Here is a 144,179-nt window from a genome sequence, read left to right on the forward strand (position 1 = left end):
GTTGATTATATTTTACATAATTAATCCAAATCTGTAAAGTAAGTAAAGGTATTAAATAAATGTAGTGGAGTAAAAGTACACCCTTTACCTCTGAACTGTAGTGGAGTAGAAGTACGAAGTAGCATCAAATAGAAATACTCAAGTAAAGTACAAATATCTCAAAATTGTACCCAAGTACAGTACTTGAATAACTGTACTTAGTTACTTCCCACATCTGAAATCAGATATGACTTCAAGTCATGTGATAATTTCTTAGTATTTGATCCTTCAACTTGGCCTCGGGAAATGCAAGGACTTCACAGTTTTGGCAACACGTTTAGGAGAAAGCAAATTGGAGGCTTAAACCGGGACAGAGAGGTGCATCTGCAGCATCTTCATCATCTACCATGCAAGAAGAGGAACTAGAGGACAGTGAAGGAGACACTGAGGAGGACAGTGAGGAAGACTGCACTTATTAACACCACACTTCGTAAAAAGTTATCTGCACCCCTGGGTATATCCATAATACATTAAGTGCATGAACAAAAAAACATTTTGCTTGTGCAGTTTTTTCTCAATTTACTAGTTAAAACGAACAAAAAAACAGATAAAAAGTCAGCACCCATGCTAATGGCACTGTGATAAATGCTAATTAATTATGCTAACCTACTAACAATGACTGACATGCTGGTGTTTAACAGGTATGATGTTAACCATGTTTACCAACTTAGTTTGGCATGGATGTGTGCTAACAGTTGCTAATAAAACCAAAAATACAGCTAAAGGGTGATCGGACTGTTTCTTGTTTTACAGCTCTCTTCAAAAAAATGTAACAACTCATCCAGAGGAGAACATATGTAACCAAACTTCATGACAATCCAATCAAATAGTTATGGACACATTTTACTACTAACCACACCTCATGGTGGAACTAAAGGAACAGCCAGTGGATCTTCAGAATCATTAGCATTCATCTTCTGGTATCTATCCAATGGTTGTTGGGATATTTCCAAATCACACACAGACAGAGTGGATTGACATTCCCAGAGCTCTGTCTCAATCAGAGCTAAAATATCCCCAAAAGGTTTGCATACAGTATTATGCAAGTAGTTTTGAATGTCGAATTCACCTCCAACTGCATGTAAGTGTAAGAACACATTCTCACAATCCTTTTGGTGTTACCCGAACATGTTTTGATTTTCAAAATGAGTCATCGTCTCCAGCTGACATCATGACTAAATATGATGTCATGTTGAGTCAGACTAATAAGGCTGGATCCCAGGTTTACAGGTCTGACGAGTCTGACATTAATATACTCTAATGCGAAGGATTAACACGCTGATCATGGCTTTAATAGGAATGGGACTTATTACGTCTCTCACATTGAAAACAAAATGATTTATCCGTGATTGGGTATTATTCTTGACAAATGAATATGTCAAATCTCCTGATTAAACTGACAAACTAAGCTGTGATGTGGCATTTCAGGACAAATAAGGAAAATGCAATAAACAGGGTCTAAGAAAAGAGAAACAGGCATATTGATTTGACTGCCACATTGCATTTCAAGAGTGATGCATTTCAGGAGCAATTCACCAAAGTGGCCACTGTACTTGGGCCAAAAACTCAATTACTAAACAAAGTAATTCTCTGCTGAAGAAGTCACAGTGTAAGTATTTTTTCTCACCTGAATGTTGCCAAAGTCAACAGTCTCATAGTGGAAATGAGCACACTCTGCCAACGTGGGGAAGTGACCTCTGGGGAACGTAAGCCTAAAAACACACAGCACAACAGTCCCTCATCAGTATTCAACACAGTGACACCATGGTGGAGAGAAAAGCAAAGCTAAGCAAAAGAGGGAGAAGAAAGAGAGATTAGGCCAATGTGTGAGGGAACAGGGTTAGAGAGGCAGCGGGCTGACTCGTCTGTCTCTGCCGCGCCCGTCATTTATTAGGTCCTCATTTCACTGGCCTGGATAACAGCCCTGTTTTACAGCCCATAATAGCTTCGACACTGTCACAGGGAGCACCTACTTCTTCATGTTCTTGACCTTCATGCTAGCTGTGCTAACACAGGAGCGCAGGAGGGGCTCGGCTGGGTGCTCTTTTATGTCATCAGTCCTCACCTGCCAAACAGAGAGAGAACACGTCAAAGAGGTTCAGTCAGTCACTGTACACATGATGGAGATGGGTAGCCACAACTGATGATGTTGATCACTTTGAAACATATGTTGTGCTGCAAAAAACACAAACTTAGAAGCCTGACATGACAAAACAACATGTGTAAATGAGTTGTACATCTTTGTCTTTGTGATGCTAATGCTATTATGCTTATGTTACCTTCTTACCATGTTATGCTAACGCTATCTTTTGCTTAGTTAAGCTGTAATAAAATGTTGTACTTATGTTTGTTTACGTCATCCATTGCAACTACAATGTAAGCTACGCTTTTATGTTGCGCTAATATTATGCTATATCTTTCATATTATACTATTGGTTTAATGCAATTTTTTGCTTTTGTATATTCATTTTGAGTTATGCTAAGCAATGCAACTGGTCAATATATTTGTTTCCATTATTCTAATATATTAATGCCATGATCATTTATGTTGGGCTATTTCATGCTTACTGTATATCATACTGGATTGTAAAGCTATTATTATGGTATACATGTTATGTTAGATATTATTCATGCTCTATTATGCAATGTTATAGTATATAGGGCAGGTCATTATTCGATAGAAATTGTAATAATGTTATTATTATTAATAATATACATGATTCAATTATAACTGTATACATTTTATTTATGGTTGTGTTTTGTTTTTTTTACTGTTTTTAGTTTTGACTGTTTTTGATGGATGGGGAGGATGATGTATAATTAGAAAATTAAAGCGTACATGCATAAAAACTAATAGGCTATCTGGTGTGCTGAACGTACACTCGTCCAAGAGACTTGAATTCTAAAAGCTGGAGGGTAATGCCTTTACAGAGAAGAAGATATAAAGAAAGAGCGCTGTGCAGGATATTAACATTAAACTGGAGTAACCAGAAGTGAACTGAAGGGAAGGGGAGATTATATGACTGGTCTGTTATCATATTTTCATATCGCATTTGCCTTTAGCCCTTCTCCCAAACATCACCTCCATCTCAACCTGAAGGTGGGACATCCTTTAATGTTACACCTGTTTTCACCCTCATAAATGTGACGACTGACTCTCACATGAGTGCTATGTGACCAACTGTAAGTAACCTCATGGTGTGAATCACCTACACAAATTACACAGCTTCAAGGAAATAAATCAAGGGTGAATGTGTGTCTGATGAGTCAGTGTGTGTGTGTGTGTGTGTGTGTGTGTGTGTGTGTGTGTGTGTGTGTGTGTGTGTGTGTGTGTGTGTGTGTGTGTGTGTGTGTACCATGGCAGTGGATGTCTCTTGTGGCTGTTTCTCCTCTGGAGGATTATTGTTGGTGGCTGTAGGTAAGGCATCATCTTTGTCCTGGTCAGCAGACGGTAGGCCGTCTCTGCAGAATCATACAATAGAAAGGTGGCATGACGTAATGCTAACATCTATGTACTCTGGGATCTTCATATAAGATTTGCAGTTTTTAAATAAATACACCAGAGGGAGCAAGTGAGGGGAGATGATTTCAAAATCTCTGGCCAGTGCTCAAATCATGACATCGCACAGGCATGGCCAAAACAACATGTTGTATTAGGTCGTTGGTGTATGAACCTTTAATACTGAGAGAAAAAGACACCTATAAAACACAATACATTCTTTACAATCAGATCTAGATGGGAACAGTTCCTTCATACAGAGGGAAATGTGTGGCATCTCTCACTACTGAAGGGTCAACAGAAAGCCTTGGAGTCTTTTGTATTTGCTCAAAAAAAGAAAAGCTCATCTATTCATCTATTCAGAGAGCCATAAAGGCAATCCACCCACAAGGGAGTGCTACACAAAAACCTCACTTGAAATGTGACTCAATGCATACAGGATAGGAGGGTAAGGTTCGTTTAGCTAAACTTTTATGAGCAACTAAGAGGGAAAAGAGACAGGCCTTGGATTAGTCACAGTGATTCAGTGTGATGAGATCAGGACATGAGACACTGTGTCATTTATGAAATCCACAGTGACCGAGCTAATAACAGAGTTTCAATTTAAAATAATAGGTAATGCAGTAAGCTTTGGACATAATGTAACGTTAGACACACAGTGTTCTTCCCTTTCTGTTTTACTCTGCAAAACAGGGTCAGGTTTAAGGCTCATCAGACTACTCCTACTTGTATTCATCTCATTCAAAGGCAAAAACACTCACACAAACATACACTTCATGGTTTTAAATATATATCTGTTCGGGCAGGGGTCTGCAACCAAGCCGCATGTGGCTCTTTAAGCCCTCTACTCTGGTTCCCTTGAGCTTAGACAAAAATAAGAAGGAAGTAAAATACAAATATTTGTAGGACTATTTATATTTTGTTGCACGGTTGAAAATGTTTCGTATCTTGTATTTTGAGGTGACACATGAACATTTTTAAAAACGATTTTAATTAGGTCAACTAAAATATTCGTCACATCCTGCTACGGTCTCGCACCAGCGCCTTTTCTTGCAGGCCGAATAACCTGCCCCACGGCTCGATGAGCCGAACTACGGATAAATCCAAAGAAATAAAAGAAAAAAAAAAATATCGGAGGAACACAGGGGTTTAATTCTGCGTGGTTGGAGTTATATGCTTTCACAGAAAACAATGCTGGCTTACCGGTATATTTGATATGTGGAGAGAAGTTGTCAAAGGTGCTGTAGCTTTTACGTATTGGAGGAAAAACAAGGAAGAGGAAGACAGCTAACGATGTTCAGTTATAATTACGTCACAACTATTTTTAGGGTGCAGCTATAGGTTTTATTTATTTTTTTATTTTAAAGTAGGCCTGTGTATTTTTTTTTTATTCTCCTTATACGAGTTCTTTGTTTCTTATTAGAGTTAAACAGTTTTCTATAATGTAATAAATAATACATGCAAACAAACTGTAGTTTTGTGTCTACGATACAATAATATATACAACGTTATAGGCTATCAAGCTATCAAATATGTTTTGCGGCTCCAGACTAAACAAATGTGTGGAACAGGGGGCAAAATGGATCTTTTGGTCAAAAAGGTTGCAGACCCCTGTGTTAGGGTATGAAACGCTCCTACTCACCCTTCAAGGACGTCACCATTTCCTGGTTCACCCTGGGGTCCTGAGGCAGCATTCTCAATCACCGCGGCAACCACACATCCTGCCTCCATGATGCTGCCTGACTGCAACAGCGCGCTGTACAGAGACAAGTAGGAAGGAGAGGAGAGAGTGAGGGAGGGTGGGCGTTAGAGAATATGGGAGGAAGAGTCCGATGCAATGAATTCGCCAGACGACAACCCCACTTGGGGATGCAGCGTGTGTGACTCTCAAGGCTACAATCCACTGAGCCCAGACTGTAATCTGCGATGACATCATACTAGAGTGCCGGGAGTTGCTACAGTGATAATGCATTTCAGACTGCAAATTCATAGGATGGTTTCACAAGAACATCAGATCTCCTTTTAGCGTAGATAGCACTGACATGTTTTAGCTTGAAACCAAACAGACTCATATCTTACTCCGCAAGCAAATGTCAAGATTGTCATTGCAACTCCAGGACATGTCCAGGTTTAGGGTGCTTATTATTTTGGACATATTTATTCTGGTGCTTTTTCAGATTTGTTTCTAGTCTATATATATGTGCACTACATATGTGTATATTAACAACAGGACATCTGAGTTAGCACCCCTCAGTCCAGTCAGGCGTTCTCCCAAATAATACAAGGCAAAGATGTACATTCCTTACCCATTTAACGCTAGCTAAAAAAATTCTATAGAGATGGAACAATCCAAAATGGGTCAAGAAATCTAGGATCTGTTATTTTTGCCCTTTGGTAGAAGTCACAAGCTTGAAATATGCAAAGATAAAAAAGATCATATTTATGCAGGTCTCCCTTGAAAAAGAGATCAATGATCTCAAGGGATGCACCTGGGTAAATAAAGGCTTGAAAATATAATTTTTTAGGTATTTAGTTAGACATAAGACAAGTGTTTCCAGCCAGACAGAAAACAGCTTAATTTATGAGAGCTGCTTGCGCTTCATCCTCCTCAGTGAGTGGGAGATGGAGAGAGAAAGAGAGAAGAGAAAGTACTCAGAGAAAAAATAAATACTCAAGCTATTTTTAGACGTCTGTAAAATATATAATTATTTTGTATTCTAAGAATTAAAGAAAGTATTTAACGTGAACATTTGATTGCCATGTTTTTATCATTTTGTTTCATTATTTAGAATTTACCAGAATGCAGGAAACATAGTTCCTCAAATTATTTGGGGGGAGGGCCTTCAAACCACTGGCGCTGTTTTACAAAATCCTCCCTACTTTTTTTGTCTCAAGTTTGGCAAGTATGCCCACATAGAGAGCATTCAACCTAACCTGAGCATGGGGTACTTGTACTTTTTACTAGTCCTTTTATTAGAGATGTGTCTGTGACTGTTTGTTTTTAGTGTGTCAGGATGGATCCCTTGTCTTTTTCTCTGCAAACAAAATCTACCTACGGGTACAAATAAAGAACCTGACCTGAACCTGAACCTGAACCTACATGACGTTGAACTGTGAAAATAAACTGGAGACACCATCAGGAAAGAAAAAACATGTTAGCTCCTCACAGAAGGCTCAGATTTCAACAGTAGTGCTACCACTGAGCACATGGGGCAAATTCCTAAATATGGTTCCATTTAATAAATTGCTGCAATCTAACTGGCATAAAGAAAACCAGGGGGCATGTAGTTCTATTTCACATGAAGTACTACATATATAGACGAACACATTTTGTTTTGTTTTGAACAGACAGCTTTGTCAAGTCAGCCACATTACCATATTCCTTGATATACCATAACAAAAACAGTCTACATATTACACAAAAAAAGTATTCAGATATTGCCTCCCCTTGTGTTTTTGGAAACACATTTCTACATTTCCTTGAATCCATGAGAATACTGAGACAACCCCTATCACTTCCACTCTTTACACATCTCTATTATCACTACGCCTATATTTATGTAGTGTAAACAAAGCGAACGAATATCCTGATGAAGCGAAACTAGACTCTTCCTAACGTCAACAATCATTGGGGCATGTAGGCAGAAAAAAGGCCTCTCCTATCACCTCTAAGGTTTTGCCACATCATTAAAATAATCCCTCCAATTAACAGGAGGCTGTTTTAACTCTTCCCTAAGCAGGTCTTAACTAGTAGATTCATGGCCACTGCTGTAGTGGCAGTTTCCCACCAGCCCCTCTGGCTCGTAGCCTCACTGAGTTGCTGTTGACTGACTTCCACAAAACCTCCTGACTCAGCAGAATGTGAGCAGGCAGGAACACAAGGCATACCGGTCTCTGCTCTATCTCTCTCATGCTGTATCTCCTCTATAGTAGACACCATAACCTTGCCAAAGGAGACCCAACATATTACACAGAGAGCAATTTAAGGTATTGTTGAGAAGAGTTACATTGAGTGCTGTTTTAAACAGTGAGGGTCATTAGGGTGGAGCGGTATTTGGCAAGTCATATTTCAATGAGAGGTGTGTCACCAAATGATACAGAACTGGAAGCATTAGGAGTAAAATGAAGCGTGACTAGGACACCAGAAAAACAAAGCTGTGCCGCACAGTCATCCAATAATTGTGTAAAAAGTATGTATTTTAAAATGTGGTGCTTAAGGAGGGCAGAGATTCCTAGCAGCAAATCATAAAAAAATGTTACATGGTACACAGTACAATGCCTGACCTTGCTGATTGTTCCACATCAGACATCAGTGAGTCTTTCAAGTGAAGGGACATGATGTACTTCACTTTGCAGAGGAGGCTGGCAAGCTGCGAGCATTAAAAGCTAGCTAGCTGCCTGCCTGCCTGCCTGCCTGCCTGCCTGCCTGCCTGCCTGCCTGCCTGCCTGCCTGCCTGCCTGCCTGCCTGCGACAAATTGGTTGAACCTACAGTACTGACACTTTGTGCTGCATCATAGGCGGTAAAAATAGAACAATGTCAAACCAGGACACAAAAAAAGATACCGGTTTAATGTTATTATACATGTAGAATAAACTGTGAATAGGGTAGAAATCATCCTTATACAACCTCCCTAACAGTCACATACAAACACATTAAGAAAAAACTGTTCATCTACCTGTCACACTTTAAGGGAGAGGCGTTGTTCTGAAGTCAGGAGACAGAAGCAGCACAGAAGGATGTTGCCCTGGTATCCAATGGCCTACATGGCGCTTTTCAAGAAAATAGGGCAGCCTACACAATCTCGCACACTGTTTATGAAACCGTTATCAGCAAGTGTCTTGACATGAAGAATGGCTGCCTACATATTTAGAGCTACAAACCCACAGCAGATGAATCTTAGTGAGTCACTGCCTCCCTCACATAATGAGGAGGGAGGAAGTAACACTGAGAAGAAGGACATCTGCCATTTCACATCTTTTCTATTGGTGTTAAACAACATGTCTAATCCAAACCGAAATCAACATATAACACATACACAGTATACTGTAAGTATATACCTATTTCGGAGATTTCGGACACACATGTTGTTTAAGCTGTAATTGACACACATTACCGAGCCACTTTAGTTAGCTGATTAAAGACATAATTGTGTCAAATAAAGATGTGAGTCATAATAAAGCTGTTTTGTCATTATCTCCATTGTCTCATAGCGAAATACCAAATGCAAGTATTTGAAAAAGATGAGGAATTTAGTTGCAAACTTATCTACAGTATGAGTCCAAAGCCAGGAACTGCTGTACCTTGAAGTGTTAAAGGTCCCCTCGTATACTGTTTTTCATCAATATATTATAGGTCTCAGTTATATACAAAATTTGTCTCTGAAATGTTTGGCTGAAATACCAAACATCCCATAATCCCCTCTGTTTCAGCCCTGTTTCAAAAGTGCTGATTCTCTGTCTGTTACTTAGATGAAAATAAGGAGCCACTCCCCTCTGAGAGATATTTGGTTAAAAAGAACACAATGGTGCTCTAGGAGGAGATTCAGGTGATAAGGTGGGGGGGGCTTACCTTGGTTGGTGATTGGCTAATGGTTACACAAGCCAGAAAATCGTCATGACATCATAAAGTGGCCAAAATCAGCTCATTTTCAGACAGGTTTTTATACAAATGGATCAGGATAAAAAGTGAGCAAATCTTTTTTCCTGAAGCTTTCAGAATCTCTTTACACAGAGGGGACACATGTTGATGTATAAAAGACACGAAAAAGTGGATTTTGCATAATAGGTCCCCTTTAAATCCTTATTTAAAAAAAGAACTAAACCTGCAATTACTGATGTTTTGGCCACTTTTGACACTTTTTAGGAAAGAGTTTCTTATTATCACATACAGCAGTTACAGAGTATATGACATTATCATTTATTTACCATATTTGTGTCTAAATGAAGAAGTAGGTCTAATATTCACTTTTTTTAGCTTTGTTTGTTCTCGAATGAAACATCTGATGGAAATCCCTATGTCTTTAGATGCAAAATAGTGAACAACTATAATACGCTACATATAGAAGCTTCTTTCTAACTTTTTCCATCTGCTGTTTGGTGATAGGAAGTTAGCGTCCAGGAGGTGTCTAAGCTTAATTGCTGATATTACAAATGAAAGCTATGAGGGGGAACAAATACAGTAAAGTTGTGCACTGGAAAACCAAAACAATGGGCTGAAAGACACTACGAAGCTCAAAAAACTGTGGGGAACTGAGGTTTGATTCAGTTTAGTTTATTTGTTTATAGTGTCGTGGACAGTCCCCATAGATCAACTGTCAAAAAAACAGTAAATGGGGCAGCTTTAGCAAACATTGCTAATTTTCAGCTGTGGACACCCTTAAAATCACAATACATCAACAGGTCCAATGATAATTATCAAAACAAGTAATCCCTTTGAGTACACTAAGTCATGTGGTCAATTACCAATATAAAAACAAGAATAGCAGCAGCTTTAACTGCATCCTCATGTCTGGATTTTGATGCAGCTTAACCATACTGTAAACAAACATCGTCTCCCTCAGGGATGAGACAGGCCAGTGTAAAGTTGGTTTCATGCTCTCATTCTGAGCTCTGGAATGCAGACAACACAAGCCAGAGAGGCGCAGTGGAGAAAGGCTCTTGGTTGCCATGGTAACCTCTCTCCGGTCCATCGTGACTTGAAGCTCCATCCAGACTGAGGATGAGTTAACAAGGCGAGGGAAAATCAAGCCTGTGAGCAACCTTTGACCATAAGCTTTGACACATCCTCTCCATCGTCATCAACCACAATCTGCCCGAGCCAATGAAATCGCTGCTAGCACAATGATGATGCCACTCCCTCAGGAAGAGCACACTGCAACCATTTTTTTTTTTTAAATAAACCTCTGATAAAGCTTTGTCTCTCATTTGACTTTTTGAAGGTGGAGTAAGAGTAAGAGGGAGAGGTGGCAGGGGGGGGGTCATATGATCCTAAAATCTTCTTGAAGTCTAAAAGGGTGAGATTAACTTTATTTCATCTCACAGACACTGAGTCGGTGTCACGGCTCTATCTTTGTCCTTCCGCCACCAGCGTCACAAATAAAGGGTCGAAAGCGGGGTGAACAGCAGGGCGATTAATTTGTAGAAAACAGAGACCCAAATATTTAATCGACAAGCTGATCTATCACCTAAGCCTAACAGTGACATAATACAGGCCTTTCGGTTTCAAGCACATATTCGCTTCCTCAAAATAGGCAAATGACAGTCAAATAAAGGATTAAGAGGGTATTTACTGAGTGGGACACATATTTAGGGAATATGACATTCATTCTAGAGGATAAAGCTGCTGGCTCACTAACCCAATATTAGGTGTCACAGAAACGCAGAGATATGACACGTGATATGTCACCTGCCCAATCTAATGCAATCCAATACAACATCCCTGCAACAATAACTACCTTCACTCATGTTCAACTGTGGCTGTACATGTTGAGGCCATGATTGTGTTATGAGTGTTTTGCACTGCATTACATAATACAATACCAAACATATCTATTATGTTGTCCCTACGCACTCCTACACACATACAAGTATGGCACAGTGTAGCCACAGGCTTCACAATACAGTGTAAAAGGCAGCATTACTATCTTTAAACGTATTATTTCCCTAATTTATTCATGAATCACTCGATCTATAAATAGTCAAAAGAAAATAATGACAAAAGCCAATGACGAAAAGATGAAAAAACACTCCAAAACACAAATAAATTCAGTTTACTTTTACATAAAATAGGCAGCCAGTCCCCAAACCTGATAAATTGGAACTTGTGAATTTTTGAGAATATGTTTAAAGAAAGGATGGTTAATCTGTTACTTCTCTCTCAGTCCCAATAATTTGTTAGAAATTACACATGTTTTATCAATTCCCTTTGTATTTTCTCTAATTACATCACTGATGATTTATTTTATAAACTAGTACAATATTATAAAAGATATTTAGGCTCCTTTATTGAATTATCTGCTGTATGTGTTTCTCGTTGCCTCTGTGTCCTTCTTGATGTTGCAAATGAAGCTGCTGTGATGCAAGAAACATCTAACAATAAAACATTATCTTATGGTATTGTATGATTATTTTCTTGATAAATGATCAAATAATGTGGTCTATAAACTGGCAGAAACTTGCTTAAGTTTACACAAAAATGACATGAATCGATGTCAAAATATATCCCCACTCAATTTTGGTCGATTTTCTCGCCCAATCGATCAGTATTTTCAAAGCTACAGAGCCTAAGTTACTTAAATCGTGCCTATTATTTTCCCTCTAACCTACCAACAAACAACCATCGTAAAACGGGTTTCAAAATAAACAGTCTAATTCAATAGAGCAACCAGACAATGTGGGCTACAGGGGGAAAAGTTAACCACCGGTGTACTATGACCTGTTGGGCCTGACAGATCACCGTTCGACTCCATACACACAGTATACAGACACACACATACACACACAGACAGACAGACACACACACACACACACACACACACACACACACACACACACACACACACACACGCACACACACACACACACACACACACGGTCATTTTACCAAATTGATCGGCTGATCGATTCGTAAAACAGCCTGAATCAGGTTTCAAAATGACACATCAGGGCAGTGACAGCGGTTCAATAATGTGTGTGGTATTGACTCCCTGATCGAACAGCCTACCTGTAACTGTGCACGTTGCTCCACTCCTCTATGCTGCACAGCGCTGAGCTTCTCGACGAGGAAACATGCTGTCAGCATCGCACTGCAGAAACGCTCATCGCGGACACACACGCAGGCTTACAGCGGATCATCGGAGGTAGATGTTTTCTGTGGTGAAAGCTGTGCTCGGGTGCGACATCTCTGAGGCTGAGGCAGTGTGGGAGTTATTCCGAGGAGCTGGCTCGCTCTGTGAATCTGCACTCGCCAGCGAGAGCGCGCACAACTGATCTCGTGCTCGCGCGCCTGGGATGTTTTAGCCCTAGGGGTTCCCAGACCTTTTCAATGTCAAGGACCTGAATATGCAGCAGGCGTGAGAGTATGCAGCCCCCCCTCCCCCCTTCATCCTTTTTGAAAATATTCACCAGCCTGAGGAGCCCCATCTGGCAAATTGTGTGGTGTTAGGTAATGCTTGGTACAGAATTACATAACCATCTAGTGGGTGGTAACAGTGAGAGGAGTAAAACCTGCAAACCACCATCCTAATATACATCATCTTATTGTGCCCGTCCACTAAAGGAGAGGATTTCAAATACTTATTTTTGCTGGGGAGGCACTGGGACACCATTAAGATCCCTGACCCTGCAAGAACTGCAAGATGCAACAAAAAGATGAATCTCTAAGTCTCTGTTTATTTATATCTGACAATTGTACTACTGTTATTATTGATATTATTCCTCTACCAAATACCTAACATCAGTCAACATTTTTAGAGCAATAGTTCTACATTTTGGCAGTGGTGGAAAGTATTTAAGCAGGCTATTATTTACACATTGAAGAGACATAAAGTAACGGGTAAATACAGCATGGTCCAAAGTAATAAATATAATTACAATTATAGAACGCTAAGCAGCATCTCAAAGTTAACTAATTTCCAGTTTTTTCTCAATTTCTTGTTTACTTTAGTTATACTCAGATCTATAATACAATGTGTAAGATAAGCATAAATATGTTCCCTATTGTTTTCTAGTATACTGTATTCATTATGTTCAACAGATAGGTTGCAGTAGCTTCCACAAGTCTCAACTGGTTGCCTGGCAACTCCATAGTGAACAGGAAGTTATAAGAAATATATATAAAATATATATTTGTATTAGCTCTATGATTAAAGCTCAACTACTGTAAAGTGTAATATTTGTGAGCTTACAATGTGCTGTATATGTTACCTCGAATAAGACCCAGGCCAGCTGTTAGGCTAAGCTAACTGGCTGCTACCTGGAGCAGTATATAAGATGGGCTGCTGAAAAAGTTAATCAATCCTCTTAAATTACTTTTTGGCAAGAACACATACGTGTATTTCTCAATGCCAAACTATTATCGTTATAGGCGTTGTTTCTGGAAAAAAACTGAATAAACTGACAAATTGAATGAGAAGAAAAATGTGAGTTACAGACCAAGCCAAAATCACTTAAAGGAACAACTATGTTTTTACGTTTTATATAATAGCTGAAGAAAAATGTTAAACAATTAGACTTTTTTTGTCAAAAGAGTTGGTGACGCCTCCAAAGGTTGGTTTGTTTGCCCAGTGGATTAACTGCTCTCCAGGTGTATGCAGATCGCTGCTCATTTGTTTGTGTGCCTGCTGGGGGTAAGCACAAAGGTCATTCTGATAGGACTCATCCTCTTTCAAGTTATTTGTTTTTCTTGTTCCGCCACACAAATCATTCCTTAATGTTTGAATGGCCAAGAAAGCCAAGCTGGTGTCAAAATATTAATCATTTAACAACTTGTGTGCATTTAAACATAGACTTTGATCTCAATAGCACCATTCTAAATAAAGTCATATATCCGACATGTTACAAATCAAAGGAAAAAACATTTTCTTGAGATAAAAATCTGATATAAAACCTTGCAGTTAAACTCATGGGCTGCTGCTAGTGTGTCCTAGGATTAAAGAGCAAAAAAAACCTGGCCTGATTAAACCGCTCAATCCCCACCCTATCTCCATCTGCCCACCACCTACACCCTGTGTGCAGCATATGAACTACACCTTCTTGAGAGATACGAACAGAGGAGCTCAAGTCTAGGAAAAATAAATCCACAAGGAAAAATAAAACCTCTTTTGATTTTTTTATTATATCAAAATACAAAAATTTGAGAGGAAAATTTCGTATGGGACTAAGCATTTTTGAAATGATATGGTGACATGAATACAACACTGTTTTCATATTCTCATAGACATGCCATATATAGAGCATAGATCATGTGCTAGGCCCATGTCTACGTCACAATGAGCCACCAGCAGTGAGCCTGTGTGTTTCTCCTTACAAAGGCTTTTGATGGCGACTGTCATATCCAGGCCAGTTGGTTACAGGCCAGAGTTTTTACATCATAGTTCGTTCAGGTTTCTGTTTACTCAATAAAGAAATGAGATCCATGGCAGTTGAACATGAAGAGTGAGTAAGACATGATCTCAGATGATACAGAACTCACTGGACAGCAGTGGCAAACAAGAGATAAAGTAATACAAATATTATACATAAGGCTTTGGTACAGCACCATACAGTATGAGTTAATTGCTCACAAAAAGTTAAGTGAAGCGTTATACCTGATGTGGTGACATAACGGAAATACAAGTCTAAAAACTGAACACAAAAAAGGGACATCAGGTTATCATTTTAAAACAGAGAAAAGTAAAAAAAAATGTTGGGAAATATTTACATATGAACAGTGTTGAATACAACTTAAAGACCATTATGGAGACAAACTATGTACAAAAAAAACAATAAACAACATATAATACAGAATGTAAACATGTGATGAACAGCACAGAGTTCAGTGGATGAAAATGAAATTAAATGTAGTCAATTTTCTTCCTTTTTAAGCACTACTTGGTTTGCTTGAGTATGAGCAATAGCTAAAACAGTCAACGATGTAGTGCTTATTGTAGCCTACGATAATAATACATTCTAGTTTCTCAGTGCTGGTACACATGAAAAAACAGAGAATATAGAAAATACTACATATTTCTATTTTCCGTCCAATAACAACCAGCTCGGATGTCCATGAATGATTGCTAAATACAGTAGGCGTTTTCTTGTATTGTCTCTACATGCAAGATTAATACAATAAAAAATCAAAATGGTTCTAAGTATCATCCTACCAGCACCTAGTGATGCACTAAAAGCTGTAAGCAGAAAAATCGAAAAGGAAACAAAAAAAACGAGCTAACAGTACGTCCAAAGCAGCCCTCTTAAACGCTGTAGGCTACATGTTTCTGTTGAATATGCAAAAAAAGAGCCCGGAAGACAACATCCATTCGTTTTAAACCCAGAGAGGATGTATGAGCTTTCCCAACACCTTTCAACCAGGAGAATCAGTATTACATACAAATGTGGTCTGATGGCTACTCGTGGCCATACTGTACAGTACTAGTAGTATTTCTACGGTCAGAAAAGTGGTGATGACATGAGACGGTTACGCCCCTGCAGATAGTGTGCTTGAAAAACAGTGCTGTTAACCAAAGATGGCGGACCTACAGGAAGTGTGTAGAAAAGATCCCCTCGCGACCTGACATTGCTCTCAGATTCCCTCTCATGTGTCCTGCGGCTGTGTACTAATTTAAACCAGGTTCTCTTTTTAGGCTTGGTTAATATTGTCAGTATCATCACAAATATACTTTAGAGAGGGTACCTTGGAAGCACAGACAGACATTGCAAACACACTATAGAAAACAGGAGTTCATTTGAATGTCACATGTCTCTATTACTCGAGGTTATACTACTATTTTTCCAGTATTGTCTATCACTGTCATCACACCATGATACTGTTATAAGGACCTATAGAGTCTACCGGAGCTAGTTTAGTTGCTCAAACACACAGGGCCTACTTGTGAAAACAGAACAAAAAATCTTTAGACCTCTATTCTACAGCACCACAAAGTTAAACATAGCACCAAGTCGTAATGTTCAAAGCAACTATGCCCTAACACACTTTTCTTCATCAAACTAATGTAAACACAGTTTCCTCCACAGCACGTATTGTACATGACGAGAGCATGTCTGTGACGCTTAGAAAAAAGTTTCCTTCCGTTTATTTGCTTAGGACACCTGAAGGCGAAAGATCTGGATAAATCTAAGAGTATTACTTTGTTCCAAGAATATTGTTATAGAGGGCAACACACGTCTGCTTCTAAAGCTTTTTCCAAAGGGCATTCACGTACTATACATCAGAGAAAATACTACTTAACTTGTGCAGCCAGCGGGCTATGGCAATAATACATCGTACGGTACTAACATTAAGGTTTTCTTTTCTTCTCAGATAAAATAATGTCTGCTAAAGTATAACAAATGAGGCACCTTAAAATGTTTTAGAAACATTATCCGCTTAAAGCCGTACTGTAAGCAAATACTTTTATATATAATCTAATTTATTTTTCCTAGGGATTCTTCCCGTCTTTTCATACATCCTCATACAAGAACGTCTTCCTGTAAAACATGGTTTGATTAATCTTTACAAATACAATACATACCATGTACATAACAAATATAGATCTTTTTTTGTTTTACTCGTATCTTACATGAAACCAATTTGTTAAAGTAGAATATGCACTTTCACTTTCAGGCAATCATCACTCTCTCACTTGTCAAAAGAGATTTCAATAAGCAGACATTGAGTCGATTCATTCATGTGGATATTTGTCGGAAACCTCTGATTTGTTTGTAGCAGATGGAAATATAGCTGATATGTTTTTGAGTGATTGAACTAGCATTAGCAGTAAAAAGGAAATGTTTTTTTTGTAGCCATCAGAGGGAAAGGGAGCTTGGCTCAGGACTTGTGTGGGGCTGTTAGTTATTACCTCATGCAGCAATAACACAGAGAAGTTAAACAATTTGGACTTAATTTGCCAACTGGACATCTCACCAATGGCAGCTGCTCTATAAACAACTTAATGGGTCATTCGATATACTTTGACATCGGAACATTCGTTTTCTGTACAGCAAAACATACATTCATTATCGGTTAGTGACGAAAAACTAACAAACATACAGAGAAGTAGCTAGCAAGTAATATACAGTTGTTAAAGATAAACAGTCAGGGTGGCCATTGTTAGAGTGTTTCCCATTGCTTGTTAACCGCTTCATGAATAAATCACATTCTCCTCTAACAGCTGTCGTTAAACATTAACATCCTACTAGTTACGCATGAAAACTCATGCACAATGCTCTTGTACTTGAAGATAAAGTGGTATTTATTGGATTTACTTGCCTTTTTTATTTTAATTGGTGTTTTTTTGTATGGGTAATCTGGTTCTGTACTATTACTCGGATACACAAAGTTGAAGCAGGTACCCATTTAAAATATAAATGTAAAAAACAACAAAGAAGTTATGCATTCTCTGTAGCATTTTCTCTAATGTGTCCTTGGCAGAGAAAGTAAAAACACACATACTATTAAAGTCTCTCACTTCCAACCTCCAGAAGAGACAAATATGAGAAGGCGAAGGAAAAGGCAGTTTATGTTAGAAAAAACAAGAGAAAAAGGCAAAAAAAGGCACCTAGAGACGTGCCACGTTCCACAAATGATTTTCTTAATAATGAAATACATACTACAGTACACTTCACAATTCATCACCCTGTTCTTCTAAACCTAAAGTCCAACCTCTGTTGATCGTGTAAGCCCCAAATTATTTTGAGAGCTCTCATGAAGGCTATGATCTTGTTCTTAATTTGGTGCTTTAATGATAAGTGTAAACACACTCAGCCATCAAGCATAACAATTAAGACAGTCCTCTAATGGTTGGCATTGAATCATACATGAAAATAAACACAAAATTCCAGCTATTATCGATAGTAAAAAGCTAAATTAGATCAAGTTAGGCCATATTATCTGTCTGAATGAGTGCGGCGTGTGATATAAACCTTTTAATCCATACGTTTCATATGTAAAAAGGTCAAGTACTTACAGTATACCCAAAGATTTACAGCAACTCTGCGTTTACTCTGAGGTATATTTTGTGGTAAGAACCCTGTGTTTTAATATTGACGCTATTTGTATTGTAGGAAAGGTAGACCCATGTCCATGTCCGAGGACGCACCAGGTTTCACAGTACACTGTATCACTGGAAAACCTAAAGATATGGACCTATCAATGACCAGTGAGTGAAAAATCTTTTACGTGTTGTGACATACTCAACCAACACATTTTTATTACTGTAGAAGGAAGCTTAATTCCCTTGTTTTTACTATTTATATACATTATATATGTTTGAAATGTTTTCAAGTGAAATTCCTCAGAGACAAGTGGTGGTGCCAAGTCAGAAAAGCCATTGTTCTTGACTTCAAATGAGATTTTCAACCCCCGGAGTTTTCAGCTGGATGTTTCTCGCTGCCCAGCCCTGATGAACTTTTAGAGATTATAAGAAATGTGTTAGCTAGAGCCCGGGGTGGAGCAGGGAGGGCTGAGGTGGGTTCAGTCTAGTCCAATGGCTTGGGGGCACACGGGTCAGCGTAGAGTGCCGTAATTTGGGCCCTCGGAGTCTGCACTGGCCAGTATGCCTGTCTGGTCATCCTCAGACTGCCTGCGGTGCAGGAAGGAGGTCAAATAGACATAGGGGTTCTTCTTGTTTTGCCTTTTCCTCTTTCTGTGGAGATCCTCTCCCTCTTGGGGGGTCTGAGATTGCTGCTGGGTCTGAGAGGGACACACACCTGAAAGGGGGGCAGAGAGAAGCAAAGGAGTAACACACCATCCACCACAGGTATTTTGTTACCAGTCAGCCTGCATCTGGGTCTGCTCTGCTCTAAACTCCTGAAACAATATTGTTGGATTTTCAAGTTTCCAGCGGCCCTTGAATACATTATGTGATTAAAGCAACCAAACCAAGCTTAATGTTGTGATATTTCATCAAAATCTATTTATTTTACATGTCTCAATTAAAGTTCTAACCAGATCCTGTAAAAAACGAATATTCTGCACCCCTTAGCACATCTTGAGTTTTTAGGTAGACACCGACTATGATGTGACAAAACTCTACCTAAACTTTACACTGTTTGAACAGAGCAGAGAGTAAAGGACAAGAGAGGTTGTCCTCCTACAAAAAACTACCAAATAGGTTGATTGTTCAGCAGCTTATTACGACCCATAGTCACGTTTTAAAGTGTAGCACCTCTAGTGGTCGTGTAAGAAACAACATGCTCCCGTTGCCGCCATTAAAATGCTTTTTGATTAGATTTCTAGCGAGAAGTGTATATTGTACTTTTAAAGTCTACGTCCAGTAGATGTGTAGAATCTATAGTTTGATAGATATTATGAAGATGATTTGAGGTCTCGCCCTATGGTCTCGCCAGGAGAACGTGGACTACGTCTTTACGCAACGCCCATGTAAAGTTAGGGTCAACCCTCACGGGGTGAAAACAGTATTTCCGGTCTCGAAGTTTTCATAATAAAACCGGATATATTCCCCTCACTGTCAAATGATCACACAGTGATATCTGCATTACTCATTCACTACAAAACATCAGTTTATCCTTGTTAATTACACAATATTGATTGGTTTAAATTGTGTACAATGCTTTTGTGTTTTTAACCTTCGATTCGGAGAAACAAATAGTTTTTTTGGAGTTGAGACACTACAGAGTTTCCGAAGACACTACACTACCCAGAATCCTCAGCTATCGTTTAGGACTACAACATCCGCTTTCCTTTACAAACCCTATTTCATATCGCACAAACACCATATCCGAACGTGCATTGCGGCTAAAACATCCAAACACCAAGCTTGAACGGTAGCTGAGGATTATGTAGGTAGATGTTTTAGCCTATCAAAACCTCTGAAAAAAGAAATGTGTCTCTCAGGGAAAAGCCTATGGGAAAAACACAAAAGCATTGTACACGATTTAAATCAATTAATGTTGTGTAATTAACAAGGATAAACTGATGTTTTTAGTGGATGAGTACTGCAGATATAGCTTTGAAATCATTTGACAGTGGGGGGAATACGGTTTTATTATGAAAACTTCGAGACCGGAAATACTGTTTTCACCCCGTGAGGGTTTACGTGTTGACGCTAACTTTACATGGACGCTGCCGCATATACAGTTTTCCTGGCGAGACCTCAAATCATCTTCGTAATATCTATCAAACTATAGATCCTACACATCCACTGGACGTGGATTCTGAAAGTACAATATACACTTCTCGCTAGAAATCTAATCAAAAAGCATTTTAATGGCCAAACTATCCTACAATTTAGGATTTTCCAGAGAGGGTTATTTGTGAATATACGACGCTCCAGAGAGTTTGCATTCAACAGGAGCACTAGAGGTTGAGAACTTTAAAACGTGATTATAGGTCGTAATAAGCGCTTGAACAATCGACCTATTTGGTCGTATGAGTTGGAGAACATGTTGTCAATTTGTATTGCAATTGGAGATGCCATGTTTTATACCAATATTGGTAAGACTCGCAGGTACTTGGAAAATGTTTTATATTGTCAATAATTCAATTGTATCATTTTTTTTGTTAAATACATTAAAGAAATTCTATTTTCTTTAAAGTTCCAAACTTAAAAATGTTTTACAAAAATATTGTAATGATCATTATGCCTGTGTTGTTAGAATTTTTGGTAAGAGTCTTTATAGCCATGGTTGTTTTCATAGAGGTGAAGGACTTATGGTGCAGTGAAAAAAGAGCTTGCAGTGAGTCAAATGTGACAGGAAAAAGAAAAAGACGGCAAAAAAGGCCCTTAAAGCGCTTCAGAGAGTTAAGATAAACACTTTTTCTAAGCATCAGACGAACCTGTTCTTCTTACGGAGGTTGTGTTGTTATTGTTGTTGGCAGCCCCTCCCTTGGCTTTAGTAATACAGTGGTGTAGCAGTGCTGGTAAGCTCTCAGACCCGGCAGGATCACTAGACGCACCTAGAAGTTCTCTGAGAAGAAGAGAGACAGCACAGCACACGTTGCTCCGTTAATCCAACAGTCATGCCCGTCTACATGTTAACAGCAGAAATACACTTTGCATAGCTATTTTCATTATGTTATGGTTCGATGAGCTCTTGTACTTATACTGAGAGCCCTTTAACTAAGATGATGAATGTCCACTTTCTATCTGCAATGATGGATGATCAAAGTTAGATTTAAAGAAAGAAGGATGGGACAGAAATGAGAAAGTGAGAGAAAGAAAGAAAGAGAAATTGACATAATGTAGAGATGGTGAATTTATTATGTCTGAAACAATCATTACATTAAAGACCCAGTCCATGATTTATTGGAATAACATAATTGTATACCACACATTACTCCTAAAAGGTAAAGTGCTACAAATGTACTTATTTTTGGTCCCATGTTGTAATTTTAAATAAGGGACTTGTAGTCTTGGAATAACGGTTTAGACAATTATTGAAATTGCTGTGCTCACTAATTGGGGGTCTTTAAAAAGTGACTGCTTCAGTAATGCGGGCAATATATTGTTCTCTTTGCTGTATACAACTCATAAAATGAAAATAATTTCAGGAACTTTAAAATGACTGTTCCCGTATCAATGAAGCCTAAATGTACTTTTGAAATATCTTCCAATATCACTCTGTTTACTTAACAGTAGAGCAAAAGAGATATCTAAGTGGTAATTTTAAGTGTGCTCAGATGTGTTTTATAAATACTGTTCTATGAACTATTTTCATTTCATGAGTGATACATGCAAGTTAAATCATAACAATCAATGTTCAAAAATGACATCAAGGTAAGGTCTTTGTCATAGAATACCAGTTTACCTCACACAGAATACTCTGGTTTTGTTGGTCATCTCTCATAGAAAGATGCAATTAAATGAAATTTGATTAACCTCACAAACTCTAAAGTTCAGAGTCTTAGTGTCGGCTTAATGTCTTAGCACTTCAATTAACTGAAAACAAACAGCTTCAAAACTTGACTTAATGTCAAATTAAGTCAAGTTGTTGGACGAAAAATGGATTGTTTCAAAAGGCATAGGGAACACAAAACTTTAGAGATGCTTGTCCTTCATTTGTCACTGTGGAGAGAGAGAGTGAGAGCCATTAGCAGAGAGGGGGAGACAAATGTTTGAAACAGTCCTGGACAGATAGAGAACAATTTCATTATCACATACACTGTGTGCAGGGGCCACAGTGTGTTAAACTAAGTACATTTCCATAGACATGAACACTGTACAGCACACTTTCATAAACATGAACACTGCGTACAGAGGCTTCACCATGCTGACGGGAGGAGATGGCAGGAAGAGGAAATGGCCGTTAAAGAACAAGTCACATGACAGGAAGAGGAAATGGCCATTAAAAAACAGTCACATGACAGAAAAACGAAAGCACTTAGGACAACAAATGTGACGAAGAATTTAGTTTGAGAATTGTTGTTATTTGTTTGGTCGTAGAGAGAAGTTTAGAGAATGCATGCATGGCATTTTGCACATGGAACAAAACTTTAAAGGGGAATACTCCAGTCTATCAGTCATGTGCGTCCTCTATTGATTCAAGGCTTATTTGTTTTGGTTGCAGAGAAACATGTCTGTATTCAAAATACAATCCAAAGACAAAAATGCTTCTCCACAGTCCAAAACCGCTCCTCGTGCTTGCTCACAAGCCTAAAAACTGCAGCCTATGCCGCAGCAGGCTTACTGTGCCTGGGAAGAGTATTGACAAATGTGTCCTGCAGTAATTTTTACCATTAGTTGTACTTCACTTGAATCCAGCACAGAGGCACAACCCAAAGCGATTCCCCTTTAAAGGAGAGAGTGATTAGAGCCCTCCCCCTGCTGACCCCTCCCTCTCAGACATGGGTCCGACCCTTACCTATTGCGGCGTAGGGGACCGGGTCACAACGCTGCCCAGATAGCTGAGATCAATCAAAAACAAATCACGTAAGACCCTTACCCTCTATAAAGCAGCAGCCCTATAAGCTACCTTCCCTTAGAGGCCAGTGATGGTGCAGGAGCGAGGGCTCTGCCTCGTGGCTTTAGCTACTGTATGGTTGTAGTGACTAGGGGTGTGAGGTGGGTGTGAGGGGCGAAGGACTGTGTGCAGTAAAGACATGACTGTGGGCCATAAAAGTATATGAGTCTCAGCTATATTGTTATATAGGTGTATATAAAACAAAACCTCCTGGGTGATGAATGCTAATCTGTGTACAGGGCTCTGATCTATCAGACTGTCGCTTCTAATGAGATTTGATAGTTTTATTTCTTTAGGAAACTGTATCTATATATCTATATACTTATACAGAATGTTACAATTTCTAACCTTTTATAACTGCTTTATTAATGGTTGATAAATCACTTACTAATACAGTATAACACATCACTTATTTAGGGTAGCTATGTTGTGGCTTTTTTGGCTGCAGAGCTTTTTGTCTAAAACGTATATATCAAAAATGTACAGTAAAGTAAATGGGCAAGTTTAATAGTGCTAGGGCACTCGAGAATTTTAATCCTTTGTTGCTTTATGCTCCATTGCATGGAATAATTTTGATAAGGATACGTACCATTTACACTACCAATTGAGATAATAATGTAATATATAATCATCAACAAATAAATGCTGATATATTATTTTACACAAATCTATTGATTTCAGGAGTTTTATTGACTGGATACCCGGAGGTGTAATTACCTAAAGTTAGTCCTGCCAACAATGAATAGATGGACAAATATTTAGAATCCAATAGCATACCATTTTTAAAGTATTTGTATTGTTGGTATTTTAATTGTGTTTTAAAGCTACTACTTTAGTGATTTTAAGTATAATCTTTGGTATTGCTCTAGACTGGAATTACTGCAATATATTAATGACATATTAACATTTATAAACACTGTCCAGATGACTTACTAAGTTTTTATGTTTGCCTATTAGAAAATGGGACACCAAGTTTTTTGTTTTTTTTTGAGAACTGATTCCTTATATAAGGATTATAAAGTTTAAATTAAATATTACTTTAACAGTTTAAAAAACATGAATAAAGCCTTTAGTTGTGGCTTATAATTTTAAAGAAAGTGGATTTATCAGAAAGTGATACATTTTCTTTGTATTATAGTGTAATACAATGTATGTAACTGTAAAAACAGATACAGTTAACTGTTAAAGTTGAGCAAGAACATAACTTTTGATTTTGTTTCGTTCCAATCTTTAATTTGGGGGAAAGAAAGAAATGGCACAGTTTTTAAAACAGCAAACTTTAGAGTAAAAATAGCATCTAGCTTAATGTTTCGTCTAAATGTTCCTGCAGTAATTATTTTTTACCTACATTTTCATTGTGACAATTGTTTTATTAGATCATTTAAGAGCTATCAAATGATAAAGACAATAATTCGTTATATCAAAATCAAATAGAGTTTTTCACATGCCAACAGGTTTAGGAAATGTCATTTTTATGAACTGGTACATTGTGTGTTAAATGCAATTACATGCCTTCTGCATATCAAAGTACAATATGCATCTTAATTATTCCTTAAGAAATTTGGAAAAGAGAGCAGACGAGAAGAAAAGTCTCCCCTTTAAATAAATATGTGACTATTCTCTACTGGAATGGATCACCTACCCTGAGGCTGATATCTGGAGCTGAGAGGGCTCTGAGGGCAGCATCTCCTCCTCCGTCCTTCTCTGGGACGGCCTCTGCCCGAACACATCCCTGCCCTCCAGAGGGGGAGAGGGGGACTGGGAGGGGTAACTGGCTGCAGTGGAGGCATAGGACATGTGGGCGTGGTAACTGGGGCTGGGTTGCCTGGTGGCATGGCTCTGAGTGGGAGAGGCGGACGGGGAAGACCTCCGGGAGAAACTGACAGTGGGCTGCAGGGAGATTTCATGCATCTCCAGAGACCGAGAGGTGCGGAGGATGCTGGGGCGGGGAGGGGGCCGCACTAGGATATCTGGGGAACCTGGCTGGGTGCTAAGGGGGCTTTGGGAGAGTGGAGAGAGGCGGGAGGGCTGGAGTACTAATGGGGGTAGGCTGGGGTCTGCCCGGCGATGCGCTCTCGGGCTGAGCCAGGACTGAGGGCTACTACTGGGGGCTGTGCTTGGGCTCCCTGCACGGGCTGCCGGGTCAGGGTAAGGCAACACTGGTACACCCACACCGTGGGCCGTGTGTCTGAGATGGCCGAGACTCTGGGCCTGTTGCATAGTTAAACGCCTAACCGGGGGCCCCATGGGCCGGTCTCTGCCTTGGGGAGCCATAGGGACCTCCAACTGCAGGAGGCCAGGGCTTGATGGGTCCTTTAGGGAAGAGAGGTGCAGGCGACCGTGGGGGTGAGAGTGAGGAGGGTATGGGGGTGGATCAGGGAGGTCCTGGGAATGATGCAAGGGATGGTGAGGCGGGTATATGAACCGTGGGCCCTCTAGACCCAGGAAGGGTAACTCATGAGGCTGCCAGCTGTCAGGGGAGCACGGAGGGCTGTGTGTGTGCGACAGAGAATGGCCAGAGGCAGTGTACTGATGGTGCTCCATCTCGCCACTCTCCTCAGGGATGGAGGGGTAACCAAAGGGACCCTCGGCGGTGCCTGGGGGGGAGGACAGAGCAGAGCTGCGCGGGCTGATGTCAGGCATGTAGAATGGTGGTGGAATCCCTGATTCAATGCGGCTGCCTAGATACCCATAGAACGGGCCCTGGGGAAAGCCCCTGTAGCGGGAGGCCGGGGCCTGCCCTGAGGCGTGAAGTGCACTGCCCTCTGCAAAGCTCATACCTTCCATGGCCCTGTGGAGGCGGGGGCTGTAGTTGGGGGGCTGCGTTGACTCCAGGCTGGAGGACGTTGGGGAGAGCTGGGGCCGCAGCGTGGGCATGATGGGCGGCAAAGGCCCTGGGTCAAAATCATTCTCCTCATCAGACTGCCGGAACTCGGGGTACATGTCAGACTCCTCTGCGAAGGGGAAGCCGTGGATGCGGCGGGCCGGTGGGCTTTCCATGGTGAAGCGGCCATCAGGGCCGCGGCTTATCAGCTCAATAGGCGTGGTGACCTCTGACTCATACTTTGACACACTGTATTTCTTGCTGGCTATGGCACGCTTGGTTTTCTTGTAGAAGGAGAGCTCTTTTTCTCGATCCCTCAGAGGGCTGGGCAGCTTCCTGACGTACAGCCCCGGGCCCTGGGACCCGTCTGAAGAAAGAGAGCGGGGCCTAGATGGAGGAGAGCTCTCTGGACTTATTTTCCCAGATGATAACCTAATCAAAAAAATGCAGACAAAAGGCACTGTCTTAGTTTAACACATGACACCTAAAGGTTAGGTGAATGAAGTGTCTTAAACAAAAGAAAACTGTCTGATGCAGTAAATGAATAGGCATGATTGTGGTTTCATTTCCAAGCTCAACAGATGACACAAGACAAAGCCAAATCACTCTATTAAGGCAGCCATAATGAACCACATTATGATAATGACCAGTTTATGACGGTGGCATCATCCTGACAGCTAATGAAGCTAGAATGACGGGATGAGAGGAGAACCAGCGACGCAACCATGACAACCGTATCACAAATCTATTGAATCTAAATCTTCGTGAGCAGACATGAGAGCAATTTCCATATGCTGCACCAAATGGTGATGTGAGAAAAGCAGATGACATCTAACCAGGCCTCATTTGCCCACACCAGGAGCAGCATAGTCAACACTTACTGGGTCAGGATAGACATACAGAGTAAAGAGTGCATATACACAGTACTGAACTGTACTGTACATGCATGGAGCTAATGCAAAGTAATCCCTGTATGGTGCATGAGAGTTAGTGCATGCAAATAGGCCAGCGGTAGGCTTCACTACAACAAATAGTCAGTTGATAATTTCTATGCAATGCTATAACCATGCAGCCAAGCCAGTGCAGTGCAGCACACTCTGTATTTTGGTGCAGGCAGGCACTCACAGGGGGCTGGCGGGCGGGGGCAAGAAACTGCTCCTGGCAGGCTCATCCCAGCAGGGCTCTACCCCTGGCAAGGGGGTGAGAGGAGGCCTGCGATTGGAGACAAATGACATGGGCCTGGTTCATCTTTGACTATGCCACTTCAGGAAGGACTAAGGTTGAACTTCCTGACCTACCATTTCATAAAAAAATAAACAAGGTATCTGATACTGATGGTTTATCTTAAGTCTCAGGCAGACACACATTTATTCTTCAATGTGATTTTACATAGATTATATCCACAAATGAAATTGAAATGCAGTCATAAATGTAACAAGATTTACAGACGGACAGACAAATACACACATGTAGCGGACTGTACATTAAATGTGCAGCTAAACATAAAATAGCATTATTACACAATTTGAATCATGCAGAAAGCAGATAGCGTTTAAGAATACAGATGGATCAAAAATCAATACACATACTGCAGCTTGGGCACTCTGGGTAATGTGCCTAAAATGCTGACTTTGCTGCTTTAACTTTCTTTAATCTGCCACTGATCCGCTAGAGGCTGCTACTGTTCATGTTCTTCCAAACCCTTCAAGTTGCCCAAAGATATAATCATGGTGTTTTTATATCATCCATTTTGGGTTTTGCTTATTCTGTGTGCCTATACTGTCCGGATATTTTACTGAAATGCGAAAGAGAAGGCAATGATGTGCATAATAATCAGTTCTACTAACAAGGCTCTAAAAAGAGTATTTCCAGTTGCCAGATGTTTAAAGTAAATGTAATACTTTTTTAGTTTCAACTGTTATTTATTGTCAAAATGTAGTGTATGCCTCGTCTCAGAATACATAGGAAGAGGCATTTTGGTAAAGGTGCATTTATAAGTTGGACAGTAGTAGCGTCCTGCAGGACCTTTGGCATTTAGTCTTACTTACGGTGACTCAATGCTTTTCCTGAAGTGTGTCACCGACAAGGGAGGATCTGAGAGGACAAAAACATTTGAATTCAGCATTTCCCTCTGTTTAAAACCATAATACATAGTCAGACACATGGGTGTATTGTGAGACAATGGACCCCTTGGACATGTACCTTACAGGCACCTTATCCATCCTAAATAAGAGTAACTCAGACTAAAATTACAAAATACAACCATTGTGTTGTTTCTTTTTCTGTTTGTTTTGCATCCCGTTGTAGTCATTTAATTTATTATCTTGTACTTTCACCCAATGGCCCTGGTAGGCTCAGAAGTAATTCATCCATGGTCAAACATTTACTATATTTATTAAATGTGGGTTAAAGTAGAGTGGGAGGCGGACCTGGTTTACGCTTCAGTTTGCGACGGTGTTGCTTATTGACAAAGCAAGCTGCTAGAGTGCTGAACAGTACTGCTGCTGCCAGAAAACAGATAGTTGCCACAACACCCGCCACCACCGGCCGCGCCAGCCCCTCATCAGGCAACTCCGCAGGAGGGAAGGGATCTGATGGGGCAGACAGGAGAGTGAAAGGGGACTTAACTAACACAAAAAACTCACATATCTATTTAAGGACTCCAGTTTGTAATACATCATAAAAAAACTGACCGGTGCTCGACACTCCCACTACATTGCTGCTTTCACTGATCAGGTCATCCATGACAGCCATCACCCGAAACTCATACCAGGACTCCTGTGAGAGAGAGACAACATACACACTGTCCCGTGACCGTCTCATGCACTGATTTGTGTCAAAGTTACTGGATCCTGTTCAAAAAGCATTTTGTGATTCTGAAAACTGACCTGTGTATACTGTAGGTGAAATTTAGATAATAAAAGGATGTTCACTTTATTTATTATTGTTACACGTACTAAAAGGAGATTATGCCTTGTAGCGAGCATGTTTGCATTTCTTTTTTTTTGTGATGTAGGTTACACAAACTCACTTTTTGTAATTTATAAATATTATCATTTTTCAAAATGCATTATACTGCAGTGAGGCGAAAAAAAATACACCACCTCTTGAACATTTAAGCTGGACGTTAAATCATGTGCATACAAATGTGGACTGTGTAGAAATGTTAACATTATTTAAAAATAAAATGATAACTAGATTACTGTGGTTAAGTGGATATAGTGCTGGACTTCGAATCAGGAGGTAGCAAGTTTGAGTCCCACTGCAGTCAGCATGTCGTTGTGTCCCTGGGCAAGACACTTCACCCCAAATTGCTCCTGTGGGGATTGTCCACAGTATTGAATGTATGTAAGTCGCTTTGGATAAAAGCGTCTAACAAACGACATGTAATGTAGATTATGCTCATCACCATGAACTAGGGATATTGTTTACAAGATTCTCTCTTAATTAACTTTCCAGTCAATTACCCCTTTGCCACACCTTACACAGCCATGTTTCTGTATGGACTGCATGCATTTGTAACTGACCTGAACGAGGTCTCTGGCTATGAGCTCGGTCTCGGTGGACGGGATCAGGTCATCCAGAACCTCCCACCTCTCCCCGAGGCGGAACTCCATGATATATCGGTCGATGGGCGAGGAGTGGTTACCTGGAGGGAGCCATGTGAGGAGGACACCGTGCTGCGTGCGATTGGCTGTTAGGCACCGTGGTGGAGTAAGAAGCACCAGTGGTTCTGGGGTACCCAGAGGAGAGCCTGTGGACAAGACATGTTGGACAAGAAAGTTAACATGAGGGAAAGTTATTCAGACAATGATTTCCATATGTAAGGAAATGTGATACAACCTGACTTAGCAGTTAGCAAATGCTGTTTTTCACTCATTTTCATTGATCTATGCATGCCTTTATAAAACACTCCTTTGTCCTTTGTATGTTAGAAAAAACAGCAATGCACATTTCTGCCTTCATGCCTTTTTTTGCTGAGACATTGATTTTAAAAACCATTCAATTTTAATTCAGTTCAGACGTTGGGAGTCCTTGGGACACTAAGACTGGATATTGGCAACATGCCCTTGAGGCATGAGTTGGATTACAACACACAAAATGTGAAAAAAATACAAATGTTAATCTGTTCCTTTTTCTACATCAGAAACAGCTACAGCGGCTACATTCTCAACATGAATAGATATTTCTCTCTGAACATGTTGACTTGTCAAACACAAGTGGAACTAATAACATCAATAATGACTGTGGTATTTTGCACGTAGGCTTATTGGCACACCTAAATGGAACAGTGCCATCATTACTGTCATTAGTTACACCTCTGCTCTCCTGCTATGACAAGTCAAAATGTTGCGGTAGATATTATCTGTTGCATCACTCAGCACATGAGAACAAATCCACTATACTGTATAAGGAATGTCAGCTGGTCTCAGCTCATGTGCATTGTGTTTTTATAAAAAATTTAATGTTTTTTTGTATCCAACGGCCACACAGTCCTTTTTTATTACATTTTAAAATTAGGCACATTCATTAAATTGCAGAAGAATCTTGTTTGTTGAAAAAGAACAATATTTAGAGATAATTTATTCTGATAATCAACATAAAACAATAAAAGTGAAGAGGTACAGGATTTAGGAAGTAAAGGATGACATGTCTGCCCCATCCCTAGTAGAAATTACACATATGTACACATTCATTTAAAAACAACTACAGCGCAGAATCTCGTGAATGGCATCTGAAGACATTCTAGAAAATAGAAATAGTGCAAGTCGCTGATTTAATTCTGTATTCAAGTTTCCTTTAATTGAGAACCCACCTAAAGTGTTGACTGTCACAACTTGGCTGAATGGGCCCGTGCCCAGTTTGTTCTGCGCCAACACACTGAACTGGTACTCTGTCCCGGCCTCCAGCCCTGTCACCACCAACCACGTCTGAGCCCCAGAAACTGGCATGGAGTGCCAGTCGTGAGGCCCAAAGTCTGTTCTTTTTGACCTGAGAACAGAAACAGGGCAAAACAGAATGGTAAACTTAAAACAATTGTGAAATATGTGCTAATTCATCTCAAGAAAGTGTTGTTCACTAATTACCTGCTGAAGCTTTGCAGTTTATTTAACCTATATGGTGCATGTGACTTATGCATATTGCTGAGTGTGAATGCATTGCAATACTTTAAACAACATCTACTGAAAACCCCAAGAAATATACTGTCCAAAGAAATACTTGGGGTTGAATTTCTAACATATTGTATGATCATAAAGGCAGGAGGAAGATGTTTGTTAAACTAGGCCTTTAACCCACAGGAAGCGTTTCCACATCTGCATGCTGCAGACAGTGATTTGAAGTTAAATAAGAGCACTCACACTGGACCGTACCACACAGAAAATGTCTGTTCGAAGCCGCCATCATATCCTGGTTCCCAGGACACATTAGCAGAGGTTGTGGAGGGCAATACGTGGATGTTGCCAGGAGCGTGTGGGCTGGTGCCTGAAAGATCAGGACAGAGAGAGGGAAGAACGGAATACATTTAAAAGACCACAGTCTACCAATTGACTTGTATATATTTCAGCTTACGATTAGCATTTAATATAACTTGCAGTGAGATAATATATATATTATATTAACATGGGTGGTGTATTACTGATTTATTCAAATATGTGGGCTCACAATGCACCTCAAGTAAAACGAGGAGCATTTTGTTGATGTTTGCACCTCTAAAATGCTGTGCTGCATCATGCGCCCGCCCGTTCTCTGTGTAATAATGCGACTCTGGCTGAGGTGGTGACCAGCGTAAGATCTAGTTAAAGAGCAGTAGCGCTGTCTGCAGCTCTGCTCATCCCACCCACGCAACAGATGTGCTGTGTGGCCCGAAGCCAGTTACTTCTCATAAAGGAGAGACCTGAGCACAGCTGCCTCCTCTGCCCTGCGACACCTGTCAGCTGAGAGCCGGTCACACGGAGAGGCCGGCTGAGTGCTGCCAGGTGGGCCACAGTGAAACCCCTCCTCATGCCGCAGGGCACGGGCTACTGGGGCAGACTGAGTGATCTGCTCATATGTAGAAGACCAGCAGACAATACTTAAAGGTCCCATCACATGGCCATTTCTACTGATCATAATTCCATTGTTGAGGTATACTAGAATAGATTTACATTGTTCAATGTTCAGCTCACCCACTCTGTTCTGATGAGACCACCACCGTTACAGCGGAACATCAGTGATTATGTGTTACAATGGCGTGTGTTAGCAACCAGAAAATGACACCAGTAATGACAAACAGATGAGAATGCTGTGTGGCGTCTAGTGTGAGCTGGATTACTGGTGTTGTTTCCTGGTTGCGGCGTGGGGTCTGCGAGACAGTGAGACACAGAGGAACTCAGCCTGAGCACACACACACAGACTCACAGCCGGCCGCGGCTGATAAGGCTGAGTGAGTGTGTGTGTGCGGAAATCCGCGGAGCCGCGGCTGAAAAAAGATAAGGCTGAGTGAGTGTGTGTGTGTGTGCGCTACGTCACTACACTCGTTACGTCACTTTACTCAGGAAGAAAAAAAATGGAAAAAGAAATATCTCCAACGAGGCGTTCTGGGGCAGCATAGACAGGTATTTTCTGTGTTAGAGTTTTACTCGCTACAGGGTGTACTTTGAGGGTTTGTGACTTTGCAGAGCGTTTACTGTCCATGCATAATAAAAAAAGATTTAAAGGAATAATTCTCAGTTCAGAGAAACAAGCTTACTAATATTTTAAAAAGAGGCTACAGCCAGAAGAAAATTACTTAGCTGAGTAAAAAGTAAGCATAAAGTATTTTTGTTTTGTTCATATTAAATAAGATAATCCTTGTTTATTACGTTTATGGGCTGGCAATCTTTTTTTAACTTTTGGATTAAGCCAGGATAACCTTTCCCTGTTTCCAGTCTTAAAGGAGACATGTCATGCTTTTCCGGTTATTACCCGTTCCCTTGTGTGTTATGAAGGTTTTTATGCTTGTAAACAGTTTGCAGAGAAAACCCTCAAAGTACACCCTGTAGGGAGTTAAACTCTAACACAGAAAAGATCTCCCCAAAACGCCTCGTTGGAGATTTCTCATGTTCTTCCTGGGCATTGTGACGTCTGAATACCCAGTAGCCACGCCCAGAGCTAGGACTTCCTCACACACACACACACACACACCCACACACATGCACACGCACACGCACACGCACACGCACACACACACACACACACACGCACACACACACACACACACACACACACACACACACACACACAGGGGGGGGGTGCTAGTGGATCGCCGGAGCTGTTAGATTAACATTAACATGCATTGTAGTTGTAAGTGCACTGCCTTGCAGCCTGTAGCACCATCCTGGATGGAGCATAATGTGTGGGCTGGACCTGTATTTTACAGGAAAGGAGTGAGCAGAGAGTAGAGTAGTTGTCGATTCTTGTTCTGTTTTCTGTGACTATGCAGATAGTCACAGAAAACAGAACAAGAATCGACAACTACTCTACTCTCTGCTCACTCCTTTCCTGTAAAATACAGGTCCAGCCCACACATTATGCTCCATCCANTAAGGTTCAGATGTCATCACGAGCGCGAATGGCGTAGACGCCAGCCAAACCTGCTGTTCCGTTAGGTTCTTTTGTCGATGGAGTCTTGCGTAACTTGGTTGGTTGATTGGTCTGACAGCAAATGTAGTGGAATAAGCATGACGACTGGTAAACTGATTTGTCATGTTTATTTTAAAAAGGTCCCGATGTCGGCGGTTTTCCGGCTTTATTACCCGTCCCTTGTGTGTTATGAAGGCGTTTTTATGCACATGTAAAACGGGCGTCTGCAGACGTGCAGGTCAACAACCCTTAAAGCTTAACGGTCCATGCTAGCGAGTATAAACTGGGGCTGAACACGAGATAAATAGCCTCGTCCCAAAAGCGCCTCGTTGGTGAGAATGTCATCATCCATTTGATTTCTTCCGGCGTAGCGAGGATTAAATGTGCCTAATTCCGTGAGCAGCTTACGTGTAGCGCTCCCCGGCTGGACTTTGGCCAAATTGCACCGGAATCCACGGATGCTTCCTCACCACACACACACAGTGCAGGCAGCCTCTGCCTGATCCTCCTTCCCTGGCTTGCAGTGTGTGTGTGTGTCAGTTGGGATCGCGGCAAAATTCTCTCTGCAGACCCATTCTCACAGCGTTTATCAACCTTTTTCTTACTCAATATCAAGCCACACTTATTGTTTTTACTTGGGCTGTGACTTTGTGTGTGCTCAGGATGAGTTTGGCTGTGTTTCGCTGTCGCTAAACAAGGAAACTACACCTCCACGGAGCTCAGCGTGATTCACAACGTCCCGACCAATCAGAGCACACTGTGCTCACAGGGAGGGTGGGGGCTGGAGCTATTGGAGCTACAACGAGCCGTTAAAGGCAGAGAGGGAAATTCAGTGAATACACGTAGTTTACAGAGATGCTGTATGAGAAACCAAAGTGATTTTGGGAAATTGCACAATATAAATATATTCTAGTAGACCTCAACAATGGAATTATGATCAGTGGAAATGGCCATGACATGGGACCTTTAAAACTTTTAAATTAGGCAGCATCAGGATCACAATCTCTTTAGTTGCCAAACCCAGCAATGTCAGAGATATTTGAGTTGTTTGCCCAATCATCAACTATGTGCTGCAGATTCATGATACACACTGTTAAGCAGAGACCATAAAATAGGTCATTGTAATATTCTGAAGTGCATTTCACCATTAGTGAAAGATGATGGCTTGCAGATACTTTACGGATTTAAAGGAATAATTTGACTTTTTTTTTTTTCCGCTAAGAGAAGTTTGATATTACATTTGGAAAAAGTTGGAACAATCTAGCCTGGCTTGGAGATCTTTTTGTTAAATCCATACAAAAATCTAAGTGTAAACAAGACATCTAGTTTTATGGTGGGTTAGGTAAAATGTGTTAATTGGTGCATAACCTGAAAACGTCCCCCATAGTTTTGAGTATATTGTAGTAGTAGAGTATGAAGTCTCAACACATGAAACAATCTGCCTTTGTGAGTCCATCACACTGATGGATATAGTGATATACAACTCGAAAGACATTATAAGATTTTGTTTGAATATACAATAATTCTGGAAACATTTCTATGATGATAGAGCATAAAGATTTTGCTGCTGCAGATCCAATTATAAGCTGGCTGAGAGCAGAGCCTTCCTGACAACCAGTTAAATATATTGCAGTGCAAATGCGTTCTGTTAATGTACCTCCAAATCCTCAGAAGACTGACCTACAATTGCAGAGTATTTTCCCTCAGAATGATACTTTAGCTCTAAGTTTAAGGCATGGTGCAGTACACTGAGGCCTTTACGTACTAAAACAAAGACCTGGCCCCCTTTGTAAAGCGTTCTGGTTCTTGAAGTGCAATTCGTTCTGTTCTAACACAGCATTTGGGGTTGTGCAGGGGCATCTGCTGTCTCTGAGTGCATAGGGGGAAATAACTGTGTCTCAGCAATTTACGACTGCATTGTAGCCCACATACATTATCACACTCTAGTGACAATGCAGCACAGCGCACACATACAGTATATGAAAAAACGAATAACTATATGTCCAGTACAGTGGTAATCAAAGAAGCTATAACCGACAAATTAATGACAGCCTCCACAATTATCGTTAAACTGCATCAATACCTCTTTTAAACAGGTTTAACAAAAACTGATCATTATAGCTTTCTCAACAGGCAGATTTTTAGTTTTAGATGGCATTAGTTTTATCTGAATTTACCCAATAAATATTCAACTGAATATATCATAATGTACTGTGTCCCTATTTAAAAAGGCTACACATGGTGCAACATTTTCTGTGTAGCTGTTAAACCAAAATAATGATATAAAAGATGCTATAAACTGTCTTGCTGAGCTGAAGGGAACTTTCTTAGTTGTTGATAACCCTTCATGTGTCGTAGAAATTAGTAAACCCTTTCACATTCAATCCATTATTTATCTAGAAATATTGATTGAACAGCATTAAAATAGGCATAACAATAGTTATTTGATATTCCTGCCTTTCATCACATCATAGAACCTTAAAATGTTCCTCTCCTGGTTTAAACATTATATCTGCCGTACTACTTGTATTAGGAAATTGGTTCTACATCCTGATGTTGCTTCTGCATCTTTGACAAGATGGCGAGCTGTCATAATGGGGTCAGAATCATCCCCTCCTGTTCCCACCTCTTTACCAAGTGCCTGACCTGGTAATATGCTGTTAATCAAAGGCAAGTCATGGCTTGTTGAAAGGCAGAAGGATTAATCTCTCTTCTGTGAGTGTCCTAAATACGGACATTACAGATTTTTCAGCTGGGTTAGAAAACAGTGTGAATAACATTAGTTTGATTGAAACTCCTCCCTGTGGGATTTTCTTAAAGCAGGGTCATCAGTGCAGAGAAGACTAATGGCAGTGACTCACTGTCTGGGGAACCCTCCTTTCTGTTTTGTGGTGGCTACTGTAGATCTTGCAGCCGCTGGAGCGTTTCATTGCTTACTTTAACCTCCTGACCAGCGGCAGGGTATGAACTTTTCAGACAGCATCTCACTCTACTGTGCTCGCTCTGGCTCTAAAGGGACTCTGCCATGTGGCGTCAAGTCCACTGCTGAGGAATTACCAGTGAACAGATGCAACATGAATATGGCCAGTCTCATTAGATAGATTAAAGTTGGGTCTGGGGATTGCATGTGCACGGCAACAGTGTGATAATAACACTGGACATGATGAGATGCTCTTTGGGTCTGTGCAGTCTCAGAGTTCATTTTGGCTATTTTCATGAACTCTTATCACATAATATGAATAAAATTGGTGGGTAGACTGCTACCAAAACAGAGTATATATATATATATATACATATATATATATATATATCTATGAACGCTGCATTTACAGTAAGGACAAATCCAAATATTTCCCTTTGATTGTATTGCCATTTAATCCATCTATGGGTCAATCGTTTTGTCTGGGTCAGTAAGCATTTACATCACTTTATGTTCTTGCAAATGATTGATAAACCAACATTATATTCTTTTTTATTTTAGATTAATCATTACAACTATGTATTTTCCATGTGATTTGCTGCTAACATGAGAACATGTGCAGATATCCTTCTCGACTAAAATCTATTCTGCCAGTTTGTCCCGCAGCTATACTGAAATAACAGCATTAAAAAACATCTTTATTTGTGCCCTCTCGTGCAATAACACAATCAATAATTCAGATGTGAAGCATGTGAAATTTTAGTGTCGGATTGGCGCGCTTTGGGACAAGCTGACAACTAAATCATATCTCTCTACAACAATAATATGGATTTATAAATTATATAAAAATCAACAGTGTCCTCCTAGGAGCACACCTTTTCCTGCATGTACACTAAGATACTGCCTCAATCACTCATCATCACTAACAAAGAAAAACCTAATATTATCTGTTATTCACTTAAATTAGCTGATTTAAAAAATACCTTACACTAAAGAAATGTAATGACATCAAAAAGTGTATTTAGGCCATTCATTTGTTGTGAGTACAGTAAAGGCTAGCTTTGCATTTAAAATGTTTGAATAATGCAGGAGAGCTCCCAAGCCGGAACAATGGAAGATGGTTCTTTCCCATCTGAAATGTATGGGGCTTTATAGTGCACTAAAAAATCCACACAATGGAACAGAAGAAGTAGTGTTAACAGCATGTGCTTAATTTCTACTAACAATCCCGCAGTGACATTTTTCCAATATAATTACAATCCCAAAATGCAACACCTGTCACAAATAAGGCATTATGCTCATGTTTCATAAGAGTCCAACATCGCCTTGCCTGGACCACGGCAATCTTCAAATATGTTTCTCATCTACACACCTCTGAAATGTGTGACTGACCGCATATTGTCCACAGACAGATAGACGGTATTCAAAACACACGACTCGTGAAAATAATACCAGCAACCCACATTGCTCTGCTCATTGCTATTATTTTATCACTGCTTTTTGGGATTTAAAGTTGTATTTTGTTGTCCTCCAGAGTGTGTCTCTTTGGATCTTTTGTGTTTCCTCTTCAAAGTTTCCTGACAGAGCTTGTGATGTGATATTGTGTGTTTTCACATTAGACAGAACCCTGTGTAAGTGGTGTATGACCGGGGGGGCCGTCCTGACGTGGATACAGTACTGTTAACTCTGTTTACAGCAGCACCCTATCACTGTTTGACAAATGGGAGCTGAGGTTGATCCCTACCATTCACGCCATCACCCTCCCCACTCAGCACTTCAATGCCCAAGCAAAAATAGACTTGACTTTTTCAAGACAAGCTACCTTTTTACTGCAAGACTGCAAACTCTTCTCTCTTCCTCTTTGCTGCATCGATTTTCTGCTAACAAAAACCCCCATCAGTTTTCTACCCCAACTATGGCAGCTGTCCCAGGCTTGGGCTATTCATTTATTGCATTAACATACAGTGCTTGTAGAGCAATTCAGCCCATCCTCACTGTCAATACATCTGCCTGACAGTTGGAAGTATCAGGAAACAGTGCTTACAGAACATCTACACATCAAAGTTTGGAAAAATGCTCTTTCTGCGAACACTCGTCAGACGGCAGAAGAGAGTGTTTTAGTGTGTCGGGCTGTCAGAGGCAGCCATGTGAGCAGCGGGCTGGAGGCTTGAAGAAAGACAGCTTAGCAGCTGAAGATTTCACCATGCCTGGTTTCCTGAACTTCTCTCATCCCTTGTGATTTCATCCTTTTAGAATTCCAATTTATCCTCAGCCTTGAAGAGTAAAAGCGGCCGGGATGGAGAAGTTTTATAAGAAATAGATGATTTCTTTGAGGTGGAAATCTGGTCTTTTCCCAGTGTGTCAAATGTAGCTGGAGGTATAACCTAAAAAGTTTTATACATTTAGGTTTAAATATGGAAATATTGAATTGGTTAAAGATCAAACATTTTGAGGAATACATTTATTCCCTTACTTGCTGTTAGATTGATGAGAAGATCAATAGCACTTTTAAGTCTGTTAGTTAAATATGAAGTAGCTGAGGCCAGGAGATGGTTTTTAGTACCACTAAGGCCAAATGAGGTACATCAACTTAATGTTAATAAAATTAGATTTTTGCCGAGCTAAGATGAAGGTAACAGTCTCCTGGCAATTCATTTATTTATTCTAATTCTGACTTTTGGATAGAGCCGTGTTAGTTATTTTCCACTAAAAACAGTCTTAATATTTGAGCTAACCAATCTCCTGGCTGTAGCCTTGTTTCATATATACTGTATAAATATAAGAGTGGTATTGATTTTCTCTATACACTCATGGCAAAAAAACAAATAATTTCCCAAAATATCAACTGATTTGACTTTTTGTGTTAATAATCCTTTGAGTTTGATGTTTAAAGAGTCTTCATGGTCTTTATATCCGTTTCCTACAACAATCAAGCTGATGGAAGGCGGTAAATTGCCCTTTAGGTATAAGGTGGTGATAGGGTTGTCCGTCTCTGTTAACTCATGCCTTCCATCGAGTGCTTGGAAAGGCTCCAGACTGCTGTACTCCCTGAGCAGGAATGAGAACAAATGTCTTTATCCCACCCGACTTGAACTTCTCTGAGGCCTGGAAAATAGGCTTGTGAATGTGCTTATTATAATAAAGGGGAGTTCAAAGTCTGAGTTTTTAGAGTCCTTGCAGAGAAAAAAGGAAAAGCGAGTAGCAGAGATTATACAATGTTGCACTTAATCCTAATAACGTTCAGTACAGTCAGTGGAACATATTTATTCATCCTTCTATCCATGTACAAATCTAAAGTGTTCTTTCACACCATAACTTAGAGGCTACTTTTAATGCAAACCATTGCATCAGAAATCTATTTTGTGCTGTAAGAAGCAATGATTAAAGCTGGGAGTTCAAATGGAGAAGCATACCCTTGTTGAGAGCGTGAAGATGTTTTTAAAAAGCATAAAAACATGAATTATGTTTCTTTTCCGTCTCCAGGTAGAGCCTCTCTGCATGGGAAGGCCTCCCTACAGATCGACCCAGTGCGCTCCGATGACCAGGGCTGGTACGAGTGCAGGGTCCTGATGCTGGAGCAACAGTACGACACCTTCCACAACGGCAGCTGGGTGCACCTCACAGTCAATGGTGAGTCAGCTACTCACTCTCTGAACTGTTAACGTATGTGTTTGTACATTTCAACGAAAAAAATAGAAAACCTGCTTCATACACTCAGGCTTCAGACTGTATATAAAAAAGAACATCAGATTGTTTTGGAAAATATGGTTATATTTTATCGAGGACATTTTCGCTGAAAAGTACAAGCACAGGTAAAAGTAGTCAACACTCTGATGAGCTTATGAACTATCCAGCCATTGCATGAATCATGATGAATATTGTATACATATGTTCAGTATATACTGAAAATGTACTTATTTTTAAGTTATCTTTGTTGCATTATGTAACATGTAATTGTTATGTAACATGTAATTGTTAAATGATTATTTATAAAATAATTATTTTATAAATAATTATTTAATAAATAAATAATTTATTAGTCTATGTATCCATTAATCGGCCGTCAGGAAAGTACTCAAATGTTGATGATTGACTGATGAATATTTAGTGTATCCTTTTTTAAATACAAATTCCTCTAGAATAACTGGGTTTTTACTAAAGCTTCATGCACAATAATGCACAACTTTCTAGCCTTTCTTAAAATAAAAAAAACTAATCATAAACGCACACTTCTTGACTCACTGGTCCCGTTTACTGCTGGACACAGATTAGGATTTGCTCAGTTTTTTTTAGCAGTCACATAAAAAGAAAACACCATTAGAGACTGTTTTAGATCATCCCTGCTGCTCCTTATCAAAAGGCCTTGGTGTAAAGAAGGAATGAGAGGCTGGTTAGAGGAGAATTGATTGTGGCCTGTTTAAGGCGGTTCCGGCAGGGATCGTCTGTGATAGTCTGAGAGAGCAATCAAACTGATGACCAGGCGGAAAAAAAATCTGCACCTTTGCATTTCCCAGGAATACCCTAGTGGCTCAGAGAATCCTTTGTGAAGTGTGTCCTCACATGGATGCAGAGCACCAGAGACTACAGAGACAAGAAACCTTGTGTTTCATTTTTTTAAGCCTTTATCTGCTTCATGTGAGGAATGCATTTGAAACAGATATTAAGCTGTTTTGCAGAAGATGAGTAAATGCATGATGCAGCAAAGGTGCAGTAAAGTAAATGCATGAAGTACACGTTGTCTCAATGTATTACTTGGATTTCTTAGTTGGCATTTTCTGGTTAATATGAACGTGTTAATATTGGCTAAACAAGCAAAAACTGTTCCAGCCAAAAGCGGTGATTTCTTGTGTTAATTAATCTTCACAGGTCTCTAACTTCAGAGAGCTGTAATCCTCTGTGTTATTAGAGAGAGACTGTCAAAGTCTTTCACATGTATATTTTTGGCACTGTGAGAAACTCATGCATATTCAATTGATCATGCATATGTTTTACAATGGTTGCAATTCTTATACCTGAATAATGATTACAACTTACTTTATGCTAAATAGTGGGGAAAAAAACATTTGTAAAGTCCGATGCACTGCATAATCACTTTAGAAGGAAAAATGCTGACGTTTATAAATGGTTATCAATGCAGAACATAATATTTTTTTATGTTTGTGTTTGTGTGTTAGTACAGCACACACACTGCAGATTACTTTCAGCACAGTGTTCTGGGTGCAGAGCATTAGATCAACATTGACATGAGAGCGTCTCATTGTGTTTGTTTGTATGCAGCTAAATGAGATCTCTGTCTGTTGAAGTTGAAGAGTGAATAGTTCACACTCTGCCGTCACCTGCACACTCTCGTGATGTGGTGTTTAGGAACGTCTGTGGGCGTGCATCGGTGTGTGCGTGTGCGTGTGCGTGTGTGTGTGTGTGTGTGTGTGTGTGTGTGTGTGTGTGTGTGTGTGTGTGTGTGTGTGTGTGTGTGTGTGTGACGTATCAATGTCTTGTTGTGTAGGTATACTGAATCTCTGTAGCTTTCCTCATCAGTATTCATTCTTGACTTAGACTGCTCCCTCTCTCTTCTCCTGCGTTGCTCTACTGTCAGGCTTTTCAACAGAAACTGAGCTCTTTGGGCTGTAGCAGAACTAATAATTAATATTCCTAAATGTCATATTATATGTGGCATATTAAGTGATGCCATTTTACATGATCTCATGTGTCTGACTGTAGAGTTGCAGTTAGCATGCACAGCATACTTCAAGGTGTTTCAGTGGTACAAATGTTTAGTTTGTCTTGGGATCATATTTGATGTTAAACACAGACATTTATGGAGACATCAAGAACAGCAGTTTAGTCATCCAAAAAGGGATTTCATATGAAGACTTTATGTTCCTGCTGTAAGCTAAATGGGTGTCTGTGAGGGAAGCAGGTGCCATTTTCGTCTGGCCTCAACACACAGACACTAAGGGCACCCATTTCCTTTGGCTGTTGGTATTTGCATACACTCCTCCTTTGAGTTCCTGTTGCTGCTGGCCTTAACTTCCTGCCAAGCGGACAGGGAATTGGTGCCCACTCAGTGGCAGGTGTCAGATGGCAAGGCCTTGTGCCCGAAAAAAGACACTAAGTCCACTCTCTTTCTCTCTCACCGCCCCCCATCTCTTCCTTAGCTCCTCTCTGTAGTCATGTCTCCTCTGTCCTTCCTTTCTCTTTTAAGCATCAGCAAGCTTTTTAGGATTAGAAAAAACATCAGCGCAGCGTTTTCAAATGATTGAACCATTAACAATGAAACATAAGAAAACCCTGTTCTGTTTAGTGATGGACTGGCATTTAGAACCCATTTGGTTGACCCAATTGGGGCCTAAATGCCAGCTCATCTGTGCGCCAGCTCGATATATTCCCCATGTGTGTCGGTCCTTGTCAGTTGTTTTTTTTGTTTTTCACAATAGTGACCAAAGTGCTCAAATGGACCCAAGTGTCAGCCAAATAGAGAACCATGTGTTGGACAAATGGTCAAATCCAGTATTATACTTATATATAATATATTTATACTTGTCCAAAATGATTGGTTGGCATTCAATTTGTAATTTTTCATGTCTGTCAGCTAAATGGCGTCAAAAATGTATGGCTCAAGTGTCATCATCTGTGACACTGTGACCATTTCAAAACACAAAAATGTAATGTACTGTAGTCTAATCCCACCATAAAGTAAAGGTGAGTACCTTGAGTGTGCTAAAATTAAACAAGGGGTGGAAAGTCTCCTTGAAAGCGTCTTCCTTCTCTCTTCAACAGTTTACGGAGACACACCATACAGTATGTTTGAGGTTTACGATGTGAAATCAATTAAACATGTGCACGTTATGTAGCCATATTCTCGTAGGAGTAGAGGCAAGAAAAGATAGACAAAGCAAATGATGCAGACACAGTTTTATTGAGCAAATACCTTCTGACTGTTCGTGTTGAGAGAACTGTCCGAACCGTGCGTCTTAGAGTAGCATCCAGGCCACCTGCTGATGAGCTGTGTGGTCTACCAAGAAGAACAGTGGGAGTGCAGGAACTTCCAGCATCTTGTCATGTATATAATTGATGAAGATCGCTGCAGTAAGTAGGGCGAGAATGCAATGTTTTATTTTGTAGAGCAACTCCCAGGTTTCTCTGCCACGTTGACACTTTCTCTGTAACAAGCTGTACCTGAAGGTGGGAAACAAAGTCCCAGGATGTACCTGCTGTTGTCACCACCACGTATGCTAAAATATCCTATTAAGTGATGCTTAATCCCTTGAGAAACACTAAACTAGGTTTAGAATGAATAACGGCACAGTGGTGGACTTAAGTACTTTAGTCAGGCAACAAAGCACTGTGTAAAAAGTCCACTCACTTACATTACTTACATTACTTACACTTACATTACTTACAGCTGACTTAGTGCTTAAAGTATTAAAAGTAAAAGTCAGCGTATGATTCTGGGGTATTTCCTAAATATGACCCATGCATTTTCCTCAAGCAGCAACCAACAAGCAGCAGCCGCACTGCTAACTCAAAGGAAAATTAAAGAATGACTCAAAACCATCTCATATAAGAAACACGCTCAAGTTTTTCGGCACATAACTAAATGTGCATCCTACAAAAATAAACAAATGTTCTGAAAACAACACTAAATGACAATACTACTGTATAAAAGAAAAGCTGTGTTATAATTTATCTGTTTCCTGGTGGGTTTTGCAATGTCAATGTACAGTAATGTTCATAACACTAACAAAGTGTTAGCGTAAACTTCCCAAAGTATTTTTTTGGTAGCATCATGTGGGACCATCACAGGCACTTAAAACAGTAATTATAATGAATTCATATGTTTTCATGAATTAAATCCTAAATTGCACTTGCAGGTGTGTTAATTAAGACTTTTCAAATCTACCTTAGAATAAATCAAGTATCTTCAAAATAAAAGCACAAACTCACAGTGAGGCAGGTTGCCGGTTGATAATGATGCATCCTGATCCATTTATTGTAGCTGTTGACCCGTCAACTGCATGAGCAAGCGGTGCATAAACCAGTCAGGCATTTTATCTCCATTAATCTACTGTATCATCTAATGTAATGAGTGCTGGAGAGTGAGAGGGCAGTATGGACAGGCAGATGTCTAAACGTGCTAATTGGGCGATTTGTTTACTCCATGCCAGGTGCTTGTGTGCAGTCTGAGGCATGGCAGCACTCCCAGCGGCAAGCGGTGACCCACTTGTATATCTGTGCCTTTTTCCTCTTTAACTAAACACTGTGCCACTATTTATAATCAAAATATTATGTTGCAACACTGAAAGCAGCTGGCGGAGGAAACTACAGGTTATTGGCCTGCAGTGCTGTAGGTGGGGAAGAGAGATCCCTGGTGGCTGTAAGAGAAACTCCGAAACATCAGATGGAAACTCAGTGAAGCTGCTAAGTGGGCTTTAAGGTTTTTAGGAATGAATGGCAAGATGAAGGGGTTAATGTCACCAGGATGCTTGTTCCTGCGTGGGGGAACAGCTGATTTAGAAAACTGTTCACCACCTACTATACTAGAAACATCTGTAGGCCAGAATCATGCACGTGATGATAGTTGAATGGCGCCAGTCATCTTGTTGCTAGTTTGTCCTACTGGCTAACAATGGTACTGTACAACAACACATTATTATTCAGATATCCAGTAGGCTACTGCTCCCAAAAACAATGCAAAGATGTAACACAACACCTCAAACTACTTATAAGGTCAACTTTGACTGTTTGTGTTTTACTTTTCATAACCATAGAAGAATGTTTTTTAAAATGTAGTAGAGGTTAGAACATCCTTTTTTATGTGTAGTTTTAGTGATATAGGATATCGTAGATTTTTGTTCATGTGATTATGAAGTACAAACTAAAGCAAATGTATCAATAAAGTTACGCATTTTAGCACCATATACTGTAGAGAAGGGTTGGTCTATTTAATCCAAAAATAACACCGAAAAAACTAGTTATTTGCGTGCAATCGATCAACTTTGAGAAATATTCAGGATCAAAGTATTAAGCTGCTCCACACTGCCTTCTGTAGGTCAACTAGCTCGACTAATAATGTTAAGCTAAGTAAATAACAGACAATATCTCCAACTGAAGAAAACTCCTTAATGCAGTTTCATGATTGTTGAAAATGATAATTATACTGTTGTAATGATTCCTGCTTTCACTTTCTCCACAGCCCCACCGTCCTTTACAGCGACGCCGCCACAGTATGTGGAGGCGAAGGAAGGGGGAAGCACTCAGCTCAGCTGCTCTGCCCAGGGAAATCCAAAACCAATAATCAGCTGGCTGAGGGAGGGGGAGGAGCTTGCAACCAACGCAAAATATTCAGTAAGACCCATGATAATTCATTCTATTAATTTTAATTAATGTTTATTATAAATATAGAATCAGGGTTCATGCACAGATGGTGTCATTTGCTAAGTCCATCTGTACTGGAAGTATGTTATGGAGGATTGTCTCACTCGCTATTATTAGCCTGTCCTGTTGTTGGGCAGCACACAATTCACATTGTTTTGGAATACGATATCTGTACAAGCATTATTATTTAAGTGAATGTGTTGATATGTCTCAGGTTACAGTAATGAAGCCTTTGTGAATTAGATGGTTTGTTGCACTTTTAACACAGATGTCTTTATGATATCTATATATATGAAGTGTTGAGCCTTTGACTGTTTAAAGATAGCAGTCAATGATTGTAGCGGCTACACTGTTGTCTGGTGATGCATGATTTTTATTCCTTTGGATACACTCCCAAAAGAAGACAGTCTGATGTCATGACAATATATTTCTGGCTCAGCCTCACTGTGGTTAGATAACAGCGAAATGTCTCAAGTAACATAAACCTTCAATAACAGAACATCAGGTGGCAGATTGTGGTGTGAGAATCACAGAATCAGACATTGAACACACTGTTTTATTATAAATGATGCAGAAACACCAACAGCTTCAGCAGACGATGATGCATCGCAGCCACATCTTGAATAAAAGGTGCAAATGTCACTTTGTCTCAAGTGGAAAATCGTTTGCTCTCTTACTCTTACTATACAACCACAAGTACTCTATCCACCTACATGTGTAGCTGTAGAGACTACTTGAATGCAATAACTTCAAATAATTCTTCTGAAGATTGGTATTCTTGAAAAAGCAGCAATAAGAAATATTTAAATCTGGTTAGGAGAACAAAAAATGAGCAGCGATATGAATAAGTACAACAGCATTAAAGGGCTGTTTTGGTAGGTTTGAATTGTTTTTGAAAGATGGATGCCTCCTTTTCCTTTTCTCATACGTCCCTGATATTGCAGTCTGATGCTATGAACTGTTTCCAGCTGTCTGCGTGATACAGGAAGTGACAGGAGCATACTGGAGCGTCTGTTAAAGGCTTCGTCTTCCTTTACTCACTTATTCCCCCTTTTTGTGTGTGTGTGTGTGTGTGTGTGTGTGTGTGTGTGTGTGTGTGTGTGTGTGTGTGTGTGTGTGTGTGTGTGTGTGTGTTTGTGTGTTGAGGGTACATTTGCTCACCCACATGATCAGATCCATGGAGACGTCATGGAGAAAGGCAGGAATGTGATGGACAGGGTCCTCCTTTCTTTACTTTACTTTATTACTTTATTTATTTGCGAGGACAAAATAGTGCCGTAAAACAAAGATACTTAACAAAACAGTTGTGCAGGAGAGGATAGAAACTGAGGTGGGATTATAAACCGTCTTCCCCATAGTGTACTCAAACAACAGGCATGCAGAAAAACAACAGCAGCCTCCTGCTGTTCCACAAGCCAATATCAGCCCTTCTGGATGCGTCAGTGAAGTGGAGCATAAATTGAGATTCTGCCTTCATCTCATGCCTCACTTTATCTACTGCTTATTCATTCCTCTGTCCTCCTCCTCCTCCTCCTCCTCCTCCTCCTCTTTAATCCTCTTCCCCTCACCTTGGATTGAGTTCATCTCAAAGTACTGGAGTGGACTGATGACCGCGTATCATCAGATCCTGTCAGCTACAGTCACTGCTGCATGTGTGTAACTATTTGATTTTTATAGATTCAATATGAAATCCCAGAATTTTAAAGGAGGCGTGAGTGTTGCAAAGTTGATGGGAAAATGCCATTATGCAAACATTCCAAGGGCGGCGCAACCTGATTCGTATTGAGAAGAACATGTACGTGTATCTTTGGGCTCAATCTGCTTCTTAAACATGCAGAGATGAGAAGAAAGAAGAGAAAGACTGAAAGAAATGAACGGACAGAACTGAGTAGAAACAAAAACACCTCCCCATTCAGCATGGCCTGTTTGTTGCAAACTAGCACACATGTATCTGTACATTGGTTGTTCAGGCCAAATCAACATGGCTTCTGCAAACTCCCCGAAAAAAGCTCAATGGGAAAGTTGCTCCCAGTCAATTTTTCATCAGACTTGTATAAATGATCTGGAGGTTTGAGTAAATTGTCTGCAAGGTATTGTGGCATTCAAGGCGATTTTGGATTGACCATCAATGGTAAACATTTGAATAAAAATCTAGTTTATGCAAATGAAGGCAACTTTTGCCCGCCGGCTGTGCAGTGTTTTCCCAATAAATGCAACCAAAAAAGCAACACTGCTGGTTCAGAAAATGTATTTTGTTTGTATTTTCATGGATGAATTGCTTCAGTAATTACAGATAAAAATTACACAATGAGCGAGCAATGCCATTAGTTCGCTTTTGGTTAGTTTTTATAGTAAGAACACACCTTTAACATAGCTGTGAGTCCACAAGGATTTCTCAGTGCGAGAAACAACATGAGCTTTAAACAACAGCAGCTCAGTAAAACGTACAGGTACTGTATGTGAAGGAACAGAAAACATGCAAAATCAAAGAAAAAAGTAATCAATTTTAATCTCTTTCAACTTTTTGGAATCGATACAAAGTGATTTCCAAGCCTCCATCGGATGCCTCACAGCTCACCAGTGTTTGGTTTACACTCCTGTCGCGCTCCCAGCATGCCTCACGTGTCGTATGTTACGCAGCAGTGATGCACCAAGTGTTATCTTGTGATGGTGATGACACAGTTTGCCAACAGACTGACAGAAGTTAAGAGTTGCTCGTGTTGATTCTCACTTCTCGGCTGTAAACCATTTGAAAGACAGATGAATAGGAATAATTCTGCAGGCGCAGCCGATTGCCCCCCAGCTGCATGAATGGACAGACTACAGCTGTGTGTGTTACTTGAATGGACAGAGTCTCTCGCAACCTGTTGCATAATTTATGAGGGTTTTTCTATTAGGTTTGGTTCATGTGTTTCTTCACCACTTATTGGTTCTCATCAGTAGCTGCAAACAGGGACCCGCAGCAACATGGAGTTAGTCGTTTCCATGGTTACAACATGCAGGAATCAGACCTGGAGTTGATTAAAGCATTCATGACTTGTATGTGTTTGATGTGTTGGAGTAGAGCAGGGGTCTCAAACTCAAGGCCCGGGGCCAAATCCGGCCTGCGACTTCATTTTATGTGGCCCCGCAAGAGCTTGCAAAGAATATAATACGTTTATTATAAGGTACGGTTACATAAACTGCATGTCCCACAATGCATCTCGTTTTGTGACATGCGCACTGAAGAGACTTGCAATTATTTGCCCTGGACTTCTGCTTTCAGACTTAGTTAATTACTAAGTTATTATCCTATCCGATAATAATCCAATTCAGAGGTAATAATGTAATATAATACATTATTTTATATATATATTTAAATAGTTACATCCGGCCCTTTGAGTGCAACCTTTATGCGAGTGTGGCCAGCGATGAAATTGAGTTTGACACCCCTGGAGTAGAGACACACCACACACTTAATTTAAGAACATGGGTGTTCTTATGTGTTGTCATGGTCAGTGGGAGACTGCTCCCATGGTACTGCTTTTATACTATTTTATTACAAATATTGTACTTTTTGGTCCACTACAATCAAGATTGTACATACAAAAAAATATATTAACTAACAGCAGTCTGTTAGCAAAACTCTGAAAGGGACACAATATCCTCATCAAGTGCTTTTGATTATTTTAGGTATGTAAGCACACATTTCTAATACATGTTTATTTGCTATTCAGTGTGTTTAACAGTGTGTTATGGGTACCTTGACTTAAGCAAGTTATCTGAATTATAGCTGCATCTAACCATTTTTTTCAAGATCAATTCATCTGCCACTGGTTCCCTTGATGAATCCATCACCAGAAAAAATATTCACATTCTAGAAACCCGAGTCATTGAAGTTTGAACACTATTGCCCAGAGAAAATCAAAGGATTATTTCATTACCAAATTTAAAGCAGATTATCTGTCAATTGACTTATCATTGGACATCCAATCTGAATATTCCACTACTTGCTCTTTGCAACATTATGTGAATGTTTTGCATCAGAGTTTGGGTTTATATCTGTTTCTTCTCCATGTCACCACAGATACATGATGGCAGTGTCACCATCCTGGGCATCACTAGGGATGACAGAGGGGCGTACACGTGCCGGGCCTACAGTGACCAGGGAGAGGTGCTGCACACCACCCGTCTGCTGGTTCAAGGTACTGTATGTAGAGATGAAACACACTGCAGCAAGGCGCTTGCATTAGGGTTTATTCATAAGGGTTGTTGACAAATGTATCTATCTACTATCTACCTCAGGCCAAATATTGCATTTGCATCGCTGAAGTAGTTTTATTATTTATACTTGAAGGCATTTAGTGTAGCAGCATTCAAAAGCACAGCCTTGCAACTCTCTGGTGCACTGATGTATGTAACACACCTTCTGAGTCTGTTTCAGTCAGTCAATAGCTCAGTCTGGAGGTTGTGTGTGCATGTGTGTACATCCATGTGTGTACAGCAGGGTCTGTCTGTGAGAGTGTCACAGTCTGTCTCCGGTCCATTAACTAGGCTCTCTGCTAGACACAGATCAGATGGATGGTTGTGATATCAGCCTCCATTGCTCTTTCTCTCTATCTCTCTGCCTCCTGATAAAGCAGGGAGTTAACACTGTGTATTTAATAAGCAACCGAGCATCTCACTCCTATGGTAGAGTTGGTGTAAGGTCTATTTTAATGCTTGACTTCTATAGGTGTAAACGGATATGAGTTATTACTCTACTCTTTGTGCCCCGTATAGTAAATGCATGTGCACACACTCACTGCAAACACACATTAAAAAATCATTGTGTTGTAACCCAGTAGATAGTGTAACCAGTGGTGCGTGTGATGCAACTGCATAAAGTCTGCAGGCCTCCAGCCAGCCGCCCACTTTTAAACCACCACACTCTGCAGCAGTAGTGAGCATGTCACAACTGGACAATACTACATGTATATACTGCATTGCAATGTTAAGCAGATAACGGAAGTGCCCCGTAATTAACTAATACACTAAAAAGTAATTTTGTACTGATAAGTCTAAAGCAACTGGGGTTATTTTTTATTGGATCTTAACTTGAACATTCTTGGTCTTTTGGACAACAAACAATTTGGTGAATAGTATCAAACGACATAATGTACTCTATTTTCAGAATCGAGTGGGAATTCTACATTATATATATACAGTATAGGTCGTGACATTATGTGAGAAAAGAGTCCTCACATTATCAGAATGAACCAAAAGTATAACAAGAAACAGGTTTTGTTTGAACGTATATTATGATCATATTGTGATGAGCACACTAAAAGGCTGCGATTGGTTATATAAACTTTAACGCTCCTGCGAAATAAAGTATTTTTTAAAATAAATGTTCAACTTTATTCAAAAAAGATACTTTTAAATCTGTCTGAAAAAAGAAAGATGATTCCTGTAACTTTTCAAAAATATACTTTTGTTTTTGGTTTCTGTTTTTTTTTTTTATTCAACAACCAATCAATTAAGGTCCAATTTTTTCAGGTTTTAAACCTTTCTTTTATCTAAGATGTTGTTGAGGATTTTTCACATATGGACAGACTTTGATGATTCAAAACAGAAAGAAGAGAGTGTTCCTCTCACCAAAGTACTTGTTAATGGTGGGTTGTTTATCAGTCTCTGTGGGGAGGAATAGTTTGTTTATATACATTGGATAACAGATACATTGGACAACATATGCTACAGTGCTCCTCAAATTGAAATATAGAGTAGCGGGATATGGAAGAAGAATTTTGAATATTGGAACTTATTAAAGAAGATCTCATAGGGCTCCTTGATTTGATTACACCATGTTGTAAGATATTTCGTTTTCTGCCATGCAGCAACAACTTGAATAATGTCAGTGGGGTGTATTATACACAACCGACGAACATGCACCAAAACAGTGTTTTATTTCACCTCATAAAATATTTTTTGTTTTAGAGTTAGGATGAACATTTGGCATGAAAAGCGCCGTGGAATAAAATGTTGGATACGATTTAGACTCAGAGCAATAACAAGCAGATATCTGAGGAGTCATGATTCTCCCTCTTGTGATCTGTTTTTAATTGTTATGTGAGACACTCGCACAGTGCCGTCAGCGGTCCCACCTGATGCATTAAAGCTGTGCACGATGAGAGGAAAATAACCAGAAGGCTTGTATCTGGGCCCACTCATAACAGACAGCTTACCTTTCATGGCTTCTGCAGTTTTATAGCGTTAAGAGCGAACCTAGAGCACCTCGGCGATGAAAAGGTTACAATGTGAAGCATGCATAAAGCTCCAACTCCGACTACTATTAAGTTCACTGAAGCCGCCTACACGCTGTATTTCACATCAGACTGTGGTGATGTATTGTAAATAATACATAGTGTGTGTTCTTTCTCACTTTGTTCCTGGAAGAAATGTCCATAATCCCATCCAAAGTGAAAGCAGAAAAGGCCTGCATATAGTTCAATATAATTTTTAAGATTTAACAATACTTTTCATCCCTTCAGCGACCTTCTCTACCGTCACTCTGTTAAAGTCAACCGTCAAAACGGTAAAATCTGATGTTATTTTATTGTATGTTTGTTGAAATGGTTATTTTTGTTTCTTTTTCCGACATTTTTTCAATTGAAGTCAGTGATGAGCTAAATCCCAAGTGATATTTCAGTTGCAGTCCAGTTGCATATGTATTGTGTATTGGACGTTTTATGAAGAATGCACTGCATAACACTGTACATAACTGTTTTTCAAATGGTCATTAGGTTTTTTCTAAATATATGTATTCATTTTATACATGTTTTGATTTTACCGTCTGAATTTGAACTGTTTTGGTTGACTCGACCACTGTGTACACTTCATGCTCAACAACAGACGACAGACGACAGACAGATACAGTTAGCCATTAGCTGCTGAACATTGTGGAGCATATTTTCCTCAGGAATTCATGAAGACCAAAACAGAAGCCTTAAATTAAAGTAAATATTTGACTTTCATTCATCAAGACAGCAGATACATAACTCTGAATAAATGCTAATATGGCTCCATGTTAGCCAAATTAGCAGTCAAGTTGTAAATTAGCCACTGTGTAAAGCTTATTCCCCCAAAAAACTGTCTACTAGCTTTACAACAAAACTAGTAGACAACTAAAACTAATACACATTGTTTCTCTTTCTCTCAGGGCCTCCATACATCGTCTCTCCACCAGAAAACGTCACTGTCAACATATCCCAGAATGCACTGTTCACCTGCCAAGCGGAGGCGTATCCTGGCAACCTGACCTACACCTGGTTCTGGGAAGAGGATAATGTCTACTTTAAGAAGTAAAGTTATGCTCAAGTTCACTTTTGTATTGAAGCTCAGAGAAACATCTTAGTTAAGAATGTATTACTTTTTTACTGGCACTTAAATCACCACACAGGCTGCATTTATTTCAAACCTTTGTGATGTGAGTGACATCATGTGTCTCTGTGATGTGTTTGTGTGTCAATATTCATGTGTGTGTGTGCCGGTGTCCTGTCCTCCTGCAGCCCCAGAGGCAGTAATAGTTCGCCTGGCGGGGGGGTTTGTCTGGACAGTGCCAGTGCGCTCTGATGACAATATCACATGACTCAGACCTTGTGTCATCATATGCCTCTCATGCAGCGATGCTCTGAAGCGCAGCCAGGACCTCCACAGGCAGGTCTTTAGAGTCTGAGGGGGCTGTACAGCGGACAAGAGACAGAACAAGTGAAAAGGAAGAACAAGTGAACAGGAGTTTGACAGGCAGCGAAAAACAAGTGTCTAAAGGACTACCACAAAAGCAGGCACTGAAATGACAGATCTAATTCTTCTTTTTATGTGAGGAGGCAGGTTTAAGGCCTATCTGTGGGTGTAGGAGTTCAAAAAGTAGTAACAGTATCTGTTAGTTTTATTACTTTATTTTGTATTTTTAACTCTGCCAAGGAGGTTATATTTTTGGCTTGGTTTGTCTTACAGCAGGATTACAAAAAAATATATATATATATTTGTGATTTAATGAAACTTGGTAGATAGGAACACAGGCCAACAAAGAATTATATTTTTGGAACAGATATGATTCACAGGGCGAATACACAAATTATGTTTAGTTAACATGGCAAAATAAGTGGTGCATTCAAAATAATTCATAATAATCTGTAAAAAACGAGTTCCCAACTGGGAAATTTAATTTGAATTAAAAATTAATTAACTTATACTCTGCAGATCCGTTATAAGCCATTAGGAGCAACAGTTGGGTTTCTGATTTGTAACACATATTTACTGTATTAGGTTGTAATGCAGTTATATGAGTGTTCGTAATCCATAAATTATGCTTAATAAATTGTCGATTGGATTTTGTAAGGTCCAATCGGTTAAAGGGATTTCTCACAACCTGGTTACAGAACTATTGTTCTTATTAATTACCATTACGAACCTTTATAAATCAGGATCTTCTTAAAAGTGTTTTTGTTTCATTTCTGGACATATTCAGTTTGAGCTTGAATTGCGTGGCATGAAAAGGAAAGCAGCTCCATTTAAAAACAAAACAAAACAAAAAAACAACAACAACAAAAAACAGAATATGTGCTCCATCATCACAGTCATTTTAAATGCCGTCAAGGGGGACCCATGAGGGCTGTAGTAATTTATTTGAACGTCTTGCTCTGTACTCTGTGTTCTTTCTATGAGAGGCAGGTGCTGTTTGACTCTCTGCTGCTCCCTTATGGCTCCTTCATGTAATTCAGCACAAGGAGCAAATAGATATGTGCCCTGTCCTGATGGTGTGTTTCTGTAACACGATGTGTGTGTGTCGTTGCAGTGATCTGAAGCTCCGAGTGCGCATCCTAATCGACGGCACGCTTATCATCTTCCGGGTCAAGCCAGAGGATGCTGGGAAATACACCTGCAGTCCGAGCAACAGCCTCGGTATCTCCCCCTCGGCATCAGCCTACCTGACTGTTCAGTGTGAGTGTTACCCTGGCAACAAAGTGGATGGGGGAGGGGCGGGGAGACGGTACAGCGAGCTGTGTGAAGAGGAGTGTGAGGGAACAGTAATATGGAGGCTGCTGTATTTGGCAGCGCTGCTCTGCCACTGTAATGCAAAGTAACCTTCTTGGATTTCAAGGTCAGACATGACAGAGAGTCACATAGTTGGTTTGGACCCAGCCTCTTAAACATTTCCATATTCGGAGTGGATTTTAATGATACAATTATTATCTATCCCGCCTCCAGCTTCAATCCTGAATACAAAGATGGAGACAGCCTCGACCTCAGACTCCATTTTTTTCCTGTCTCTTTTGAATCTGGTTCCACCAAAAATAAAATGGTGACCTTTCTGCTCATCAGCTCTGGGTGAGACAGAGAAACGTCACTGCTGCCCATCTGAGGTTCTGTCAAATCCTCGGGTGATGAGCCAAATTTCTCCCAAGTTTCCGCTGCTCAATGATTACTGTGCTACAGTATGAGAGAGAGCAGAGGATTCAGAGGCACTGCAGCCACTGATTTCATCACTACACTGAAATACAGCGGACAAGGATTAAAGCAGTGGCCAGGATGCGGCAAAAAAAACATTATTTGGCTCTGTTTATATGAGGCATCTCAGAGATAAAAGGTTAACCTACTGTTTGGCTAAAAATCATTTGAGAGTAATTTATTAAGGGTCTTTCAATAACTTTTAAAATCTTGATTCCATGTTGTAATATGAAACAATAATAAAAAGCTGAAAATATAACCACTTTTTAATATGTAGGTTTGATGTGTTAAGGTCAAATACTTTCGTACTATAAAATACGTGTACAGTACTTTTAAAGAGTATAAATGTAAAAATATGATGAAAACAATCAGTCAAAAATTATATTTACAAAAAACACATTAAGAGAATAAAACATTGGTAAGCCAACATACATAGATTAAGTGTAGTATGTGTAAATACAAATGTGAAGATAAGAGGTAATTTGAATCATACATGTGTAATCTAACCGGCCGACACTACATCCTTGTACAGCCGTTAGTACTTACCTTTTTTAACTTCACCTCTTTTATTCCTAGCAATTAACCTGTTTGTTGTTTTCTGTATTACATCAAACTAAATTGATGATGCATCTCGGATCACTGACACAGATCTTTACTTTCCCTGCAGACCCTGCCCGTGTGATCAACATGCCGCCTGTCATCTACGTCCCACGGAAACTGCCAGGCGTCATCCGCTGCCCGGTGGACGCCAACCCGCCTGTGACATCAGTGAAATGGGAGAAAGACGGCTATCCCCTCAGAGTAGAGAAGGTTAGTGCTCATTAGTCTCCTCTTGGTGTTACAATACATTTACTGTCACACTTTAAATAAAGCAGAAATGTGCATAATATGTCACCTTTAAAGCATATAGTGAGTTTTTTTAAATTATTGTAATGGATCAATATACTGCTTTTATCACTGTCCTTAGATTTCAGTGTAACAGATAATTGAAGCTGTCCTTTTCTTCAGAAGAATTCCTTCATTTTCAAACAAGTGTCAAGTAGATAAAGTATCTCTCTGCTCAGAGCGCTCCATCTGCTGCTCTGTTTATCTAATCTACTGTCACTGAGGTCACACAATATGTTGCCCTGCTGTTGACAGCAGGCCTGTATTACATAAGCATCCACTTTAAAAAAAAAAAGAAAAAAAAGGGGCCTGTAATCATGATGTCCGCTTGTCTTTCAGTACCCCGGTTGGAGCCTGATGCAGGATGGCAGTATCAGGGTGGCGGAGGCAACAGAAGACTCCCTGGGCACCTACACCTGTGTGCCTTACAACGCCCTGGGTACCATGGGCATGTCCCCCCCTGCCACTTTGGTGCTAAAGGTACATCACTGCTCCTATTTGTTCTGTTTGCGTCATGTTACACTGATGTGCCCAGAAGACTGCATAATAGGTCTTGTGTTTGTATGTTTTCTCCAGGATCCCCCTTACTTTAATGTGAGGCCTGGGGGGGAGTATCGCCAGGAGGCTGGGAGAGAGCTTACTATCCCCTGTGCTGCTTCTGGAGACCCTGACATACCATCCATTACCTGGAGAAAGGTACAATTCACAATAACAGCATGAATTCACTCCCATTGAATCTTGTCAGCAAATGTGCATTTACATTTTTTAACCATGTAACTGTAGTTTCCATGTCCATTAAAGGTGGGGAAGCCGAGCAAGAGTAAGCACAACATCCTACCCAGTGGCAGCTTACAGTTTCTGTCCCTCAGCAAGGAGGACCACGGAGAATGGGAGTGTGTAGCCACCAATGTGGTCACAAGCATCACTGCCAGCACGCGAATCCTAGTCATCGGTATGAAAATCTGCACATGGCTCTCAACTTCCTCGAACATATGACCTTTCTCAGTTGTTTTGAGTTCATTGTGACCTCACTTTGCAGTGTGTGGTCTGAGTGATTTGCATGATAAGACCCTCATGCTTCAAACCCCTTGAGTCTACCCAATTTCCCCTTGGGCGTCATTAAAATTGCATTAGATCCTATCTGAAATAGCTTTATAAAGTTAATTTAAAGCCTGACTCTGTAATTACAGTGTGGTATCCTTCCCTCTGCTCAAAATCGTAACTACACCCTTTGTCTTTTTGAGTCATGGACCAAGGACATCTTTTAAACTTTTATGACATTTCTTAAGTGTCGACAAAGGCAAGCATAACTGTACTGTGAATTTTCCAGATACCCAAATGTTAAAACTGCAAGCCCCTCATGTCAAGCATTCTAGAAATGTAATCAGCTTTAGTGCAAATTCTTGGGGTTAGAATTTGATAACTAGTTTTAATACTTTTAAGTAGCAGTAATAGAAGCCATTCTGAAAATATAAATGTCTTACACAAAGTTGTGTAACAGCCTTACAGTAATCGGAGGCCAACATTTTTTTTTTATTCTTGTGGAAACATTTATCTTAAGGCTAGATACCATTTACAGTATCTTCTTGATATTTTCTATTCTATATTTATATCATTGACCTTCTACTTTTCTCCTATTTTGTATATATACTCTTAATATTTAAATGTTTTCATAAAATATAACACATTCAAAAGTGCTTTACAAAAATGAAAGACATTAAGAAAAAGGCATTTTAAAGGTCCCATGTCATGGCCATTTCCAATGATCATAATTCCATTGTTGAGGTATACTAAAATAGATTTATACTGTGCAATTTTCCAAACTCACATTTGTTTCGCATACAGCATCTCTGTAAAGTATGTGTATTCAGCAGTATTCACTCTCTCCACTAGACGGCTCGTTGCAGCTTTTGCCCCCCCCCCCCTCCCTGTGAACCCAGTGTGTTCCGATTGGTCGGGACGTTGTGAATCGCGCTGAGCTCCGTGGAGGTGTGATTTCCTTGTTTAGCGATACACAGCGAAATACAGCCAAACTCATCCTGAGCACACACAAAGTCACAGCCGAAGTAAAAACAATAAGTGTGGCTTGATATTGAGTAAGAAAAAGGTTTATAGGTTGGTAAACGCTGTGAGAATGGTTCTGCAGAGAGAAGTTTGCCGCGATCCCAAATGTCTGTTATCAGCCTGCAGCCAGGGAGGAGAAATCAGCAGAGCTGCCTGCACTGAGTGTGTGTGAGGAAGTCTGTGGATTGGTCAATTTGGACCAATCAGCGGGGGCTTAACGTAACGGCTCCGCGGACGTAACGTAACGGCTCCACGGATTGGCCCATTTGCGGCCAATCCGGCTACTGGGTGCTTCTACGACACAGCACCCAGGAAGTAAACGATGGACAATGACGTTTTACCAACGAGGCGTTTTGGGGAGGTATTTTCTGTTTTAGAGTTTTACTCGCCACAGGGTGTCCTTTGAGGGTTTTGACTCTGCAGACCGTTTACATGCATAAAAACCTTCATAACATACAAGGACAAATGGGGACGGGGGTAATAACCGGAAAGCATGACACAGTCATTATAAAGCAACACAATTCTACCTGCATTGCATTACTCTAAACGTGTAATAAACGTGCTTTAACCAGTAGGTGGTTGTGGTTAAAAATCTGTCAAGTTTACAGTGTTAACCAAAATAAAATAATACTTGCTGTTTCTTGGTTTTAAGTTTGACGGATATATTTTGTTATTGTTTTGATTATTTGTAACACACAAAGCGATAGGAAAAAAAATCCACAGCAACACAGAAAAGATGTCTTAAACATGACACCCAGCGGTCTAGTAGTTAATAATAAACAATAATATCAAAGACAAGAATATTACTACTAACTTTATTGTGAAATTCAAACTGAAGGTAAAATAATAGCTTTCCGGTCTATTCTGAGCCCGATCGTCTGCTAGATAAATAAAAAATAAAGAACTATGGACAGATGTGTAATATTTAATGCAGCCGAACCATTTATTACAATGCATTCCATGTGATGGACTTTCAAAGAAGTACAGTAAAGCGCTGCTGGAAATAAAGTATGATTTTTATCTTTTGCGAACTTTTTTTTTCATATGGAATGCAGTTGGAGGTCAACCAATCACAGAGCTTGAGAACTAATCACGGGGTTTGTCAAACAGGAGCACATGGTGTAGTCCTAAACGATGGCTGGGGATTCCTCGGTAGTGTAGTGGTCTTCTGCCATCCTTTACTCCACAAAAATTATTTGTTTCTCCGAATCGAAGGGGAAAAAAATACAAAAGCATGCAAACACAATTTAAACCAATCAAGTTGTGTAATTAACCAAAGGTAATCTGGTTGTTTTTTGTCCGATGAGTTATTTTTTAGTCGAATGCAGATAGATGCCAGAACTATTCCCTGTCAACATCAATCGACAGTAAGGGGAATACCTAGCTTTCCGGGTGTACATATTCTCCGTTATTCAATGGGAATGGACGGTACACATTGCCTTTTAAGGGGCCAGCCGAGGGCTGACACAAACGAATGCCCGTGACTTCCATGAGCGTCAAAATCCCCGGCCGCAGATGGGAATACATTGGCAATCAGTTGCAAAGCTATTTGCATCCCTTTATGATGCAAGCTGAAAAGCGATCGTCAACCAACTGCACGCCTCGGGACACACATGACCAGCGATCGCATCCTGGGACTGTTTATAGGATTAGTGAAGAGTGTGTTGCCCAGCACGTTCATGTGATGTGAGCAGATGTTTCAATAACTACATGAGTATTCTACCTTTTACCATGGATGCAAATATAGAAACGGACCCATATCGCCTTTAACTGCCAGCCACACGGAGCTGTAATAATGGATATATTGACATGTTGCTGTAATTCATCATTTGTTAAAAATTATATATACTACATGGGCTGCTATGATAAATCTTGTACGTTAATAAAGTTAATTTAATACCAGACGATAGATCTAAACGTCCTATAGCTTCTATGCACTATAGCAAATATTACAAATTAAAGGAGCTGAACGTTGCTGTTCTGCTACAATAAATACATAAAATACACGCAGCGATAACAGAGATTTAAAAAACTCCTGCATGTGCGGCACAACACGCTTTAGAACCCAGATAATTAGCCAATAATACTAAATGAACTACTCGGTCCCACGAGGAAGTACGTCATCAACTTAAAATAAAGATATATGTTCAAAGCACTCTAATCAAACTTCAACAGTTGTATATAATAAATAACACTCATGTAATAATGTACGATAACAATTATAAATTACAATGTATACTAAGCCCATGTGATTGCTAACTATATCTATACACACAAACATGAACAACCACTTGATAGTGTAGTCCAAAAATAACAACTGTATCTGTTCATTTTAGTGTTTTTCATGCTTATCCACATTTTCGATTTCGAAGTGAGCACAGAAGACGAAGATAGCTGGGCACAACCAGGAAGACGAGAATCTAGAAACAATAATTCATTGGGCTAGGCCTCCACACCTAGGCAGAAGGGTATATGCTGATTTATCGCTAGTAATATCAATTAATGTTAGTTGGTGAAAGCACACTTTCAATATAATAACTATTTTAACTAAAAACATTTAGGATGACATTGTGGCACACTCAGTAAAAGCCTTAAATACTAAAATTTATATACAAATAGAAGTGGCAGCTTAAATTTAATGAATTCTAACTGAACAATAACTGAAATGAATTTTAAGTCTGCAGATCTCTAGACCAGCATGAAGTAACCAAAATCTATGAAGACCTGCCTGCAATAAGATACGTTAAACATTAACTAGTCTCATCGATGTGATGATACATATGCATATGATAAAATATGAATTATTAAACAATATTCACAAAATTATACTTTCCTTTAGCTGTCAAAATCACTGAGATATCATTATTATATATTTAATTTATTAAATAAACAATTTTTTTATAAAAAAAAAAAAAAAAAATACATATACCTAAATAACCAAAACAAAAAAAAATAAACAAAAAAAAAAAAAAAATAAACATAAAAAACGCTGGAGGAGTAATGATGAATGTTCATCAAGATGATTGCTTCACCCTCCTTTCAAAATTTGAGAAGACCAACGTTAATTACTATCATATATTCAAAAGATTCAAAAGGAACAGTTCAGCGCCCCACAACTTTCATTGCAAACATGTCACAAACCTTGACTTTACACAGAAGAACAAACATTAAAGAACGTGACAACTGCATCAGTTACGGGTAAAAACAGATATATTCAGCAACCATAAACATACATCGATCAAGTTATTATCCAGTGGATGCCCGTTACCTACCCGCCTAGGTTAAACATCAAAAAAGTTGCTACTTTTTATTGCTGGGCTAGATTAGTTTTACACACCGTCTTATTTGACTTCAATACTGGACTTAAAACTGATTTTTGGGAGGACAAAGCCACCCCCACAAAAGAAAAAAATTAAAATTCAACACACACGTAGAGTCAAATCACCTTAACAGTTTATTATGCGCTCATCGAGCATCCGTGAAGCAATGCAAACAAAAGTCATCAAGTTGGACATAAGACCTATAAAACAGAAAAAAAAAACTCGAGAAATGAGAAAACGGCGATACCAGTTGTGTCAGCAACCAACGCAAAAACCTCACAAACCCATAGATTAAGATAAACAAGCTATGGTGAAGCCAATCTTTGATCACATGCACTGAGTACAGCCTGAAGTAACATATCAGAGGATTACAAAAAACCTAATAGTCAAACAGGACTTAATACGAAAAAAGCATATCAAAACTGTCCAATGCATATTCCTATCTATAGTCCGACTCTGATACTTGACAAATAGAGTGTTTCACAGGCTGCAAAAGATAAACTCCAATCCAGAAAGGCTGCAGACCTGATTCCAGAAACGCTGCTCAACAGAAAAAATAGTCACTCACTAACCAACATAATCAAGATGGATTTCAAACATCCAGTCCGGATTCGAAATCTCAAAATTACAATTGGCTTACCAGTCAGGCAAGATATTGAATTATAAAGTAGATACCTCTAATGCTAGTGTTATATTTATAATAAATCGAAAGATAAAAAAAATATCTCTATGGCTGTCTAATAAATTGAGCATGCTCATATTCACATCTACTACGTACTGGCCTATGCCTTTAAACGTATTGTATAACCTGTGGTGTTCTATTTTAATTATATTTAATACTATCTTTGCTATTGGTAATGCTGTTGTAAAAATCCAAATAATATAGTGTAATATTGTAATTATCTAAAAAAGTACTTCTTAATTGTATTGTAATAGAACATTTGTCAATTGACGCATACAGATAAAATAGCAAAAACTTTAAAAAAAAAAAAGAAAGTAATACTAATAATACTTTGCTTTAACCACTTACAGAAAAAACATTGACAGAGACTTCTCTCTTCATTGTAACAAGCAAAACACCCTCTATCCCGTACACATTGGCAATACAGAAATGCCTCTCGTTTATGCGCTGTTTCCCCCGTTCAAATGAAATCACGCCAATATATTCCAAGGCTCAACGCGCAGGGATCCAGGAAGGGAGAATAATAACAAAGGACTCACACCTCCTGAATGGCAATGCATCACTTGCACTCCGCGCACAATAAGAGNACAGGTAAATAACAGTGAAAGTGAGACAGACACTAGTTACAATATATTGAGTAGTATATTCTTACCTGTCCATCCATCTTCACCACCTCTGCTGTTATCTTCATGAATATCATGTCCTTAGTTTCATTGTCATCCAGGAAAGCCAGGTCTTTGATGCGGGGATCCAGTGCTGAGGCATAGTGGAGGAGGTCTTGGAGATATGTGTAGCGACCATCAAAGTCCAGTCCAGTTCTAGCATTACCTGTGACCAACGCTGGATTCTTGTCTTCAATTTTCCACTCGCGGCAAACTTCTTGCAGTAACATTGCTAGATTATTTCCTGTGTGGGCTTCGTTGAACACTCTGGTCTGCAGAACATGGTTTTGCAATACCCACTCGTCATCAATATAGTGTGCTGTGACCGTGACATATGAGTCAGTGGCGCAAGACGTCCAGCCATCAACTGTAATTGCAACTCTTTGGGCATTACTCAGCGAGTCAACTAACTCTCTTCTCACTTTGTCATAAAGAGCAGGGATTTGTTTCTCGGTAAAGAACCTCCTATTTGGTACATGGTACCTGGGCTCCAAAATGTGGAGGAGGTGTAGGAAGCCCTCATTCTCCGTGACACTGTACGGCTGGATATCTTTACAGATAAAGAAGGCGATGGCGTCAGCTATTGCCTTGGAGCGGGTAGAACTGTTAGCCAGCGGAGCATGAAAAAAAGTTGTGATATGCTGCTGCTCACCAGTCTTGCTGCCGCCAGGGATAGCCGGGTTAGCTTCAGCTGAATCCAAGGAAGATAGGGAGACAGCCGCAGACGTAATATTCACCCCATGTCGCCTCTTTAGGTGCGTCGCTAAATTCGTGGTACTGCTCGTGTATTTTATAGCGGCACGGCATTGTTTGCAAATTGCTTGTGATTTATCAAGTTGTCCGTCATTTTTGAAGAATCCGAAGTGTTGCCAAACGTTTGATTTATATTTATTTTTCGGTGCGCTGTGTATCTCTTTCTCCTCGACTTCCATGCTTGTTGATAACTGTGACGCGTGCACGCGGCTCTCGTGCACAGTAGTGGAGAATCAAAGATCGTCTCTGCAGAGTGCTGACAAGAGTGGATGAGTGGATAATATGAATGAATCAGTTTTAACCGGTTTTTACTGATGCAAAGAGACGCGACAATCGATGCATTGCGAGTTCAACCCAAACTGTAGCCGATGTGCACTCTTTCAACCGGTGCACTCACATCTTGAACATTTATGCCGGTGCACCGATGCGAATCGGTGAATCTTAACATCCCTAGTCTGCAGACGGAATTTTGCCGCGATCCCAACTGTCTGGTATCAGCCTGCAGCCAGGGAGGAGAAATCAGCAGAGCTGCCTGCACTGTGTGTGTGTGAGGAAGTCCGTGGAATGGTCAATTTGGACCAATCAGCGGGGGCTTAACGTAACGGCTCCGCAGATTGGTCCATTTGGTTCCGGGTAACGCATGACATCATGCGGTACCCGGAAGAATCAATGGACAGTGACGTATCTCCAACGAGGCGTTTTGAGGAGGTATTTTCTGTGTTAGAGTTTTACTCGCTACAGGGTGTACTTTGAGGGTTTTGACTCTGCAGACCGTTTACATGCATAAAAACCTTCATAACACACAAGGGGACGGGTAATAATCGGAAAAGCATGACATGGGACCTTTAAGTAATTTTTCACACAGAATACAAAACAGTTGATAAGTCTAGCTTTCTTAAATGCTGCTTTTTCTACTGTACTTGTACTTTTTGAACTAAACCAAATAATGATTAAATCGTTGCCAGTACTTCCCCTTTGCCCCCTCCCTGTCTCTACTGCTTATTTTCTCTTCTTGTGGATCCCAGAGGTGAACTCTGTTCTTCTTTTTTCCTGGAAAGAAAAAGACGGCCCTGATTTCCTGGAGCTGAGTGCAGACCTGCTGTGCTGTATTACAGGGTGGAGGCTGTGGGAGCAGAGGTTAGAAAGGGGGAGGAAGGGGAGGAGAAGGGGGGGGGTGTTTGGTGGCAGGCAAGCAGCTATCAGACATGGATTGATGGTGGAGAATTGACAGTTTGGAAGTTAAGGGAGACAAGAGCCAGTGCAGAGGGTGGAGTGCGGTGGGATATTAGGTTAGAAGGTCCAGCGTGTGTGTGTGTGTGTGTGTGTGTGTGTGTGTGTGTGTGTGTGTGTGTGTGTGTGTGTGTGTGTGTGTGTGTGTGTGTGTGTGTGTGATTACAGTAGAGGCCATGGTCTAGATCGTCTGCCAGCTGTCTGTGCTGCCGTCGACTGATACTCTCCCTCTACGCCAGCTGTTATTGTGTGAATGATAAGTAACTTCTTAGGCCTCACTATATGATTTATGTCGGATAGTGTAGATGTTGAGCGCTGGTTGTTATGCTCTTTCTTGTCCTCAACTAACACCTAATGTCCTTCGTCAGTCGGTANGCTCCAATAGCTCCAGCCCCCACCCTCCCTGTGAGCACAGTGTGCTCTGATTGGTCGGGACGTTGTGAATCACGCTGAGCTCCGTGGAGGTGTAGTTTCCTTGTTTAGCGACAGCGAAACACAGCCAAACTCATCCTGAGCACACACAAAGTCACAGCCCAAGTAAAAACAATAAGTGTGGCTTGATATTGAGTAAGAAAAAGGTTGATAAACGCTGTGAGAATGGGTCTGCAGAGAGAATTTTGCCGCGATCCCAACTGTCTGTTATCAGCCTGCAGCCAGGGAGGAGAAATCAGCAGAGCTGCCTGCACTGAGTGTGTGTGTGAGGAAGTCCGTGGATTGGTCAATTTGGACCAATCAGCGGGGGCTTAACGTAACGGCTCCGCGGACGTAACGTAACGGCTCCACGGATTGGTCCATTTGGTTCCGGGTAACGCATGACATCATGCGGTACCCGGAAGAATCAATGGACAGTGACGTATCTCCAACGAGGCGTTTTGGGGAGGTATTTTCTGTGTTAGTTTGACTCGCTACAGGGTGTACTTTGAGGGTTTTGACTCTGCAGACCGTTTACATGCAGAAAAACCTTCATAACACACAAGGGGACGTGTAATAACCGGAAAAGCATGACATGGGACCTTTAAACTGAATCTGTTACAGATAGAACTTTTCATAATGTCTCAAGATGACTTTGCTTTATCTTTACCATGTCAACAGTTGTCTTACCAGTGTACTCTGGATCCACATGAGGAGGGTAGAAGCGGAAGTTGATGAAGAAGGGAATAGGCACTCCAAACTTGAACCACTCCACCACATAGGGGGGCTGCTGGCCATCCAGGGGAGGGGACACGTCACACCCCAGGATCACGCTCTCTCCGGCGCGCGCCGTCACAAACCGAGGCTCCTCTCTCACTCCGTGGGCACCTGGGACGAACAAGAAGTTTACCACAAACAACAAAATTAGAGGTTATCTCATCAGGGCTGTGGTCTGACATGCTAAAGAGCAAGAGGCCAGCATATTCTTCTGCACGCTAAGCAGCAACATCTCATTGCACCTGAGTCATTCAAGACTAATTGACAAGCAATGATTGGGTGTCATTCAAAGGCAATTGAGCCAACTACTGCACAATGGATTACAACTACATTTTGCTTCAGAAACTTTGAACATGCACATGGTAGACCACCCCATGGTCATCTGTCACCTTCATCTGTTGGTGAACTTTGTGGCTGTGCCATACTGTACTATAAATGAGCTGCCGAGGGGTCCCATTGATCATCACTGGCTGCTGCTTAGATAAGCTTTACTATGAGCACCACCAGGCCTGGCGATTAGCCACCGATGTCAAGGCACGCTGCCGAGCGTTGACCTATCAGATGACTGAAAGGTCGGCATACCTGCCTCAGCAGAACTCTCACTCTGGGAATGGATTTTCTCCAGCTGCCACCCCCGCTTTCATTGAATCGGCTGTACCTCCACCGTCAGAGCAAGCATGGCTTCAGCTCACGCCCAGGGGGGAAGAAAAAAAAAATAGCTTCGGGGATCAAGAGACATGCTGACGTATCACTCCGGAGAAACACCAGCTGAATAACTTAAAGCTTTCATTAGCAGCATCATTTGCATTAGCAGGCCACATTTTTACAAGAAAAGCACACGTTGGGACCTGGAGGTATTATTGGCTCAAGCAGCACTAGTCTGTAATGATGTTTTGCTACTGTCGTATGGAAATGGTATGATCTGCACTTTTTCAGCTGTGTACACTGCAATTAAAACCCAAATATGTTCACCTAGTCCTTCTGGCTGAAAAATGAAGCTTCAACTCCACCCCTGCAGGCCATACTGTATGCATCACTTAGCGATTGTGTTTACCAGTTTAATCTGCATTGTCCTGCGATAAAGTTAATCCACTTTATTCATTTCAGCAAGCACAGATTTTGGATGGAAACAGAGCAATTTTAATCAAATGTCGCTTTTTAAGTGGAGATGTGGTCTCCCAGTTAAGGCCCTCAGACCTGGAATATACCTTGCTATTTTGCCTCTTTGCCTAGAAATGACAAAGTTAGGATATGCCACTCTGAGCTTTAATGAGCGAAACCTAGCAAATGAAGCTGATGTGCATGACTCATTGAACCTGAGCCTGATTACCATACTATATCAAACAAAATAACCACAAATATTAAAATAACAAATGCATCAACAAATACGATGTAAATGCTGTACATGTCAGAGATCTCATAAGGGAGCTAATTGACAACTACAAGCCACAGAGGCTGTTCTGGAGTGTCTAAATCATGGTGGTAATAAAGCAGCATTTTTCATTAAGATGAAACTGAGGGGGAGGCAGTGTTTGATGAAGCACAGTGTAGGGTGTCAACAAGCATAAAGACTGCTGAGATTGAACGAGAGGGGAGTTGATTGTTGCAGAAAGAGATGATGCTCTGCCCTGCAGCCTTTTAATACACTTCTGAGGAAACCTGTCCCGTACAGTAATAAGCAAAAAAATAATCAAGAATCTGCTACACCTATCCTTTCAGGCTTGCAAAAACACTGAAAACTCACCCCTGAGCACATTTATAACACCTTTCAAAAAGATTATTATAACCACCTATGAAAAGACATAAGCTCTTTTATTGATGAATGTCTTTGGACAAGTTCATTTAAAGGTGGGGTAGGTACGTTTGAGAAACCGGCTCGAGATACACTTTTTGTTATATTCCATGGAATGCTCTTAACATCCCGATAGCAATGAATATCTTAAGTGCTGACAAAAACTCCATAAAAAAATGTCATCTGTGGAAGCCGTAGTGCTGTAAAAAGCACGACCAATCATTTGAGCCGGCCCGGCTAAAATAACTGGATGGCCTACCTGCTTGTCAGCCTTCCATCTGTGCACAAAATTATCTCCTGCCCTCATTGGTCATGTGCGCGTTCGTGTGTGTTGGAGGAGGGGCTCTGTAAGGAAGTGGCAGATTTTTTCCGGCTGTGTATTTTCAAATTCTAGCGCACTCGAGCTGGTTTCTCCAAAATTACCTACCTCACCTTTAAGTTATTATCATCAGTGAATCCTCATTGTGGGTGTCTTAAAACAATGTTTGAACACAGTCAGACAACTGTTGTAAATGTTCAGGGAAACACGCACGTGCGTACCTGACCAAAGGTGTTGAATAAGACATTATGGCAAAGCCTTTACGAGTGTCTTTTTTCTTTACTCATGCTCAAAGGCTTTCAGAAGGAAGCAGAGATCAGGCTCCCATCTATAATGAAACACACTGGACACATTGTTTGGTAGAGTAAGTAGAGTCACTTGACATGTGGCACAGGGTCACACCGTGTGGCACAACTGTGCATTAATCCATTGTTTTTCTGCAGACGCTTCAGGTTGCAGAAGTTTAGAGGCTCAGGTTCCTGGCTGGCATTATATTTAGATCTGGGTGGCAGTGGGAGCACGTCTTGAACAGAGAACAGACTTTTATGACTTGAGATAATATATTGGAGGTGCTAATAATTCTCCAATTCCTTTATAGGATCTTCATGAGTAGACAATCAGCAGAGGTTTGGTCACCGCTTTTGCCTTTCTAATTTCCTAAATGGAGACACGGTGACCCCGAAGGGCTTATGGGGGATTTTTAAAGGGAATTATTTATGCTCTCAACAACTCATAAACGTGATACAAGCGTCCATGCTTAAGATGTTCTAACTAAACAGGACTGTAGATATAAAAGGGATCAATACAGTTAAGAGATGATAGCAATTAATGATTGCTTTGGTACTGTAAATGTCATCTGAAGCTGAAGCCCTCCAAATACAGAGGTGGAAATCTGTTGAGTAAGATCTGCATAAATCAGACAGCTAATAAATCCAGGAGAGCAATATGTTTTATGTATCTATACTCTGCACAGAGTGGATTTACTGCTATGATCATGAATTCCTGAAGGCTAACAATTCAGTCAGCTGTCAGATAAATCTTCCTCCGTGGCAGCCAGTTCATGTACAAAAGCAAAATACATTCTTCATTGTTTAATAGGTTAACCAGGCAGTGCCACAGCGAGTTTGATTATTATAGTTTGATTATTTTCTAGATTTATAGTTTAGTCTAAAGGATGTCAGAAAAGACTGAAAAATGCCTGTAAATGTTTTTTTTAAGCAGGCAGGTTTGGTCACACAAACAGTCTAACATCAAAAGATCTATAATCTTCTGTCATAATAAAAGTTTGTTAAAAATGTTTCTTTTGTGAAGTGAAACTATCAGATAGTTTACCAAAAGAAATAAGTCTAAAAAAGCAAATAATTCCAATCAGTGTAACATACATTTGTCTTCATACTATATCAATTCAGCATCTTATGAATATCTTTTATTTTATAAATATTACTGTCTTATATATAACTTTGCCCAGCCCTCATGGGCCTATAAGAAACCATAAATAAGTGTTCAAGAAAGTCAAAGTATAAAGAAGTTAAACATCTCTGATAGTAAAACCTTCAGACCAAATAGTAATTGAGAAATAATAATAACGAATAATGGAAATAATCTATCTAACCTCCCATAAATCTAAAAGGCACACAAATCTTTATTAATCCACTCAAAAGTCAAAGGTCAACTAAACATTCAAATTGGATTGGCCTTTGTCAAATCTAGTTCTTATATTAGATTGATCATGATTGTTTTATTTCTAAATCTATTTTTCGGCTCAACCAGAATGTGTGCTTTAAAGTACAATAATGAGACAATACATTTAACCATTTAGTTTGTGTCTCATGTTAAGAAAGAGAATAGAGATACAAAAAAGAAAACTAGCAAATCTTTGCATTAGAGGCTGGAAAAAAAAGAGTATTGGGTGGGTTGTTTTTAAAAATGTTATTATCTGATTATCAAAGCTGTCACCAATGAATCCACTTAACATTACAGTTCCAGTGAGAGCTTTGCTTTTGTAACAGCTCACTTGGTGAATATTAATAATAATCTTTATTTATAGAGCACATAACCAACAGGGGTTTTGCTTTACAAGATACATCTTAAATATTAGCAGAGCCCAAATGTCAAAAGAAAGCATTAAGAACTCAGAGTAGCAGCCAAGACAAATGTACTGATACACACAATGTGATGTAAGAAAATTATAAACAAATGAGAGATATCTCTTTGAGGTCAATCAATATCTGTGCAGACATGAATCATCGCAGCAGAACAGAGAAGGGACACAAGCAGCAGGAGACTCAACTCTGAGCTTTCACCTTGTAACATTGAATACAGATGGCTCTCCTACTTTCCCTTTCAGTAATGATCACAGGTCAATACAGTCAAAAAGACCCTGAAGGACATTTTGGGCGATAATCAAGCGGATCCGAGCAACATTTTTGGACAGCAATGACGTCCAATAACAGACTGAACAATATTGCGAAAACATAAAAAGCAAGGGAGATCAATGAAAAACTATTTCAGACGAGCAGTGCTGAATTTCTCAGGGCTAGGGTTTCTTTTTTTTACAACAACACAATATCTCACCCGATAAAAACTTAAATCTAATATTTACTTCCTGCTCGGATTTGATTCAGAGTGTGAGCGAGAATAACCATTGCTCACTGCAGTTAGAGATTTTGAAAAGGATACATCATGCTGTGTGTGTGCCCTCACAGTGTTGAGGATGTGAGCGCTGCTTTATGCCGGACAGAGCTCCCGATGTGGTGGATGTAATGGAATATAGACTGGACGGAGGCTGGAGAGAGACTCTCAAGGACGTGCAGCCACTGGCTGGATGGGCCACTGACAGGGCGGTAATTGAATGCCAGCCTGCATGTGCTGAAGGTCACATCAGAGAAAAGCCTGTGTGTGTGTGTGTGTGTGTGTGTGTGTGTGTGTGTGTGTGTGTGTGTGTGTGTGTGTGTGTGTGTGTGTGTGTGTGTGTGTGTGTGAGAGAGGTATTCAGATCCTTTACTGAAGTAAAAGAAGCAATACCACCTAGTCAGAATAAGTAAAAGTGGAGTATTGCAACATTAATGTGTGTGTCTTATTTTACTTCTGTCGATGTTTGAGGACCTGGTAAGTCAAACTGCTTATGCTAGTTTGATCTACAGCAATGGATAATCTTCTATACAGGATCAAGTGGTGGCAGAAGTTATAATAGTACTGAGAACAGTGTAGAAATACTCTGTTAGTAAACTAAAGTAAAAGCGACATTCAAATTGTCTGCAGAAAAGTTCAACATTTGTTATCAAAATATACTTAAAAGTACAACAATTGTTGCATAATGGCTCATTTTAAAACTATATAATTGGATTATGGATGCATTAATTTGGACATCACAATCATTGTGAATTTCACCAAGGGTTTATTAAATCTCACCTTTATTCATAATAAAACATGTGATTGTAATTTGTTGATTATATTAAGTGTTTTTATCTCTATTGAATGATGACTACAATAACATAGTGGTTATGGAGGAGACACAAATGCATGTGTCTATGTGTGTGTATATTTATAACTGAAAGGGCCTCAGGGCACCTTCCGCGGCACCGCAGGGTTCCCAATGCTCAGGCAGAGGTCAGCCGGGCTCGGCCTACTGGTCACACAATTATATATTGTTGTGCTCTCTTCATGAATCCTTAAACTCACCAGGCCTTTGCTGGTTTAGAGTGTTATTGTTGCAATCCTATATAGTGAACCTTTGGGGGGATCTTTTCTCTCACATTCTGCTTTTATTAACTTGCTCACAATGATTTCTCTTTATAAGAATCTGTGTATTGGTTGTCCAGATATTCAGACAGGCGCCAGGTTCAAGAGTATGTCTTCACTACTCTTCTCCAAATGAACGCTGTCTCTAAACATGACTATAAACTTGCAAAATAAGGCCAAATGGTATTTTTCCAGTCCATAGGCTTGTTTTCAGCAGACAAGAAAACGAGTGTCTCTACTTTGACATCTGTATAGGGACAATCCAAGATGGATTTGATCTCTTCATTATCGAGTTATATTTAATGGAAAAGTTCCCCCTTTCAGACAAGCAATGCTCAGTCAGGGATGCAATGGATGTGCTGACACCTGCTCCAACACACCGAGGAGAGAGAGAGATGTGTGAAACGGGCTTGGCTTGCCAAAGACACAAAGGGCGAACCAACAATTGTTGAGCGCTGCACTGCCAGACATCCTTGTTATGGGACATTTTTGGCAACAGCTGTAAGTCAAAAGAAGTCAGTGCAACCATGATTCAGTCATTTTTCAGATGAGTTATAAACGCATAAGCCAAGGTGTTTTATAATAATTACAGAAAGAGGCATGCTGCTGCTAACAGCACTTATTAGTGCGTTTCTTAACCAATTACAGTGGGTTATGAGACCGCGATGGATTCAGCATCAACAAATCATGTGTAATAGTGAGAGTAAATACATCCACAGAAACGCAGAGCTCCTATATTGTATGTGCGCTGCCCCATATAAGTTATAATAAACGTATCCACTTCCATATAATTCCCGTTCGCTCACTCCCCCTCTCTCACGCTCACTTCCTCTCTCTGTGACTCTCATACAAACACTCGAGCTGCAGTTCTGAGCCACATGAGTGTGCTCAGTGTGGATTCAACACTTATCTCTAGAAATAAGTGCTTCTTGGGCAGATGCATGGATGTGTTTCCTCCAAAACAGATGAAAGACATGCTTTATTCAGAAGTGAGAAATTCCTTTCAGATGCTTTAAATGTGTTCTTAATTGAAGATGGAATTGGTCTAGCAAGCGTTATGTTTTTTTTGAAGAAAGACTAAACGAGTACATATACGTTCTGAATACAGTACTACATCACCATGATATAATACATCCTGATTTGGAATATTGAGCATCTCTGTATGTCACTTCTTATTGTGTTATATTTAACTTCAAAGTGTTTTCAAATATGTGTACCCTATAAATTACAGAAGAGTGGAAATGATCATTTAATTTCTATGAATTCATGTGGGATCAGTTGAGTGAATTATACCACACAGGGAGAAATTAAAATAGTCGTGAAAATGTCCAATACATGCCATGAATGAAAAAGAATATCTGGAGTGTAAACTTCAAAAGAAAACTTCATCATTTGAATCATGATCTCTGGAAATTGAATATTACTTGAATTACATTATGCTGGACCATTGACTATTGTTTTTTCTCTCAGTTAAAATCAATGGAATTCCCTCTTTAGTCATGAAGTTAATTTATCACTTGACTTCTTGATTAATCGCAGGTCTACACACATTCATTTTTTCCAGCTGCATGTTTCGACAAATAGACTTTACTTTAGAGAACACATAACAGGACCTGCAGTAAGAGCAACAACCCATCATCATATTTACTTATATTCTCACCATCAGCACTAGATACTTTCAGAGAAATTATGATATAGTGGCTGGCAGAGCCGTTTGTCCAACCAGAACCACAAGATCTAAAAAAAACTGGCTTTCCCAGAATGCTGCAGGCTTTGTTTGAAAGGAGACTCCACTGGGACTGGACTGGCTGAGGGAGGAAGAGAGGGGGGGAGGGGGCAGCACCAGAAAGAGCTGGCCAATGCCCAGTTCTGAGTGTCTGCCATCCACAGCTTGAGCACAGGCCCTCTCCTAAGCTCATTACTAAGCTTTACGCTTATGATTGTGAGCAAGAAAGTACAGCAGTGAAAAAATATGAATAGGAAAGATGAAGTTGTGGGAAAATTATGAACTGGTTGGATTAAATAAGAGGGACATAATTTATGAGCGGCTTTACAGACATGTAAAGCATTGGTCAGGCACATACTTTGATGGCAAAAACAACTAGATAGGTGAAAACAGAAATATCACCAAAATACTTTGTTAACATCCGACAGACAAAAGCTATCCGTCTCCATCTCTTTCCCATCTTTATGCTAAGCTAAACTACATTTTTAAAGTTAATAACTATATTTCTAATAATATTAAACCAGTCCTTTTACATATATCTGGGGTCAGGGCAAACAGTAATGTTATAAGAAATAAAATAATTTAATAAATGTTTTTCTCATTTTATAGTTGGTTTATTGTCAGTGAGTAGATATCATCGTCTTGTTTGTTTGACAAACAGTCCTTAAATGAAAATCATAATCTGCGTCACAAATTTAAATGACAGAGTCTGCGATATCGCTCTACTATGCAGATTCAAATCTTGGCCTTGATGGTTGCAGCTCAAGTGACCTAAACACTTCACAGTGACCTTGAGTTTTATCTTTTTGGATGTTTCGGTGTAGAAAATACTAGAGTACGCTACTTTTTAAAGCCATGACTATATGTTATGCTTCATTTACAATTACTTTGTTCGATATACCTATAATTACAATTCCTACAATTAATTGATTCTTATAGATGCTCATGGCCAAACGACTTGACATGTATTGAAATATTTTAACTTCATTCAATTCACATATATCACTTAATATTGCTCTTCACAAAGAGTGCATCTAATCCAGAGATTATATTATAATATGGCAGTTCCAATAGACTCATATTAAGGTTTTAACAAATACAACAAAGGCTTCACATCGTATAACATCACCAAATTGGCCGATATTATTAAAACTCTTCAATGCACTTTAGATGTTAAACAAATTAAAACACTGCAAAACATTTCATGAGCTATCTCATGAAAAGCAGCCTCACACAGCGTCCCAGGTAGCTCCAACATACAGACAGGAAGTGAAGACTGCACTAGTCTATCTGAACCACCATCTGAATCTGGACTCCAGAGACAGTAGGAGGGCTTTCAGACACCGCCTGGCGCTACTGGGAGGCTTCAGAATTGTGAGTGGCAGGATTGACACTTTCACAAATGCTGCCTGCTTCTATATACCTCTGTCATTGAAGAACCTCACCTTCAAAAGAATCCAAGCATCAAGAACAAGTGTGCCAAGCAACGGTTCATGAGGGAGCTCCTGTGAAACATCAAGGAGCGTGCTCATGAGAAGGGAATTACAGATGAATACCGTCTGGCCGGAAGCCAGTTCAACAAACGCTTAAAACATACCAAGTCCCCAGCACAGGACCAGAAGTCAGGCTGCCATCAGTGACTCAAGCTGAAAATAGTCCTTCAAATAAACCACTCCCCGACACTTGCCAATGACATTTAATAACTTCAACATTGCCATCAGCGTCCCTCTTGCCTCACCTTGATTTGTTGCCAAGTCATCGTTGACTTCTACCTCGAGTCTCCCTGACCATATGCTGCCTCCCCTATGGGAACTTGGCAAAAATAAAACTTCTGTGACCGTCCATTTACCTGAACTCTTCTGTGTTATTCAGTGGTTTTAAATAGATTCCCAGAAAACAAAGTAAACTACTCAACATATCAAAATAAATACATTTTCTGGAGCCATTTGTTGGGTTTGGTTTTTCTCTATGCGCAATGTTAATCAATTGTTCAATTTTATTTATTTATTACATGGTGGACTGCATTTCTATGATTTATTTTTAAAAGCTTGTGAAGCTGGATTAATTGTTGTATGTTATTAATATTCAATTTCAAGTTGTTAATTATTTTTCCAAGTTTAATTACATTTGTATTTAAACTGCCAATCTAGGCTAATACAACAGCTCACTGCAAAGCCCAACACTCCAAACAATCGCCAATAACAGAAATCATTCCAAATTCATGAGACTGTTGACAAGGTTCAGGCGAGTTTATTTGGTGCAGGGAATAATACTGTTCACCAGATGTTTGGACTGAAAATAGCCCACATTGATGATTACATAAGATCCAGAAAGGCTAGTGTAATAGAAGTTATGATTATCAAAGAAGGACAATTATTTGACTATCATTGCAATCATTTCCAGCACACTAGTTTGAGTAGAAGATCGATGAGTTTAAAGCTTTCCAGGTGCAAAACACTGCACATGTTATAGTACTACGATATAAGGAACAACCCTTGAAAAGTTTTTACAGAAGAAAGTAATCCTCTAAGAATGTGTAACTGCCTTTATTCGATTAGCAAATGTAGCATTTAACCAGAAGACATTGCATTGTGTAATTAGAAAGGTTGAGCAAGGATAGCGTTGGAGGACCCTGCATTTTGGGGGCTAGGCCCTCTGTATTGGTACCCCAACTGTACCAATGCAGAGTGTTTATACATTTTATTAGGGGGCTGCCTTTTATCACACAGTGCTGTTTTCTGTCTGACAAACTATATGTGTACTCTAAAAATCAACGAAATATATGGTGTCTCCTTCTACTGCAAATCTGCATTTTATTTATAATATACCAGCATAAAACAACAAAAAGACACAAAGCTGTCTTCATTTTAGTCATAGTCTGACATATTGTAAGAGATATTTTTACACTTCAGGTCCATTTTCTACAAATGTAAATATCTAATTTCAATTTTTTTTCAAAAACGTGGGTGACCTGCACTCAATACTGTTGCTTGAATGCAGTGTAGACTCAGACAAAGCACTGCTGCTTTTCAGACACCGTGTCTACACAGCAGCCTTATTAACACAAATTCAGGCTAATAATCATTTAAACCTTTGGCAATATCTTACTTTTCAAATGATATACTCACTGCTTGACTCTCACTACAGTCTCCTTTATGGCTGATGAGTCAATGAGGGATACATTCAGCACAGTTAACACTCTGTATCTTAAAATCTTGACACTCCACTTTCTACAACATCTTGCCAGCCTTAAATAATTCTAACTAAACTTGACCCATTTAGGCTTTCACTTTCCCTTAAAGATGAAAACATTTCATGCATCTGGGACTCTGCTTGTCAGACAGCCTCTCTATGAACACATCTCAGTACAACTCAAAATGCACACCACAGCTTACAGCACCAAAGTAAAACTGATGCTTTAAAAACATACAAATCTATTGGAATAAATGTAATAAATGAAATAGAAAGAGCAAGCACATTTCCATTTAACAATAATGTTCCATGTCACTCTGAAAAAGCAAGAGCCAAGTTATCAATTGCAGATTGCAATCCATCAAACTACCTTTGTTTGCAGACAAGACTAGCTTCATTACCACCATTTCCCTGTACGGTAAGAACACAACCTGCCTCACATCAAACTGTGCGACAAACAAAACTAATCTCCAGTAAAGTATGCGTGGTTGTCTCTTCTATTCTAACCATTCAGACTACGTCCAATATCTCGCTGCAACACATAATCCTGCATGTGCCATGTGTGTCAGCATATAGTTCACCATTTAAGCAGGGTTTTGTGATACAAGAGAAATATCACATGTGTATAAATATACATTTATGTACAAGATATAGTATTATATGATGGCCTTTTAGGATAAAATAATTGTAATATGACATCTTATTAAAGACTTTCTTTTCAGTAAAAGAAAAACATTTTTATACAATGTTCCGGGAAATTGTACCATTTTTAGAGATGGTACAATTTTAGAGATTTTGGCCATTTAATCATTCGAAATAATGTGTGAAGTGCACATATACTGTAACAAAATGCCATTCAAGAGAAAGGAGCCAAGTCTAAGCTCAGCTTTTTTGGAGCAGGTTATCTTGTGACCATCTGCTTCGTTTTATGTTCATTGGTACCTTCAAATCTGGGAGTATCTCTTCTACATGACATGAGGCAGTGAACACATTAATTCAATAATGCCATCAGTGATATTACATATTTAACAATGAACAAACTCGATACACTTTGTTCTTCCTAGTATTACGGTAGACCTTTACCACCATTTTGTTGGTTTGACATGCCATCCAACAGCAAGAGATCATACTGACTCTCAATGGAGGGGGTAGGTGCTAAAACAGCTGACATGCAGATCACTAGCAGGTGTATAAAGATGGCACCTTATTTGACCACCACTACTTTAAGGAAGAGTTCAACATTTGCTTGATGAAAGTTGGAGGATGAACTTAATATTGAAAGCCAATCTCATGTCTGTTTCAGGCAGCAGCTGAATAACTTAGCACATGTGAACACGAGGAAACATGTAGCATGGCTCTGTCCCAAAGTAACAATTTTAAATATGTGATAAGTCACCTTCTGGCGCTCTGCTTGTTAACTGTATTGTCATGGTGACATCATGAATCCAGGAAGTCACATCAGCCGGCCAATAAATAACTTTTTCCTGCCTTTATGCTATGCTAAGCTAAATGTATCGGCTGCTTGTTAACCTAATCGGCTGCGGTAATAATAATCTAAAACGGAATGAGCTTATTTCCCAGAGCTTCTAAAAACAAGCTCAAGGATACAATGCCACCTCAGTTAATAGTTGCTGTTATTGTTTATTTTGTTGCAGAAAATACTGTATAACTATTATAATTGATGACATTAAACTGCACTGTATATTGTCAAGAAGCCTTTAATTATGATGACAGGTTGAGAGGTTGATGAAAAATAAGTCATAGTTGGTGTGAACATGCACTTCAGGGGTTCTGTGTAGCATCAGACTTGGTCCAGACACTATATGTGACACAGAAGAAATAGCTCTATGTGTCATAACTGGTAGATATGTGACTCTAGTGCAGCCTGTAAACCTTTTTAAACGTAAATCAACGCCAGTGCACTGATTCCGAACAACACCTTTGAGTCGATATTATTAAGCCACATCTTTGCCTTCATAAAATGGAGACTTTCTCCTTTAAACAATCACACCCATGAGAGATTCACCGTTCCTAAATCAAATGCATTATAAGAGGAGGTTCTCAAATGTGTACTCGGCTTGGACCTGGCTGTTATCACAAGAGGAGCCAGACCTGTGAGCAGACCAGTTTTGACTGGGTATATGGGGTCATTGGGATCAGTTACCAGGCGACAGCTTGGCACATGTCTCCCTCATCTGGACACGAGTGGAAGAACAAGGTTAAGTAAGTACATGGGTCAATACAGAGTGCTCAGGAAAAATATGAACAAAAGGGATATTGTGCAGTTTGTTGCTATGACTAGTTTACGAGCCACTTAGATCAGCGCTAGGCGAGCCTTGCAGCATGTGTGCTCAGTGCATCACACACAGCACTGTGGCCATATCTATGTGTAGTGTGGAATCCAGCATGTGAATCCCATGCATGAAGCAATGGGCTCTATCAATTCAGGAGTGCATTTGATCTGACACGTAATGCATTATTTAGTTACTTTTCCATCTTGAAGGCTGATACGGTCACACCCCTCTCTAGAGAACTCAAATGGGACTGCTTGCTATGATACAATGCACACAATTCCGGACGTTAATTCCAATTTGCTCGTTGCGCTCTCATACAAATGAGCCTATTGGATATCACAATACACACAGCCATATCAATCAACCCATCTTTGTCATGGTCAATCATTATGGAGCATTTGTAGCCTGCATGTGAATGATCCCCCCTTACATATCATGCATATGAGCCGGGCCATTTCAAGACAATTGTTATTTCCTATTATACGATTTAAACAGGGCTGAACTTTCACGTGACATATGAGATAAGCAGCCATTTGTTAGGATGAATTAGCCCCACACTTCATATCACCTAACGTGCACAAAAAATATCATGCGATTGCAAAAAAGCAGCACCAAGCGCACACGGAGACAGCAGAAATCATGTGTGCGGCACAACATATATTGCACTTCAACTCACCTTGAGCGGCCGTTCCTCTGGTGCTGAATACACTTGCTATCAGAGTGGCCACATACCAAATCATAGTACTATTGCCGACCAGCTATTACCACGCAAAGTGCCCCGCTCAACCAATCTCTCATATTCGACCTTGCACTTCACGGTCTCTTAGCAAAAGCCCCTTTATCATATCCTATTTTCTTTCCTCGTGGCGTTTCCCTTCATCCCTTCCCTCCCCCGTCCTTCCATCCGCATCCTCTCCCGAAGAGACAGAGCACCTGCACCGCCGCGTTTGTAGTAGACGGAGCCGTTTTACGAGCGCATAGTGAAACCAAGTGTGAGAATGCCTCCACAGGTCCGCCTCTTCTGTCATTGGATTGGCTGCTGATTGAGGCTTTGGGGCGTGTATTGGTTCTCCGTACGCCCCGCACCCGAATGACAGGAGAGCGGCCGTGCGCCGATTCAAGGTGAGTTGGAGCGTGCCATAGTAGTGGAACCGCAGTATCATGCGCATTGACAGAGAGACGTGTCCACATCTTTAAATACCTCTCCTTAACTGGCCCCCACGTGCACCATCATCAATTCATTAAAACAGCCTTTTGTGCATTATTCGTAACATCAATATTCGCACCAGACAGTTATATGGCGAAGGTTTACTGTGTTTTCGATGAAAACGCTGCTGAATATGTGTAACTCATCTGCCGCTCAGCCCATAGCCCTCGGCTGTTGTCATGTCGCTGTCACCGACATAAATGCTCTCTTTCCTCTCTACCGTGCCGTGTCTGGCTTTATATGATGGGTGTGGCGACAGATACAATACCGTGTTGTTTTTTCCTCGATGGCCGCGAGCGCGAGGATGCAGCTCCATCACGCTGCCCACTGCGCACACATGCTTAACACTGATAAGGCTGCCTCACTTTCACTCCCTCTGTTTTCTACATGCATGACCATAGAGGGATATGACGCCTCAGGCTGCTCGATATCAGCTCGGATCTCACTTAAATAATGCTCAATCCAGCTGCTGTGAAGTAACTGGAGGATAAACATGTGGGGGGGATCTATGGTGGGAGAGAAACTCGGTGGAGACTAGTCTTGCAAATCGTGGACTTTCAGCTGAATTTGTCACCGTTTTGTCTCGGCATCTCCCTCTGTCTGTCTCCCCCTCCCTTCCCTTTTGTTGGAGACTGGCATATTCCAGTCTGAAATCAAAGAAAATCTGAAAAAGGTGACTTAAAATCAAACACATTCTCCATTTTGTCTGAAGATCTTTGTAGCCATGCAAAACAATCCTGCCGACTCGTAATAGTAACATATTTGAAAATGTGAAACACTATTTTATAACTAGTTTTCAATTTGATTACATATCTCTACTAGCACAAACAAAAACTATACAGTATCAATATTAACATTAACAATAGCACATTTGCTTGTAATCTCATATCCATCACATCAGGCCCATGTTAAATAAAGATGCAGTGATACGAATAAATAGCATTGAGTGTCCGGATTTGGGCCACCATGAGTACAGCATGTACTCTCCATCCCTTTGAAACTCTGCTGGAGGTATTAACGCTGTTCCTCTGATATTTGCCCATGGTCTTGTGATGGTGACTGTGTAGGCTGTATCATGTTATTCACAACATTCTCCTACTCCTTAAACCACCCACTGACCACCGCTTGTGCGCCGTATAGAAGCATTTGCAATTGTGCAGCCTTTTCTTTAATTTGTGTAACAATTTCTCTAAAATATTGTTCCAAAGGTCAGAACCCCCAAAGGAGACACATTTGGATCAATCTGAGGGTTCAACAGATGACTAAGGCTTAGAAATAAGAAAAATAGCTAAAGTCACATTTGTGTTTTTTTATGACAATCATTTTGAAAACCTGGATATTTTATGCCTCTAAAAATGGTTAAAATGAATGACTCTGAGAAGGTAACATTACTCAGTGGTTGAATGTCAACGTGTAATGGAGACACATTTAACATTGATTCTCTTCAAAGGTTTCAAGTCTAATGTTGGGAAGGCCTACTCTAACTACAGCTTTTTACAGAGGGGGTGATGATCAGATTTGGAGCCTAGCATCTTAGTGATGCTCTCAGCTCCTCCCTCACAGCTGGCCAAACACATACTGTACTGCACATGTTACAGTGTAAGAAGGTATACTGTACATGGGTGCTCTAGTGTTGAAAGCTGAAGAAACCTCTGTAACATTTACATGACTGCTGCTGGAAGGGAAGCTATACTCAGCAGAAGATTTGATGGCATCCACAACTGAAGCTATGAGTCATAAATTATAGATCCCAATTATCAAAAGCTCTGTGTCAGGGAGCTTTCTCCAGTTCTGAGGTGAGAAATGAAGGGTTTCACATTTAAAGCTCCACAGTGGGCAGCACGGAGGAATTGTTACCGCCAATGACCAAGCCATTTTGAAGGCGCAGCGTCCGTCAGATTCTCACAATTACTGTCAGGGGAGGTGTGCAGGACTGTGATGTGACTGCTGCATGGCAAAACAAGGTCACATTACTTCCACAGCCCCCTCCAACCCTCACCTTAATGTACAGAAGTGCTGAGACAACATGTCGGCCTATACCTTCTTCAGCCTGAGCCTTGATAAGCCTGTTTCCACAGCGACACACACACGACATAATGGCATTTGCTTCATATAGGCAGCAGCAGAGATTGTTTCTCTGTTTTTCTCCATAATAAAATTACCTACAAGCCAGAGCAGAGGAAAGATAAGAGCTGTAAGATAATCTCTTATGCAACAAATCTATTAGTTAGCTGGCTGTGTTACCAAAGGGCAGCAAGGGAACAAGAATGTTTTCGAAATTTTGAATACAGCAGGGACTGTTTTTTTCTGCACCGAAAAAACAGGATTATGTTCTACAGAAAACGGTCATATCCCTTGTTATATGCATGATGCATTAGATTCCTCTTTCATTGAGTTCCTCATGTGGATCTGTATTCATGTTGGCAGCCTCTCAATTATCAGAATGTTTCAATTACGTTTTTCAGGGTTGCACTGTAAAAAAAGGATTGAAAACTAAAGACATAATGGGTTAACTTGTTCAGCAATAGCCCTCTTTTGAGCAGCAATGAATAAAGAGAACATAATATTATTTTCTGACAGATGCTGGAACAAGGCAAGATCAGAGTCTCTCCATCTGTAGTTTGTCAGGTGTCCTGCCAACAATAAAGGAATGAAAAATGTATATTTGTCCTCAAGAACAGAATATTCTGTTTATTTTTAGGGTCACTGTCCGGTGGGATTTTCTCAGCCTGTCACCACTGTGAGCAGGCAACTCTTCTTTTGTACGAAAATGTCGGTTTTGTCCACTAAATTGTTTTTTTAAGAGATAATGGTATCACTCATCCAAAATATACAATTATGACATTCCTAATCCTTAAGGTCCAAGTGAAAACAAAGTAAATGCTCGCACTGCTCCTTTATTCTCATACTCTGTATCTGTCCAATGGTGTGACTAAGCATGGACCCAAAAGCTTCCACAGATGCTTCAGTGACAGAGACATATGGATGTGTACACTGAGGGCCCAGCAGCCTGCAGATGACTAAACTGCCCAACAGATGTTTGGCTGCATGTCTGTTTATGGTGTTTTCAAGCTCTCCATGTCCTGAGAGTCACATGCTGCTTTCAAGTATAGTTCATGCTTTTAACCAGTAGTGGTCAGTAGTGTCTTGCACAAGAGACCAGCTTCATTTTTGTGTGTATTTATGTTTGTTAAAATGTATTTCAGGACAACCTAGAGTAATGTAACATCCCTTTTCATATTTTAAAACCTCAATCAACAAGACTTGAACAAGTACTAATCCTTATTTATCATTAAAAGATGTCAAACATTTGTTTTAGGAATAATACATTCACTGTGCACATAAGGCTTTAATTGCAATCAGATTTCTGGACATAACAAAATACATCGTTGCGTAGCGTAGGTGTTATCCCTGAACGAATACATTTAATTTGGGCACCAGACAGAGGAATATTTAATATAGCCAGCTGTCAAAAAATGATATGCTTAAACGCGCAGAAACAGAGGGATAGCCCGGTGACCTAGCTACTGAAGTTTACAAAGGAAAAATAATAATCAACCAATTCACTTTCAACATAAAATGTCTTTATTTTTTTACCCCAAATAATAATCAGTACATTAAACAAACAACTCATGTACAAGAAAAACTTAAATCCAGTAGATACAAAAACACAAACAAATAAGTCACATTAACTCACAAAACATCAATCACTTATGTGAATCCGAGAGCCTATGATTGTTTAAATCATGGCGATTGACTGTGTGCGAGGGAAGAAGTCTTTTTTTGTCCTTTGTCACTCAGGTTAAGAGTGTAGTTCAGGGGATAGGGATGTGTGAAAGTAAAGTTGTAAAGTTCTGTTTTTCCAGTCCAGAGTGTGGTGTGTGGGTGTAGACTAGAGTGAGGGTGACAGGCCAGAGTATATCACCAGATTGCAGGTTTTAACTGGGATGGGGAAAGTTAAATGTTTCCCCAACAGCTCCTGGGTTCAGTGGCAAAACTCCCACAAATAGCCTGATTTCTCTGATGAAGTCCATAAGAAACCACTTTCTTCCTTGTTAGATCCGACTTCCTCTTGGTTCTTTCTCTTCTCTTTTTGAATGACATGCTGTCCTCCTTTTAACAGCCAATCATTTCCTTGATTGGTTTCCTCCAGCTTCTCTCAGGGGTGGCTTGATTAGCCACTCCCCTTTTGCTCAGGGAATCTGTAGGAGTGTTTACTTTTCCCCCTGTCCTGCTACAGTTGGGTTATTCATATCGGAGTAGATCGGTGGCTCAGGGTGTATTTAGTTTTTACTTTCATTAATGGTTAGAAAGGAAATTAATATTTTTCCAAACAAAAAGGATTTTCATTTTGTGGTTCCAATTTCTCAAATAAAAAGATAAAATGCTTGCTGTTTTGTCATTTACTGTGTGAAAACAAACTTAATATTGTCAAGATTTAGATTTTTCTTTTTGGCTATATGACATTTTAAAACCTTTTGGTACATTTTATGACATATAATAATGAATAATTGATAATAGTTAACCGTAGCTCATTATGCAAGCTAAAAACAGCTAAGATAGTAAATACTTCTTTGATGTGGGAATTGTAAACTGCCTGTATTGTGAGAATCCAGTATGCTGTCTGCTGAAACTTATAATTAATAGATAACAGTATCCAATTTGGCTGATTTTAAATAGACTTGAGATAGGAACTTACAACTGAGGGCAGTATAAAAGACCGGTGAAGAATAATAATAAAGAGAAAAAAGTCTACACTGAATGATGCAGTTTGTTATTCAACACCTTCTTTAATGTGCAGTGTTTGGTTATAAGAAAAATGTGATTTGAATTGAAGTATCAGGACTGAAACAACTCAACTGCTCTGCTTTTACAGTTTATTTTTGTCTCTATAAGTCCATGGAGCAGCCCATGTGAATGACACATGCGTTGTGTTGCGTTGGCAGCAGGGTTTAGGGCCTCAAAGTCACTTTCATTCTCCGCACTGCTCCTCACATCAGAATCACTTGTCATGTTCAGTGTGGAGTCTGTGAACAGCCCACTTAAATGGGGGATCTGTGAGTAAAATACGGGAGGAGTGAAGCGCCACCGTTCCTCGTGTTAGGTGTATTGAACCCCGTCAGTAGCTGCTGTTTCACTGCAGAAAATGAAATAATGCAATGATATGTTTTCTAAGGTCCAAGTTACATTCTGGCTATTTAAAAAAAAAAAAAATTCCAGCACTACCATTCAAAGACACTTAACTGTGATTGCCACGATTAAACAGCATGTTGTTGAACCTTATCCAGATGGAGGTAACCTGTATGGTTGCCATGGTTTCTTATCACTCTCTACAGGTGAACTGCCAGGAATAGAGCTACTTATTGGTTAGTCTAATTCAAATACAATCAGTTAATTTATATTCCAAACAAAATGTCAGTGTTAAAGAAAGGTTACAATCTTATTTACAGCTGCCAGCCAACACTCATCACACTGAAATCTTTAAGTTTCTAAACTTGTTTTCCCCCAAGTGCATCTTTCAGCAAACTTGTGAAAGCTATTTTTACCACAGTGATAATTGAGCTGTAGATCTAGTGTTGATAATTTCTGATTCTTGTTCTGTACAGTATAGCATCACAGCTCCATTTAGCCTCTCTCAATGTGATGAAATGTGTGAAACTCTTTTGACCGCATCCCTTTAGCAAGAACGAACAAGCATTTAAACTACTGTGGCCGAGGGGAGAACCTGTTTGTGATTGAAAAAGAAAGAGGGCATAATAATCCCATTGTGACCAATCTAAAAACGTTCTAAGTGCTTGGCAACAAAAACTGATTCAGCTTGCTAGTAAATCAGTATACAGTAGTCTGTTCCCAAATAATTAATACAACTATAGCTATTAAAGTTTGACTGTTCTTTAGAGAGATCTGAAATAAAACTACCAACAATTACATGCTGACATTTGTAATCAGTGATTCAATTTATTAATTTAGTCTAAAATAGATACGCTATCATAATCACATTTAAATGTATTTCAGTAAACACAAATGATGGCCAATGTGAACTATGGGCAGACGCAAAAAGTGGCATTTAAATATCAGTGATATTTTTTACCAACTGTTGAGACTTTACACAATGCACCTTTAATAATCCACAAACGTATGACTACACTATCAATGCACATTATCATTCCTACAGGATTGTCGAGGTTAGTACCTGTAGCGTTAATGATTTACCAAACGGAAAGCAAAAGGCTTACGACTCCCAACGTATGGCTTACACGACAGATGTAGTATAGTGAGCAAATTACCTATTTGAACTATTGGGTATGTTTGAGGAAGAGTCTGCAAAGGTTTTCTTCCAGCTACATGTATAATCCAAATTACGTAATTATGACTAAGATTTCACCTAAACCATTATAAAATCTAATAAACTTTTTTGTCCAACACTAGATAGAGAACTTTACATTTTTCATATTGACCAACTAAGTTAAACATACAAATGTATTCATCAATCATGATCCCATATATATAGCACATACCGGTTCCATTCTGCATAACCAGTACTTTTACTTTGATACTTGACTACAAGTTGTTGCCAATAATTCAGTACCTTTAGGTGTACTTTTGAATGAATTACTTGTAATGGCGTATCTTAGTTCCAAATTGTTATACTGTAGTATTTGATTTGAATAATTCTTCCACAACTGAATGCAGGTCATGCCATTATAACTTAGCTAATAATTTAGCTCTCCTGTTCTCTGAAATATTGATACTGCTTCATACTGAGCATAATACAACACAGAGTTAAGTTGAACACAGGCTGCATCTTATAAATAAATAAAATGAACGAGACGGTTTCAGTAGATATTTAATTATCGTGGAGTGTCTGGGAACTTGGCTCTTGCCAAAGCTTGACCTATTCATTTAAAAAAAGATAAGACAGCATTTAAAATTAGGTTATTGCAGGGTGAGCTTTTTCTTAGGAGAAACTTGCAATAGATGTGCCAACCAGAATACAATAATCTCTGTAGAATACTTAATAAAACAATTGCGTTAATGGAAATAGTCAGGTCCTATACTAAAAGGTCAAAATAGAACATTTAAAAAAATACTCTGTTACAAGTAAAATCCCACATTTAAATATAGAACAGCTTTTATGATTATTTTTAGGGATCATCGGTTTTCTTTGTATGGAAAATATTAGAAATGTGTTTTTAGTGGAAATATTTGTATGGGATAATTGGGAAATAATACCTCAAATGCAAAATGAGTCATGCATTAAATGTATAGAAACTGTAAGCACCAGTAAAGAAGAAACCCCCAGAATCCAAAATGTAAAAGTCACTCCTGCCCCCTTCACTCAGCCACCATGATGTGAGACCTTGTCCTCTCCTGCTCTGTTCAAGCCTTTCCCTTCTGATTGTCATTTCTGGCAGATTTAAACCGCCTTCCTATCTGAACCTCGAGCTGCCTTTTAAAAGTCCCACTCCTGCTTCAGGGAGACACTTTCTGGCTGCAGCTTTTTAATGAAAGCTTTAGCCGAATGTGTGTCAGATGCAATCTTCAATATGGAAAATCCAACTGAAAAGAGCAGAGACCAAAAATAGCACTCACATATCCCAGGGATTCTCAACAGTTTGCCGACTACAGATTAAAGAGTTATTAAATTAGAGAGTTAGTGTAAAAATAACAATAAGCAGCAGAAATATCAGCAGGATAGGAAATGTCTTGCTTTAATGCACAGTAATAACAGTAGCAAGAATGGGGTTGGGAGTAACCTTCAAAGAGCAGGGATTTGACACTCACAGGAGGTTACTAAGAGATAGGAATATCCATCAAGGAAATGGACACTAATGACCAGTATACAGCCATACAGTATGTAGTATACATTAGCGTTTCTTTGAATCACTTAAGACTAGGAGTTCCATTATCAATGCCAGTCATTTATCATAAAGCATAGGGAACTGTACTACAATGAAACACATTAACATGCCCCAATTTGAGCCTATGCTATTGCTTTTTTTGTAGCACCTTACCTTTGAACAGAGATGAAAAATGTCCAGAAAAGTTAACATTTGGCTGTCTTTTAAGTGTTAGCATTAGGCTGTAGTTTTGGAATTTGCGGTTCTATTATTCTCTGAATGAGTTTCTAATTGATCAGTTTAGCACTATACTTTTATGTCTTACAGGTCTAACATATGTCCTAATGTTTTAATTGAGTTACACTTTAAACACTTTTTGGTGGTGCATTTCAGAACTCCGCAATAAAACAAACAAAACTACTTTTTCCAATAACCTCAATTTTGCACAACAAAAGTTAGTGTCGGCATCAGAGCATGACTGAGGCCTGGGCTAAGCATAAGAGGCCTGTCGTTTAACTTGATTGTTTTCACAACATTCAACATTGAAGTAAATATATTTAACAACATTTCAAAGAAAACTAATTTAAAAGCGTTTACCATCCGGGGGCGGTTGTGCGGCAAGGAGAGAGAGACGGAATGACGCAGGAGCAGGTTGCAGCTACAGGCCAAGACAGAGACTGCATGCTATATACAAGCTACAGAGGGTTACAAGGTACAGGCTCAATACAGAAGGCTACAAACTACAGGCTAAAGGCTGAACTTATTATTAAAGGGTTACAAGGTAGGCTACCCAGGGGGGCTAACCAGGGGCTACAGGGTATGGCCTAAAAGCAAAAGAGACAATCTGGTATGCTGAGCATTGAGATACAGTATGAGACACAGGTGAGCAGGATGATGTGGGAGTCAAGTGACCAGGGTGAGGAATCTGTGAGGGCATCTAGTGGACATGGTGGAGAATGACAAAGCCCAATAGGGGTTTGGGGAATGGGGATGTGGCTGGAAGGAGGGACACAGAGGCAGAATGGGCAAAATTAAACAAAATTGAGAAAGTTGTTGTGGCATTTATGTCTTGAAATTAAAAATGTAAAACAGACAGGGATTGGTGTAAAATATAAAGATCTATGAAAATCGGAAGTGTTGAATACTGTAACGCAGTGGCAATTGTTATATTGTGTTCCTTATTATGTACATGTCAATGCTTATTGGAAAGAATGTAAAATGTAAACGTATTTCATTCACTTGAGTGTTATAAAATGTGCAGGTTCATTTCACAGTAGATTTTTGCATAATAATGCAGGCTGATATGCTTTCATATTGTGTACTTATTTCAACACAGTGCACACCTTAAATAGCTTGGTTAGTGTTAGACCTGTCTGTCAAGCTTAAATAAACAGGGCTCGCGGGTTTGAGAACGGATAGAAAAGTGAAAATTTGTCCCAAACAAACAGGGTTGCATTATCATTAAAGATATACATCTGCAGTGCTAAATGCGACACTGAAGTACAAAAAAAAGCATACTGCAGGAAACTCTATAAGCAACAACTGCAATATTGTTTTTTAGTTGGCTGAGAATGAGATTCACCTTAATTTACTAAAGTACACACAAGTCGAACATTACCATTTCCTCCTCAGAATTTCCCCAGTTTGATGCTAATGTTACATTGAAATTACAGTATAATTAAGGCCCTTGAGTCTGTTCTGAGATGCAATAAAGGGCAGCCAGTAGGGGCAACAGAGGATGGATTGCTTAGCAACATACATTACCAACACTGCACAGTGGACGGTGGACACCAGGATGGTTTGGAGGTGCAGGAAGATTCAAATGGCGCAGAAAGATTTGTTTTATATTGCCCTTTTGTGTTTTAGTAGGAGGAGTTGGTTTCAAAGGGAACACATATCTGTAACTTGTTTTTTTTATTTTGGCTTGTGTTTTTAATAAGTAAGAATAGACGTTTATTATATTTCCTTTAACATAACAGTTTTTTGAAAGAACCATATCATGAAAAAAATGAATATGAATGTTTTTATTGTTCAAATTCTCAAATAAGGAGCAATTAAGTGAATTTGACTGAAGTACAGTGACAGCTGCAATAATGTCTGGTTTTACACTGCCACCTGCTGTTTGCAGGTATCTAAGCAGCTGCTTTGTCTAAAGGCAATATAAATACATATATTTACTTTATTTGAATATTAAATGATCAACAGCATATATTTACTAACAGGGGATAGGCTACTTCTAGATGCTTATGAACATTCCCACATCACTATTCTGCTCATCTTTCAAATTACATTTAATATTTTGCATAAACACTGATTTTGGTCGTATTTGTTTTGTTTAATGATTGCACATGAGTACTGGTCGAAATTAGTAAGTGGTGTTGACTCTAGAGATCAATGCCTGGCACTTCCTGCCTGCGAACCCTCCATCTTCTGCCCTGATGCCCTTGTACTGAGTGTTATTGCTGTTGTCCCCCTCAATATAGTCTTACAGGCACCAACACGTTGACACTGATAGATACTAGTGCTTTGTACATGTACTTGACTACTTTCAGGAAATTGTATTTAAGTCATTGAATCTCTTATTCCTCGTATACTTCTACTCCACAACATTTCAGAGGAAAAATACTCAGTCCTTTGTTTTGTCAGTTGTTGTTACTAACTCAAGAAACCAAGATGTTTTTGAACACACACTATCAGCAAATCTGACAATAGAATTATGGCTGACATAATTAGTCGATCATCACCAACTGCTTGATAATCATTTAACCATTTTTCCTGGGAAATATTTTACGGTTCAAGCTTCTCAAATTTGATAACTTGCTCTTTTGCCCAAAGTGAGACCTTTGCAATGCTCTGTTTTGTTCAAACAAATGAACAAACCTCAACATTATACATTTTTTTTGAATACATGAGTAATTATTATTATCGTTAAGGTTGAAGCATTGACTGATAGAGAAATGTCTAATTTATCTATATTTAACTTTAACAGAAAAGGAGGAGAGTACATTTTTGGCTCCACCTACCGCCTGTAAGGCATCGTTGAGGGCTCTTTCCCCTCTACGCTTGTAGCTATGGAAACTCGTCGATGGCAACATCCACCAGTCTGTTCTGCCCCCCATCCTCATAACGTGAACATCACCTCTCAGAGGTGCTGACTGTGTGCTACTGTCACCGACAAATGAGACTCTGCAAGATGGCGATTCCGCGACTCATCGCTTGTTTTGTTGTTTACACAAGCTTAGGTAAGTTATTCTTCTTTCCCCACAATGCTATCATGATAACGTTGTTGCGCTGTACGAGGTGCGGCGACGCTGTAACGGAGTTGTCAATGCCAACATTCCGACAGTCTATGGTTCCGACACATACGTTAGCTTGACAAAAACATATTGCATTGTAAGCAAGATGTATCGGTATGCATTGTTTTTTTTTTACGTTTACAAATTCATTGGGGTATTTTTCCGTTTACGGTATCAGTACGTTGTTGTAATGCAAGTGAAACGGAAAAAATACGTAGTTGTAAGAGCATCTGTCATGTTTTAACGGTTGAATTTATATGACTGTTGGCTGACCAGAGCCGTTCGAAACCAGCGTTGTAGGAGCGAGTTACTCTCAGGACATTTCCAGGACAAAAAAGGAAAGCAAAACGTTAACTTACGGTCGGAAAAATACATGGTGACATATAAGGAGACCTGTCGTTTCAGCCCCTAGATAAAAGCTAACATAAATCACATCATCTGCAAGAGAGTTTCAAATAAAATACATATAATGTACTCTGTGCACAGCATTGTGCACACAGTGCTTAATAACAGACAATCACATGTATGCGAGTTCATATTGTTAAATCCACTCGTCCAATGCCATCTCTCTATCCAGATTGAATCCCACCCCAGTGTGTGTATGACCTTTAGTGGTCACATGCTGATTGATGATGGTGAGGGTGGTGTTATTAGTGTGCTGAAAATGAAGAATCAGACATGTAGGAGGTTGGAGAGTATGACATGCCTCCTCATCATCATCCCTGCCCAACAACAACAGCTGGAGTTGTGGAGCTGATCAATGCAGCTGATGCTGGCCTGGGTGATGTGTTGCATACCCCTGGTATTTGCTGCTGGTCCGAGGTCACCCTGCAGAGTAAAAATTGGGCCATTTCGTCAGTTAGTAGTGAACCTTTGACCCAGCTCCTCTGCATGCGTAAATCAAATAACAACGCACGTGACAAGGCAAGGCTTCATTTATTATGTTCTTGTCAGTATGTTTTGGTTCTGAAACTGAGTCTGCAAATGTAGCTCACTGAATCTTTTATACTGCTGCTACGGTGGTGACTCTCTACAACATAATTAAAGTATTTAGATTAATGTTAACAGTCTACAATTCTGCCCTCCAGTTTTAGACTGCCCTTAGGTTTAGATAATTAATTAATATATATTTGTTAAATGTATGCTTCATTTAACTTGCACACATTGGTGCATAGTTTAAACTTTTTAGAGAAGAATATTATGTTAATCCTTTCACATCCAGTTGATTTGAACTCTAATCCTGGACAAATCATTCCACCTTAACAAATTACTATTGTTGTCATTTTATCAATAAAATGTGTGAAAAGTCTAAGGAATCTCTATATCTATTTTTCTAAATACCAAACCCCAAATATTTTCAGGTTACATAACCTTAAATTAATGAATTAGCAAAATAGTGTTAATTTACTTTCATTAAAATGTGTTCTTGATGGTAACAGCAGTCCATCAAATGAAAACAATGTAACGGTAACTCAACATCTCCCACTAATTCATCCTTCAGAATGTGGCATCTTGTCAAATGTGGGATCTGCACTGGATGTAGTATTAAGATTAGTTAATGAAGTGTGGCACATACAATGCTAAGATGAAACCTACTGGAGCAGTCCTCTGGGGTCCTAGTGTCACTACTTATTCCTAATCAGTTTCATCTGTGTTGCCTACAATGTATTCAGATGACAAAACAACAGTTTTCAAGTCCCTCTTACATTTTCCTCATGTTCTTAGGACAACATGGATGCCTCATAGTTTTCTAATGGAGTGATTAGTTGTTTTGAAACAGTCCCTCCAATATGTTGTGCATCTCAATGGTCCTTGGTCCCTACACCTCTCCGTGCTGCTTGCAGCTATCTCCGCCCTCAGAATATTTGCAGTGACTTCACTGGAATGTCTTGGGAAAAAGCTTTTTATAGATGCATGGTTCAACAATTTTTTTCTTGTTTCAGTAATAGGCATGTTGTTTTCATCTATAGTGCATAAGAGGATTTCAGAATGTGGCCATTTAATAGCACATTTCTCTCAGAACAGACTGCAGACCTACTTTGTCTATTCATTACAAAAAAACAGGGATTACAATTGAGCCTGTGTTTGCTTTCCAGCAAGCGCTGAGATTATTTTCGTAATTCAAAAATAATATTTTCTCTTAAACCTACATTGTGTCACCGGGGGACCAACCATTGTTGTGCGAATGCTTTTATTCTAAGCTCGTATTAGTAATTAGCTCACCATTGTCATGTTAATTAACGGTGGTTATACTTTCCCACGGCCTACTTTTTTAAGAAAATCAATTATGTCTACAACGTGCCTGATTGTGCAGTTGGTACACACATTTGGTTTTGTAACCCTAGTTTGCATGCAACACACTCCAACTTCTCAGTATCAGTTATTTTGGACTGTAAAATGAAGGATTTCTATGGAACATTTTGTAGTTTGTTTTGGTAATGTTTGGCCAAAGAGAGAAGAGATTACGATGACATTCAACAAACCTCTAAGGAGGTTTTGTTACACAGTGCTTCAGCAGAACAGCATTATTAAAAACGAATTTCCTGTAAACTTAGAATAACACATTACACACCTCAATGTTGTAATCATTGAAATAATCACTGTTTGTTGTTGTAATGTAATGATTCTGCAGTGTGCTCGTAGCAGCTTCTATCAAACGATTGAGTTTACAAAAGCGCTGAGGTTTTGTTTTCGTCTCCTTTTTTTTGGTCATGTAAACTTTTAGAATGAGGACAGCTTCTGCCGCCATTGTAGATTCAGCCCACAACTCTTCTGTCTGTCTCACATATGCCAAGGGAGCATTTGTTGGACGAGCTCTCCGTGTGTCTCCCGGGATGTCCAGTCACAGCTGGGCTAAATATAGCTTCTTGATGTACAGGGTGGGAAAGTCAGCAAGAGAGACGGAAGCTGAGACCTGGGAGTCACATCTCCTCAGTCAGTGTCCGCAGCTGTGCTATATGAGCGGATGCTTTGGCAGGACACACATTTTCATCAATGTCATCGTCTAACTTGCTAACTATACATCACAGGGTCACTGGTGCGGTAATGGGGCTGATCTGAATAAATAGATAGTTAGTCAGAATGCACAGTGCCTCGGGCAAACAGGAGGGGATGTCTGTACAAGGCCTGCATGGATAATTATTATTATCTAATTCCAGCCGTCGTTTAAAACCCCTTACTCCACTGGGAGCCATAATGCTTTCATTACTCAGCATGGTTGCTGTTAGTCGCATGTGTACCCAGTAATTATTGCCTTAGGAAGTGGCATGGACACACTAGGTTGAGTATGGGGTACCAGTTGAATGCGGAAACCTGCTTTTTTATCATCAGCATTTAAAATCAGACACGTGGAATTATGTGTACACTATAAATTGTAATTTTCACATTTTCTTAATTCGTTGTTGCACACTCTTTGCTCCGCTCTCGTTCATTTTCCCCTTAAATCGGCATTCGGCTGGCCCATGTTTGACACAACTTGTGAATAATGCCCCTTGCCATTAAAGTGGCATTTAGAAAATAACACTGATTGCTCAAAGCAGTGCACTCAAGCATTGACCTTAAAATAAGTATATCTCATGTGTTGTTTGTGCCGGGGGGAAACACGACGGTTGATTAAATATGCTTCCAATTGAAGCACTTTCCCACTGAGTTATGTTCGTGCTCCTGATTTGTTTTGTTCAGGGATTTTGATACATTATTTATCCTGTAAACCTCAGTGTAAATTAGTGTCACCATTTAAGGAAGAAGTGCTTTCACTAAACCTGAAATTAAATTAAATAAAACCAATATCTTGTAATGTTTCACAATGTTCTAATCTAATGAGTGGCTCATCATTGACCAATTACAGCTATTCCTCAGAGGCACATAGTCATCCAAATACTAGTGATATCAAACTAGTACCGCACATGCTCAAACGCTTCAATTCAGATTTGAATCAGACAACCATATCCACTTAGTTTCTGAGAGAAATGTCTCTATTTTACTTCAATGGACTATTACGCAGATCCATTTTTGAGACTTGACTTGTGTTTTCAGGAGCTTTTTGCCTTTGGTCTTCAGTAATTGAAACAAATGCTCAGTTAGACTGGGTCAGATGATTTACTTCAGCATTTCAAAACTCTTCTGAATGATGGGGCTTATTCTCCTTCTGCATTGTTCCCAAACTGTAGAGACTGTGTCTAACATTCCTCCCACACTGGCTCTCCAGGGTGCGTCAAAGAGCGTAAAAGCTGAGAGTCAGCACTTTGACTTTAGCCATGGTTTAATTCAATATGAATTGCATAAGAGTAAAGCAAAAAAATAAGAAAAAACAACAACATATTTGTATTGCGTTGATTTATCATTAAAAACGTGCTCTCTCCTTCCATGTTTCATCACCAGCCAAATTGTTATCCAATTAAGCCCTATAAAAGGGCCGAAATAAAATACTTTCCAAAAATCTGAGTCAGTTTAGGCCTTAAATCTTTAAAAAAAAAAGTAAAATCTTAGTCATTTTGGCCCCAGGTGTTTGTCTTCTTAACCAGAAATACGAAGTGATTATTAAGAAATGTTTACTCCAGCTCTCTGAGAGGTTCTATATTTATCATTCTAATCCACTGGTTATTAGGCAACACGCCCAGTTGATAATGTCTGCTAATGAAAACGCATGTGTGTGCCATCAGGGTAACTCAGCATTAAGTGTCTTCTTTTTTAAATTTTGCAGGTCTCATCCCATCATCACTCGGGGTAATCCTCCGAACCATGGACAAGATTGTGTGGGCGAATGAGTTTGAGCGTGAGTTGCTAAAAAAACACTTAACCTATTTAGCGAAAATAGCTTTCCTTTTCCTGATGCATTCTGTTTCCCCCACAGCAATCGAGCTGACCTGTTTAATAGAGTCCATCTCAACAAACAACCCGAGGATTGAATGGAAAAAGATTAAGAACGGTGTCCCCAGCTACGTATACTTTCAAAACAGGATAGCAGGTAAACCGCTTGAAAGAAAACCCATCCACCATTCGACCGCTGCATTTCAAAGTAATGTCTCAGGACTCAAGCTAAGCTGAATGAATGGCACCTTGAAAGAACTTGCCATTGAATTCTGTTTTCCCAACTGTGGAGTCAGGCTGTGTATATGAATGAGCAATTGTAAAGTGTTTTTCCCTCTTTTCAAAGGGGACTTGGACCAGAGAGCTCAGCTCAGAGAGCCAGCCAACATCCTGATCTTCAACGCCACCCGCTCTGACACTGCAGAGTACCGCTGCGAGGTGGCCGCCATCGAAGATCAGAGAGACTTTGATGAGATACTGATTAGTCTCGCAGTGAGAGGTATTGGGAGTGTGAACCATACATCACTGAAAGGGGCTATTATTGACTTACAATACATCTAAATGTACCTTGTTGCGCGTTAATACATTTACAGAAAATTGCATTTCAGTGTTTATATTAAAACCATATCATCTCATTTTATGTTTTTTTAAAGAAACAGTATGACCGATTATTTGCTTTCTTGTCAACCGTAGATGAAAACTTGTAAATATGAAACTTCAGCCAGCAGTATGTTCCACTAATTCAGTCGATCAGTGCTTGTGCTTTAACAGTAAGGATTATTTGACATACTTAATGCTTCAAGTGATTGTTTTAATACATGAATAGAAAGTCGAAAGGTTAATCAATAACAAAAACAGTCAGTGCTTTTAGTGGATTGATGTGTTGTGTGTGTGTGTGTGTGTGTGTGTGTGTGTGTGTGTGTGTGTGTGTGTGTGTGTGTGTGTGTGTGTGTGCGTGTGTGCGTGCAGTGAAACCTGTTCCGCGCTGCAGCGTGCCTGAGGCGGTCACAGTTGGAACATCCACCGAGCTGCGCTGCCTGGAGAACGAGGGCTTCCCCGCCCCTCTGTACCGCTGGTTCCACAACAACAAGGAGCTCGCTCAGGACCCCAAAAACACCCCCAAGCCGGTCAACACTTCCTACAGCATCAACCCTGACACTGGAGGCCTGGTGAGAAACACAAGGATTAAGATTAGCAATATTTAACATTACGTTCACTACAATATTAGAAATGAACTATCTCTTTAATAGCATCTATGTAAGTTCAATGTTGAACAAGTGTAGTTTTTTTGATATTCTATTTGTGGATGGGACTCTTTAGTATCAGGGATACATCAAAGCTTATCTAATGTAAATGTGAAATTCTTAATCTGAATAAAACCTTACCCATCGTATGACTAATAGCAGGATTACTCCATGCATTAAAAGAAAGCCAGAGAGGAAGCTAAACCTAAAACTGGCAAATGAAAGAAAGATAATATTGCATCCCAAGCTGAGGTTATGTGTTTACTTCAAAGACATAATAAAATAACAAGCATGTAACTTGCCATCATAAAATGTACAAACATGTATAAAATGTAATGTAACAACCCGATATGTAAGACTAGCAAGTGTTTACAAAATGTCATAAAAATGTATCCTCAGCCAAAGGAACAGGAGAAATGTGTTGACGATGCAGCTGTCTGTCATTGCACTGAAAAAATGCTGAAATTGTCTTTTTAGAAATTTCGAATAGTGAAAAAGGAGGACGCAGGGGAGTACTACTGCCAGGCGAAGAATGATGCCGGATATGCACAGTGTCCCTCACAAATGATGGAAGTCTGTGAGTGTCTAAACGTCACTATTTTCAATCCAACACAAGATATCAGAGTTTATCTTAAGTTTTCTAGGGATCAGCAGCAAAGGTCTGATAGCTTCCAGCACCATGTTAAAGACATGTAAACAGATCATAATAGTTGACACATCTTCGGCAACTTAACTCTGTGTCCTCTTTCAGATGACGTCGACATCCTGGGGATTTTCCTCAAGTCCTTTGGTGGAGTGGTTGTTTTCTTCGGTTTGGCTGGCACCATTTGTCATTCCCTTAAGCGTGGATGCTTCTCTAAAAAAGGGCATAACGAAAAGTGAGTGTAAACTTTGAAGAAGGAAAGAGGCAATATGTTATTCTGTCTTTAATGCTACAATACGTTAAGGATGTGCTATTTTATTATGTGTTTTTTATCCTCTTTATTTTAGCTACAATTGGCCAGCACAGAATGAGGGTGTTGAATATGGTGATGCAGATGAGGTAAACAGAACAAACACAGCAAATGATACTCTCAGGATCAGTTGTGCATACTCAATTTATAATGACTGTTCTTCACAGGGCCATTTTCGCCACAAGTCTTCATTCATAATTTGACGGCTGAGACGGAGGACAACATGGAAGCAGGACTTAAGTACAACTGTCGAGGTTAGCTTGCTTCAACGATGCTCCAGATGGTAAAGTTTGAGGTGTGAAATGGCACATTATTCTCTAATGCACATCAAATCCAAGTCAACTGATTGCCAAAGTATTATAATATCATTTTGTTGCCCTACTTCTTGTTTTTTATAACTGGGTAGCATTTTTTCGACTCTGTCTGATTTAAAAGCTTAGTTTTTTACTAGTTTAGTTTATTTTGACACATTTGCAACTTTGTGGAGTTTGATAATTGGCCCATGGTGTCATCGCAGAAGATGCTGGGAGCTACATTCCTTCACAGTTTTTGGAACAAATCCTATTTTATAATTCTTAAACTTTTTACTGAGTACATAGAAATTGTTTTACAATAAACACAATAAACTCCTTTACATTATCTTTGTTCTTAAGATACATCTGTTACGTTTGTTTCACCCTGGGAAGAGTTGAAACCTTTTTTTTGTATATACTGTCGTTATACAGGCAATAGGCAGCAGACTGTAAAAGGCTGATAAGATCAAATTCAGAAGGCACAATTTATCAGCCTTTCTTATATTCACAGATGATAACAAGTTAAACAAGTACATAGTAACCTGTGAGTTTGAAGACCATATATCCCAGTATGCTGCAAAGTCAATATGTACTATAAAGGTGGTGAAGTATGATTTATGGAGTGCTGTTTCTGTGTATAAGTGACCTTCTGTGCTTTACTAATTATTTGGTTGAGTATTGGACATATTGTCCAGTTTTGACTCAGTATTTAATGTAAATAAATGCATACATTTTCTTTTGATTTGAATACATTGCACTCCATACCTTATTGTAAATACTGCATCAAAACTGTTTGTTGGAAATACATTTACAGTATTTACTGTTCAGCGTGTTAACAGTGTTGAGCCTGTCATTTCAAACATTAGTGTCAATGATTTGTGTAACAACTCAGGAAATGTTGTATAATGTCCACTGTTTTTTTTGTTATTAATGCTTTATGTTCATGTTATTTTGGTACTATTAAATACGTTTGAACCATACATGTTGTGAAGACTCAAATGTTTCATGCATATTGTCAAATTGATTTTGAAAAAGCTAAGAAACATTCATACGTTGGTGGGTGTCAAGAAAAGCATAGGGGAACATATTAACAACATCCAACTATTTGAAGTAGTTCGTCAACTGTAAAGAGACAGAAATATGTTGCCAAGTAGGTTTCTGTTTTATTCACATACAAATAATTTGCTTTGCTGTGTTAGTGCATGATTTGAACATAGAATGAGAAAATGAAATAAAAAATGAAGCAATCACAATAATCAAGAAACATAGAAGAAAATTGCCGCACTATTACAAATATATACAATATATCTGAATTAAAATGAAAGAGCTTTGCAGTTTTTTGAGTTGCAGTTTGCAGAGAAATTAACAAATTGTCCAAGGATAGTATTAAGGTAAACAGCATGCGCTTAAACAAATATGCAATGTAATAGAAAGATGAGAAGGTATTAATGTAACATGTAATGTTCATGGTAGAGGATATAGGTCCATGGCTTTATATACACAGTCTCCATATAGAAATATGAAAACATGTATTCACAATTAATTAATGCACAGAAACGTTGTTATTACAGTGTGTCTTATTAGAGGTAAACATATGTACTCAAGTTAAACAATATGAATGTATGACTTTGATTTAAGTGTGGGACTGCTACTTTTATTAACAAAACGGGGCTGAATGGCTGAATAATTATTTTTTCACCACTAACAATGCATTTATAATACATATAATAATATATAGAAGGCCTTATTTCCGGTTTCAGAAACCATCATTAGGTTTTATTTTGAAAAACATCCACCCGGAAGTAGTTAACCTAATGCAGGTGGCGTACATCCTGATCATTTGACAACATTCAACGTCTTTTCTTACAGAAAACAAACATGTAATATAACATTCACACAGCGAAACTTGCCATCACTACGGAGCAGACTAGTGTGTGGCCTGTGTGGACCGTTCACTGAAGATATTCTGGTCAACAGAAGAAAAAGGGAAGCGGCTAATTTGCTGATGGACGTGTTATTGTGCGTTTTCCTTGTGCCGTCGTATTGCTATTTTGCTTCGTCGGTATGGACATGTAGCTAATGTGGAGTCTTCTGTCAAATATCGTCGACTTTTTCCATGTTGAATAGTGTGTTTTGTGCTCCGATAGGGAACTGAGGTCGCACACAGGCCTTATTGTGTGTTTGGTGTTTTTCTAGTTCAAAACATTGCAAGGGTTTTTGCATTAGTTTGCTAACAAGGCGTTACGATAAGCAAGATGAGTTTCTTTAGTTTTGGGCAAAGTGCAGAAATAGATGTTGTCCTGAATGACGCTGAAACGCGGAAGAAAGCTGAACACAAAAGTGAAGATGGAAAGAAAGATAAATACTTTCTTTTCTATGATGGCGAGACTGTCAGTGGAAAGGTGAATGTGACGCTGAAGAACCCCGGAAAGAGGCTGGAGCACCAGGGCATCAAAATTGAATTTGTTGGCCAAATAGGTAGGTTAAAAAAAAAGAAGATATTTGCATACATATTTTGACCAATGATTTCATACAGTTCATGTAAACAACACAGTCAATCCTGTGGCAACACCCATGTTATGGAATATAAATGTAAAAAGCATTTCGATTAGGAAGTAGGGAGAGTACAAATTATTGTTATGGGGAGTGGAAACTGAACAGCATTTCAATGAAATATGAATACACATTGCTTATCTCTTTATGAATATGTATACAAATGAACTGTTTTTGTGTAATAGGGTTAGCTAACTTTTAGATGTTGTTAAGAGGTGTGTTTTTCAAGTTGTCAATCATCATAACATTAGTCACAGAGCTTATCATCCGAATCTCCCCCAAAATGATAAAGGCTAACACAAAGTTAAAACATGGGGAACGTATTTTAATTACAACTACCACTTTACTGAAAATATGTCCAGAAGACTGTTCTAACCAACTTTTTTTGTTAAACGCAAGACATGTGTATATGCTACTAACTTGTGTAAACTCTTATTTTATTGCTTAGCTTGCAGAATAGCTAGAAAAATGAATGGATTATGTTTAATAATTTTCTGGGTTTTACAAATGTTGCACGCTTATTATTGAGACTGGTATGAGAGGCAGATGCTGGGGCCAGGCCCTCTGTTATCATCAATATTATCCTTGGACCTTTGCCATGACTGTGACAGAAATATAGGGGCCAATAAATAACTTAAAGTGCAACAACAAATGAAGGTGATATTGAAGTTTAATCTCAAACTGTTTATGGAATAATAATGTCCACATGGGCACAAATGAAAAAGGGGAATTGGCAATTGCAAGGATCACAGCAAACATAACATTAAGATAGAAAGACAAAATGGCCCATTATATTATATCTGCCCAAAACTCTTATCACAACATCTGAGCCTTTTGAAAGTTTCCAATGTAAGGGGTAAATGAATCTTAAAGTTTGTTTCTCTTATATTGTGTTTGTTGATAACTTATTTCTGTTCTAGAGCTGTATTACGACAGAGGAAACCATCATGAGTTTGTTTCCCTGGTGAAAGATCTTGCAAGACCGGGTGAAATAACTCAATCGCAAACCTTCGACTTTGAGTTCACTCATGTGGAAAAACCGTACGAGTCCTACACAGGCCAGAACGTCAAACTAAGGTGTGTTTGATGATTGACTCTGGTTTATAGGCTGTGTAATAGATGATTGTAAGTGTCACTCTCTAACCTTTCATATGCAAACAGAGCATTTGAACTGACACCTGGTGTTGTCTAAGTTTACCGTTCCTCATACATGATTGGTTATATGTGGAACAGTATTGTTTAAAGGCTGTTTTCCATTTTCAGATATTTCCTTCGTGCCACGGTGACCAGACGACTAAATGACATCAGTAAAGAGATGGACATTGTGGTCCACACGCTGAGCACCTACCCTGAACTCAACTCCTCCATTAAAATGGAAGTTGGCATTGAGGACTGTCTGCACATTGAGTTTGAGTACAACAAATCCAAGTAAGAATTTTAGGGATGAAAAACACCATTACTGAATAATCTGTTGCCATTTATTTACATGAACCGACTTTTAAGTTTAACTTTTTTGTTTATATTAAGTGTCTTTTCTTTAAAGAACATTTTTAAACCCAAAGTTTGAAATCATTGCAAATTCAGTTCAGAAAATAATCCCACACTCGGAAGACAAAATAAACACAGTGTTCCTAAATGGCTTTCAGCAAACACAAGTGTAAGAGTGTACAATAGTGGTTTAGTGTGTTTCAGAGAGTGTATAACCACATCAGTCATGGAGTTTAGGGCTGCAACTAACTTATTTTCATTATTCCTAATATATTGAATTAACTATTTGCTTTGTCTATAAACTTTTAGCAGGTTGCAAGTTCCAGAGGCCAAGTGTTTAAAGCAAACATTAGTACGCAGTTACTAAACTACTTGTTATTAAGCGCCCTCTGTCTAATTTCTGCTTGCCTTCTTTTGACCCCTACTGTAGGTACCATCTGAAAGATGTAATTGTGGGGAAGATCTACTTCCTGCTGGTGAGGATTAAGATTAAGCACATGGAGATTGACATCATCAAGCGTGAGACAACAGGCACTGGCCCCAGTGTGTACCACGAGAACGACACCATCGCCAAATACGAGATCATGGACGGTGCTCCGGTCCGGGGTAAACGCCACTTATTAGTCATTTTAGTTATTTTACTAAAGTGAATGTTCATATCATCCAACCTCTAATGTATTTCATATTTCAGGAGAGTCCATTCCCATCCGGTTATTTCTGGCTGGTTATGATCTGACTCCCACGATGCGAGACATCAACAAGAAGTTCTCTGTGCGCTACTACCTGAACCTGGTGCTGATCGACGAGGAGGAGAGACGCTACTTCAAACAGCAGGTAGGTTTCTGATGTTTCATAATAATCTCAGTAATCCCTTCTTCTAAAGAATATAAAAAACATTCTTGGAAAATACTAGCTGTGTCCCAATTATACTGCTGTACATACTACTTGTAAGAAGCTGAGTATGTTGTTAGGAGAAAATACATTTAGGATTAGATCTCAGCTACATAAGGAGGACACATTGAATCTTGAGAACAGCTTCTCTTTATGAAGTTTATTAATGTCTGTCAGCACATTCAATGTATCACGTTCTGTCTGCACTAAATAGCACAACAGGTAGATGTTTGTATACTTACTGCAAAAACAGTAATAGTTGCGAAAACCGTAAATTGATTGTCAAAAATGTGTCATTTGGGTTGTTTGTCAAGCCAAAGAGAAATATGTCTTGTTCCTGCTGCTGTTCTGTTTTAAATGAAATATGTTAGTTTTGGTCTGTTGCTTGAGTAAAGTAGCAATTTTAAAGAATTCATTTTAGCTGTGAAGAAGTGCTACTTATTTTTTTTTGCTTTAAAATTGTTATCTTATTTTTTGTTTACACACAATCGTAGTCAGTATAGCATTTGATTTAGCTATACATTACTTAGTTAATGTATTTGTATAGCAAATCACAAAAAGTTGAATAGATCAATTAAATTGTTTTAAATATACAACACTGACTAGATAACAGTAATCCACTCTAGTTAATAATGGCATGTGTGTTGACAGTAGATAGACACGTATAAATAATATGATGATCAAATAAAGTCAAATCACTGATGAGAGCAACACGAGGATTACTGACATTGTTTTTACCTTTCTATGGATAAGGAGTCAGTAAATATTGAAATAATTTAATATGAACTGAAATGCAGGAAATCACACTGTGGAGGAAGGGTGACGTGGTGAGGAAGAGCATGTCCCATCAGGCGGCCATCGCCTCTCAGAGGTTCGAGGGCTCGGCCGCCTCGGAGAGCGCTCTGGAGCAGGCTGCGAGGGAGGAGAGCGGGTAGGGGGCCGCAGACCTCCAGTCTTCGTCCACTAGACTCGGAGGTTGCCGCCAACTATACTACACCTGGTTAAGCAGCTGTTTTAATAGTAGCCGCTGCTAGTGAAGGGAGACCGACATACAGTAACACATGCAGTATGTGAACAATGAAACAGTTTGCATGAGGCATTTGAAGCAGCTTCGGGCTGCTGGTCTTGTCCTTCAATAATGCATTTTTCTTTTCTTTATGGGAATCAAACTAATCATCTGTTGCAATATCCACTGTTAAAACCTTTCATGTGATATTATGGAATTTTTAAGCTGTCTGTTACTTTGAATAATGCTTTTTTGGAGGAAACTAATTTCTAATCTCTTAATCAATGCAACTGAATTTTTCATGCATTTTCTGAAATATATCTCCAACATTCCACCTTTTAATAAATGCATTCCTAACACTGTTATAAGGTCAAGAAATCTGAGATAACTTTGCACTGCTTTATCTTGCTGAACACATTTGTCTTGTTTTGATTTGTAAATACGACCAGCTAAAACCTTTTATCCTGTTCCAGCTTGTGTACTTTGATTATACATTACATGGTGCCACAGAGTGACCATTCATGTTCATGTGCTTTGCATCAGCATTCCAGTGGTGTTAGGAAAGAGTGTTTGTATTAAGGTCTGATAGTATGAAATCCTCTGTAATATCTTCATTAGACTTGAAAGTTGTGCCTATGTGTACCAAGCAAATGAAATCCTCCTGCCTCTTTAACATACGTTTAGTCTTTTAACCAGAGAAAGAGTTGCAGTAGAACTATCTATCTTTTGCAAAATGCTAATCAAGTATTCCTTGTCCCTGAAGTGAAATAAACTGATGCCAAATGGAAGAAAAAAACCGATCTCAGACTTTGTTGTTTTCCAGGAATGTAAGTGTTTGCAACATGATAAACCTTAACAGACAGGGTGGGAAATGATGGACCATATAGTGAAAACCCCACATGACAGTTGGGCATAGTGCAGACTGTGAAATAGAACTTTGCTTCTATACACAAATTGAATTATGGCAATAAAAGAAGGCTCGGAGCCGTTCTTTGAGCAAAGGGCAACCCTAAAAACATTACAAGCTTATATACTGCTGCTGTTTTCTTTCAATTCTAAGGCTTTGTATGCTGTGTGTGTCAAATCTGGATAATAGCCATAATTTGACAATACATTTATTACTTCAGAAAAAAAAAGATAAACAGTGCTGTGTATGCTGCTTCATGATGTCATCTGGTCCAAATCCTCACAAAGGCTCCTTATCCTCCAAAGTCAGGATAAACTCAAACTCCTCTGCAGAGAAAAAGCAGAATGAGGGTTCATAAGCAGCCCAATGCAAACTGAAAGATGCGTTCACTTACCAGTGGTTAGGGGCTGCACAGAGAGCCTGGCTCTGGTGAAAAGTCCCATGTCCTTCAGAGGCCCTCCCTTGGCTCGGTGCTGCAGGTGGTACTTCTTCAGCTCAGACAGAGGAATATAACGCTTTACCATTCTTTGATATTGGACGTCTACCTAAAAGAGAAGAAAACAAGGTTAACCTTTATGTTCAATTATTTTATGAATTTATATATTTTTTCTTCTTAAATGGGGGTTTACCATGCTCCATTTGGGGTTGTCTGCTTTACTGTTGGCATCAAAATGGATATCTTTCTTGTCAAACTGAGTGTGGTCCACATAAGCTTCCTTTACAATCTAGAAAAGATAAATCCAGCTAAATATCATGTTTGTAGGTTTGTTTTAATCATTATAATATAATCAGCAGGGGGAGAGAGTGACTTACTTTCATGATTCCTGCTATCCCCGGATCCTTGCAGTTGCTGTGATAAAAGAAAGCCAACTGCCCGTCTTTCATCTGCCTCATAAAGTTGCGTGCCTGCAGATGGCGGAAAAGTCCATGAACAGAGAGAAGAATAAAATCAAAAAAATATCAAAAATACTTTATAGATTGATGTGTTATTTCAGGTAAACAGCTTTTCATAGCAGTAGCCAGTTGTGTGGATTTACCTGATAATTGCGCACTCCGTCCCAGCAGCCAGTCTGATCAGGCAAAGCCTTCAGTTCCTCGATCCCAAACTGAAGGATGAAACAACAAGCATCAAACGAGTGCAACCCACTCACATTTTTAGGAAAACAGGCTGTGCTGATGTGGCTCTTTACCTTCAGGTCAATCTCCTTCTCAAAGCGGCTCTCGGGCTCAGATTTCATCAGCCAGCGACAGTACTGCGGAGGTTCTGAGCTGTCTTTAGTTTTTAACGGCTCAACAGAAGCTGCAGCTTTCTTCTTGCCTCCAACCATTTCGTCAGCGTCATCATTGACTTTGCCTATTGTTGCAGCAATAATTGTCAATCATGAGAAAATAATGTACCAGAACATAAGTTTTACCCCCACTTCCTTTGCTTACCTGAATCTGCTGTTCTTTTGCTCACTCTGGACCTCGTCTTTGGCGGCATCTCTCACTGTCTATAAAGACGCATGTTTCAAACATAACAGGGTTGATATGACAATATACAATATACCTTAACAATAGCATCACGTTTTCTAACATTCTTACAATTTGTATACCATAGCTGTGCATAGCGTTTTGTATGAATGTAAGGGATCTGTGGTAAAGTTTGATTTAGTTTGGATATTTAGACAGTTATAAAAAAGACTGATCTTTTTATTCAGTTTCAGTGACAGCTTTCAAAGTATGGTTGGCTCACAACTAAACCCCTTGCTTAGGGATGATGAGTAAAATACCATTAGAATTACACAAAACTAATATTTTTTCTCTGTACCTCCATGATTACTTGCTCATATTAGTTACATTATATTTTCCAATACCTTTGGACCTTTTATTGGATTTTGGTGCTAAGTTTTTGAACCACTAATTATTTAAAGTAGAAAAAACACAACGATCCTGTAAACAGAGGTTTATCCTAATCTTAAAGTGTTGTTCAATCTTCAATTTAGTCAATCACATGATATCGAAGCTGTTGAAAATATCCAAGAGTTTTCCATTTAAGACACTTCAGATTTGATAAAAGATGCACTAAAACCTAATAAAAAGAGGTTTGTACTACTTGTCCACTGTATTTGAATAAGCATGCATTGATCTGGAGTCGCACTACATGGAAAGTATTGGAAAAAATTCTCCTAAAAAAAATAAAATTATATAATATAATATAAAAGAAAGTTTTTTGTCCAATGTGGTAATAATATTTGGGTTTCATGGAAGCTATTGGTAAGTAATGGAAAAACCGTGTGCCATATTAGACAAATTCACTATATTTGTAACCATAATGTTCACTAATATAAGCAAGTTGGAACGGAAGCATTAAACATAATATTGGTTTTGTGTCATTCAAACAGTACTTTAATGGTGGACTGGACCCTAGGAATACCTGCAGTAAAGAAAGAGTGCTCGGAATGTAAAATACATTGTGAATTCCCAATGTAAAACGAACTTCACCCGTACATGGATGGCAGAAACTAGCTAGCTTCAAGAACTCTTGGCAACACGTGTAAACTTAACTAAACGCGCCAGGCATTTGAAAGTAATGCAGATTATAATGCAGCTCTGTCAGTAGTGCAAAATCTCTGATTAAACACTGATAAATCATACCTGTAGCTGAGCAATGTTCCAGGTAAGCAGTCAACCATCAAAACCCGCGGTGAAAGCACTAGCAGCAACACGTGACGTCAACAAACGTATTGGTGCACTTGATTTATTGCCAGCTTCTCCCGTTTGTGTTGTAAGAGATAGATGTCCTTTGGAGTCCTTACCCTCCAAAGTTCCTCAAAGGGAGCAACTAATCACCACTTTCACGAGCGACAGGAAACTATATTTCTCAGCAGATGTGAGCATCATTATAATTGTATGTGATTTTATCAGAGAAAAACAGGAATAATATGTTAAATGAATATGTTACCCGCACCCCAAAGATGGCGGCATTGCGCTTTATACGCTGAATGCCTTCCTCCTTTAAAGCCCCAGAAGAAGAAGCGGCAGCGGCAGAGTGACATAACGAACACATCCCACAACATTGTGGAGGTAAACATGGCGACCATCGGACCTCTAGCAAGGATTGCCAGACTGGGCTCCAGCATCTGCAGGAACCATCGTTTATCTTTTAACAGAAGCACACAGAGACGAGGAATAGCTTCTTGTGTCGACCGTAAGTCCCAGACAAGTAAAACTGTGAGCATTAGTTTAACGTCATATGACAGCTGAGTGTTATTGTGGAAGAAAGCCTGAATGGCACTGAACTTTGTTAGCTACCAGACCGGTGTTGGTGTTTATTATTGACTGTGAATAAAACACAATAAAGTAAAATCACACATCCCATTCAGGGCTTCATTGTTACAGTTACCGGTACCTAGCTGTCATTGGTTAGTTTTGCACCGCCCCACTCAGGTCTTGTCAGGGAATTTGCTAGTTTCCAATGCTTTCTTATTGCTGCATCCTATGCTGCTTGAAGATATCCACGACAGTTAGAGTGTAAAATACATATGTTACCTTTATCATGTAATAAAAAAAGCCCACACATAATACTCCCGTATCTGTGCATGATGGAATATTTTCCGTTCCATATTGATCACCATGGTATATATATGCTCTCTGCTCTTTGTTGACAGCTTCTCATGGACTCACAGATGAACAGAAGGAATTTCAAAAAATGGCCTTTGACTTTGCGGCCAATGAAATGGCTCCACACATGTCAGAGTGGGACCAAAAGGTATGTTTGAGAAAGCCATACAGTCTATTAATCAGCTGATGTCAAGGCATAACACTTGACCATCCCACAGGAAACTCTTGGTGAAATGTCCCTTAATGAGCACCTGTAAACTATCTGGTTTACATATGGAGACAATCCTAACATTGAGCTCTCATTACTGTCTTTCTGGAATTTTTCGCCTGTTAAAAGTTACTTCAGCTCATACCTAACTGTGGATAACCTGCATGTCTCAGCAGCTTTTCTTTTACTGCCAAAAATATAGTTTAATCCGATGCAAACACATGATGTAACAGATAATTATTTTTCCAATGTGCACAGTTATAATTTAACATAAACATTTATGGGTATTATTTTTTTTTCCCCCCAGGAAATCTTTCCAGTAGAGACGATGCGAAAGGCAGCCCAGTTGGGGTTTGGTGGGATCTACGTCCAGCCGGAAGTCGGAGGATCGGGTCTCTCTCGGCTGGACACATCGATCATCTTTGAGGCCTTGTCCACAGGATGTGTCAGCACTACAGCTTACATCAGCATCCACAAGTAAAACCCCCCCCTTATGTCATACATTACTTGGACCCTGTAATTAAGAAAACGTTGAATTATTTGTGTGTGTATAATGTAAGGAGGACAAAGGTTGACTTGAGGCTGGTTGTGTTAGGTCCAAATAACTACATTTACTGACTCAATAGAACGTTTTGTAACTTAAAGGACATTTTTGTTTGGCAAATTATCAGAACTGAGAATCATTACATAATCTCAAAACAAATCAATCAGACTTTTTTCCAAGATTAAGTTCATGTATTTGCCTCCCAATTCAATCCAAGCTGTTTTCTTTGCAGCATGTGTGCCTGGATGATAGACACTTTTGGCAATAATGAGCAGAGGGAGAGGTTCTGTCCTGATCTCTGTTTGATGGACAAGTTTGCTTCGTATTGTCTCACTGAACCAGGTCAGTCCATTGTATATTATGTAAAAAAACAAAGTATAACATAGTTTTTTAGAAATGTGTCAGTCATCATCACAATAAACCTGTGATCTTTGACTTCAGGCAGCGGCAGTGATGCTGCTTCACTTCTGACCACTGCTCAGCTGAAAGGGGATCATTACATCGTCAATGGTTCGAAGGTAATTCCACAGCTGCCTATTCCCTATCTGGTGTTTAGGCCTTCATAATGGTTACATGTTTTGTCTAAAAAAAAAAGCAGTAAAAACATAGAAACATGTCTTTGACTTTCAGGCCTTCATCAGTGGTGGGGGAGACACAGATGTCTATATTGTGATGTGCAGAACAGGAGGTAAAGGACCTAAAGGCATCTCTTGTCTAGTGGTAGAGAAAGGAACCCCAGGCCTCAGTTTTGGCAAAAAGGAAAAAAAGGTAAAGTCCTTTGATTGCTGACTTTAATGATTTTGCTCTGGAGTGTTTGCTGGTAGCCACTAGAGGGCAGGAGTCAGTCACAGTAACCGTTCTACTCTCTGCTCTCAGGTGGGTTGGAACTCCCAGCCGACCCGGGCGGTGATATTTGAGGACTGTGCCGTTCCAGTGATCAATCGGCTGGGTGAGGAAGGACAAGGATTCAACATGGCCATGAGAGGCCTGAATGGAGGAAGAATTAATATTGGTGAGGAGGAGAACACTATCAAAGTACAGTAGTTACCAGTGTGTAGTGATGCCCAAATATGTAATGTATACCCATAGCTAGATAAAATGACAGTAATTATCTTGATATTTGAAATGCAAAGGTCCAAAAACAAATATTCTGCATAAGGTTTAAAAAAAAAGTGGAGATTCTTGGTGGTTGGCTTTAATTCAAGATTATTACACTTTTCCAAGAGGAAATAACACCGTATTCCTTAAAAAGAAAATCATTAGTCAAACGGAAGCAAACTCTAAAAACATTTTTTTTCTGTTATCTTAACATGACCATCAGCAGCTTCTTAATCTACAGTTTCTATATAAACTCTTCCAACAGCCTCCTGTTCTCTTGGGGCGGCACATGCCTCGGTTCAGCTCGCGAGGGATCATCTGTTAGTACGCAAGCAGTTTGGAGAGACACTCTCCAACAACCAGGTTAGAAGATCCCTCATCCACAGTATTAGGTCACATTTCCTGCCAGTGATAACACGTTTTTTCTTGATTTGCTACTGTGTTTGTTCATTTGGGCAGTATCTTCAATTCAAACTGGCAGAAATGGCCACCAAGCTGGTTGCGTCCCGCCTCATGGTGCGTGAAGCTGCCACAGCGCTGCAGGAGAACCGGTCTGATGCCGTTTCTCTCTGCTCTATGGCCAAACTCTTCGCCACAGACGAGTGCTTTAATGTAAGTAACACTCAGTAATACAAGAGGAATTGTTCAATAAAAAACTCATTTTTTAACCTTTTTTTTTTTTTAATTCATTTCACAGATCTGCAACGATGCTCTCCAAATGCACGGTGGGTACGGTTACCTGAAAGACTACGCAGTGCAGCAGTTTGTCCGAGACATCAGAGTGCATCAGATTCTCGAGGGTGAGCCTTTTTAGGAGTCGCCTTAGCCTGGTTTTTCATGTGTATCAGATTATAATCTCACAGATTTCCTCTTATTTAAGATAGTTGATGTGCTTGTTTTCTTTGTGTGACTCATACCCTTTGTTTTTTTTCTCCTAAAGGCACAAACGAAGTGATGAGGATGATCATTTCCCGTAATCTGCTGACGGAATCATGATAAACCTTTTCCCCTGGATATGTGTGATTTGAACAGTGACCATATTGTTATGGTCTTTCTTCCTGTTACTGTGTGACTGGTTTCCTAAAGTGTAAAAGGTCATTTAAGGACGTGTGGTAAGCCAGTCAGTAAGGCATAGGTTTTTCTAGTATGATATTAGTTATTATCTTAAAATGTTTAGCTACTCTGTTGCAGCAAGGCTCAAGGGATGACCATTTAACAATGTACACATATTTCCAATAACAGCTGTCATTCAAAGAGGACAAATCCCAATGACATTGGCAATCCCTAGCTTACTTTACATGTAGTGCCACCTGCAGGTCAACATTTCCTCAGGTCCAACACTTCCTCTAAAAGCAATAAATAAATTACAGGCTATAATTTTAAAGAAATGCTTATACAGCATATACAAAATGCTGAATAATGGCATATTACACTAACATACAAACCTTAGCATTCAACTCAAAAGCTGAAGTTATGTACAATTTAAAAAGACAAAGCATATTTTATTTAAGTACAGACCGCATCTAATGAACAATAAAAATGTTTGACAGAAAGAACACCAAGTATGTGCAGCCATGCTAGCTCTGCAGTGATACTGATGTTTTGCAGGTTTGTGGTTTACCCCGTTCACCATCTTAGCTTAGCCTGTTAGCATGCTAACATGTGTTACTTATAGGAATCCCACACGAACTGCAAGTATTTGGTCATAGAAAAAAGTAAAAACTTGACCTGATGGTGGTGCTGGGTGAAAATGTAAGGGATCACCAGTTTTTTCAGACCTGAATGGAGCATGAAATACTTTACCAAAAGGTTCAACCTGATGGCAGTGCTAGAGAAATCATTGGATCACCAAATTAAGTTGCATTGATCCTGTTCGGGTCATGTATAAAATATCCTGTCAATCCCTTTAATAGTTGGTGGATTGATATTGGCATCACCGTGCTGGTAGCTACATCACATGATTACAGACACCACCTCTAGTAGATGTAATGTTCTAAGAATAGTTTAAAAAATGGTTTCGTTTAGATTTTTAACCGAAATATTTCTGCAAAGTTGCTAGTGTGAATATATTGTGATCTTGTTTTTCTTTAATTAAAAAAAAAACGACTACAGATTCACACAATTTGTGACAAGATGTTTTGATTTTTTTCCTATTTTTAAAAGGATTTATTACTAACATCAGTGATAAAACGGTGTGTTTTTTCCACTGTATATCACAGATGTATATTACTTGCAGTCTCAGCATATCTGTGCCTGAAGTGGCCTTTTAGATCTCCTTTATAGTCAAGGTTACTGAATTGTTACCCATCCATGACGTTTGAAATGCCACAGTGGGTTGGGTATTATGGGTTATGTATTGATGTCACATTTCAAATGATGTCTGCTGATTACACTCCAAATAAAATAATCTCAGTTTACAGAAAAAGGAATCAGCCTTTTTATTGGCACACTTAACTAGGTATTATGTACATGTCCTGTCATTAAATGTGATTTATTTTGCATGAGTACAAATATATTTATAGGTAAAGTGATAAAGATGAGTCATGCTAAAATCAAACACTCCAGAACACTTTATTGAAGAAAAATGACCAACAATCAAAACTGCAGTAAAAGTGCTACATGTAACCCTCAGCATAGCTTAGTGCCACATCTTTTTTCAGAGCTACATTATACTCACAAGAAAACAAACAAGACCAACAGCCAGAAGTTGTCATTATCTCACTGACTGGTGGCCTTGTGTGTTTACAGTAATTATATCAAGTTAAAACAAGCACCTTTGAACAGAATAGTAAGAAACCATCAACTTCAACATGTTGTACTTACTATGTTGGTAACATTCCAACTACCATAACAGGCAAATAAAAAAAAAATGTCCTCCCAGCAGACATTGTCATTGAACCATACTGATATTGCAGTAGGTTCAATAAAACAAAACTTACAGTACGTGAACACATAACACGTACATGTGGTTCAAAGAAAGCAAGAATGATACATTTGAAATACCTGAATTGTGATTTTGACATAGTGCCTTTAGCCTGAGAGAAAGGGACTGAAAATGCATCTTTACACAGCTGTAGAAATGAAATCATACACTTGTATGGCTACAGTTATTACACAAATTTGGCCAGCATATATTTAGCAAGAACTGCAAAACTCAAAGCAAACTGCCAAATGAACTGAAACATGGTTAGTATCCATAAACTCTAGTAAGTCAACAACTCTCCTGAAAACATTGGCCTTTTATGTTCACTGCCTACAAATCCTAATGCTACTGGGTATCATTAAAGATCTCTTAATAAGAGTAAATAAAAAATATATTTCTTACAAAAAGAAATGAACAACCAAAGGGACCTGCGGGACGTTTTCTTCTCTCACATCCTTATAAGTCTTCACAGAGAAAGTACTTTTGAGTTTCAAGGCATACTTTCTCTCCCCCCTAACCCCTGTCCTCCGGCCGGCCTACACCAGCGACCCGGCCTGGCTCTGCGCGGGCACCATGATGGCTACAGAGCCCAGGTGTGTCAGAGTGGAGCAGCTCATTTGTGGGGACACAGCGAGGGGAGGGGGCACCTGAGGCTGAGCCCCCTCAGTCCTGTTGGCGACCGCAGGGCTCCTCAGAAGCTGCGCAGGGTCCCCATTTGTGCAGCGGGGTCTCTTATGTTTGCGTGGGGTTCCTCCGCTGTTGTACCCCGGGAGACCCTGCAGTGTGTTGGCTTCTCCAGGTCGCAGCTGGTAGGCGTGGAGAACTGAGCCGGTGTCTGATGTGGACGCCGGGGAGTATGGGTAGTTGTAGTTAGGATGGCGGGGGTCTCGGGGTCGAGGACTGGTGGCTATGGAGGACAGCGTGCCGTTCTTGGATATGATGTCAGAGCCGGTGTTACTCTTCGCCCATGATACTCTCTTTGGTGCCTGAGCATCCTCCCTGAAACAGGAAGAAAGAAGAGAGGAACGCAGAGAAAGCAAAAACTCATAATTATTAGAATTACTAATGTCAAAAATGACAGGCAGGAAATAGGGCAACACACATTCAGCTTCACTGTTTTCTGAGTACTGGCAAAACTGTGTGTATTGCGAAAATATGGATGACCTATATTTTCTGAGACAGCATTTATTGCATTGTGTGAAATTTTACTTTTAATAATATTAAAGTAACAAAATATACATTTAATTGTAAATGCATTGATATCAAAATGAGCTATTAGACGCAAAGTACTTATTAGGAGGCTTTAGTGTAATAATATTATAAACCTATATAGTGTAAAAATTATTAACATGGTATTTTATGTTTAGCTGGTCATGGTGGAGCAACTTATAAAAGCACTTTTTGTACATTAAATCTTATTTGATGATATATGACTATAGCTTCCAGATTAGAATAGTCGTGTAAAATATTTGATCAAATCCTTTTGAAACACAGTGCAATAGAAATTCAAGTAGCATTGAATCCAGAATAAAGTATTGCATTGCATTTATCTACATAAACTCAATGTCATAATTATTAAATGCAGAGGCATAGACTGTTGCTTTTGGAAAAATGCAAGGAAAAGGAAGTGCTCGCCCTACTTAATTATTTAGTGGTTAAATTAATAAAAAGATTGAATATGAGTACAGCCTCTTCCTTCCTTATTGCATGTAAAAAATATACACTTTCTGTATGTGGAATGTATAAAGGGGTTGTTGTAATGGATAGCTTCAGCTTGTACATGTGAACCACTACATGCTGTATTAAATGTCTCACTTGATCTCGTTGGCCATCTCCTCCTCAGTGTCCTTTCTCCTTTTCAGTATGAATATGAGGAAGAGCACCATGGCCACCAGTCCCACTATGGACCCCAGTGTAGCAGCTGCAATCATTCCTGCATTGGAAGCTGAGAAACAGATGACAGATCAGTATTCAGACACACAGTGCCTGGTGTGTGATGTGGTAGGCATACTGTGTTCTGTACGTACAGGTGATAACCTCCAGGTTAATGGAGCAGCTGTCGGAGCCCGCCGTGTTGATGGCTCTGCAGATGTATTTCCCTGACATGCTTTTAGTGAGGTTGCTCAGCCTGAGGGTGCCATGTCTCTCATCTGCAAAGATGGGTTAAATACATGTAGCGATCATATATTTATGTGATCCGTGCAAGTAGGCTTGGTACAACTAGAATACTATACAGGTCGACATGAAATTGTTATACCACAGTATCACACACTAGGGAACTACAATTATAGAATAACAAACACAACTTTACTGCAAGAACGAACTGTATAGGGAGATGTCCTTATTAAAATCTATCGTAGATCATGTACATAAGGGACATAAACCTTCCATCATTGACCATAAATACAAGGATAAGGTGATATAAATGTGGCTGTGAACTGTGATTTACAATGCATGAAATACATACACTGATTCCAGATTCACTTATTGAAAAAGTGTTATATTTTCCTCTTCATTTACGACCGAACTATGTATTGTTCAACACAGAGATATTCTGACAATGTGTGATACCCTCTCTGTGCAACAACATATCATGGTGGCGTTGAATTATTATTTACTGATTCCATTCACAACGCAACATTTAATCCACTATTGGCCCACTTCCAGTCCCTACAGCATATGGTTTATTTATGTTGTATCCATCAGCAGAGAGCTCTGCAGAGGCTAATGCAGTGTTGCTACATAATGAGGTTTTTTTTCAGCAGATTTTTAGTTTTAGTAAGTTCTCACACTGAGGTTATCACACAGCTGTAAGCGTGTGTGTATCCCTCTCAGTGCTTTCATAACTGGGTATTTCCTTTCAACACAATCTGTTCTTCTTCACACATCTGGCTTAAAGCGCCGTGTTGTAGCAAACATGGACTGTAAGAAAATAAACACGCTTTATGAGGGACTTATCACATGAAATCCTCTGAAATCCAATCTTATACGTCACATTCTTTCTCTGATGCTTTTTTGCTTTCGTGTGGAACGTGAGGAAATGACAGTGGGTGTTAGTCCTAAAGTGTTGTTCCGGTGGGTGTTTTATAAGTGTTCCGGTGCGCCTGTTAATCCCCACAGAGAGAAAGCAATGCAACACAGGGACTCATCCAAATCATCCCGGCTGAACGTCAAGGTTCCGCATTATGCCAGCAAGCAGCATTTTAATGTGAGAGAAACCAGAAAATCTTTAATTTTCAGTCATCGTCATCAATCTAAACAGCTGCCTTCCTCCCAAAGTTTGGGTGTCCTGAATGAGCTTTGTGTTATGTTTGCACCATCTGCCACTGCACCACCAGGAGGTGAATGCAGGCAGGTGCACACAAACCACTGCCAACAGTAGAAGCACAGAAAATCCCTCCCCAAGTGTAACTGAATGAAAAAGACAGACATTTTGTACGATCATTTGCTGCTGCTTGTAAGTAGTTTGCTGAATTGTGAGTTGTGAAATCACAAAACATAGTTTTATCGGTAACTTTATTAAATGTGATATGCACTTATCCCTCTCTGATTATTGAATCCGCTGGCTTGGAAACCAGCTGCGGAGAACCAGACCCAATTGTGACAGATAAGCAGAACACCAGCTGACCTGGAGTTTGGATCGAGTTCAAGTCTGCAGCGGGATCACATCCCAGCGGCAGATCTGAGAGGTGCTGCCTCATATCAAGACAGGGGCATTACTCATATTGCACAGCCGTCACTGCAAGGTCACCGGGACGCATTTGTCAAAGCCCCGACACATGACAAGTGATTAATGTATAATGAGGCTCATCATACAGTACAGCCGGCCACTACACATGACAAGCTGCAGAGGATTAGTTCACAATTGATGTGAGAGACCATACACAAAAATCTAAATAAATCATAAAGCTAATGCACAACCAATTATTGTAATTTACTCTCTGCTATTTATTAAGCTAGCTGCATATTTACTGTACAAACATGACATGATATTCTCAACTCAGTTCACCCTCAGCAAGAAATTATCCTATTTTTCAAAATGCCATACCACTCCTTGAAATTTATATTTTCTCTCACAGATCATCTTATTATTTTCCTCCTACTTTGGACTCAGGGATATGTTCACAACATATTGTAAATAATCTCAATGAATGCAACAGGATGACAGCTAAATATTAAACATCATACTGTACACACTGCAAAGATTTAAAGAACAAATTCAACCCTTATTTTACAAATAAGTAAATAGAAATACAAACTGGGTTGATTTGTTTTACTTTAAAGCTTCTCCTACAGCTTAAGGGCTGGGATTTGAGGAGAGACATGTTGACACGGTTTGCAGGTGAGGAGTTGGGATGGGAGCTCGGGAAATAAATGGAAAATGTATGAGTGATAACCCTTACCAATGAACCCAAGGACAAATATGGGCTGGGGACAGGCTCTCCATTCTGTTTTTTGTGTGTTTTTTAGTTTTTTTGCAGAAAGAAAGATGGCAGAAAGAGAGAGTGAGCAATGAGAGGTCGGGAGGGAATGGTACAAACTGATGGGGAGGGGACGGGACTGCAGTCCCAAATCCAACTTATGCCTTTTAGAGGGATGGATCAAGTAATGACATGGGGCTTGTTAGATTAGGCACCAAGGTTAACAGGAAATGAGGAGGATCAGCAGAGAGAGAAAACACAGACAGAGAGAGAGAGAAAGAGATTGCTGTAAGAGATAAGCAGTGATAGCAGAGTTCAAGAGTCATGGAGAGAGCATACATCAGCCCAGATACAAAGATGGGTTTCTGTGTTGATGTAAGAGGGTGCGGACACACATGTGATGCCGGCACGCTGATCTACAAAACCATTAGTCTATGCACAATCGGACAGAGTAGTTTTTCATTTTTCCAGTCTGAGGACCTTTGTTCTATAAAGAGATGAGGGCTGACGATCAAAACAGTTAAGTCAATACTCAATCAATCAGCCTAAGTCAGAAACAGATGGTGCTCTTTCTGTAGCATCATCGGGAAACACATCCACAAATGCATTTTTCATTCTTGCATGGACAGAGCTGCGAGAGGAATATGTTCCTCTCGCATCTGTTAAGAGGATTCATGCTGCATGTTATAGTGCGATTGAAAGATCTTAGTTACATCTTTAGCACCTACGCGTTATCCTGCAATCTGCACCTGGACTTATGATGCTGTATGTGACCTGCTGCATGCAAGGTGTTAGGGGCAGCAGGAGGGAGATTCAGATTTGTTTGTTTTTTTTGCATCTGTGTGACACAAGCACATAAACAGTATATTTATTTATACACAATGTATTCCCTCCAAAATAACAGGTACTGTACAGGTATTTTTTTACAAGTCTAAATATGACGTGATAAGCGAGTGTAAGATTTGTCTCAGTTGTGTGAAAGCTTTTCTTTAACCAAAAAATAGATGGTAAAAATGTGTATCTTCATACTTTTTCTTGATAGACATCAAATATTTTATCATTGCTTAATGCTCAACTCTAGCATTTTCCAAATAAAATCTAAATGAAATATTAGCTTAAATGAACTGTGTTCCTGTTCCTGTGTACTTCAACTAAATATAACCCCAAATCCTTCACCGAAAATAAAAGGTAGCCTCTCCTTTTTACTCGTTTAGCTTAATTGCTGTTAAAGTCTGGTAATATTGCGATTGAGGTGAGACATGTTTGTGTTTCTATCATAGAACCCATAAGAAAGTTGTTGAATTACCTTTTTCAAAGCTGCATTCGGCAACAAAATAAAACTATCTGTCAAAAGATTCTACATGAGGTACAGTACAGTTTGTAAATGTGTTTTCTTTAAAATGAACTGACAGTTAAAGAATAGTCATTAAAATCCTTGTTATGTGCTGAGAGAATACTCACTCTGCATGGGGGAGAAAAACACCTCAGACGTGGGTGCAGCTTTGGTCCATTTGTACTGAGGGACAGGTTTTCCCTGACTGGACTGACAGCTCAGAGTCACGTTGCCCTTCATCACTGGGTTCCCCGTCAGGGTGCACAGCGGGGGGGAAGGAGGGACTGCAGACAGACACACAGATGTAGTGCAAGAGGTTAACACTACATTACACTTGTTAGACGCTTTTATCCAAAGCGACTTACAGTGGGGCAAAAAAGTATTTAGTCAGCCACCAGTTGTGCAAGTTCTCCCACTTAAAAAGATGAGAGAGGCCTGTCATGTTCATCCTAGGTATACCTCAACTATGAGAGACAGAATGAGAAAAAAAAAATCCAGAAAATCACATTGTCTGATTTTTAAAGACTTTATTTGCAAATTATGGTGGAAAATAAGTATTTGGTCAATAACAAAAGTTCATCTCAATACTTTGTATATACCCTTTGTTGGCAATGACAGAGGTCAAACGTTTTCTGTAAGTCTTCACAAGGTTTTCACACACTGTTGCTGGTATTTTAGCCCATTCCTCCATGCAGATCTCCTCTAGAGCAGTGATGTTTTGGGGCTGTCGCTGGGCAACACAGACTTTCAACTCCCTCCAAAGATTTTCTATGGGGTTGAGATTTGGAGACTGGCTAGGTCACTACAGGACCTTGAAATGCTTCTTACGAAGCCACTCCTTCGTTGCCCGGGCGGTGTGTTTGGGATCATTGTCATGCTGAAAGACCCAGCCACGTTTCATCTTCAATGCCCTTGCTGATGAAAGGAGGTTGTCACTCAAAATCTCACGATACATGGCCCCATTCATTCTTTCCTTTACACGGATCAGTCGTCCTGGTCCCTTTGCAGAAAAACAGCCCCAAAGCATGATGTTTCCACCCCCATGTTTCACAGTAGGACGTAAAGCTAACATTACTTTTATTGGAAACAAATACAGCATTCCTTTCTCCCTCCAAAACAGCTCTAGTTGAGGTTTTTTAGGCCAAAAAGTTCTATTTTGGTTTCATCTACCATTATGACATGTCTCGCCAAAACCTCTCTGGATTCATTTACAATGCGCTCTCTAAAGCAACACTCACGAGCGGGCCTGGACATGTACTGGCTTAAGCAGGGGGACACGTCTGGCACTCGCAGGATTCTAGTCCCATGGCGGGCCGGTAGTGTCGTTACTGATGGTAGCCTTTGTCAGCTGTTGGTCCCAGCTCTCTGCCAGGTCATTGACTAGGTCCCTCCCGTGTGGTTCTGGGATTTTGCTGCAAAACGTTCTTCGTGATCAGCTTTGACGCCGCACCGGGGTGAGATCTTGCGTGGAGCCCCAGATCGAGGGAGATTATCAGTGGCCTTGTAATGTCTTCCCATTTTCCCTAATAATTCCCCACAGTGACCTTTCTTGCACACCAAAAAGCTTGCTTCCCTATTTTTTTTTCGGGCAGATTCAGTTCTTCCGCAGCTGGTGGNCAGTGGTCTTGTATGTCTTCCATTTTCTAATAATTGCTCCCACAGTTGATTTCTTCACACCAAGCTGCTTACCTATTGCAGATTCAGTCTTCCCAGCCTGGTGCAGGTCTACAATTTTGTTTCTGGTGTCCTTTGAAAGCTCGTTGGTCTTGGCCATAGTGGAGTTTGGAGTGTGACTGTTTGAGGTTGTGGACAGGTGTCTTTTATACTGATAACGAGTTCAAACAGGTGCCATTAATTAATAACAGTTAACGAGTGGAGGACAGAGGAGGCTCTTAAAGAAGAAGTTACAGGTCTGTGAGAGCCAGAAATCTTGTTTGTTTGTAGGTGGCCAAATACTTATTTTCCACCATAATTTGCAAATAAATTCTTTAAAAATCAGACAATGTGATTTTCAGGATTTTTTTTTCTCATTTTGTCTCTCATAGTTGAGGTATACCTAGGATGAAAATTACAGGCCTCTCTCATCTTTTTAAGTGGGAGAACTTGCACAATTGGTGGCTGACTAAATACTTTTTTGCCCCACTGTACATACTCAATACTGTGGGTAATCCCCATGAGCAATTTGGGGTGAAGTGTCTTGCCCAGGGACACAACGACATGCTGACTGCAGTGGGATTTGAACCTGTGACCCCCTGATCCCAACACCAAGGCTCTATCCACTGCGCCACACGCCTCCTCAAGCTAGGAATACGGTAACAATGACCTTATATTGAACTTGTACGTTAGGCTTTAATCCACAGCCAACAAAGTGGAGATTTCACAGGGAGTAGCCTTATTGCATACATTAAGTAAATGTTTTAATCCCTGTTGTTTCAATCTGCTGCTGGAGGATGACATCATGACCTCAGAGGCAAGTTGCAGATGATTTCCATTTGGACAGTGCTGTCACATAAATATAGGACTTATTAGACACCGGTCAGATCTGAAATCCTTCAAAACGTGTTCAGCATTTGATTTCCAAATCCGAGGAAATGTGTGAGCTGTGTGGCAGAGCGATTAAATCTAACCTTTGATATTCTCCTTTGATGCTGCGGTTCATTACCTTTGACATTAAGGCGCACCTTTCCCAAAATGACAGCACTTCCAGGGATGATGACAGTGCAGGCGTAGGACCCGGAGTCAGTCTCCTGGGTGTTGTTGATGTAGATGGAGAGGTTGGCGGAGGGCATGTGCGCACTGAAGCCCACTCTCTTGGTGAACTCGTTCTGACCGTGCCCTATCTCGCCTGAGCTAAAGGTTATCACCTTAACCGGAAGAAAAACAAAGCAACACTGAAGCATAGCACTATTGCACTGTTATTAATAATCGTTGTACATTCTTAGAATACATTTCTGAGTCTGCTACTTTTTCCTGAAATACAATCCTTTTTTGAAAATGAGTTACTATGGTCACTTTTATTTCTGGTCATCGGGGTGGAAACTTTACAATGTATTAGCTCTGGCCATATATATATATATATTATAAAGTATATATATATATGTGCAGATTAACTATATAACACAAATCAATGTCCTTCATAAATATAATCCTGACATGTACAGATGGTTGGTGTCACATTTTATGCAGATTTTCTGTTAGAGATAATCTTGCAGGCACCGGACACTGTTTAGATTATATTAATCATGCAAAGATTGTGCACAGTCACATACACACAGAGGACGTGCAGCTATGAGCAGTTTGAAATGCGGTTTGTGCCATATATAGGAGGTGCAGCAAAAAAGTAGAGATAAAATGTCATTAGTGGCATCCTTTCGTAATAACGGCCATCTTTCCTTCCACTTCACATCCGCAGTGGTGTTGGCAATAATCCTAATCTCTATAATCTCTATAGATCATATTACTGGATGGATTTCCCAACATATAATGTAAATGCCATGCAGTACAAAACAGGCAATTTTCCTCTTACATAATATTCTGAGGTCACAGAAGCCAAGTACTGACAATGCCAGACATTCATTTTGTATTTGTATAATAATAACATCAACAAAAAACGTAATTACGTTTGACGTCTTCATGTTTTATCTGAACTGTTAATATTTCAAAAATAAATGTATAGGAAACAGAACAAATCTGAAATTTCACAAATTGGAAAATCTGGAACCAGAGAGCTAATGCAATTTGCTGGAAAAAAGAAAGAAATGAAATATCTACAGATTGCTGGAATATTTCAAACGCAACATTTTGGTTTGTATATATATATCAATTGAGTAGTAGTAGTAGTGAGCTAGTTGTAAGAGGAGGAGCATCGGCAATCAGACTGAATTTAATGTAATCCCTTTTTAAGAAGTTCTACTTTGTATACACAAAGAGAGGTCAGAGCACGGTCAACTATACGTCAGATCATTTCGGATTGCATTTTGACTTTCTCACCGGCTTTGATTCTTTCCCCTCTAAGAGCCACACGACAGAGTTTTTGTTGATGTCTGAGAGGGGGCTGTACCACGCCTCTAACATCACCATCTGGCCCCTGACCACCTCCAGGTCTCTTCTGGGGATCTCCACATCCTTGGTGTCACCTGGAACAACAACAAAGGAAACACTTTGTCACTTGTGACATTTAGCAGAGGCTCAGCAGATGATGTTGTTTTTATGATTTGGGGCAGCTAGCAAATCTGATATAGGTGTTAATATCTTAGTATTTTCATCCTGTTTCATGCTTCAATTCCATGAATAAAAAGGCTTCTTTGTGTTATGTGATATTTATAGTTTGTTTTATTTCATCCTTTTTGTTTCCTGTTTTTCATGCCTAGCGTTATTTGGATTATTAAATAATCTGATGATAATTTTCTCAGTGTAAAATCCCTGAAAATAGCAAGATAGAAAAGGCCTATAACAATTTCCCAAAGCCTGATTTGATGTTTTCAAACATCTGGTTTTGTCCGAAAAAGACATTAAGTTTGAAATGATATAAAACAGAGAAAGGCAACAAATTCTCACGGTTGAGAAATTAGAACGACAGGATGTTTTCGGTTATTTTGCTGGGAAAACAATTAATTCAATTAGTTATTTGATTTTTCACATTACAAATTGCATAATACATGTTGATAACCATGCAGATATTTATCACTTAGCCAGCTAACTTTGCTGCTGGGATTTAACAATTAAAAAACTGTGACCTCAGCAGATATAATCTTTTAGGCTCCTTTATAATCAGCAACAACCTCGGGTTCACTCAATCCCAAACTTGCTTTTACATCTTTGTGTGTGTGTGTTTTCCTTGTAGATTCTGTACATCAAGCTACCTGAACGAAGACAAGGCAAACCTATCCCATATGGAATCAGACAAAAGCAGAGTGAAGACATTTTCTTCAGAATGAAAAGGTAAATATCATATTATATGATTCTCCTCCTGATTCCCCAACACTGTTGCCAGCTGCATGTCCATGCATTAGAAGTTTAAGTTTCTTAACTGCATCCTTCTGAGAAGTTGAAATTCACTAATAAGGAGATACAGTACTTATTAGCAGGTTTCATATAGGCATCATTGCACATGTTGTACTGTATCTTATAATACTCCTATGATGACTTTATACAAAGTTCAACCACTAAAAATTACAATATTGCTTTTCCATAACACATTACCGGTCTGCATTAAACAGGGAATTTCCCATAAAAAAAACGAGTTATCAACAATGTTTCTCCAGACACAAGTTCAGCACAAGGCATCAATTTTCATTTTCTGAATCCATTTGAGGAAGGGGAATTCAAAATCTAAAGCCAAAATCCAAATGTAAAGTAAGAGCAGTTTAGGTGCATGGATTATCAGAATGATAACAAACATTATATGTGATTTAAAGAATCCTGTGCACAAAAGTACAACAAAACTAATAATACAACAATTGTTTTCAATAGATGGGCAAAAAGAGAGGGATGATGATGTCCAACTCACAGGGTGCCCAGTCACCCGAACCCGACAGCTGAAGCTGGATCACCTGATCCCAGCAGTCGGTGTCTACTAGTGTCTCCAGTTTGAAGCTTGGTTTAAAAAAAAGTCATAAGAAAAAAAGAAAATTCTTTCCAATAAAATCCTTCTATGGTAGAGAAAACCATGAAAAAAGTCCCTTGTGTGCTCCAATGATAGACAGAGTGGATGTTTGGATAGAGGGGAATACACCGAGAGAGGGAGAGTTGTGATCCATAAACAGGCAGCTGAAATCTCCACATCTGCTCCGCCAGACACGCCTTCCTTCTTTTCCTGACTGAAAGCGTGCAGAGGCAGCAGAACGAAGTGATTGGCTGTGCCGGTGGGGCAGACGAACAGATTAAGAGAAAAGTGCATGTGTGGGAGATATTAAGCCAGATAGATGAACATACACTTCTTTTTTGACTTAAAGAATTGCAGCACTGTTTTCTTATTCCTTCTTGGAACTAAATGACCCTGCAGCTGTGAGACTCCTGTCCCTTAGATTCTGAATCTCTAAATCTAAATCCTGCTGACTAATCCCCGTACAATCCCAGGCTCAATCCTCTCACCTCACGTGAGCAAAAAAGCTCAGCTGGACATGGATATGATCTAACACATGGTCACTACCCCCAACCACGGCTTCTGGTGATATCATCATCATCGTCATTGTAACAGCATTTACATTATCTGAATTACAATTAGCAAATCACTTTGCTTGATATTTAATCATTCGTGTCATGTGACGTCTGTGGGGTCGACATGTTGTGAGGCATCCAGCATTTGAGCCAGGAACATGTGTATGGCTCAAAAGTAACCAACAGTTACATTTACAAATCATACAGAAGATACAGAATGATAGACTTGAGTTCTATTAATATTAAAAGTTTATTGCAGTTAATCTTCCCGCAAAATATACTCCATCACAAGCGAAAGTGATGTTACAGTTAACTGTGCAATAACGACACGTTCACAGAGCCTAAAAACACCGTATTTGTAGTCTATTTCTGTTATATTGCACAAATCAAGGTGATGACAAACCAAGTAGGCTACCAAACATTTACATAGCACAACAGAAACAAGAAAACACCTTTTTGAATTGCGACAGTAAGTTGTTGGTCTCCGAAAATGTATGAATAAATATATAACTAATGACTGTTCACACAGAGTGCTCATGCTACTCTTAAAGGTGGGGTATGTAATTTTGGAGAAACCAGCTCGAGTGCGCTAGAATTTGAAAGTACACAACCGAAAAAAATCTGCCCCTTCCTTCAGACTTCCTTACAGAGCCCATCCTCCAACACACACAAACGCGCACATGACCAATGAGGGCACGAGATAAGTTTGTGCACGAGATGGAAGGCTGACAGGCAGGTAGGCCGCCCGGCTAAAGTGATTGGTCCGGTCGTGCTTTTTACAGCACCACAGCTTCCACAGAGGACATTTCTTTATGTATTTATTGTCAAAGCATTTAATATATTCATTGCTATCGGGATGTTAAGAGCATTCCATGGAATATAACAAAAAGTGTTTCTGAAATAAATTACATACCCCACCTTTAAGTCTTTAATAAATAGCAAATGTTTGCATATCAGTCTTTACTTACACCTTCTTATTTTACTATTATGCTAGAAGCTGTATATGTCATCAATAGCTACACATGCTAATACAGTATGACTTATTTCTGGATGGCGATGGACCGTCATTGATAATCATACAGTAGGATATCCACACAGAGAAGAATCCAGGCCATAGCTTTAATCAGCAACACATAATGTGTATTGTGCAACATACATGCGCAAATCTCTAATCATAAAGCATGTCTGCATATCCAGCATTACCTCATGTCAGTGTCGAGCAGTAAAGCCATCTATTGGACATGCGTGCAGTAGATTAATATCTTTATCATCAACATCGTTCCTACAGATGTCAACCTATGAGCCTGTTTTTGATCAGACTGTATAGCAGCCCCATCTCTTATTTTTCCCCCCATAAATCCTGTTGCTCTGATTTCATTTTCAGCAGCCATTGTGTTAGCTGTGACCGACATGTGTGCCCTGTAACAATATTGTAAGAACACTGAGAAAAAGGCTGTGTCTGAGTTAAAGCCAAAATCGAAATGAAATCTCTCTCCTGTATAATACCGTTAAGTGCGTTTACACGTAGATTAATATATATATATATGGTGGGCTGGAGACACAATCAGAAGGGATCAGGTTCTCTGTTGTTAGATGAGACTCCTTCATGTAAACGCAGCAATCGATGAAGACTAATTCTGAACGATATCCCATGATGAAGTAGGATAATGCCCTGTAGTCTCCGCACTCCAGACTATGCTTCTGCTTCTTAGAGCGGGTTTATCCTCAAAACTGTGCCATTGAATTGTTTATTAAATGAAGGAAAATCTTCCCTAATCCAAGGCTGTCTCCATCTGGGATGTGTGTGTGTGTTTGGCTGCAGAAACATACAGATAGAGGGGGTTCAAGATGAGGATATGGGTATGATGTCAATCTAAGTCCTAAAAGAAAAAAATGAAAAGCTGCCAATAAAGGGGATGAAATAATGATACTATGAAGTCTCAGTAAACTTTGTCCTAATTACATTTGGCTAAGGGCAATCGTTCAGCCTAGCCACGCTTTATATCTGCTAATTGGATTCTTCCCTTTAGAATAAACTGTGTTTTTTTGTTTTTGTTTTCTTACTCTGCAGGGCATTTTGACTGAGACATTGGCGGAGTCAACAGCAATTAAAAAGGCAGGGACGCCTGAATGCAAACCTGCAGATACTAATCAAAGAAGAGTCCGCCCCGTCATGCATGTCTGAGCAGGGGCACAATTAACAGATTAAATGTGACTATGTTGTGGGACCATGACTCATCCATAGAGGGCAGCACACGCACAGTATAAAAGAGATCCTCTGATTGTAGAAAAAACCACAGAGGAAATCTTGATTTCACTAAAATCTCTGAATGTTAGACTCAACAAATACATAAATGACAAGTAATAATAAGCGATATAGGTAAACTGTGTGTACGTATGGATGAACAGGTATTCAGTTTGTTACTGAAATACATGGGATTTGCATGTCTAACAAGGCAACCTAATTCTGCTGTGATGTTATGATCAAATGAAGGATAAAAAGTCAGTTCCTCTCCCAAAGCCCTCAGGGAGCCACGGAGATGCCTGTGTGAAGATTAACTGATCCTCTTTAACCAGCCCCACTCTATCTCCCCAGTAATCTCTGCTTCCACCCATGTCTTTCTCCCATGTGAGTCCCTCTCCACTGCTAAAGCTTTAGCTCAGGCTCAGATTTACCCTCCATCTACACCTCTAGACGTCGATTGAACGGGGTGGCCCTTCCACCTTAAAAATATGTCCTGATAATCTGAAGCAGCAACATGGTTTGAAGGTCAAAGGTCCTGGACATGATTTTTCAGATTCCAAGTGGTGATGTAAACAACGTTGAAGTAATACCTCTTTATACATTTATTTCAGATTTGTTTTTTATTAACATGTCAATCACCCATCATCTCTTGAAATAGGTCAAATTCTCTTCAATTCAAGCTCGGCGGGGGGGGGCGGGATGGGGGTGCTTTTAAATACTATTTGGACAGAATCAGCAGCAGCTACACAAGTGCCAGTATCAGCATAGCTTTCAGGTGAGCTGTGTAGCAACAGGCATGCAGCAGCAGGTGTGCACACAGTACTGAAGGCCTAAGTAAATTGTCATGATTAAAAAAGTGTGTTGCATATATGCTGCAGTGAGTAGAGTTCTCCATGGGGGTGGAGTAGCTGCCTTGAGTTGGCTGCCTTCACTAGATCGCTTAACCTCTTTTTTTTACAACTGATCTCCTTTATTTGGAAGGAAATTAAAGAGAAAGACATAACTAGAAACAAATTGTTAAGACTTTTAATTGCACAACAATGCCTCATCCTTTACCCTATGCTACATTAAAGGTGAAGTGTGTGAGTCTATAATGTGATGAAGCCTTGCCAGACCACAAAATGATATTTTGTGAACACATGCATTGGTACTATGGGATTGGACTTAAAGAAGCCCTATTATGTTTTTCGTGTTTTCCCTTTCCTGGAGTGTGTTATATAGGTATTGGTGTATGTGAATGTTCTAAAAAGTCTAAAATCCTGCCTGAAACGCCTCCATTTGCCTTCGTTTTTTACTTCCATAACATAGAGACATCAATATATAACTCTTGTGCTTCGATCGATTAGCGCTCCAACACATTGTATTTGACAGTCTAAGTGGCGGTTGATGGAAGACAACAGAGCTGGCCAGCTAACCAATCAGAGCAGACTGGGCTCTGGTTTCAGACAGAGGGTGAAAAGAGGTGCTGCAGCACAGGATGTGAGACAAATAAATAACTTTTTAAACATAAAAGCATGCCACAGAAGAGGCACAAAATATAAATATAAACCTGAAAGTTAATCAGGATTAATAAGTGTTGTAAAAAGGCACAATGTAAATTGTGCTCGATTAACATAAGGACAAAACCATTAAAAATAATAAAATGATAGTCAATTATTTCCATTAGTCAATGGAATTAATTGTTAATATCAGCATGCATATCTGTAAATCCAATACTGGCATTAAGCAGTTCTGTGCAATGACTCACTTGCTGCAATGGCCAACTTGAATCAGAAATATTTTAGAAAGATGTACCTTGTTATCAACAGGGTAGAAATGACGGAAAAATCTCTTTATTCTCATGGAATAAAATGCGGTTTAGTCCAACTTTGTGCTACATTATTAATTCAGGGTTGTTTTGTTATCTGTACAGCATGTTTTGTCTGTGCTGAGTGGAAATCTGTGTCAGAGCAGTGATAACAAAGTCTTAAAATGAACCCTTAAACGCCTAGCCATGCAAGAACAGACAACATAATAATAAATTATGTAAGCGTCAGATTATTTTTCCCTCATTATAATCGTTCATTATTCTTGACGAAATTTGGATGACCTTCAGTTTTACTTTTATAAAAGGCAATTGACAAGCGAGGAACAGAATTGCACATTGTTAAAGATTAGTTGATGGCAAATGAGGACAAACATGAACAAAGATTAGGACTGAGCCAAAAAAAAGGGGGTTATTCCCTGACTTATTGACAGACAGCAAAGAGAGGAATGTAGGACAACAAAATAGCTTTGTTGGTGTAAAACTGCCTTTTGTACTGACCCTACAGGCTTCGAACAGATGGTGCTTTAATAATAAATATTAGGAAAGGCTCCTTTAAATTGGATTACATTAGTTTAATCTCTGCAGCTATTTTAAACAATTTTGAGTGTGCTATCTCATCAAAGTAGCTTTAATCCCTCTTAACTTTTGATTGTGTTTAAATTGATTCTCCCCGCGCACATGGCTCCAAACTCCCACAACATCCCTCTGGTTCTCACCTCAGTCCCTTCGACTCTTCCACGCACACTTAATATTAAGGCACATGAAAAAAAAAACACAACTAACTAATTAGTATTCGTTGTTTGCAATATCTCCACTTCGAGAACTCCGCAGATGTACAAGCCCACTTTCGACAACATTGAAATTATTTCACTGAACTGAGTGGAAGAATTACTATACTTTGTGTTTGGGGTTAATTTGTGTGTCATCTGTCAGTCTTTCCGCAATGTTTTTAAAGGGTAAAAACAGACAAAAGACTTCCTTTGCCCTTTCCTTTGTTAAGAAATATTGTTTTATTACTGCCAATGGGTTACTATAAGTGTTTGCATCATTGTATCTGTATGTACAGTATGTTATGTATTGTTGCGTTGTTTGTGTGGTCTTGCAGTCCAGCACCAAAGAAATACTTAATTGTAATGCAAATCTAAAAGGGCAATCTGAGTATAAATACCATTGTGAGTGAATAGAAAGAGATTGTCATATAATGCATGGTTCAGCAGGCGTCTTTTTAAACACAGCCACATACTCAGAGAATGTCTTCTTTGTCACAAGCAGCACAGAACAAAAAACAGTGCATTGAAAAAACAAAAACGTTAATCTATAATATTTATTTTACTGTCAACAAACATAATGTTGATAGATTCTTTATTTTACACTTGATATTTTGTCAATATTATTGCTTGATGACACCGACAAAGTTGGTGATTATTGACATTGGTGTTATAATCGTGTTGTCTTAGTCATGACATTTTTTTATTGACAATCAAAGTTTTCATTAAAAGAAAATAGCACAGTAACACACACTTGTAAAATAAGAGAAATGGGACCTATCAAAGCTCTTGCAGCCTTCAATGTACTTGACATATGAGCCCAATTATCACCAACAAAATGATGCTATCGTACTTCAGATGGCTTCCGAGTTGCTACCCCAATCCACATTTTGAAAGGAGGTTATTATCATAACTAATCAGCCACTTAAAAACAAAGCCTTATTACACTTGCCCTTCAATACATAAAAGACCTGAGCAGACCCTTGGGTAAAAGCAAATATAATTGAAAGAAATCCACACAAGCCAAACCATGGAAAACAATGAAATAAAATCCAAAAATATTATTAATTTCCTCACAGCCAGACACTTAGATCTTGTCTGCAACACTAAAGTGGAAGGATGAGACTCCGGAGAACTATAAAGGATTGAGGCATTTCTCATTGCAGAAACTATTAATAACCTTAATTTCCTGAACATTAAATCATCCAAATACGATTACTACCGTGCCAAGCTCGAACAATAATAGGACATTTACTGATCACTTAATCTCTGAAAAACAAAGCAAATGTATCCACTGCATAATTGTGTGTATGCATGTCATCTTTTGCTTTCCCTCTGGTCTTACGAGCCAACTAAAGTTCCATGACCTTTTGAACCTTTTCACACACTTGCCGTTTGCTCTCACGTTACAATGTTTTCCTTCGTGCATGATTATGTAGTAAAAGCGTCAGAGCATGCGTGCTTGTGTTTATGACGAATGCCTTACATGTCTTCTTAGAGCTCTGACATCCAACACATTTAACCGCAATGCCCTCTGAGCTACCAGAGAAATAGGAAATGGAGGAACAGCTTTATAAAGTCAGCCAAGGAAGGAGGGCGCGGGGGGGCTTTGATCACATCCAAATACCACACGTACACACGGGGTATACAGAAGGTGTTTATGGGAGAACTAGGGCTCTTATTGTGGAGCAATGTTGTGGACCACGTACATTACATTACATGTTAGACGCTTTTATCCAAAGCAACTTACGTACTCAATACTGTGGGCAATCACCACAGGAGCAATTTGGGGTGAAGTGTCTTGCCCAGGGACACAACGACATGCTGACTGCAGTGGGGTTTGAACCTGTGCTCCCCAGATCCGAACACCAACGTACTAGTCCACCACGCCACAATCTCCGTACGTTGGATGAAAGGTTTACATCTGTAAATGTCTCACCAGCCTCTCACCACATGTAGCTGATAGGGTTGTGTTGGTCAGTCTGACTCAAACTGCTGGATGCCAGTGGCCTTTTCATCCCAGCTGTCCATCACAAGTCCCACAATGCCCCTTCCTTACACCCTCCCCTCATTTTCCAACCCACTCTTGGGTCCTGGTGGCAGGGAATGAAAGGCAAACTGAGAGCTTAAATGGGTCTGCAGTGTTGCGCCATAACAGAGCCCATAACAACTCTGCCACCCCTCACTTGGGTCTTTGAAGAAGATATTTATAAACCATTAGTGTGGCAGCAGGGGCGAGTGTTAGCTGTTTTATCTCCCAGATCTGTCATGTGTTACCACGCACGAGGCGAGCAGTGCTGACAGAGTGACAGAGTGAGGGCCGATATGGCCGCCGCGGCACGTGTCCAGGGTCAAGCTTGGCGGCTGAGGGCCCGACTGCATCGCCACTTCACCGCCGGTGGGAGCCAGGGAGGGCTCAATGCAGAGAGACTGTAATTAAGAAGCTGAGTGATCTGATTTCAGATTTCCACTGAGCTCTCATCAGAGAGGAGGCTTATAATCTGTATACAATATCAGACACTCAAATGCTTCTCAAGTTCATCATGGGAGAAGTGTAGGGGACGGTGGTTTAGCATCATCATCAACATCTGGAGAGTGAAAAAGTTCGCTCTCTTATGTTTTGAAAAGACTGGAAACAGGGGGAAATACCTAGAACTGGACTTTAAAAAGGACAGTACCAAGAAAGATATTTGGAAATGTAGAAAGTATTATATTCATAGATGTGTTGTCACTTGTCTCTGCTCTTTGTTGGAGTCCCTATAAAACCCTTTCTAACTAACCTTAAATATAATACATGATCTTAAAAGACAAAAAATAAATGGCCCAGCATACAGTATGACCCAATATATAATGTCGTTTTTAATCTTTGGTTGTCATAAATTAAACCATACAAACATTTTTAGGCAGATTTACTTTTATGGAGCTAGGCTAGCTGTTTTAATAAGTCTTAATGCTAAGCTATGCTAACCATCTATGGCTGTAGCTTTCTATTCACCATACAGTACATACAGTATATGACACTGGTTTCAAATCGGCTCATCCAACAGAACAAAAATAAACGTATTTCCAATATCGTTGAACTTTTGATTTAATGAAGTCTGAATTTAGCTTTCACCAGACACTCAGAGGTTAAGTCTTGGTCCATGTGCCCCCCGTGTAAAAATCAAAGCAGACAATATCATTGGTTTCCACAGGCAGAGCTACTCCCACAGCCAAGGTATAGATTTTATAAAGTGAAATCCAATCCATATAACTGACTTTGAGGTAGCTAATCAATATGTTCATCCGGGGTCTTTTTAATTGATTGAGCTTTTGTTTTGCTGGGGAAAACATTTAGCCAAACCTACATGTGCTATTTTACTGTTTCAGAAAATGTACCCAAACATTTTTAACTTAAATTTGATTTTCTGATTGAACAGCTTCCATTCTGCAGCTGAAAATGGCAGATGAGAGCGTCATGCTTTTCCGGTTATTACACGTCCCCTTGTGTGTTATGAAGGTTTTTATGCATGTGAACGGTCTGCAGAGTCAAAACCCTCAAAGTACACACTGTAGCGAGTAAAACTCTAACACAGAAAATACCTCCCCAAAACGCCTCGTTGGAGATACGTCACTGTCCATTGATTCTTCCGGGTAACTCATGATGTCATGCGTCACCCGGAACCAAATGGACAAAATTGCACAATATAAATCTATTCTAGTAGACCTCAACAATGGAATTATGATCAGTGGAAATGGCCATGAAATGGGACCTTTAAGTTGTGGGAACCAAACAGTGGGTTGAAAGGCAATAAAGCTGTGAAGGAGTCGGGCAATGATTCTGTGGGTTTGTCACTAAAGCAAAGCTTTAAAGATTACACACAGTCATCGGATCCATTGTTAATACATTTGATGGGTTCAAGTTTCTTATAAAAGTTATATCATCAGAACCAAAGTAAAACTGTATGATTAATGAATCTGTTTCATGTCCCATATAATTATACTTCAATTGTGGACTTGAAAGAGCTCTGACTATTTTATTTTCCTTAGCCAAACTTACTTTATTCACATAATTTCCAATCTCCAAACAGTTTACATAAAGAAAAAATTAATCTGTCTAAAGAAACATTTGAGTTAAAGAATCTGCATTCAATTTAAAGGTGACCTATCATGCAAAATGCACCTTTGTACGTCTTTTATACATGAATATGTGTCTACGGTGTGTCAGGGAACTCACCAAGAGTCAGACAACACAACCCTCTCTCTTTTCCTCCATACCCAAATCTCTTAAAAAGGGGCTGCAACGGATCTGATACAGACTGATCCAGATTTGAACACTTTTCTGACGTCATGACGGTGGCGCTACGGCTATTGGGCCAACTCCACCAATCAGGAGGAGACAGCCACGGACATTGCCGTTCGAAAGCGCTGGAGACGCTGTAGTACATATTTCAGGCCACCAGATGGTGCTGTTCTCACTGAATCCGAGCACGAAAGGCAGTGTTAAATTGAGCGAAATGAGGAATGGATAAAATGCATGATCTGTTTGGTATTTTGAAAAATAAAACATATACATATACCTTATATAGGTATGGCCCTACAATATATTATTCAAATGTAGCATGATAGGTCCACTTTAAGTTCAGAAAAGAAAAACACAGCATTTAAAAAAATCTATTTTTTGTAATAAATGCCCTTTAGAAGTTCACTACGATGCCTCAGATGGTGTTTCAATTTAAAGTGAGCGACATACTCACCGGAACCTACATCTTTACTTTAAGCATTGAAATGAGGTGATTAATATTTCACATCCCCTGGTGCAAGAACCATTACATAGGCAAAATCTATATTTAAAAAAATCCTAATTATAGCATGCCATTTAAACATTTAGAACATGGTAGCCAGCACATATCATAATAGCTCAGAAAAAAGGAGCCTTCAGGGTATGTTACATCTTTAGAGAGAAAACAGCCTAAAACCTTTTAAAAGTAAAAAAAATGCTATGATGTATCGCTCTCAAATGGTTAATGGTGATAGTGTTGCCTTCTTTTGTACTGGGAAGTCGGTAGAACCTCACGAACCCTGCACCAAAAATCCTGACACACAGGAGAGTCAGGGCCAAGATGGTCAGTAGAGACCGGCTGGCCCCCATCTCCCCTGAATATAATATCTACACATCTGAAACCAGCATGTCCACCTACAGTGCAGCTGAAGGGCCACTGGCCAAAAGGTGAGAGCTGTAGCTCCGAGCCAATAAAAGGAGCAGAAGAAAAACGTAGCCGATGTAGCTCCACCTGAGCCCAGATCACATCCTGCTGCTCGTTCTCCTCCAACATGTTAAAGGGGTCAGTGCACCCAAATCCGTCGGTGAGAAAATGAAATATAATCCAGGAAGTCTATTTTGACTGAGAGATTCATGACACTAAATTACATAATATTATGATACTGCTGGAGATTTTAAATTATTTTATGTTTTGACTGAATCAGTCTAAGGTAGTAAAGTAGCCTTTACCCTAATGATATCCAGCAATAGTTTGGGTTTACCTCACAAAACATCTGCTCTAAAATGTGCCATTGATACAATGCAGGTGCAATGGAGCTCAAATATATGAATTAAATATTATCTGAAATCTAAACAGAAATCGAGACAAAATATCCCAGGTACATGGAATCCATCTCAAGTCCCCACTGTGGGGATGTTTCTTCTTTTTTTTTTTAAAGTATTGTTTTTTGTAGAAAAACTTTGGACTATCCACAGTAACTTTCATCTGAAATAGTCTTCTTAAATCTGACCCGTTTAACAGTAACCTTTCCTTTCCCCCAAATGACTGTGGATCTACTTCACCACAATAAGCTACACACTGTACAGTATTGAAAACTGCAGCTGCATGCTTACATATTGAAGATGTGACATGAACAGATATTATTAGTTTATCCCTGAAATGTTTAGTCTTGGCAGCCACAAAAATCTAATTTTGCAGCTGAAGATGTCGTAGGAGGCTCTAAGAGCGATGGTTTGTTTAAACTAACATTAAGTGTATGTATTACAACATATGTATAAAATGAGTTGGTCCATTAGCCCTGCAGGTCCAAGCAGCGGTTACACAGTGCAGCAGTTCTGTAGCACCCAGCAGTGTTCATGTGTGACATTTTACCGCTGAGCCAAGTAGCTTGAAGTCTTCTGTTTGGCACGCTCGCAAATCACAGACATGATTAATGTGGCGCAGTGATTTGTACAGGTAATTTCGCTCTTGCTCTACTTCCCTGCTGTGCATTACCGTGCTAATGTGACACTTTATTGATCCCTGTGGGGAAATTTTCTTTTCACAGCAAGGTCTAAGTGCAGGGTCAGTAACAGGAGAACAACCCTCAGCTGGTAAAGATTCAGTGTCCTGTTGAAGGATGTTTGCAGACATGGTGGCTTAAACTGGAGGCTTGTGGTTGAAGGACGGTCCGTAAATTCAACGAGTGGCCAAACGCTGCCTGAGGTCTATTGTTTCCATTTCAGCATGTTTAAACTAAGAGCATGTTGCTATTTTGACTGCTGGATTTATGCCTTTGCCCATCATTCTTGTTAGTTATGATCATATTTTATTTACCACCTTAGTTGTTAAAGTAAAAGTACAATTGTGAAAAAGGTCTACATGAACAGAGGCAGCCCTTTTTGATTTTGCAAACAGATTCCTGATTTAGGTAAAGGTTAGGCTTCAATTACAAGGAGGTGCCTTAGATCAGGGGATTCATAACCAAAAAGTGTGTATATTATGTTAATCAAATTTCATCTTCCATTGCATCTCCTGAATTAAATCTCAAACTGTCTTTCTGACAGATCAACTATAGCAAGCTATATCTAATCGAGCAAACACGACTTAAAGTGGATGAAAATTGACCTTTCCTATGAATTACTTTCTTTACTTTAGTCATGAGTAAAGATACTGTATAGCACTGACCGATTGCACCTCATCTTAAGGTAAAACTGCGAGCTGGATATCCTGTGCAGACAAACAATTCAGTGTTCTCACAGCTCATGGCTCACGGATTATATCTAAAGCAAAACAAATAAGTAAAGATGTAAAAAAAAAACATTTCCTTTAAATTGACAGCAGACTGAAGAGCAGATTGGTCTGACAGAGCGATTAGCAGAGAGTGAGAAAGAGGCCGATTGCGCGATTAACTTGATTTTTCTTTTACAACCACTGACAGATTCCCAATAAACACCAAATGGATTCCTAAACATGCAATCAAGATGAATTGTTGCAACGTGATGGTCCCTATAATTTGTTTGTATAGACTCTAATCTTTCTCACATTCTTTTTCCAAGAAGTTAAATATAAATGATCCCTGATATACATATGTACACACAGTTAAAGATTTATAGACATGACACACAGAGAAAACAAGTTAATTTGCTGTCAACACCATTAAGCAGCTGTAACGCAGGAGAGGTGAAAGGATTGTAGTCAACATGGATTATATCAAAGTGTAAAAAGGATTCGTTGCCTCCCCCCGACATGATGGATTAAGCAGGAGAGGTTATTAAGGCCTCTCGAGGGTCTGCCTGCGAATGCATTATAAACCGTGCTTTTGTAAAAGTGCTCCCTTCAGTGTTTAGAGGGAGAACAGTTGCTCCCCTGAGACTTAAGAAAGAGATTTATTTTCTGCAATCCTCTTGAGCTACTTTACTTTTCTCCACATTAAGAAAAAAAGCTGGTGTCTTAATGACTTTAGGTTTATGCTCAAGACTTAATCGGAGAAATGCAGGAAATTAGTGTACTTCAGTTTGATTATCGTTAAACGAAAGAGAAAATCTGATTTAGCATTTACAGTACAGATGAGAATCAAACTTTTAACATGTAAGTACCACAGAGTATGAAATACTGGTGGAAGGTAATGATCTTAAACTAATGATCATTTCCATATCAATTCATTGGCTAATTATTTTCTCCTTCAATTAATTTATTATTATGTCTTTTAAAAAAGTCTTATATTTTCTTGAGCCCTGATGATGTTGAAATTGGTCTTTTTTATTTTGTCCAAATTATGATATTCAGTTTACAAACAAAAAGAAAACTGCAAATCATCACATTAACCAAAAGCATGAACTAGGGACCTCTGGCAAGGCCCAAAAAAATAACTAATGTATCTGCCACTTGATTTGTAATTTAATTAGCTCTTTAAACCTTAAACCACATTTTCGGAGAGTTGGTCCAGTAGTTATTCCATAATCCTGCTCACAAACAAACCGGACCGAAGACATAACATAATGAAGTGCAGCAACATCTTGGGGCTATTTGGGGTATTATCTTGTCTTATTAATCCTGAGTTGTTATTTTTTTTTTTTTAAACTCATGAATGATAAGCTTTTTTAATGAAACATGACAGAGTCATAGTCTAAACCCCAGAGGCTCAATGATCCCAGTGTTTTAATGCTGCCGAGTGTGGCTGATGCTCCAAAAAACGCGTTGAATCTCGGTTTCTGTCAAGATCCGTGCGGACAGTTGGTAATAAGGGGTTAAGCCAATAAGTCGGCCACAGTTCAACAGAGCATTGATTCGCTTGGATGGATGAGTCCACTGATGGCTACGAAAGTTGGGTTTGTGGTAGAGGAGGTGATTATGGATGGACAGGTAAACAAATGCTTTTTGTGCGAAAAAACACTTTAATTTGTGCATCTTATGTTATGTGCATTTGTGTGCTGTGAGGATTAATATCATCATGAGTGTTTTCTGCAGAGGCAATTAGAGCGAGGCACACAGGGAATTTACAGGCACATTCGTGCTGAGACTAAATGGCGCATGCCGCCCTTTCACCTCAGCAGCCTCACACCCACTCTTCGCTCTGAAACTCGTTTCCTCTGTCATGTTGTTCTGCAGCAGCCTCGCAGATAACCGAATACTGTTTCTTAGGTCAGGTGGCTGAGCTGCCTCTCTGCACTCTAATCTCATTATCAGCCCAAGCTGGCTTTGGCAGGAAGGAAGACAGAATATAAAGAAGTCGCACACAACAACACATCATGACCACTGTCCTTTGAGTCCGGAGACTATCGCAATATAGAACAGAGACAAACCTGGTATAAGAAGAGCGGTGAGTCTGTGACTAAAGAAGAGGAAAACAATCTGTACTGTATTAAATCACAGCGTTCCCCTGTATAATTATTGCTCTGCAAACACAAATCAATACATTTCTGTATAAATCGATTGTTTTTTTTCAAATTGACAGCTTTATATTTTTTACATAAAAGTTGTAGGTGTGGCTTTATTTTCATTGGAATACATAATGTATAATTTATTTCTGCTTTTAAGTTAGAAAGTTATTGAAATGAATGTGAAGGATATAAGAATTCATGAGATTGTTTTATTGTATAACTATTATTTTAGATTTCCATTTCAGCTTAGGTTACCTATCTTTATCTGTACACAAAAGCATGATGAGCGTAAATGGAAAGAAACTTTTGGAACGACTAGTATATAAAGTTTCTACTAATAGTTAATTTAAAGAGGAATCAAAAAGTACAAAGAAACTTCATCTCCCAGTAAAAAAACAAAATGATTTCAGTCCCTGCACAGCATGCAAACAACCCATTAATTCTCAAGTAAATTATATTTGACTGACAACCAACACTTTGTTGTCCCTTTAAGGCCCTGACACACCAAACTGACACCAAAAAACGCGTACCGAAGGCGTCCTGACTTTTACGTCCGCTACGTCGGCTACGCCTAGGAACACACCGCAAAGACTTCAGTCGACGAGTGGCAATAACTGTCCTTACCAAAAAATATATATATATATATATACCAGCAGACAGCTGTGTATTTGTCATTCAAAAGAGGCAACAACCGGAAGACAGACTGCGTTATACACCGAGAGAAGAAGAACAGACTGCGTGATATAAACAAACAACAAATAGCGTCTGGGTTCCATTTTCACTCTCTCTCGTCGATCGAAAACATGTATCGTACGGTACTGGCGTTATCAGCAATTGGAGTGTTGCTTGCGGCTGCAGAGATTAAGAAGCGGAAGCGAAAAATCAGGAGAAACCGCACTAAATGGGTGAAAACATGGATACTACAGCGAGAAGCTCAGGGGGCTTTCCCGAACCTGTGTCGAGAGCTGTCCCAGGAAGATGGAGACAAGACCCTGAACTACGGCAGGCCACCCTGCCACACGGCACCAATATTCCAGCTTGAGCCAAGCAGCACAGGGATGAACTATGCCAATATTTTAACGGTGTCGGTGCAGTGCCTTTTCAGTGGGATAAGATATAGCAAATATGTCTAAAGAACTGTACAATGTAAACAATCGACAAAAATACAATACGATAAAAATAGTGTGTAATACAATAAAAAAAAGAGTTTGCCAAATATGTCTAATGCTGTGTTATCAATGGCTGTAGTATCAAGGTACGAAATAAAGTTTTGTATTGCCTATCCTGCTATTTGTGTTTATTCTTTTAATCACACAGCGTTAATAAAAAAAAAAAAATGTGCCTACATAACTGTCAGTTGCAGCCGTACATTATTATTGGTTTAACTACTAACAGTATATTTTTAACACATTTTAAAATGACCATCTTGAACAGCTACAACATTAAAATATTTCTATGCAGATTATGGAGGGCAATGGGAGAAAGAATAGAGGGGCAGACAGAAACACCCATCTGAATAATGGCCACTTCTTGCAAAATGTACATTTCCATGTGATGCTCACAATAGGTAAATGAACAGTGGTAGACAGTAGCTCTTTCTGTGTGCGCCTTCTTAATCATTTGTTTTGGTCCCTCACTTCCGCTTCGCTTCTCATGCACTGATTCGCTAAGCTGAACAGCCAATCAGAGGGATTTCTTTGGCCGACTTTCTTTGGCTGACTTTCTTTGGCCGACTTTCTTTGGCCAACTGTTTACCCTTGTTGAATTGGCCGCGGGAGGTGTGAAAATTTGCCGCAAGGAGACGACGGTGCGGGACACACCAAGCTGAGTAGGGCGCCGCGAATGCCCGACTGCCTCTGACTCCCAAAATCGGGTTGGTGTGTCAGGGCCTTTAGATGTGAAACATAAAGCGGCCACCCGACTCTGGCTTTGTGCCAGAAAACACTAACCTGGTGGAAATTGCCCATCTAACCTTTGTTTTAAAGCCATTTCAAAGAAAACAGTCTTCTGGGAAGAGAGGCAGGATCCTGAGGGCACAAACCATTGTCTCGGCCTTCAGCTAAACCAATTAAGCCCGAGTGTTGTTAAACTGCTGCTGTTCCAAAACCACAACCGACTCTCTCAGGAAACACATGCCTGAAACTGGGTAAAAGCATTAATTGTTATGTATACATTTTAAAAACGTATGTGTAAAGAACAAATATTAATATTATCTCTTAATATAATTTTTTAAATGGACAGTCTTCTATTCAGATTATACAACAACTGCATCAGGTTTCTCACTCTAAATGAACAAAACCATACACTGCTCTCTGTTACCTCATTCACATCAACGGTGTTTCAGGGCCGGTTCGGAGCTGGAGCTTGAAAAGCACCGGGTTTTCCTGTTCACACCGCAGCGGAGCAGCCTCTTAGCTCCGGAATCCGGTTCGTTTCGAGCACCAAAAAATTGTCCGGCCAGAGCAAAAGCACCACATACGTCACACTTACGTTGAGGCGGGGGCAGGTGCAGGGGCGGGATCAACTCCTGAACAACAACAAACGATAATACACAATACACAACGATGGAGAAACTTAACAAGCAGCAGTGGTCCACTGAAGAGACCAGCTACCTACTGGGAATCTGGTCTTCCGAAGAGGTACAGAGTAAGCTGGAGCACAATCGGCCATTGTTGTTGTTGTCAGCTGTGAGGGGTTTCCGCGCGGTTTGGCTTTATGAAGCAGGCACGCAAACGGTTACGCATGACGCAGCACCAGTCGGACTCTGGGCAGTGTGAAAAGAGCCGGAGCTAAACCGAAGAACCGGTTCTGAACCTGAAAAGCTCTAGCACGGAGCTTGAACCGGAGTTGCGTTGGTGTGAATGAGGTATATAAGATAAACGTGTTTTCTTGTGGTTGAAGGAAGGTCACCATGTGTTTGCCATGTTAGTAAGAACAAAAGGCAGGAAACTGGTGGGCACCAAAGCAATGACAGACAAAGTGATAGAAGTGTGAAAATAGAATCACCTCTAGTATTGCAATTAAGCTTTACATCCTTTACCATTGCAGATTCATGCTGTCTGTGACTCAGCAGTTACAGTAATTATCTCATTTGAAATCAGTGAGGAAATATGAATTCTCTGATTAGCAGATATTAATGCACCACAGTCATCTCCACTCAAGGATTTTACAGAAATCTCCAGCACAATATATGTCCAGACTTTGAAACCAACTAATTACACAAAAAGAAGGACAGTTAGGAGAACAGGAATAATGAGGTCTTAAATGCTACGTTTTGGGCTGAATCAATAATTAATCATCAACTGACTTGCTACATAAAAATGAAGCATTGGTAAATGTAATGGCATAAAGAGCTATGTTTTGCCTTAGCGATGAATAATAATATATCTCAGTAGTTATTTGTAGCAACTTTATTCTTTAAAAGCACTTTAAAGCTGCGTTTAACCTCTGCTTTGTTGTAGGTCAATATTTTAGATGTGACACTCATTTTTAAACAGAGGGTGTTAAAAATGTTTCACTCTTATCTTCTCTCGTCTGCAGGCCTTTTTTATATCAACTGTTAGAACGACAAGCATGCAATCTATATTTACAACAATATTGAGGCTTATATCTATAGTTCCATATTTCACACCGTACCATCAGAAATCCCTAAATTATGAGCTAATCATACAATAAACAGGATACCACTCACAACAACTAAGGTCTAAAAAAAACAAAATCATAAGACTGTGAAAACAGGGGTACATAATCAGATTGATTAAAAGTGATGTTTTGTTCAATTACATTGAAAGCAGGGCTTAGAAAATGTCTGAAAAATCTAATTTGCCACCTTTTATGTGGATGTCTAATCAGTGTGGATGGTAAATGTACTCGATTGAAGTATTACAATTCTCAGTGTGTGCCATTGACCCAGAAAGCAATGCAAATAGAAAAGCAATCATTCTGCTGCATTTCAGCGTGGGCAGTTTTTGCTCACAGAAGTCTGCTGGAGACCGACTTAGGGGTCCACAAGATGAACTGTAAGAGACAACCAAGACCAGCAAGGATGAGAGGGCTGTTGAACACAAGAGAAGGTTATTGTCATTCTCCGTGAAACCATGTATGGCCGACAAAGTAAACGCTACAGCTTGGGTGGCTATACACGGCGATGTTGGACTAGTGGTATTGTACTCATTGAATGGCAACCTTTTCTTAACTATACATTCTATTTTTCGAAGTCCCACTTTATTTGAATGATACTGGCCAAAAGTGACCACCCTGACGTTA

The 144,179-nt window shown here is 39.6% G+C and overlaps 8 protein-coding genes across 9 annotated transcripts in view; 4 read left to right on the forward strand and 4 right to left on the reverse strand.

The window, feature by feature from the left end:
* Window positions 1-1,666: 1,666 nt before the first annotated feature.
* LOC104945313 (rho GTPase-activating protein 32-like) lies at window positions 1,667-12,633 on the reverse strand (the record flags this gene model as incomplete). Its single annotated transcript, XM_010770959.1, has 5 exons — window positions 12,262-12,633; window positions 5,181-5,294; window positions 3,396-3,501; window positions 2,013-2,104; window positions 1,667-1,751 (listed from the first exon to the last, which is right to left on the reverse strand). Coding segments are annotated over exons 2-5 (372 nt in total), but the record flags the coding sequence as incomplete, so codon positions are not given.
* A 1,721-nt stretch (window positions 12,634-14,354) lies between these two features.
* Window positions 14,355-31,985, reverse strand: LOC104945314 (protein turtle homolog B-like). The gene is made up of 11 exons (XM_010770960.1): window positions 31,859-31,985; window positions 31,341-31,464; window positions 30,797-30,972; window positions 29,508-29,734; window positions 28,674-28,758; window positions 28,410-28,571; window positions 28,029-28,074; window positions 27,106-27,192; window positions 24,799-26,412; window positions 21,034-21,164; window positions 14,355-18,944 (listed from the first exon to the last, which is right to left on the reverse strand). The coding sequence occupies exons 1-11, from the start codon at window positions 31,983-31,985 to the stop codon at window positions 18,742-18,744; spliced, it is 2,982 nt and encodes a 993-aa protein (XP_010769262.1). The 3' UTR covers window positions 14,355-18,741.
* Window positions 31,986-33,680: 1,695 nt separating this feature from the next.
* On the forward strand, window positions 33,681-57,226 carry LOC104945315 (protein turtle homolog B-like). The gene is made up of 10 exons (XM_010770961.1): window positions 33,681-33,690; window positions 39,986-40,132; window positions 45,696-45,847; window positions 49,944-50,061; window positions 53,055-53,196; window positions 54,693-54,838; window positions 56,013-56,155; window positions 56,570-56,710; window positions 56,807-56,926; window positions 57,032-57,226. The coding sequence occupies exons 1-10, from the start codon at window positions 33,681-33,683 to the stop codon at window positions 57,224-57,226; spliced, it is 1,314 nt and encodes a 437-aa protein (XP_010769263.1).
* Window positions 57,227-91,333: 34,107 nt separating this feature from the next.
* On the forward strand, window positions 91,334-99,810 carry jam3a (junctional adhesion molecule 3a). The gene is made up of 9 exons (XM_010770954.1): window positions 91,334-91,483; window positions 96,240-96,311; window positions 96,390-96,503; window positions 96,693-96,845; window positions 97,316-97,515; window positions 98,068-98,167; window positions 98,342-98,468; window positions 98,581-98,632; window positions 98,711-99,810. The coding sequence occupies exons 1-9, from the start codon at window positions 91,420-91,422 to the stop codon at window positions 98,744-98,746; spliced, it is 918 nt and encodes a 305-aa protein (XP_010769256.1). The 5' UTR covers window positions 91,334-91,419; the 3' UTR covers window positions 98,747-99,810.
* An 827-nt stretch (window positions 99,811-100,637) lies between these two features.
* LOC104945311 (vacuolar protein sorting-associated protein 26B-like) lies at window positions 100,638-105,562 on the forward strand. 2 transcript variants are annotated; one of them, XM_010770956.1, is made up of 6 exons: window positions 100,638-101,314; window positions 102,310-102,466; window positions 102,653-102,817; window positions 103,305-103,483; window positions 103,569-103,711; window positions 104,566-105,562. In XM_010770956.1, exons 1-6 carry the CDS (start codon window positions 101,092-101,094, stop codon window positions 104,701-104,703), a joined length of 1,005 nt encoding a protein of 334 aa, XP_010769258.1. In that variant the 5' UTR covers window positions 100,638-101,091; the 3' UTR covers window positions 104,704-105,562. The 2 variants fall into 2 exon arrangements, with proteins under 2 accessions (XP_010769258.1, XP_010769259.1); XM_010770957.1 differs by having other exon boundaries at window positions 103,308-103,483.
* On the reverse strand, window positions 105,212-108,652 carry thyn1 (thymocyte nuclear protein 1). Its single transcript, XM_010770955.1, has 8 exons — window positions 108,319-108,652; window positions 107,116-107,174; window positions 106,872-107,035; window positions 106,719-106,787; window positions 106,495-106,587; window positions 106,311-106,406; window positions 106,076-106,226; window positions 105,212-106,007 (listed from the first exon to the last, which is right to left on the reverse strand). The coding sequence occupies exons 2-8, from the start codon at window positions 107,162-107,164 to the stop codon at window positions 105,961-105,963; spliced, it is 669 nt and encodes a 222-aa protein (XP_010769257.1). The 5' UTR covers window positions 107,165-107,174; window positions 108,319-108,652; the 3' UTR covers window positions 105,212-105,960.
* Window positions 108,653-108,684: 32 nt separating this feature from the next.
* Window positions 108,685-112,645, forward strand: acad8 (acyl-CoA dehydrogenase family, member 8). The gene is made up of 11 exons (XM_010770958.1): window positions 108,685-108,871; window positions 109,332-109,432; window positions 109,800-109,969; window positions 110,269-110,378; window positions 110,478-110,554; window positions 110,667-110,804; window positions 110,913-111,048; window positions 111,400-111,497; window positions 111,594-111,746; window positions 111,832-111,934; window positions 112,075-112,645. Exons 1-11 carry the CDS (start codon window positions 108,754-108,756, stop codon window positions 112,128-112,130), a joined length of 1,260 nt encoding a protein of 419 aa, XP_010769260.1. The 5' UTR covers window positions 108,685-108,753; the 3' UTR covers window positions 112,131-112,645.
* Window positions 112,646-113,633: 988 nt separating this feature from the next.
* esamb (endothelial cell adhesion molecule b) overlaps window positions 113,634-144,179 on the reverse strand; it is a 41,255-nt gene continuing 10,709 nt past the window's right edge. Inside the window, 7 exon segments of the mRNA XM_010770963.1 lie at window positions 113,634-115,056; window positions 115,873-116,002; window positions 116,085-116,207; window positions 119,940-120,095; window positions 122,474-122,675; window positions 123,802-123,949; window positions 123,951-123,978. Coding sequence (XP_010769265.1) covers window positions 114,594-115,056; window positions 115,873-116,002; window positions 116,085-116,207; window positions 119,940-120,095; window positions 122,474-122,675; window positions 123,802-123,949; window positions 123,951-123,978 — 1,250 coding nt within the window. The 3' untranslated portion in view covers window positions 113,634-114,593.

This window comes from Notothenia coriiceps, unplaced genomic scaffold, assembly GCF_000735185.1.
Source record: "Notothenia coriiceps isolate Sejong01 unplaced genomic scaffold, NC01 NC01_scaffold00009460, whole genome shotgun sequence".
In the NCBI taxonomy this organism is placed as follows: Eukaryota; Metazoa; Chordata; class Actinopteri; order Perciformes; family Nototheniidae; genus Notothenia; species Notothenia coriiceps.

What these genes read in the sequence shown, in the direction of transcription:
- LOC104945314 (XM_010770960.1), bottom strand. Translation starts at nt 31,985, where the DNA reads ATGAGGAGGGGTTTCACTGTGGCCCACCTGGCAGCACTCAGCCGGCCT. An exon ending in TCTGTGTGGTACGGTCCAGT is followed by an intron (nt 30,973 to 31,340) that starts GTGAGTGCTCTT and finishes TTCTGTTCTCAG; the next exon opens with GTCAAAAAGAACAGACTTTG. An exon ending in CTCCAGATATCAGCCTCAGG is followed by an intron (nt 21,165 to 24,798) that starts GTAGGTGATCCA and finishes TCTTCTTCTCAG; the next exon opens with AGAACTTCTAGGTGCGTCTA.
- LOC104945315 (XM_010770961.1), top strand. An exon ending in GATAATGTCTACTTTAAGAA is followed by an intron (nt 53,197 to 54,692) that starts GTAAAGTTATGC and finishes GTGTCGTTGCAG; the next exon opens with TGATCTGAAGCTCCGAGTGC. An exon ending in CATCCATTACCTGGAGAAAG is followed by an intron (nt 56,927 to 57,031) that starts GTACAATTCACA and finishes TGTCCATTAAAG; the next exon opens with GTGGGGAAGCCGAGCAAGAG.
- jam3a (XM_010770954.1), top strand. Translation starts at nt 91,420, where the DNA reads ATGAGACTCTGCAAGATGGCGATTCCGCGACTCATCGCTTGTTTTGTT. An exon ending in TGTTGTTTACACAAGCTTAG is followed by an intron (nt 91,484 to 96,239) that starts GTAAGTTATTCT and finishes TAAATTTTGCAG; the next exon opens with GTCTCATCCCATCATCACTC. An exon ending in GATTAGTCTCGCAGTGAGAG is followed by an intron (nt 96,846 to 97,315) that starts GTATTGGGAGTG and finishes GTGTGCGTGCAG; the next exon opens with TGAAACCTGTTCCGCGCTGC.
- LOC104945311 (XM_010770956.1), top strand. Translation starts at nt 101,092, where the DNA reads ATGAGTTTCTTTAGTTTTGGGCAAAGTGCAGAAATAGATGTTGTCCTG. An exon ending in GGACGGTGCTCCGGTCCGGG is followed by an intron (nt 103,484 to 103,568) that starts GTAAACGCCACT and finishes TTCATATTTCAG; the next exon opens with GAGAGTCCATTCCCATCCGG. An exon ending in GACGCTACTTCAAACAGCAG is followed by an intron (nt 103,712 to 104,565) that starts GTAGGTTTCTGA and finishes ACTGAAATGCAG; the next exon opens with GAAATCACACTGTGGAGGAA.
- thyn1 (XM_010770955.1), bottom strand. Translation starts at nt 107,164, where the DNA reads ATGCCGCCAAAGACGAGGTCCAGAGTGAGCAAAAGAACAGCAGATTCA. An exon ending in ACGGAGTGCGCAATTATCAG is followed by an intron (nt 106,588 to 106,718) that starts GTAAATCCACAC and finishes CGCCATCTGCAG; the next exon opens with GCACGCAACTTTATGAGGCA. An exon ending in GGATAGCAGGAATCATGAAA is followed by an intron (nt 106,407 to 106,494) that starts GTAAGTCACTCT and finishes TATCTTTTCTAG; the next exon opens with ATTGTAAAGGAAGCTTATGT.
- acad8 (XM_010770958.1), top strand. Translation starts at nt 108,754, where the DNA reads ATGGCGACCATCGGACCTCTAGCAAGGATTGCCAGACTGGGCTCCAGC. An exon ending in TGTCAGAGTGGGACCAAAAG is followed by an intron (nt 109,433 to 109,799) that starts GTATGTTTGAGA and finishes TTTTCCCCCCAG; the next exon opens with GAAATCTTTCCAGTAGAGAC. An exon ending in CCACAGACGAGTGCTTTAAT is followed by an intron (nt 111,747 to 111,831) that starts GTAAGTAACACT and finishes TTCATTTCACAG; the next exon opens with ATCTGCAACGATGCTCTCCA.